At 40.9% G+C, this 128,796-nt stretch overlaps 1 protein-coding gene across 2 annotated transcripts; it reads left to right on the forward strand.

Moving 5' to 3' along the window:
• The first annotated feature begins 16,073 nt into the window (after positions 1-16,073).
• Positions 16,074-116,406, forward strand: LOC126106640 (speckle-type POZ protein-like). 2 transcript variants are annotated; one of them, XM_049912994.1, is made up of 4 exons: positions 16,074-16,363; positions 67,253-67,561; positions 81,178-81,635; positions 113,981-116,406. In XM_049912994.1, exons 1-4 carry the CDS (start codon positions 16,328-16,330, stop codon positions 114,249-114,251), a joined length of 1,074 nt encoding a protein of 357 aa, XP_049768951.1. In that variant the 5' UTR covers positions 16,074-16,327; the 3' UTR covers positions 114,252-116,406. The 2 variants fall into 2 exon arrangements, with proteins under 2 accessions (XP_049768951.1, XP_049768952.1); XM_049912995.1 differs by lacking the exon at positions 16,074-16,363 and adding an exon at positions 16,390-16,656.
• The last annotated feature ends 12,390 nt before the right edge of the window (positions 116,407-128,796 follow it).

The raw sequence follows: 128,796 nt of genomic DNA on the forward strand, positions 1-128,796 counted from the left end.
AGGTATGCTGCGCCACAAATAAGTACAAGCGTGGGTTTGGGGAATTCTTGTAAATTTCGAGCAGCTATGGCTGTAAGGGAGAAGTTAAGGGACCGATTGGCACACTGGATGGCAGGCATGGACAATGTTGGTATTTTCCAAAGATTCTGTGAGGCAGGTTCACAATGTCTCTCACAGGTTAGAAGGCATGGCCCGGCGGACACTGTATACAAATGTCAAGCAATCAGGGCAGGACAGGGCACTGTCATGCTGTGAAGAACCCACATGTTGCAGTTACAACAGCTCCTACTGGCCTCTATGTAGGGGCCAAAATGGGCTGAGGAAATCTGACGTTGTAATTATCAAAGGGCACTCCACTTGTGCCCACTGGTGGAACTATGTCAGACATGTAGTGAAAAGACATACAAATAAGTGAGCCAGAAGGCTCAAAACAGGTGGTCGTGTCACCATTTTGTTCGCGTCTAGAACCGAATGGAACGACGAAGTTGCATGCCGACCACGACGACCATTGGGTGAAGGATATCTACAGCCAACCAGTCTGATGAAGTTGCCTGCAACCTCTGCTGCATGGACGCATCATTGCTGTGACGGGGCGCTTTGCAGCTTGGAGCTACACTGGCACGAGGAGCGAGAGGGCTGCTAACTCCCATTCTCTGGGTAACCACCGAGTGGCCTGCATGCTGCTGTTCACAGGGCTGGGGCCAGAGTGTGAACTGCACATTTAACACAAGCAGCATACTCTTAGCCATGGCACGAGTAGGATCGCTACATCTGCAAGACTGGGCAACTGGATGCCGACACTGCAGCTTGCGCCTTCTGTGCACGCTGTGTGGCGCCATCATTGAGTTCAGCGCAAGGCCAGCTGTGTGTCTTCGATGTAACAAAGTCAGAGACACACTTGCCTGTGTTGCCTCGCACACTTCGACATGAGTCATCCCTCTCTCCCAAACCATACCTATTGGTCGTTCTGACATATTACAACACCTGAGCTCGAGGGGCTGTAACAATGCATTCAGTTATTTGTTCTGTAGCCTATTTTAATCCTTGTTTTTTGAATATGTGTATATCCTGCAGACTGCCTTGTTATTGTTGATGAGAGTGTACCATTTGTTGATTATTGTACATGTTTCTAGTTTATTTGAGTTTGTGTGTGTGGATGCTTGTGTTGTGCGTGTTTATGGTGTGTGTGTCTGTGTTTTTTATGCTGGTGTTGATATGTCTGCTTTTGTGTACATGTGTCCCTCTCATTTTTGTTTTAATTTTATGATTCAGTTTGTCTATAACATATATATTGTTTCTGTTGTCCACAGCTATTTGTCTGATTATCTGTAGTTCATTTTAATAGCTGTCTTCACTGTGTGGAGTTTTATTCAGTTAGTGCAGCATGTATTGGAAACTAGTTTCTTTGTGCATAATTGGGTGGTTTGAGGTTTTGTGTATAGATTACCGATGATGGTGAGTTTCATAAATATGGATCATGGTGTTGGTTGTTGTCTCTGTGTAGTGTGAGGTCAAGGAAATTTAACATTTTGTAATTTGCTATTTTTATGGTGCATTTTATTTACAGTTGGATTGTGTCTATGTCATTCTGGAACTGTTGGATGAGACTAAGTATGTCATCTAAAAGGCATATGCTGTCATTTACATAGTGATGCCGATATACTACCTTATTTTGTATTGGTTTACTATGGATTGAAATACTGTGTTCTCAGTTTGATTAAGAAAGTTGTTGGCTATGGGTCTGATGACTGGTGACCATGAGGGAAGCCCATCTTGATGTGAGTGGAACTGGTTGTCAAATGAGAAACAGCTTTGCTCCATGATGTTTTTGATTTATGGTGGTGTTGAAGGTTTCTGTGGTGGGGATGTAGGTGTACATGGATGTGACATCAAATGATGTGAGTATGGGTGCTGTAGATATGTTGATGAGTCTCTTCTATCAGTTCTTCACAGTTGTGTATGCTTCTACTGTTTATGCATTACAATGTTTCTGTAGGTATGTGGAAATTTTGCCAGCTATGTGATATGTACATAGGTACACCTCTGAAATTTCCAACTGGACATATATTTATATCCTTGATGTAGATCTTTGGTAAGCTCTTTAGTGCTGTACTGTTTTTTCTTTTTTTTATAAATTTCCATTTCACTTTCTCTTTTGTGACATGTGAGACTTTTTTTAAGAGGTGTCTGTGTTTTTCTGGTATTTTTGTGTTGGGTTCCTGGTTCAGTTTAGTATGTTGTTGTCTTCTACATATTTTAGGGTATTATTATTTTTTATTCCTCCCTTATCTGCTTTCATGTCGAGAGCCAAGTTGTTTCGTAAGTTTATTCATTATTTTTCTTGTTCGTTTCGTTCCAGACAGAATGTTATTTTTGTTTTGCTCTATTATTCTTCTGATTTCTTCTGTAGTTAACTAAGATAATGTTAACCACAACATTCCCAGTAATATATCTTCAATGTAAATAACTGCCAACATTATGTGGAAAAGAATTCGAAGGTAACTTAAAACCTGTCTATAAAGTATAAAAGAAAGTTTACAAGCTAGTTATTTTAGGAGGCATCTTTTCCAAACAAGAAAGTCTTCAATTAAAGTACTTATGCAGACAAAATGTGTTCTGGTGTTGGTACAGAAGGTTCCTGCTGCCGCCTTTCCTCACTGTTTCAATTATTTTCAGTGCGAAGCAAGAAGTTTACTTTTCTCCCACCGATTTGTAATTTTTCCTATAAATTATAACTTACTTCACTCAAGCAGAATACTTGTCCACATCTGTATACATCCTCTGCAAGCCACTGTATTGTGTATGGCGGAGAGTCGAGGGTACCATTGCAACTTAACTCGGGCTCATTTACTACCTATTTTTCACGTGGCTCATCTGTAAAGGGGGTTGGTAGTAAACAGTTGCATTTGCGCCCCTATTATTGAGTCTGATATTGGCTGGCTTTTGAAGAGCAGTGAATTGAACTATACACGTTCAGATTGAAACTTATTTATTCAAAAGAAACACTTTAACGATGTGGCCATGAATTTTTAAGTTCACAAATAATAATCGGTGCAATTCGTACACTGTTTGTCTCACACCCATACACTTATCTTTGTTCCTCCGCATACCCTGGCGTCCATGCTTGCACTCGCGGCATTTTGCCGCTCCAAACTCGCCACCACAACGGCCAACGATCAAACACCCCGATTTTCCCGCTCATATCCACAATCCTGAGTTGGGTCACATGACACCACAGTAGTCAAATTAATCGCTAAACATGGCCACAATTCGTTTACAATATTTTATAATATATAAATACTTAAATCTTAATACATTATATAATTTTACAAATTATCACCACACTCATATAGTTCGTGGCAATTAAAAGAAAACCAAAACACTATGCAGCAGAACTACAACGCCCATCAAAACACACAACAAGTATTTTCCGGTCTATTTTGCCCAGCATATTATCTCTGCTGCTGTGCTTTAAATTTTAAATTACTTGAAAGAGTTCCATATTATCCCCTGTTACCTTACATACCCCCACTTCATGGAGACATTACCTTAGTAGTGGCAACATGAAGTAGCACCAAATGAAGTGAACCCATATTACTTTATATATTAAACATTTTAATTAGAACTATAATGGCGCCAAAACATGTAGAACAGTGTTATAGTGGTGAGTTAATCAGTATAAGTACTGTGATCAGAAAACATACATACATAATCCAGCAATGTATCCAACTCAAATATACAATTAGATAGTCTCCTATTGAGTCTGATTCGGCAGGCAAAATAAATGTCCATGCTAGTCTATATGTAGGTTGCACACTCACTGCACATTAACACTTCCACTGTTTATACAATTGTTTCTGTAAGTTGAACGAAGTTGTCGTAACCAGATCCTTGTGTTCACAGGTTTTTGCATTGGAATACAGTCTTTCCAAACTTGTCAGCCAGCAGCACTGTGCTTCCTCTCATTAGCCAAGCTATCCTATCAAAATTTAACCAAATCCTCATGAATCTTGCCTAGACATGCAGACCCACATTTCCCAGGAATCAGGCTATCAAAATCCTCCCCAGAACATCCTGTTTTCACTGATCAGTTCTTATTGAGGTTTGTACAAATGACGAACATGCACAAAAATCAAACACAAACATGGCATAGTTAAATATATTCTATTTCACCCTTCAAATGTTCCCAGATCAGGAGCTCCGACACTTCTACCCCCCGCACCAAGAGAATTTATTCCCAGATGCAGATTCTTATTTTTTTATTTTAAGCATCCATACAGCTATATCACTGTACATAAATACACTCAATTTTTTTAATGAATTCCTATATAAATTTTCACATAATATTTGGCAATATCTTGAAACCCATTCTTTTATGACATTTCCATGGCTATCTAGATTCAATCATAAATGGCAAACAAACTCACCAAGGTCATAAACTTTTACAAGCATCCACTTAGCCATTAGTGTTCTTTCCCTCACTTCCCTCTAGAACATCTTATAATAAGCAAGTTAATTATTTCCCATATGCCTCTACAATTTGCATGTTTAGTGACTGCCCTACATGACTGTCCCAGCAACAATCCTACCCCCATGCACCAGTATCAACTCCAGGTGCCACAGATACATTAGAAATTTTAATAAATTCTCAACTATATATATTTTTTAACAAACTATTTGCAGATTTCCTCCCTCCTATATTCTCCACACATTTATACAAAAATAGATTATATGTACAGTAGGTTTCAGTTCCCGTATAACTTTCAACAAGGTTTCTATCACACCCACACCAGTTGTGCAAATCCATTGGACAACAAATTCCCTTATTGCAAATACATACAGTATAATGAAGTTTGTTGACCACCAACAATGGCATCGCAACATACACAGTAACACAAATAATACTCCAATTATAAATATACGTATACATAGCCCCCAATAATTTTTTTTAACTCGACAATAGTGTACATGGGAATCTCACTTCCTTAACCTTTATTCTTTTACCACATATTTTTTCAACTCCGTAACATTTCTCAGTCCAAATGGCTTTTTGGACACGGGATATACCAACCTATATGCATTAGGGTGTGGACAACCCGTTATCTCAAAGGGTCCGTGGTATAATTCAAATAACTTTTTGATTTCGCCATCAATGTCACTGGGTTTTTTTCTTGTTCCTCACCAGCACCTTATCTCCCTCCTTGAACATTGTTGTCTTATACCTTTCTCCATGCCTCCTCTGTCTCTCATGTCCTTTCTTTAACATTTGCTGTCTGGCCATCTGCATCTTCTCTTGACTTGTCAAGTCTTGAGATGGAGGAAAATCTATGTGTTCTGCTATTAGATTGTCTGGCTTGATATCTTTCATGAGCTCATAGGGTGAGAATCCTGTTGCACAACTCTTCACTGTGTTCATAAGATACTCAAACACAGTTATATATTCTGCCCAAGTACTATGCTTTTTACTGCAATATGTCCTACATAGCCTACCCAGCTCCCTCATATACCTCTCAGCATGGTTTCCCGCAGGGTGATACACTGAAATCCTTATATGCTTCATCCCAGATCTTTGCATAAACTTCCCCCACACACTAGATACAAATTGTGCTCCATTATCAGACAGAACATTCTCTGGTTTTATAACATTCACAAAGTAATCTTTCTCTAGCTTGTTAATTATATTCTGGCTAGTGGCCTTTTTCAGTGGATACTGCCTTACAAACTTTGAGAATACATCAACAGCTAAAAGAACATACTTTACACCCCCTCGACCTGTTGGCAGCCTCCCAAATAAATCGATAGCCACCAGTTCACCATTTCTTTTAGGAACAATATTCTGCATCTCTCCTTGTACTGCAATAGTATTACACTTCATTTTTTGACATTTATCACAAGAAGCCAACTGTCTCTTCACTCTCCTGGCCATGTTGTTAAAACTAACATAGTCCTGCAGTATTTCGAAACATTTTTGAGCCCCATAATGCCCATGGCTAAGGTGGATGTAATTTATTAATTTTTCCACATGCTCATCTGGAAAACATACCTTCCACTCCTCTTTGTCCAAATTTCTTCGTCTAAATAAAATACCCTTATAAATTCTATAATATTTAGCTATTTTTTCATGTTCTTTACTTCCAAAGTTTGTTTTGATATACTTCAAGGTTTGGTCCCCATTCTGAAGTCTCCTCATGTCCTTACAGATGGATCTGATTTCCTTCTCTCCACCCACTCCTTTCATATACAATATCTGTAGTTCTTTCTCGTCTCCATTCGCTTCATGTTCTTCTCCAATGAAAGATAATCTTGATAAGGCATCAGCCACATTGTTGTCTGTGCCCTTAATATATCTTATCTCATAGTTAAACTGCTGCAAAAACATGGCCCATCTCATGAGTCCATTATTTAACAGCTTACATTCTTGCAAATAGCTCAGAGCCTTATGGTCTGTGTAAACAATCACTTTCCTACCTTCCACATATATCCTGAACTTCTGAAATCTAAAATCTATGGCTAAAAGTTCCTTCTCTTAGATACCATACATTAATTCATGTTTGGACAGCATTCTGCTTGCAAAAGCGATTGTCCTGTGCTCGGTCTTCCCATCTACTACCATCTCCTGAAATAGCACTGCCCCTATCCCATAATCTGAGCTGTCTGCCCCAATACAGAAAGGCAAAGACAAATCTGCATAGAACTAAATTTTGCTGTATTTTAAGCTATTCTTGATGGCTTTAAATTCCCGGTCACACTCAGATGTCCAGCACCAGGTTACACTTTTCTTTAATAGTCTACATAAGTTAGGTGAATTCAGGCTATAATCACTTATGTACTTCCTATAGAATGAACATAGTCCTATAAATGATTTCAATTGTTTCCTGTTCGTTGGCACCTTGCAGTCAACAATAGCCTTGATTTTCTCTTTATTGGGCAGAATGCCATCAGGAGTTAACTGATGACCGAGAAATAGTAATGTTGCTTGAAAAAATTCACACTTACTTAACTTAAGGGTCAACCCCCCTTTAGATATAGCCTTGAGTACATCCTCCAACAGCTGACAGTGCTCTTGCCAATTGCTACTTATAATCAAAATGTCATCTACGTACACTGTCAATTTTCTCATTAGTTCATCACCCAATACATGACTTAAAGCCCTTACAAAAACTGCTAAAATATTGATAAACCAAATGGCACAACTGTAAACATATAAGTCCTGCCCTCAAATAAGAAAGCAGTGTACTTTCTGCTCTCTTCAGCCAATTGCACCTGCCAGAACCCTGAAGTCAAATCAACACTTGACAGGATTTTAACATTATAAAATTTTTGCAACAGCTCATCCATGTTCTCTGGCTAATCATTTTCTTTGACTATTATTTTATTTAGCTTTCTTGCATCCAATACTATTCTTATAGAACCATCCCTCTTTTTCACCACTACTATTGGATTACAATACTCACTCCTCCCCATTTCCAGTATGCCCCACTTCAACATTATCTGTATCCTTGCCCTTACAGTCTCTCTATTAGCTATTGCTATAGGATAAGGTTTGGCCCTTATCACTTCATGTGGCAATACCCTCAAAACATAACTGAAATCTACGAATTTTCCAGGTCTGTCAGAGAACACATGCTTATGCTTACACAATAAACCTGTAAGCTGCATCTTTTGTTCCTCATTTAAATGTCCCATTTCATTTACTTTGTCATGTATCTGCTGTTCAGTGTACATCTCATCACCTACCTCTTCTATCCTTTGTAAATGAGTAATTGTCTCACCTCCTTTTAATTCCCCTTTAAATTTTATTCTTCGTCTATTTCCACCAGCATCAAATTCTACCACTCTGTCCTTTACAAAAATGCTACAGTCATACTTGTACAAGAAGTCCATACCCAAAATTACATTCAATGCCAAACCCTTCACCACAAAGCAACTAATATCAAAACAATACTCATTACTATTAAATTCCAGTAATACTTCCCTGCTGATGGGCTTGCTACATGTCCCAGTTGCTGTCTTTATTTTGACTGCTGTAACTGGTAATTCTATTAATCCTAAACCTTTAATTTGCTGCCAGAAAGATTCAGAGATTGCAGATAAACTTGAGCCAGAGTCTAATAATGCTATATCTGCAACTCCTCCCACACTGATATCAATTATTGGCTGTATCACCTCTATTTCTACTCTGTTCAGCCCTGATTCCTGTAATAAATCTCTTTCTACTTCACTCCTGCTTTCCTCTTGCATAATGCAAATATCTTTAGGTCTTTCTCCAAAACATACATCAGTATCCCCTTCAAACAGATCCTTAATAGCAAACTCCACATTCTCTTCTTCACTTAATTCTTCCAATTTTCTGGCAATTTTAAATTTTATTTTACCCCATTCTTCAGGCATCAAAGCTTTATGTAATTTTGCATAGGACACCCAATCACTCAAATCATAATCAGCCTCCTCCTCTTCTAACCATCGACAATTAACATCTTTGAGGCTTGCATCATCAGTTAAGAAAACATAGGTTTCAATTTTATCTTCTGGGCAACCTACAGCAACATTCTCCATATCATTACGCATTTCCATATCCACACTGAAGTCATTATCACTACCACAGTTAACACCTGCACCCACAAGCACAGTAACCTTATCAGCAGGTAATTTACCAGCATTTTCCACATTGTCAAATACACCACTCATATTAGCCTTTACATCACACTGAATAACCCTCTCCTCACCTTTTCCACAATTCTCCATACTACTATTTCCAATAGACATCTCTACCCATTCATCACACCCATTATTACTGTGAACATTGCCGCTTAATTCCATATCCACTTCTGTTCCCCCTTTTGATGAAACTACCTCTGTCTCTGATCTTTCAATGAATTTTGCTGCACACAAACCAATATTGTCCTCCTCTGCTTGTAATTTCTCTTCCCTTTTAAACATGTCATCAATGTAAAACTCACACTGTTCATTGCTGATATTAGCCTTGTTCCCTTTTTTCCTCTTATACCTTTTATCTGTATTTCTATAATTGTTAAAACCCCCCATAGATTTTCATTTCCTAAGACAGCATCCATATGACATATCCCAATTTCCCTATTTTCCTTGCTAACTTTATTACTTATCCCATCATGTCCTTGTCTGGCCCTGTTCACATAATTACCAGCCCCCCTGCGGACCTTAAGTGAGGCATCAATTAGTTTTTTGATTGCCTACCCTGTCCATTTGCATCCGGCATTCCTACTCTCATACCTTCTCTATCACTCCTCATCTGATCAAAATTGTCTCTTCTCCCTCCAAAATTTCTGTTATACCTTTGTGGCTTGCTTCTCCAATCTCTATCCTGATTATTCTGATCACTTCTATCTTCTCTCCACCTGTTATGGTTATTACTGTATTCATAATTAATACTGATTCCCCTTTCATGATACCTTTCACTCTCCCTATGTTCCATGTATTTTGGTCTGTAACACAATGCCCTGTCCATATTATCCACAAAATTAAGAAATTCTTCCACTGAATCTGTTGCACTGTGAATCAAATCCCATTGCAAATGCTCTGGTAATCTTCTCTTGAGTGTAGATATTTCTGTTAATACGCCTAGTGGCCTATCCAGATGATTTAATTTATTCAGTTCTCTAACACAGAACTCTCTCATACTTTCCTTTCCACTCTTGTAACTGGATCCATTCAAAAAATTGTTTTGCAATCTTAATTGTTTTGCTTGGCCCCAGTATTTGTTCAAGAACAGGTTTTCGAAGGTTTTAAAATCACAAAATTTATCATCATTTTGGTTTGCCCATGTTTGAGCTCCTCCTTCCAACTGCCTCTTAACATATTTAATTTTTGCCTGCTCACTCATCCCTGTCACAAAGTTATCCTTACATGCTGCTACAAAGTCAACTGCATGGTATTTATTCTCCCCATTAAAAGGTTTTGACTGAAATCCATGCCCCAGAGGGTATCCCAACAATAAATTTCGATTCCCTGCTGCCAGAGTATTAACTGTTTCCCTCAAGACATTTATTTCCCCTTCTAATTCCTTCTTATTGTCAGTAATTCCCTTATGGCAATCCAGCACTCCTATCTTAATGGATTCAATGTCTGCCTCTGTTTGTCTTTGAAATAATGTGCATTTCTGTTCCTGTACCTGAATCTGCCCCACAAGATTACTTTGCACAGTGTCCACCTTGGCTACTAGGCCTCTTTCAACCTCATCTACTCTCTCGATAATTCCCTCAACAATTTTAACTGTGTTTTCAACTTTATCTGTAATTTGAGTGAATTTGAGATCTAGCTGATCAAATTTTTCACTCACTATCTTTATTTTATCACTAAGCCTTAATTCCATATCCCCTATTTTCGAATCCATTTCTGCAACTATTGCAGTTTTTATATTCCCTATTTTCGAGTCTATTTCTCCTAATTTACTAGTAAGTTTTACAAAAAATGTGCTGAGGTCACTTCCTGGTATCCAGCCTATTTCTTTTGGCATGCTAGGGCTACTACAGGTACTCCTAACATCCACTGATTCGCCTTCACTTTGAGATTCACGCGTCTCATCGGCCATGGCTAATGAAAGGACACAATTTTGCAATGTAGCTGCTGGCTGTACTTATCTTTTATATCCTCGTGTGACGCGACGTCTGCAGTGAGCTCCGCAGCACAGCTATGCAATGAATCGTAATCGGCGGCGTGGACACACAGCAAACTCAACCAGGAGCGAGAACACGTTGCGTAGGCCCCTGGCAGCATGTAGTCGTGTTGGTCGGTGGCACGGACGACGGCGTTGATCGTCGGCAGCACGTGGATACAGCTTCGCCTGCTTTACCCGTAGCAACACATGGACGTGGCACGGACGACGGTTTCTTCTCGCGGCAGCACGTATCGCGGCACGGACGACTGTTTTACCCGCGGCAACACGTGGACACGGCAAGCACGGCGGTTTTACCCGCGGCAACACGTGGACACGGCAAGCACGGCGGTTTTAACCGCGGCAACACGTGGTCGACTCATCAGACTGTGTAACTGACTGCTTCACAATCGTGGTGGCCTTATATCGGCGTAACCACGGGGCAGCGCGTATCTTGTCCAGCACAAACACTCCGGTACTGCGAATGCACCGATTTAGCTCAGAGCCCCCACACTGACTGTTCAAAAGCCTAACATCAGACGGACATTCGATTCCGAAATACTATGGAATATGGAAGAAAGTCCTATCCCAGCTGAGCCCCCAATTGCAACTTAACTCGGGCTCGTTTACTACCTATTTTTCACGTGGCTCATCTGTAAAGGGGGTTGGTAGTAAACGGTTGCATTTGCGCCCCTATTATTGAGTCTGATATTGGCTGGCTTTTGAAGAGCAGTGAATTGAACTATACACGTTCAGATTGAAACTTATTTATTCAAAAGAAACACTTTAACGTTGTGGCCATGAATTTTTAAGTTCACAAATAATAATCGGTGCAATTCGTACACTGTTTGTCTCACACCCATACACTCTCACGTTGTTCCTTCGCATTCCCTGGCGTCCATGCTTGCACTCGCGGCATTTTGCCGCTCCAAACTCTCCACCACAACGGTCCAACGACCAAAGACCCCGATTTTCCCGCTCATATCCACAGTCCTGAGTTGGGTCACATGACACCACAGTAGTCAAATTAATCGCTAAACATGGCCACAATTCGTTTACAATATTTTATAATATATAAATACTTAAATCTAAATACATTATATAATTTTACAAATTATCACCACACTCATATAATTCGTGGCAATTAAAAGAAAACCAAAACACTATGCAACAGAACTACAACGCCCATCAAAACACACAACAAGTATTTTCCGGTCTATTTTGCCCAGCATATTATCTCTGCTGCTATGCTTTAAATTTTAAATTACTTGAAAGAGTTCCATATTATCCCCTGTTACCTTACACCATGCACCACTACTAGTCATTTCCCTTCTTGTTCCACTTGCAAATAAAGCGATGGTAAAATGATGGTCTAAACACGTCCATACCAATCCTGGTTTCTGCTATCTTGTATTCATGGTCCTTATGCGAAATGTACATTGGTGGCAGGAAAATCTTTCTGCATCCTGCTGCAAATGCCTGAACTGTAAACTGTCTCAACAGTGTTTTATGAAAAGGAAGTCATCTTCTCTCCACAGATTCAAATTGGAGTTCATGAACCATATCCATAACAACTGCATGTTGTTCTAACCACTAGTAACAAATCTAGCAGGACGCCACTAAATTTCTCCAGTGTCTTCCTATTATTTGACCTGATGGGCATCCCAAACACTTTATCAGTACTAAAGACTGGGGTGTAAAAGTATTTTATATTTGGTCTCCATCATAGATGCGCTACACTTCCATAAAACTCTCGCAATAAAGCAAAGTTGACCATTCGCTTTCCTAATATTATCCTTACGAGTTCATTCCATTTCATATTGCTTTGGAGCGCTATGCATAGGTATTTAATTGGCATGACTGTGTCAAGAAGCACATCTCTAATACTCTGTTTGACCATTGCAGGATTATTTTTCCTACACATCCACATTAACTTACCGTACTCTACATTTAGAACAAGCTACCAGTCATCACACCAAACAGAAATTTTCTTTAACTCGTCCCCTGTCCTACTATAGCCATCTACTGATGGTAATTTCTCATACAAGACAATGTCATCAGCAAACAGACGCAGATTTCTGCCCAACCTATTTGTCAGATCCTTTATGTATACAGAGAGCAAGAGCGGTCCTATCACACATCCCTGTGGCATTAGCGACGATCCTCTGTCTCTCGTGAACACTAGCCATCAAGGACAACATACTTACACAACATTTGGGTAGCTTCTCATTAAGTAATTTTCTTGACACATATGTAAATATCTAGTATGTTGGAAGGTTCTGATCTTCAAAGAAAGAAAGGCAGCAATATTTAGCAGAATTACAATGAATGTACCAACTGATGCTTTAATTCATCTGCTAGAATGGCTACAGCCAATGAAGACTGGCCATCATATCCCGTCCCATCAAAACATTCTGTAATACATTTCAAATGGTGGCATCCACACCAGCCATTCTATGATGTCATGTCACATCATGTCACCATCCAGGTTATTCATGAAGAAAGTTTTGATGGTCAATGTTATCTGTCCATTGTTGACCCCCAAGCTACTTCATCCTCATACATGGCGATACTGTAACCCTCTCTATTTTGTTTTGTCATGCATACTTTGTTTCGCTTGTATTAGATCATTGTTTTAGTGGTTATCAGTTGTTATTATCTGTCTTTGTTATTTGTTCCTTGTTATTGTTTTGTTATTTGTTACAGTTTTGTTATAAATTGTTTGTTTTTGTTATTCCTTTGGTTGATTTGAATAATGAATGATGAAGTCTTAATCGAAGCAGTGAGGCAACAGGCAGAGGCTCCTTACTCTGGGACGCTAAGCATTGAAATTTCTTTTCTCAGTATTGTTTCTTGTTTGAGATTTAAGGAGTGGATGTAGGAGATAACTATTAAGAGGAAGGACCTGTCCCCTACAACTACATGTGGTGCTCACATGTCAGTTCCTGGCAGATTTTTCTCCTTGGGGATTTTCAGTTTGCTTCCAGTACTTTACCTATATTTGAATGTGCAAAGATACCTCCATCATTGTTTTTGCCATAGGATCCTACGTCCACTGCAGTTGTAAGTAGGCTGTTTATGTTTTCTTATTGGCAAAGTTATGTAGCGCTCTATATGAAAATCACTGGCTGTGCTGTGTGCAGTCTGTGGCTAGTTTGCATTGTTGTCTGCCATTGTAGTGTTGGGCAGCGGCAGCTGGATGTGAACAGCGCGTAGCGTTGCGCAGTTGGAGGTGAGCCGCCAGCAGTGGTGGATGTGGGGAGAGAGATGGCGGAGTTTTGTAATTTGTCATGAACTGCTATATATATATATTATGACTATTAAGGTAAATACATTGTTTGTTCTCTATTAATATCTTTCATTTGCTAACTATCCCTATCAGTAGTTAGTGCCTTCTGTAGTTTGAATCTTTTATTTAGCTGGCAGTAGTGGCGCTCGCTGTATTGCAGTAGTTCGAGTAACGAAGATTTTTGTGAGGTAAGTGATTTGTGAAACGTATAGGTTAAAGTTACTCAGGGCCATTCTTTTGCAGGGATCTTTGATAGTCAGATTGCGTTGCGCTAAAAACATTGTGTGTCAGTTTAAGCACAGTCTTGTATAAATTGTTCTAAGGGGACGTTTCACAGTGAACGTGTACTGTGCATCTATCAGTGCTAGCAAAAATGTTTGTGTATAACTATAGATCTGTAAACTACTCTCTGGTGGTGCCACAGTTTGTACATGTTTTCCATCAGTGGTACATCTGCCAGATTTGTTCTGTAATTTACTTCCTGTCTTTTCCACTTGACATGGGCATTGCTTCAGTCATCATAATATTAATTATTGCTTGGCAAACTTCTTTGATGACACTGTGCACTGTAGAGTGTCCAAGGTAGGCATTGATAGAAATAGTTGAGGAAGAATCACCTGTTGCAATATACCTGCAAATTTTAAGAAGTGGTGTTAAGATATGCTATTTATAAACATGGAATCTTACAAAAAATATTTAGAAATACTTAACTGTTTGGTTTACATATGTAGAAAATTGCCGTGGATTTAAGTAGCTTTCATTTTCTCACATTACACAGACAACGTTGTTAAATGACTGGAAATATAATAAAATATTTCATTTTATTTTGTTGTCATAATGTGGCGGGCTTTTCTCAAAATAATTGATAATTTGGTTTTTGGTTTTGATTTTTGAATTTAAATGAAAATGCTTTTACGGAAATTGGTTGTTTAGTAAAAGTTAATCTTGAGTAAAATTATTAATCACATTAATAACTGTAAGACACTCTGATATTGAAACACGTTACATTTAAGGTGAAAAATGAAATAAACTTCTTTTTTATATTTTGTCTCGGCTAAACGTTTCTCCTCAAGCATGCGACCTTTGATTATTATTTGCATTTGCCCACACACGTGCAAGAGAATATGTCTTACCACTTTTTTATAATGCATTGTAGTTCGAGTCATGGCTCTGGATCTAGGCTGTTGAACTGAAAATGAAAATCTTAAAACTACCTCTTTTGCTGCCACGTTTGTCGGCTGTGGAAATAATGATTATTATAATTTACGTGGGCGAATTCTTCGCTTCCGCTAATTTTATAAACTTAGATTACCACGTAATGGCGTCTATGCTGCAGCGGCGGCTGCAATTGTTGTGCTGAAAATTACTTGAAATGCAGGTATTTAAAGGAAGCGGACATGAGATAGTAATCACCTCTTACAAATAAAAATGAATATTACAATGAAACTAATATATTATCAAATTCAGCAGCACTCGCCAAAATGTCCGACTTCTCGCACCAAAGACAAGAGAGAAAGAGTGTACCGATAAAAGAAGACAACTGAACAGTCCTTTTTCATTTACATTGTCCATTATTGTCAGAATGCATCCTTTTTATTCTTTGCACTCGAAAGTCTTACAGAATTTTATATAATAATAATAATAATAATACATGTTACGCTGGATCATGATAAGCTTGGATTAGATGTATCTAAACTTTTTACTGTATACTGGAAGAAAGTTTTTATATGAAATGTGCAGCAAAAAGTCCAAATTACCCAAATTTCCAAAAGTAATCTTGCTTCTCCTCTGTCTTACCTTTTCCAATGCGTCGGTGGAACGAGTGTCTAGTACCATAAAAAATTTGAAAACGGCTCTTAGGTAAAAGTGAGAACTGGGACAATAGCAGCACTGAAGGCTGTAAAAGAGGGGATAGAAGACGAAGAAAGATGTGTTTCTTTCGAACCGAGGGGATGAATGATGAGAAGCGGTGTTTTAAGGAAGTAAAATGTTCAGTTGTTTATTTTCCATTTATTATATGGTCATTTTGCTTGTATGTAAGCACTTCTGCAACTATTTTTGAAATGGAGGGTATTTTGTGGTAAAATCGGGTAGTTTTTCGATGCTGGGCGGATAATTTAAGTGGTAGGCATTGGCAACACTGCGTGACGGGGCTTTCCCGTGAAACCTCATTAGAACTGGCATTTGTACAGTTACGCTTCTGTCTGAGTGCGGTGATACGGTCGTTCGTGTGGTTACTATAACAGTTCCTAACTATTGGTAGACATATTAGTCGGATAACTACTTCGCCTTGCCGAGTAACACAGTATTCTACCGATAATTTTTAATCTGCTTGTGCATCGACGGTTGCTAAAGGGATAGCCGTGACCTTTTCGCACCTGCCGCAGGCTATAACAGTCGCGTACAGTATGGGAAACACCGAATCAACTCTAGAAGCGCAGCCGGTAAGTTGTGTTTACAGTCATCGTATTTAAATCTGTACGCCAACTCCCTTCAAGCCATGCCGTGACAACTGGAGCCAGCTTTCTAAAAACAACTGCTTCACCTGCCTTTGCGATACTGATGTTTTCATATTCCTGTATAAACAATGGGGGAGGCTGCATCAGGACCAATGACATACTTCCGTATTTCGTTCAGTAGTTCCAGTGGTCAGCGTTAGGTATGACAGGAAAGAAAGGAGGTGTATCATCTGTTGGTACTGCACACCAAACGACAGATCAAAGGACGCTGGACACAGGTGAGACGACGTGTTTCAAAGCAATAGATTCTCAGTTTAGTATACCATAACCTCCTAAATCGTTACGCCTTAGTAAGAAAGAGGCACAAACAAGCCGACAAACAATATTAATTTAACTGCAATTTGTTCCACTCAATTTAAGTTGTGCTATTAGACCTATTCTAGCAACAATCGTGTAGTTCTTGACATATTCGGGGAAAACTAGTCAAATGTTCGTGACAAGGAAGGTAATTAATGTCAGCTCTGCTGTTAGTCCCAACATAACCACAACTTCGTAACTGGTGAAATATACGGAAACAAGTCATATCGTAAGGCATTTAATGTAATTGCTGCTCATGGTGAGAATGAGTTGCGAATAAACAAAAAGCAAACAATGAAACCATAAGAATATATATATTTTGCAGCAAATAGTAGAGAATAACAAAACAAACATACATTTGTTTTTCAGATATGACTTATCATCATTGACCTCTATAGTACAGAATAACAGAACAAACAATAATTAATTAATTATGGTGTGTACATACATTTGTTCAAATAAGAATTATCATTATCATTGACCACTCACTATGTTCTGAAAATCCATGTACTGTGTAAAAACATTCTCTTAACATTTTTAAGCTCATTTTTAAAAATGTAAAACTTTTCTATCTTTTTGATGCTTAAGGGAAGAGCACTGGTTGTGTGTTTCTTTGTGGAAATCATTCCTGTGTCTTGTTGGGTAGTCATGGCACTCACTATTTAAAGAAGAAAATTGGGGGTGAGATTTGAAAAGGCAGATACTTTCGTAGATATATAAAGATGGGAGCGACATTTGAAATTCTTAGGTGACATTCTGTTTCAGAGCTGGATTTAGCCTGGCTGATTTACTTAGCTTATGACTGAAATTTCATATCCACGTTGTAGAGTTTGTCTAAATCCCAGTCTGAGTTTTTTAATAAATAATTAAGAACCCTAATACTGTCCTCATTGATACATCTTCTGTAGATATATTTCTGATGTATTCTAGAATTTGTGCCCAGTACATTATTTATAGAGAGTTTTATTACTTTGTGGTCCAAGAACCCTGTGTCAGTTACTTCAATAATATGATCTAGCTTTTGCAAGTCAAAATATATTTTATCTATTATTGTTTCAGAGTGTTTTCCATATCTAGTGCATTCATGGACAGATGGTGCTAAATCTTGTGAATATAACAAATTTAGTTTTGATACTTGTTGACCAAAAAAATGGTTCAAATGGCTCTGAGCACTATGGGACTTAACTGCTGAGGTCATAAGTACCCTAGAACGTAGAACTACTTAAACCTAACTAACCTAAAGACATCACATACACCATGCCCGAGGCAGGATTCGAACCTGTGACGGTAGCGGTCTCGTGGTTCCAGACTGTAGCGCCTAGAACCGCTCGGCCACACTGGCCGGCTGATACTTTTTGACAATTCAGTTTAAAGTTGACATCGAAATCACCAAGTACAGTAATGCTCTCTGTAAAATGTCTTAATTGACTAAAAAGTCTTTAAACACTGTCTAAAAATGTCATAAAGTTCCCTGATGGGGAATGGTATATGCACACGATAATTATTTTGGGTTCTATAAGTTTGCACATACTGTATTCAAACTCTTTATCAATGTGTCTTATCTTACTGATTTTAATTTCTTTGCATTCAATTCCTTGCTTCACGTATATACATGTTCCTCCCCCTTTAAAATTCTCACTACAAGAGCTACTGAGCATTTTGAATCCTGTTATTCTGGCTGTACAAGCTTGGTTTTCTTTTAGCCAGTGCTCACTTATACATAAAACTAAAATATCCTTTAATTTATCCCTCAAAAGCACATCAAGTTCAGCAATCTTACTAATTAGACCCTGGACATTTTGATATAATATAGCTAATGATGTCTTTCGAATCCCTCATACTGCTCACCTCGTTGTTTGGTTGCTGCCTGTCTTGAATAAAAAGTCCTTCAGATGGCCTGGTGGACACACTTTTCTTTTGCTCAAGGTACAGGTGGTTTCTAAAGCTTCTGGAGGTGTAGTAGATACTGTTGTTGCTGATACCGCTGGTATAGCCTGTTCCGTTTCTGATGACAATTTTTGTGTTGCAGAAGATACTGTGGACTGGTCTATCAGAGGCAGAACAGCAAAAGTTTCACTGTTTATGCATCTGTTTAATGAGTGAAGTAAACCTGTTTCGTTCAGTGTTGGTTTTGTTTCCTTTAAACAAAGTCCAACAGGTAACTGTAAAAAGTTTGCACTGCCTTATTCCATGCAGAGATTGTTTGACGGCAGCCTGTGTGCTGTCTATGTTATTGATATAAGCATTTGCTATAGCATCCTTAAAAGTGAGTTCATGGTCAACAGTAAGATGTTGAAAAGCAACATCTTTGAGGTACTTGGGCGATCGGAAACAGTGCGAAATAATTATTGGAATTGGCAAAATGTACTCTTTCTTAATGTCAAGTACAACAGTTTTCATTCACTGAGGTACAACACAAAAAATGTTGCAAACTGTTTTTGTAGCTCCAAACACGTCTAAAGGCTCCAAGAGAGTCAACAGAAGTGTTAGATTCCACCTGTCTGCTTTGACCTGTGACGTAATGCTGTTGTGATGTGTGCCGTCACTATGGCCTAATTTGTTTGAGTTGGTTGTGTAGATAGATATGTTGTATCTAATGGTGCCCTCTGCTGGTGGAGGTGGACGTGCTGAGTTTATTTAACTTGTGGTATTGGATTCATTTGATTTTTGCTTACATCATGATTGCCAGAGGCTTTTGTTGGTAAGTAAAGTTTGTTTTGATTTTATTCTATAGTAATTGCTATGTTTTTCCTGTTTTATATTAATGGTAGGTCAGTTGTGTTTTAATTCATCTAGTTAATACGGGGTATTTGGAGTTCTGTTTCCACATTTGGGAGTTGTGAGTGTTCGTTATATGCTAACAATAGTTGTGGTTTAGCTATACACGAACATATCAGAATGATATATGAATCGTCATCGCAATACAAAATCAGTAGCTCAAATATACGCACACGTGAAATACATAAGTATGCTTCAGAACATGGCAGGTGATTGGTTGTGCCTTTGATAAAGGAACCACCTCAGAATTTGCTTGGAGGAGCGTAGCAAACCAAGGGAAATGTCCAATTCGTCTAGGTTTGTTTTGTATAGCAAAATGTCGTAATTTAAATTTTTTGATAACATCTGTTTTAGGATGGTGCGATGATTTTTTTTTTTTTATGTTTAGCATTTCCTCCCCCTAAGCCACTTATTTTCTGCTGCTGTCCCGTCAGTTGCATTTTATTTATGGCATGAGACGATATTGTCATTTTTATTTTTGTTCGTGTTTGTCGGCGTGTGTATCAAGGTGCACTAGAAAGACAGGTGTGGGAGTGTTATCGTGACATCAGCGTCTCGGGCCACAGTGTGCTTGTGTGTATCGTGTTAGCAGTTGAGTGTGTTTGTGAGTGTCTTGTGAGCCAAGTACTGTAGTGTAAGTTATTTTCAACCACGTCTTTTGTAATGTGAATACTGAAATTATTCAACGTGTATATAATTTTTTAGTAATGAAATAAGTGTATATGAGAGTATAATAATCAGAAGTGTGCTTAACCTCAACCATGTAGATTTTACTTAACCATCCAATTTCTTTCAGTGCGAGTTGTAAAATAAGTACATTGTATTGTGCAAGCCACTAATATAGTGACTATCAAAGTGTGCACATGGTTCAGCAGGTTTTCGTGATTTTATACAGATGTGTTTATAAAGTAAATACATCAAGAAGGTATGTAACATCAAAGTTTAGTGTAGAGTGCTACAGTTGCAGTACATGTTATTATTAGTAAACTGTAGTGTTACAAATTAATTGTGACAGGTACTTCCAAACCATAAATTCTTTTTTTAATTTTGTTTACAGATTTTGTGAAACATCGAAATGCCACACAAGTGCAGTGTATTTGAATACAGATCAAATTACAAATTGGAAACTGGGAAACCAACAATATTTTCACTGCCATCCGATGAAAATCGCTGTAATGTGTGGCTTCGTCACATCCCAGCTGGTTCTTCAAAACTAAAACAACCAGGTGTATTTCGACAAATCGTACATAATTCGAGTAGACAGAATTATGGACAAAGGTGAACTAAAAGTGTTATCACGAATAATCCCTAAACTACCTGAAGATGTCGTGCCAACTTAATTTCCAAAGACGCCATCCTATTGTTCTGAAACAGTCAGAAAAACAAAACACCTTTCTGATGTAGAAGACAACGTGCGAAAAGCCATTAAAGATAGTATAGATTCCAATAAGAACTCTTGCACAGGAAGCACTAAAAAGTATACTTCTAGACACCAGAAAAATTAGTAGTAGTAAGTGGTCAGTCTGTCCCATCAAATGTTACTCTTTCTCCAAAGACATTTCAATCCTTGATTTTAACCATACAGTCCTCTCTTGAAAGTAGTTTCATATTTATTTGACAAACATGGATTTGATTAATTTCTGCCAGGGAAATTTCAATCTGATAATTTTGAAAGTTGATTTGGGTCATACCATCAACAGAATGATGCCAATTATTACGTAAGTTACATTCAGGTATTAGAAAATGAAAGAAAGCTTCGATTTATTAATGATGTACTGTTTGCTACTTATAATGACACTGTACAGCTGAAAACTTTAATTCCTATTCAGCAGAGCAAAGATCGGAGTGTTTATATACATATGTTTGCAGATATATTAAATGAGAGTTTCAAAATAGAGGACATTGGTCATGATGCTATACCTATAGTGACCCATGTAGGAGGTTATATGCTTTAGAGAAGTCTTAGAGAAATCAAAACGTTAATTAAACAGAGGTAGACTAATTTTGCTCTCTGAGGAAGTGGTATTTACTGTGGCTCTGGCATGGCACACAGTTTCTTCACTTCTGAAAAAGTAGCATTTCATGACATGGAGAAACAGCTTTCAGTTGCACGTAATATTAGTTGCAGAATAGTGGTCTCTAAGGTCATTGATGCTAGATGCAAATGTGTGTTGCATAACACCCTGTTAAACAAAGTAGAGAGTATTTCCCTGTTTACAAACAAGATTCTTCTTAATAATTTTGACAAGCTTTATAATGATAAAAGAATAGATTTCAATTATAGCTCCAGAAAAATTGAAAAATTTAAGTCTGTTCTACTCGCATAATACAGAACTGTGTAACACATAAATGTGGTACTGCATAGTAAATAAATATAATTGTGTATTATTTTTTGTATTTTAATATGTATTTATAATGAGCCCAGATTGTGACTTCCCATTTATTGATGATTTATTTTAAAGATGTGTGTGTGTGTGTGGGGGGGGGGGGGGGGAGGGTTATTGTTTTTGTTTTTCCTATTTTTATTTTTATTGACATGGAGTTCCAGCTGTGCAACAGATACAATCATTTGGACTTTCTTGAATACTTCTGCTCCCGTGCCTTACAGAGAATGTAGAACATCTAAAACCTTATGTACTCCTTTAATGATGAATAGATTCATTATAAATATAGTACACTGGAGTAACCTCTGGTACTGGTTATTACTCTAAGAAATTTCAATACTGTGTGCTTTAAAATAATTTGCAAATTTCCTGCAAGATAAAATTGAGAGAACTAATGTTCCTGCTGTTGATTTTGAAAGCTTCTTCAATTAGTTTCACCTTCATTCCAGTGTACATGTGAGCAACTACTGTAAGTGGTTTTTATTGTCATAGCAGTTTACTTGATTATGCATCATAAGTCTCAAAACTTTTTTTTTAATATATATATATATATATATATATATATATATATATATATATATATATATATATATATATATATATATATAGACACACACACACACACACACACACCTAGGTGAGTGGATAGCTGATATCCTGAAGCAATATTATGTTTATTGAATTTCTCTTCTCTAATTTGTGAACAAGCAGTAACTTAGCCAGATGTCCTGCAGTTATTGTAAAGGAGTTAACTACCAACCTCAGCCACAATTTGATCTTTTATATGCAGGGCAGAAGTGGTAAAAAATGAAGGGTTGCTGGTTGTTTAGTTGTGTAAATCTGGAAAGTAAGCTAAAGCAAAGCTCCAGATTTACATAAGAAATTATAAAATCTCTGCAAGCCAATTTCTTTTCATATTAATCAGCTTTGAATGACAAATGTGGCCTCAGAGGCATGATGCCTTGCTTCATCCCAGTAGCTCTAGTTCATGTGCCTGAAGCAGCTAATGAAGAACGGATGTATTAATGTGCTGACCTACTTCTTTGATGATTGGTATAATATTTCCTTTATCAGAATTGGTGACTCCTCCCTTGTTGGTTTATAAATTCTGGTTTATACTGACCAATTTTTTATGTTTTTTGTTTATGATTAACTGATAAAGTTCAGATGTCTCATGAGAGATGTAGTTTGGTTCATATTTACATCAGGTAGCTAATCTTCAATGTAAAATAGGTGAATGGTGTTTTCTGTGGGAATTCTGTCGGTGATGTGCATACGTTTTAATTTAAAAAATTCAGAATTCCAGAGACCCATGAGTAATTTGTTGTGTGTGTGTGTGTGTGTGTGTGTGTGTGTGTGTGTGTGTGCTATGTGTGCTATGTGTGCTATGTACAATAAAATGAAAAAAAAAAATTGCAAAAGGATTCAGTTGTATGAGGCACTACATCTGGTATAAAAGGAGGACTGTTAAACAGAAGAGACTGAAAACTAAGAACATGCTGTTATATCATTTATGTTGAGTGTGTACGTTAAATTACACTATACTGCAAAGTTATATTCAATTGTATTACTAGTAATCAGCAAGAGTCCAAAATAGTGGAAACAGATGCATTTATCGTTTGTACTAAGCTGATTCTAATTCAAAAGATTCAAAGTCATCAGTGTGCTGAGCTGAGCCAGTGAGCTCAGGCCTACCCTGGTCATGTGATGGTCAGTTTGTGACATATGCATCTGGGCCTGTCTTTTCATTGGCCACTGTGTGTGTGTGTGTGTGTGTGTGTGTGTGTGTGTGTGTGTGTTTTGACAGGTGACATCATTTGCGCCATATTGTGTCATTTCTGCTGTGTTGATAACTTCGTGTCAAAGCAGACAGGTGGAATCGGTCGCTTCTGTAATGTCCTAAAGGGAGCCTACATAAATTTTCACTATTTTGTATTTTCTAATCTTGTTCATTAACTTTAGTAATAAATATCATTAAATTATGAATGCACATATTTCGGACATCAACTAGATTTTTACCTTTTCTATTGCTCTTTGTCTCCTTTTAACAGTGTCACTATTTTCCGACATCTGCAACACACTGTGAACCATCAGATCACATGGAATAAATAAATAAATAAACCATAGGTATAGCTAAATTGGAACTAGGTTCAGAATGAAACATTGTGGTGAAATCACATGTTGTGCTAGTCACCAATGTGCTAAGTTATTTATTTTTATTGATCAAAGGATCATCTCAGAATGATGTTTATCATTACAATACAAAAGACATAGCTCAAAATATACACACACTTGGAATACATTTGTATACCTGAGAACCTGACAGGTGGTTGGCTGTAGCCTTGATCAGGGAACTAACTCAGCATTTGCTTGGAGTAACTTAGTAAAACCACAGAAATCCGAAATCAGTATGACACGTCAGAGCAAACTCCATCTTTATGAATCTGAAGTCAGTGTCTTAACAGCTGCACCACCTAATTCGGTTGGTCTCTAATGTACGGGCCTCTTAGATTCATATACTTAGTTTCAGATGACCTGTAATGCATAAAATAGCCTTTTTCTTCATTGCTGCACATGCCAAGAATCCCCATTGATGACCCTGGACCATGCAATGCTGCTAAGCCCCTTGCACTAAATGCTTCATGCATCGTTTAGTAACCTTTCCTCAGTCCACCTGAAAAACTAGTCAGTGTCCCCCATGTTGAAATCTTGTGAATGTTAAGACATTATTGTCATACACTTTACATCTTGACTCATGATTCTTTTGTGAAGTAGTGAACTGTTCTGTACTGAAAAGTGACAGGGTGCTGTAGTTACCCCTGTCATTATTACCCACTGCTGTGAGTCGTGTAAGTAGGCTTTAGTTATGTACTGTGCATTACTCACAAAGAATGTCTCAGCTGCCTTTTTAAATATATGCATTTTAGTAATATCTTTAGTTTTCTTGGGTAGTTGATTGTCCAGTTTTATTTTCTGGTGTTCCATTATTATGTGCAGAACTACTAGTGAAATATTCAGTACAGTGTTCCTGATATTTACCACAGATTGGTAGATGCACTCACGTGATGTAATAAGGATGTCCAGTTTTTTAAACAGCTCTTTACAATGAGCCTGACTACTACTTCAAGGTGTTATACTTGCAACCTTTTTCTGCAGTTTAAAAATTGTTCATTTTGTTCCTTCAATCCCCAAAAAAAGAGTCCCACAGTTAAGAATTTTGTGTACCTAGGCATTGCATGTCACCACAAGACAGTAGCTGCTACAGACTGATGCTAAAACCTAAGAGCAGAAAGTGCCAATGACATTCTTTTTGCCACTAGCTTTGTATCTTCACTCCTTGTTAATTAACTGTTGATATTCATCCCTAAAATTTTGCATTTGCTGCATAATCTACAGATTTATCACTTATGCTTAATGTGACAGTTTCACCCCTTTCCTGTTGAAATGTATACTTTTTGTTTTCTTTGTTTTGTGTTGATTAATTACATCTTGTCCAATTGTAAACATCCTTGAGGGTTTTATTTGCTTTTTCTATCAGAATTCTGGTGCTTTACCGATGACTGTAATGTTGCTGTCATCAGTAAAGAGAATGTTCTCTCCATACCTCATGCTGTGTGGAAAGTCATTGATCCTGAGGAACACATATGTTTAATTTTTGTCTGACAATTGTTTCACTAAATATCTATCATCAGCAGATGTGCGCACTATTTCCATCTAACAGAACACTCACATAAGACTTGTGATTGACAAGCATTTGGAGCCAGTGCCGTCTCCTTCAGGCAAAAGGGTTGGAGGGGAAGGAATAAGGCTGAAGGGAAAGGACTCGAGAGGTCTAGGAAAAGGGGTAGATTTTGGGAAAGTCATCCAGAACTGCGGGGCAGGGGAGACTTACTGTACGGGATGAGAAGGAAAGACTTACTGTTGGAGACTGCACCGGATGAGATTTCAAAACCTGAGAGCTTAAAGGTAGAAGACAGGGTAATATGCAAGACAGACATTACTACTAAAATATCATGCACAAGTTAATGAGAGTGAGAAGCTAAGTGTATTGTATGTAACAGAGGTGGGAGGGGTGGTGAAAAATAGATGGGAAAGATGAAAGATTTAGAAAACTAAAACAGAGTGAAGCAAAGAGTAGCAACAGTGAAGAATAGCTGAGACGGAAGAAATTAACATAAATTAAGGCCAGATGGGTGGTGAGAACCAGGGATGTGTTGAGCTGGTTTCCAGTTGCGGAGTTCAGAGAAACTGGTGTTGGGGAAAGGATCCAGATGGTGCATGTGGTGAAACAGGTGCCGAGGTCTTGAGTGTCATGTTGTAGAGCATGCTCTGCAACAGGATATTGCGAGTTGCCAGGATATACCCTCTGCCTACGCTCATTCATCCTAATCGATAATTTGGTGGTAGTTATGCTGGTGTAGAAGGCTGAAAAATGTTTACATAATATCTAGTATATGATGTGTCATTTTGCAGGTGGCTCTCCCTTTGATAGGATATGTTTTGCCAGTTACAGGGCTATTATGGGTGGTGGTAGGAGGGCGTGTAGGGCAAGTCTTGTAGTGGGGACTGTCACAGGGATAGGAGCCATAGGGCAGGGAGATGGGTGCAGAAAGAGCATAGGGTCAGATAAGAATATTGCAGAGATTTAGAGGGCAACAGAGGGCTATTGTAGGAGTGGTGGGCAAAATTTTCGACAGACTGGATCTCATTTCAGGGTATGATTTTTGGAAGTCATGGCGCTGTTGTAGTAGCTGATTAACTCATTGCAGACCAGGACAATACTGAGTCACCAAGGGTGTGCTCTGAAGCTATTTTGTGGAGGGCTCAGTTGTACCACGATTGAAGTCATGGCCCAGGAAATCTGCTTTTTAACTGTGCTGGTGGGGTAATTACGTGCAGTAAAGACTGGGGTGAGAAGGGTAGTGTATTGCTGTAAAGAGTCTGCATCCGAACAAATATATTTGCCTCAGGTGACAAGGCTGTATTGGTGGGTGCAGTCCCCAACAATCGGTCTTTCCTTCTCATCCCGTACAGTAAGTCTCCCCTAACCCACAGTTCTGGGTGATTTTCCCAAAATCTACCCCTTTCCCTAGACCTCTCCAGTCCTTTTCCTTCGCCCCTCTTCCTTACCTTTCAACCTTTCGGCCTGAAGAAGGAGCCACTGGCTCTAAAAGCTTGCCTAATTATAAACTTCTATTATGTGTGTGTTCTGCACTGGCTTGGTGAGTAGACTTTTCATCCATCCAATTAAATAATTTTGTTGTTTAGTAGAATTTTATGGTCAGCAGTGTTAAAAGCCTTAAACAGCTCCTTATATCACTATTGTAAGTACTGTAGTGGCCGATTGTGCCACTTCGAAAACCAAACTCTACTTTTACTTTAGGCTATACTTACTCTTGTAACATAGTAGTCCGTCTTTCATAAGTAATTCAGTCATTTTTGGAAATAAAGAGGATAGTGGGACAAGGCTGTAGTTTTCAGTACTCTCTGCAGTACCTTCCTTTAGTAAGGACACAATTACTCAGGCTTTAAGTACTCGCGAGAGATACCTCAAGTAAAGAACTCAATGATTAGGTTTGTTATTTAATGGGGTTTGTATGCTGTCTAAGTATGTCTTGCGAGTGGAGACTTGAACCTCATGTATGCCTGCTGACTTATTTTTTAATTTCTGTATTGCCTTTCTGACATGAAGCCATGCTGTGTGAAGGTATTTCTCTAGCAAACCTTTATAAACGTTTTTTCCACTTCTTTTTTTGTTTTGCTTTATTGATTATATTCTCTAACTACTCACACAATTTCCAGTGCAAAATCCAGTTTTTATATTTTCTGTTCCTTGTTTTTTTGTGTTCTAATAGTGGTACTTAAACTGTTGATGTACATGTACTAGAAGTACATTCTGAATGGGGCTGTCTGTGTTGTTGTGGTCTTTATTGTGTACAGGTATAGCTCTAGGAAACACATCTAAAAATTTTGGATCGTTGGAAGTCTCAGATTGCACCTGTTAGCTTTGACCAATGACGTAATGGTGTTGTGGTATGTGATATCATTTTGGTGTGAGGCCAGGGCAATGTGAGTGTTGGGTGCAGTGTTTTTTAGTTGGTTCGTGCTTTTTGTCATGTTGTTGTATTTGATGGCAACGTCTGGTGATGGATGTTGACGTGTTGCATTTAACTGTCATATTGGGTTCATCTGAGTCATGGTTATCACTATGGTAATGTAGGTTTGTTTGAGCCTGGGTAGTTGGTGCAGTAACATGGGTTTCAAATTGTTTGCTTTGGTTTTAATGAGTTACGTTTTTTTCCTTTTGTATGCGTGTTTGATGTTTTAGTTAGATCAGATTCGTTTTGTGTGTGTGTGTGTGTGTGTGTGTGTGTGTGTGTGTGTGTGTGTGTGTTTGTTGTCATTGATCTAATGAATATGGGGTGTTTTGGTTTTGGTGGTGTTCTGTCAGTTGTGTGGGTGTGTGAGGTTTTGTGGCTATGGTTTGTTTATTTGTTATTCACCGGTAGGTATTGAAGGCCCCGTTTGGCCTCTATAGGTCAAAGGAGATGTCAGATTTAACTTTTTGGAATTTCATATGCTAGTTTTAGTTATTGGGGGCTTCGTTTAAGCTGTCTAGGTTGAGTGTAAGACTCCTGATGATTTTGTGGCTGTAGCATTATATCGTGAGTCAAGATTTTTTATTTTATTTTTTATTGTGCGGTGTTTTGTATTGTTATATATTTAGCTTGGCCTCATCCTAAACACTGTATTTCCTATTTTTTGTCCCATTACTCTCATTTTATTGTTGGACTGAGAAGTTCATGTCATTTTTATTTTGTTTATATTTGTCGGCATGTGTACATGTTAACATCATTGCCATTTTGTGTACTGTGGACATAGGTCTTTCCGCCCTATTGATGACGTCAAGGGCCAAAGCAGACTGGTGGAATCGATCACTTCCCTAATGTCAAAATTGTTTTGCACTTTCATAATTTTGATCTATTCATTATGTTTGGTAACAAATGTCGTTATATTCTCAAATACTTAGGCATTTCAGGTATAAAATATCAATAATATTAGGAAAAGGACATATTGCTATTAACTGTAGAGTTGGAGACCGGCACAGTGAAAAGACTGTTACACATTTAGCTTTTGGCCAAAGCCTTCTTCAAAAAGAAAAAGAAATAAAAGATCACACACACACACACACACACACACACACACACACACACATACACACACAGAGAGAGAGAGAGAGAGAGAGAGAGAGAGAGAGAGAGATACTCGTACAAGCAAGCACACATTACAACCCCCCCCCCCCCTTTTCTTCGTCCTTCCCCATCCCCCATCTTCGCCATCCCCCTCACCTCCGCCTCTTTCTTTCCCTTTCTACCCATCTGGGAGTATGTTTTGTGCCTACGTCCGGAGACGGACGCTAGAAAATGTAACACATTCTTCACTTTCTCTGCTTGCAAGTCTTTGTCCTTCTCTTTTCCTTACCTCTTCTCTTTACCCTTTTCTCCGCTGCGGTGTTAGAGACCTCTTTTCTTTCCTTCCCCTTTCTTTGTTTTTTCCTTTCTCTTTTTTTCCTCCCTGTGCGTGTCTGAAGGCTGACCTACACATTCCCATGCGTAGCCAGTGACGGGGTAACGTGTAATTCCCCACCCCGGGTAGACAGGTAGGACACATACGTACCCCCTGATAATGGCCAGGCCCAGGGAGGGGTGATTACCCGAGCTGATACCTTTCGAAAGTGCCGATTGGTCCCTCCGTCCGTTTCTCGGGAGGTGTGACCTGAGGTGCGAGCAATCAACTAAGGCAGGAGTGCCCTCAGAGAGGACCCCCACAAGGTAGGAGCGCGCCATTGGAGACGCTGGTAATCATAGGGGATACGTCCGCAATGGTTTCTTCATCTTCTACTATGCCTGATCACAAGCGTAAGTTCCATGAGTCTCAGCCACAGACAGTTCTTCCATCGTTGCCACAGTTCCTTGTTGTTTCTCGGTCTGACGAAGGTCATGACTTCTCCACGGTCAACCCTTTCATTATTCAGAAAGGTGTCGACGCAATTGCAGGTCCTGTGAAGTCTTGTTCCAGATTATGAAATGGCATCTTGTTGTTAGAAACAGTCAGTGCCCTCCAGGCACAAAAATTGCTGTGTACTTCACTGCTACACACCTTCCCTGTCCAGGTGGAAGTGCGCCGCACTTTAAATTCCTCACGTGGGGTCGTTTATACACGCTCCCTCGACGGATTGTCCGACGAGGAAATTCAACACTACCTGTCTGACCAGGGCGTAACGGCTGTTCATCAAGTCATGAAAAGGGTTGAAACGAACATCGCTCCAACCCGTACTGTCTTCTTGACATTTGACAGAGTTCAACTCCCATCGAGCATAAAAGTGGGCTATGAGATAATTTCCGTTCGCCCTTACATCCCAAACCCTACGCGCTGCTATCGGTGTCAGCGGTTCAGTCATACCAGCCAGTCCTGTTCCAATCCGGCCAAATGTGTTAAGTGTGGCAAGGATGCCCATGAGGGTGCTTGTCCACCTCCATCCCCTCGTTGCATCAACTGTAGGGGTGACCACGCTGCTTCCTCTAGAGATTGCCCCATTTTTAAAGACGAAAAGCTCATTCAGGAAATCAGAGTGAAGGAAAATGTGTCGACCTTTGCTGCTCAAAAATTATTCGCCAGTCGAAAGCCCACTGTGCCTCAGACAGGTAAACACAGCACTGTCCTTGCCTCTCCTCAGACAACAAAGGAGGCAGCCACGCAGACTTGTGATCTCACCTATAGTGCCACGGTTGTCAGATCGGCCAGCGCAAAGATCGCCCGTTCAACCTCACCACTTTCGCCTGCTCACTCTATGGCTCACCCTTCATCGGGTTCTGCTAAATCTCGAGCCCAAAAGTCAGTCACCCAGACTTCCAAAAAAGAGCCTACTTGTGAAAATTTTTTACGTACCACAACTTCACAACCATCGGTTCCTCCTTCATCTAAACATCCTGTTTCCAAGAAGGCCAGTAAGCAACCCAGTTCCTCTCCTTCTCCGCCACGGCGTGTCCCATCAACAGCACCACCTGGCGGTAGCTGCCCTGGGCCGTCTTGTGTGTCGCTGAGGCGCACTGCTGGCGACCGATCGCTGGTGGCAGGAGCTGCTCCTGAACAACCTATGGATCAGGATCTCCTGCCTTCGGCTGAATGCTGCTCCATGCTGTCGGTCGCAAGCTCTGAGCAGTCGTTGAGTTGAGGGCAACCTTGGTCACATTCTTCCATTTTCTGTCCACCCTATGTCCATCATCCATTGGAATATCCGTGGCATTCGAGCCAGTCGGGATGAATTGTCGATCCTCTTACGATCCTACTTGGCGGTCATCTGCTGTCTTCAGGAAACAAAGCTGCATCCCCACGGCCGCTTTGTTTTCTCCCATTTTCAGTCAGTCCGATTTGATCTCCCTTCTGTTGAAGGCACTCCAGCACATGGAGGACTCATGATTCTTCTCCATGATACTCTCCATTATCACCCAATCCCCTTAAAAACTTCCTTCCAAGCTGTCGCTGTCCGTCTTTCCCTTTCTGGGTACACCTTCTCTCTTTGTTCTGTATACATTCCATCGTCCACACCAATGGCACGAGCTGATCTCCTTCATCTTCTTGGTCAGCTTCCGCCCCCCTATTTGCTGGTTTGGGACTTCAATGCCCACCATCCGCTTTGGGGATCTCCACATCCTTGTCCGTGTGGCTCACTATTGATAGACGTCTTCCACCAAGTGGATCTTGTTTGCCTCAACACTGGGGACTCTACATTTTTGTCTACCTCCACGACAAATTTCTCTCATTTGGACCTTTTGGTCGGTAGTGTTTCGCTAGCTCGGCGCTTCGAATGGTTCGCCCTTGCTGATACACACTCGAGTGACCACTTTCCATGTGTCCTTCGATTGCAGCCACATCTGCCATATATGCACCCGCGTCACTGGAAGTTTGCCCAAGCCGATTGGACACTTTTTTCGTCTCTAGCGACATTCGATGACCGCCACTTTCCTAGTGTCGACGATGAGGTCACTCATATTACAGATGTTATTCTTACAGCTGCGGAGCGTTCAATACCTCGCACCTCCGAATTGCCCCGGCGCCCCCCAGTTCCTTGGTGGAACGAGGCATGCCATGACGCAATACGTGAGCGGCGACATGCTCTTCGCGTTTTCATACGCCATCCCACTTTGGCCAACTGTATCCGCTATAAGCAGTTCCATGCACGACGCCGTCGTGTCATCCGCGACAGCAAGAAGGCAAGCTGGGACTTCTTTACTAGCTCATTTAACACCTTCATTCCCTCCTCGGAAGTCTGGAGTCAGATTCGACGGTTATCTGGCACACCTAGTTTCTCCCAGGTCTCTGGGCTCACTGTCGCGCATGATACATTAGTGGACCCCATCACAATTTCTAACTCATTGGGTCAACACTTTGCTGAGATTTCGAGCTCTTCAAATTACCCGCCAGTGTTTCTCCTGAAGAAACGTGCAGCGGAAGTGCAACCTCTTGCTTTCTCCTCTCAAAATCACAAAAGCTATAATACTGTTTTCTCCATGCGGGAACTCCAACATGCACTCTCTTCTTCTCGCTCCTCCGTCCCAGGACCAGATGGTATCCACATCCAAATGTTGCTGCATTTATCATACCATAGTCTGCGTTACCTCCTTCGCCTTTATAATCGAATTTGGACAGACAGTACTTTTCCCAGACGATGGCGGGAAGCTATCGTCGTTCCTGTTCAGAAACCTGGAAAGAACAAACATCTCCCCTCTAGCTATCGCCCCATTTCTCTCACGAGTAGTGTGTGTAAGGTTTTGGAGTGCATGGTGAATTGCCATTTAGCTTGGTGGCTGGACTCCCACAGTCTTTTAACACCTGCCCAATGCGGTTTCCGAAAGCATTGTTCTGCATTTGACCATCTTGTTGCTCTCTCCACTTATATCATGAACAATTTTCTCCGGAAACGCCAAACAGTAGCAATACAGTAGCATACGATACCTGTTGGAGGACAGGCATCCTCCGCACACTGTTCTCTTGGGGCTTTCGAGGTCGGCTGCCCCTTTTTCTTCACGAATTTATGGCAGAGCGCACATTTAAAGTGCGAGTGAACACTACTCTCTCCTGTACTTTCTCCCAAGTAAACGGGATACCCCAGGGCTCCGTGCTACGTGTTGTACTGTTTGCCATTGCCATAAATCCAATTATGGTTTGTCTCCTTCCTGATGTCTCAGGCTCCCTCTTTGTGGACGATTTTGCGATCTACTACAGCTCTCAACGGACCAGCCTTCTTGAACGACGTCTTCAAGGATGTCTCGATTGCCTCCACTCTTGGAGCAATGAAGCAGGCTTCCGCTTTTCTCCCAGTAAGACCGTCTGTGTTAATTTTTGGCATTGTACGGAGTTTCTTCCACCTTCCTTACATCTAGGACCTATCAACCTTCCGTTTTCGGACGTCGCAAAATTCTTGGGTCTTATGTTTGACAGAAAATTGTGCTGGTCCTTCCATGTTTCCTATCTTTCGGCTTGCTGTCTGCGATCCCTCAACACCTTCCGTGTCCTGAATGGTACCTCCTGGGGAGCGGACAGAGTGGTCCTTCTCCGCCTCTATTCGCGCCTTAGTTCGCTCGAAATTGGACTATGGAAACATAGTTTACTCCTCTGCTCGGCCGTCTATTCTTCAGCGTCTCGACTCTATCCACCACCGTGGATTATGTTTAATGTCTGGAGCTTTTTACACCAGCCCTGTGGAAAGCCTTTATGCTGAGACTGCTGAACCTCCGCTGTCCAATCGGCGAGCTGTCTTTCTGAGTCGTTATGCTTGCCATCTGTCTTCCATGCCTGCTAATCCGGCCCATGACATTTTTTCAATGTCTCCTTGGATTTAGGGTATGCAGGCCGCCCTTCCTCCCTACTACCACCGGGAGTCCACTTCCGTCAACTGCTCCATTCTCTTTCCTTCCGCTTGCCTAAAACTTGGGTACAGCACTGCCTTGGCTCCGTCCGCGGACCTGCCTGCTCAGTGACCTTTGTCAGTTTTCCAAGGATGGTACCCCCTCACTTGTTTATCGTCGGGCATTTGCTGCTCTATGTGCTCAAAGGGAGGAAGCCACATTTATTTACACTGATGGTTCAAAAACATCGTTTGGTGTAGGGAGTGCCAATATTGTTGGCGACACCCCAAATCAATTTAGTCTTCCCGACCAGTGTTCGGTTTATACTGCAGAGCTTTACGCTGTTCTCCAGGCTGTCCAATACATCCGTCGCCATCTGTGGATACGGTATGTTATCTGTTCAGATTCTCTCAGCTCTCTCCTCAGTCTCCAAACTCTCTACCCTGTCCACCCTCTGGTCCACCGGATTCAGGACTGCCTCCACTTGCTCCACTTGGGGGGCATCTCTGTGGTGTTCCTCTGGATCCCAGGACATGTTGGTATCTGTGGAAGTGAGGCGGCCGATATAGCGGCCAAGGCTGCAGTCTCTCTTCTTCGGCCAGCTGTTCGCACGATTCCCTTCGCTGATCTACGGAGTGTTTTCTGTCGTTATTTTTCTCTTTTATGGCATGCACATTAGTCGACACTCCCCAATAATAAATTGCAGGACGTGAAAGCTCTTCCCTGTGCTTGGACCTCTTCCTCCCGAACGCGTCGTCGGGAGGAGGTAATTTTAACTAGACTCCGGATAGGGCACTGTCTTTTTAGTCATCAACTTCTTTTAAGTGGCGATCCTCCCCCACTCTGTCCCTGTTGCTCTCAGCTGTGGACTGTAAGGCACCTTTTACTTGAGTGCCCCTATTTTACTCCGTTACGCGCCCGTCTACAGCTGGCGCCTGATATATCTTCCATTTTAGCAGATGACTCATGCTCAGCCGATCATGTCCTCGAGTTTATTAGTGCCAGTGAGATGACGTCAGTCATTTGAAGCTCTTTTTGGGGACAACTAACCCCCTTTTATAGTGGTTTTTAAAGCTTTCCTTCTGTTTTTAGTTTCTCCAATTTTTTGAGTTTCGTTCCCATTGCTGCTGGTTTCCAGTTTCATTTTTTTACCTTTTCCTAAGTCACAGACCGGGCACTAATGACCGTAGCAGTTTTGCGCCCTAAAACCATAACAAAAAACACATTACACCCAACCACTAATCTGGCAGCTCAAGCTGGCACTACTAGAGACTGGTCATGTGTGCATGAGGGTGTGTGTGTGTGTGTGTGTGTGTGTGTGTGTGTGTGTGTGTGTGTGTGTGTGTGTGAGAGATATCCTCCTCTTGTGAAGAGAGTTGTGGCCAAAAGTTAAATGAGTAACACAGTCTTCCAAAGCCTGAAAACATTGCAAACTGTACTTTCGCCAGTATCATTGATATTTCAACTTGGAGTTCCCATTATTTGATCAGGCACATAAAATATGTTTTCTATCTTTTCCACTGGTAGGTGTTTCCTTTCATTCTAATGGTTGTACTTTAACTATTGATGGAGCCAGACTGAAAGCAGGTTCGACTGGCACTGTTGAAGCAACGAAATGACTTGTTGTTGTTGTTGTTGTTGTTGTTGTTGTTGTTATTAATGGGTAGTTTTTGCTTTAGGGAGTAACTAAATTAATAAGTATTTATTTTCTCTTTTTATTATTTTATCTTGTTCATTATATTAAGAAGCAAATGACACTTAATTCTCAACAAATATCTCAATATTTAAAGCGTGTGTGTCAACTGTGGATAGAGGCCAATCGAAACTCCCCAGATTCAGGTTTTGGTAGTCGTTGGTGTTTGTAGATATAGCTCCAGAAAGGCTCCATAACCTGGCTTTTATAGGAAAATAAATACTTTTTTCTCATTGTACCTGCTAAAAAACATCCAGTAGCATAGATTGCATAAAATATTTCTTTGTTTGATACAGTTGGTTTCGAGATACTTCGCTGTCATCTTCAGGTCTTTTTGTTGTGAAATGTATTCATTTTACACTGAACCTCATGTATACTTGTCATGTGGATAAAAATCAGCACTTTATAAAAGGTTTCACAACTGAAATATCTACGATGTGCTGATCGTTATCCACATGACAGCTTGGCGTGCCAGTGTAAAATGAATTTGGCTCACAACAAAATATTTTTAAGATCTGGAGATGGCAGTCTGTTGAAACTGGTTGTGTGTGATCCAGACTGTTATCTGTTTTTAGCAAGTAAAACAGATCACTCCATCACTTCTCTCAAAATGATAGAACTGTCATATTTTATCATTATGTTTTATTCGTTAATTTAGTAATAAATGTCATTACATCCTCAACAACTGCTTTACTATTTCAAGTAGGAAGGTTTATTACCTTCTCTCTCTCCTTTCATTCTAATGGTAACTGCTTGTGAAGTCAAGCTGTAACCAGGCTCAAACAGGGCTGTTTCTGTGACAAAATGACATGTTGTTGTAGCTGTTAGTGTCTAAAAGTATACTATCTCTAGAGAGCCCATATAAACTGACCTATACAAAAAGGAAGTAGGTGAGTAATTATTTGTTTTCTCTTTCTATTACTTCATTTGATTCAGTATATTAAGTAATTACATTCTCGACAACCACTTGACTATTTGGACATAAAATATGTTTTTTTCCTTTACTCTTCTACGGTGTCTCCTCTTATTTTCATGTTGGTATTTTAACTAATGATGAATCCAGACTAGCATGGTCGGTTCAACAACATTTTTGCACATGAGCGACTTACCTATTTGTGCTCCTCATCCCCTCTTTGCCCCCATATATTTTTACCTGTGTCCTTTTTCGCTGCTAATCGAGATATGCACTGTACACACACACACACACACACACACACACACACACACACACACACACCTGGTTCTGCTCACAGCTTGGCAGTGCAAGTAATATGTGATACATCATGTATAGAAGTCACAAGTTGTGGCACCTCTGTGCTGTCCCCCCCCCCCCCCCCCCCTCCCATCATCTTGGGCACCAAGCAGCTCCTGAGGTTAATTGGGCCTTAAGCTGACCCTGCAGACTTAAACCAGGGTTGAATGGAGCTCTTTGTGACAAAATGACATGTTGCTACTTTAGTCATAATCTGTGGAAACATACATTAGCACAAACCATTTCAGATGAGAATAGCTCGAGGTTGTTCATAGACCTTCTCGTCTGAAAGAAATAGACCACTACTAACCAACGTGCTACTTAGACTGTATTGTTGTTGTGGTCTTCAGTCCTGAGACTGCTTTGATGCAGCTCTCCATGCTACTCTATCCTGTGCAAGCTTCTTCATCTCCCAGTACCTACTGCAGCCTACTTCCTTCTGAATCTGCTTAGTGTATTCATCTCTTGGTCTCCCTCTACAATTTTCACCCTCCACACTGCCCTCCAATACTAAATTGGTGATCCCTCGATGTCTCGGAACATGTCCTACCAACCGATTGCTTCTTCTAGTCAAGTTGTGCCACAAGCTCCTCTTCTCCCCAATTCTGTTCAATGCCTCCTCATTAGTTATGTGATATACCCATGTAATCTTCAGCGTTCTTCTGTAGCACCACATTTCGAAAGCTTCTATTCTCTTCTTGTTCAAACTATTTATCGTCCATGTTTCACTTCCATACGTGGCTACACTCCATACAAATACTTTCAGAAACGACTTCCTGACATTTAAATCTATACTTGATGTTAATAAATTCCTCTTCTTCAGAAACGCTTTCCTTGCCATTGCCAGTCTACATTTTATATCCTCTTTACTTTGACCATTATCAGCTATTTTGCTACCCAAATAGCAAAACTCCTTTACTACTTTAATTGTAATTTCCTAATCTAATTCCCTCAGCATCACCTGTCTTAATTCGACTACATTCCGTTATCCTCGTTTTGCTTTTGTCGATGTTCATCTTATACCCTCCTTTCAAGACACTGTCCATTCTGTTCAACTGCTGTTCCAAGTCCTTTCCTGTCTCTGCAAAATTACAATGTCTTCGGCGAACCTCAAAGTTTTTATTTATTCTCCATGGATTTTAGTACCTACTCCAAACTTTTCTTTTGTTTCTTTTATTGCTTGCTCAATATACAGATTGAATAACATCGGGGATAGGCTACAACCCTGTCTCACTCCCTTCCCAACCACTGCTTCCCTTTCATACCCCTCGACTCTTATAACTGCCATCTGCTTTCTGTACAAATTGTAAATAGCCTTTCGCTTCCTCTATTTTACCCCTGCCACCTTCAGAATTTGCAAGAGAGTATTCCAATCAACATTGTCAAAAGCTTTCTCTAAGTCTACAAATGCTAGAAACGTAGGTTTGCCTTTCCTTAATCTAGCTTCTAAGATAAGTGGTAGGGTCAGTATTGCCTCAGTTGTTCCAACACTTCTACGGAATCCAAACTGATCTTCTCGAGGTCGGCTTCTACCAGTTTTTCCATTTGTCTGTAAAGAATTCGCGTTAGTATTTTGCAGCTGTGACTTATTAAACTGATAGTTCGGTAATTTTCACATCTGTCAACACCTGCTTTCTTTGGGATTGGAATTATTATATTCTTCTTGAAGTCTGAATGTATTTCGCCTGTCTCGTACATCTTGCTCACCAGACAGTAGAGTTTTGTCTGGATTGGCTATCCCAAGACTGTCAGTAATTCTAATGGAATGTTGTCTACTACAGGGGCCTCGTTTCGACTCAGGTCTTTCAGTGCTCTGTCAAACTCTTCACACAGTATCATATCTCCCATTTCATCTTCATCTACATCCTCTTCCATTTCCATAATATTGTCCTCAAGTACATCGCCCTTGTATAGACCCTCTATATACTCCTTCCACCTTTCTGCTTTCCCTTCTTTGCTTAGAACTGGGTTTCCATCTGAGCTCTTGATATTCATGCAAGTGATTCTCTTTTCTCCAAAGGTCTCTTTAATTTTCCTGTAGGCAGTGTCTACCCCTAGTAATATATGCCTCTACATCGTTACATTTGTCCTCTAGTCATCCCTGCTTAGCCATTTTGCACTTCCTGTCAATCTCATTTTTGAGACATTTGTATTCCTTTTTGCCTGCTTCATTTACTGCATTTTTATATTTTCTCCTTTCATCAATTAAATTCAATATTTCATCTGTTACCCAAGGGTTTCTATTAGCCCTAATCTTTTTACCTATTTGATCCTCTGCTACCTTCACTATTTCATCCTTCAAAGCTACCCATTCTTCTTCTACTGTATTTCTTTCCCACATTCCTGTGAATTGTTCCCTTATGGTCTCCCTGAAACCCTGTATAACCTCTGGTTCTGTCAGTTTATCCAGATCCCATCTCCTTAAATTCCCACCTTTTTGCAGTTTCTTCAGTTTTAATCTACAGTTCATAACCAATAGATTGTGGTCAGAGTCCACATCTGCACCTGAAAATGTCTAACAATTTAAAACCTGGTTCCTAAATCTCTGTCTTACCATTATATAATCTATCTGATACCTTTTAGTATCTCCAGGGTTCTTCCATGTATACAACCTTCTTTCATGATTCATGAACAAAGTGTTAGCTGTAATTCAGTTATGCTCTGCACAAAATTCTACCAGACAGCTTCCTCTTTAATTTCTTACCCGCAATCCATATTCACCTACTATGTTTCCTTCTCTCCCTTTTCCTACTCTCGAATTCCAGTCACCCATGACAATTAAATTTTCGTCTCCCTTCACTACCTGAATAATTTCTTTTATCTCATCATACATTTCATCAATTTCTTCATCATCTGCTGATCTAGGTGACATATAAACTTGTACTACTGTAGTAGGCGTGGGCTTCGTGTCTATCTTGGCCACAATAATGGGTTCACTATGCTGTTTGTAGTAGCTTACCCGTGCTGCTATTTTTTTATTCATTATTAAACGTACTCCTGCACTACCTCTATTTGATTTTGTATTTATAACCCTGTATTCACCTGACCAAAAGTCTTGTTCCTCCTGCCACCGAACTTCACTAATTCCCACTATATCTAACTTTAACCTATCCATTTCCCTTTTTAAATTTTCTAACCTACCTGCCCGATTAATGGATCTGACATTCCACACTCCGATCTGTAGAACGCCAGTTTTCTTTCTCCTGGTAACGACGTCCTCTTGAGTAGTCCCCGCCCGGAGATCCGAATGGGGGGACTATTTTACCTCCGGAATATTTTACCCAAGAGGACGCCATCATCATTTAATCATACAGTAAAGCTGCGTGCCCTCGGGAAAAATTACGGCTGTAGTTTCCCCTTGCTTTCAGCTGTTCACAGTACCAGAACAGACGGCCATTTTGGTTAGTGTTAAAAGGCCAGATCAGTCAATCACCCAGACTGTTGCCCCTGCAACTACTGAAAAGGCTGCTGCCCCTCTTCAGGAACCACACGTTTGTCTGGCCTCTCAACAGATACCCCTCCGTTGTGGTTGCACCTACGGTATGGCTATCCGTATCGTTGAGGCACGCAAGCCTCCCCACCAACGGCAAGGTCCATGGTTCATTGGGGGGGGGGGGGGGGGGTTAGACTGTATTACTCATCCAAATACAGCATATCGCTTCCCTCTATATATTACAAATTATTCTTAACCACACTCATTGTGTTACATTTTCTTTTTTTATTTTTCTTTGACATTTTCATTGTATAAATTATATTCTTATAAACTAGGTACTAACAAATTATATGGAACCATTTTAACAATTTTTAAGCATTCAATTCGCTGTAACCTCAGAGAAATCTTTATATATAATGTTGTTTTTTTTTTAAAAAAAGCATTAACATCTGTATACCAATAAGACTGTAACAATGAGAAGTCTTTGCTATTAGATTCAAAAGCATCTGACCCAACTTAATTTCAAGGTGGTGGGTTACTCTGTACTGTTAATTTCAAGGTGGTGGGTTACTCTGTACTGTTAATGAAATAAGTAAATAATGAAATATGTAAATATAGTCATTAGTGTGTAAAACTGTAGATTTATGGAGTCTATATACAATGGCCTATCTAGGAAAATAAGTCAATAAAACAATGGAAAATCTAGGGATGGAATGACAGTATTATGGAAACAATAGCTTGCTACTCACTAACTAGCGTAGATGTTGAATCGCACACACACATCACAAAGACTGTTCACAAGTAAGCTTTTGGTCAAAAGGCCTGGTTTCGAATTACACACACAGCCACTGTCTCCGGTTGCCCTGCCGAGGCCCTCTGTGAGTACAATTTGTTTTCATAATATTGTAAATAAATAATGTATTTTTTCTTTTCGTTGTTTCTATAATTAGCAATTAATGTAATTTGATTCTCAGCACCTGCATGACTATTTTGGATGTAATTTTTTCCTTTTTTTCTCCTTCTTCTGTCGCTCAGTGTCTCCTTTTATTGTGGCGGCTGTACTATAACTGTTGTGAGGCTAGACTGGAAGCAGGTTCAGTCAGCACTGTTTATGCAGCAGAATCATTTGTGTGCTCTACGGAGCCTGTGTAAACTGGCCAATATAAGGAAACGGATGAATATAACTTTTCTTCTTTTTTATTATTTTGTTTCAGTTACTATATTTAGTGATAAATGTTATTTCATTATCGGCAACTACTTGAGTACTTCTGGCGTAAAGTGTGTTTTTCCTTTTATGTTGCTTGGAGTTTTCTGTATTTCTTGCGCTGTGGCTTTGAAGCATTGGTGAAGCCAGACTGGCAGGCACACGTTGAGAATATTTTTGCACACAAATGGCTTACCATTTGGCATCCCGTGTGTGTCAGTTTTGGCTACAATTGTGATACATATACTGTAGACAAACCTTACAGTTAGTCGTACCTGGTGCCCTGCCTATGTTGGCACCAGACGTGGCTGCCACTAATTGTGGTGCAACCTCTATAGAAACCTGACTATTGTAGTGTCTCTGTCGCCCCTCTCAGCTTGGGCCCCAAATGGTGGTTTGTGTCGTTTGGGCCTTAAGCAGCCCATTCACAGCCGGAACGGTCCGCCGACCGACCCGTTGAGAGGGTTGGCCCCGACCGGCTCGCCTGTGTGTGGGCGATGGGCTCACACTTGTGTCCGAAGTTCGGGTGCATCGCCTTCACCGGCGAGCTGCTATCTGCTTCCCCGACCACCACCTGCTGAGCTGGGGCCACAGCTCAGGCCGGCCGCTTCCTCCTAGTTCTCGTTCCATCAGTACGGTGTCCGACTCTGTGTTATTCACTACTTCTTTCGTTGTCACTGCTTTTCGCTGCTTGTATGATAATGTTGTTTGAGGAAAACAAAGATTTTTGGGCGTGTTTCATTAATATGTACAGAGAATGGCCATGTTTGTGGGAGATAAAATTGAAGGACATTCTCCAATAGGAATGTGAGGAACAAAGCCTACGAAGTTCTTATAGCTAAGTGCAAAGAGATAAATGGTGCAGCAGACAAGGCGTTTGTTATTAAAAAAATTAGTTCTCTACGAGCATCTCTCAGGCAACAGTTCAGAAAAATACAGGACACTAAATCAGCAACTGGAAGCGCTGCTGAAAACATGCCAGAACCGACACTGTGGCACTACGATCTCCTGCAGTTCACCCTGGATCAAGAAGAGGTGCAATGTGGGATATCTTCACTAACACAGTGGAGGACTCTGGAGGATGAACAAAGTAAATGATGAGTCAGATATTGATGTTGTAAGTATACAAACACTTTTATTTATTAAGTATACAGAGTATTGCTCTGGACATAAACTCCAAATGGGCAAAGTTTCTTGAAATTCTAATTCATTCACGTCACTGAAATATTGCTTGTATTTTCCTCGCACTTCCTCTGCAGCAACTGTGCTGGTTTGTCGTGTCGTATAGATTCTTAACATTTGTCGACTACCTGACTGCAAGTTTTTATCAATAAGGTTTACAATTTGTGAGTTATTGCAATCAGCGGCAGTATGAATGTAATTAGGGCTTTTCTTCCTTAAAAAGTTGTGCAAAACTGTACATGCAAGAACGATTCCATCAACAGTTTTTACGTCAAACGCTATTGGCGTTAATAACACTCTAAATCTGTTTGCCATTATTCCAAAAGCATTCTCAACTACCCGCCGAGCTCTGCTAAGCCTGTAATTGAAGATCTTTTTCTCCCTTGTTAAGTTCCTTTGAGGATACGGTTTCATTAAATCCGGCATCAAAGGGAAAGCTTGATCACCTACGAACACAAATGGCACTGTCGAATCCACTCCTTCCAGATAAACGGGATCTGGTAAATTTAGAGTTCCAGATACTAGTGTAGTGTAGAAGTCTGTAAGCTTTAGAATACCACCATCTGACACTGACCATTTGTACTGGTGTGAACATATATAAACTCATAGTTTGCATTTACAACAGCGAAAAGGACAACACTGAAAGTACTTTTGTAATTATAGTAATAGGAGCCACTACCTGCAGGTTTTTTAATCAGGACATGCTTACCATCCAATGCCCCTAAACAGTTTTCAAAATTCCATAGTTCTTTAAACTGACGAGCAACGTTTCTCCAGTCTTCTTGAGATGAAGGAGTCTGAAATTAAAATTGATACAATTACCGAAATGCACGATTAAGTGGCAAAGTTGTACAAACAGTGAAAACACTGCATGTTTTTGATGCAGACATTGTGCTCTCCAGGTGAACCTGTCACAGGAGCTACCTTCATCTGAAAGCCCACCAGCTGCAACGCCCACTACAGGGAAAAAGAGATGTGGTTGAACTCAGGAGAGAACATCATGGACGAAAAAGAGATCTCAGTCAGCAGATATTGTGTCCCAGTACCTGCAGGCTGATGACTTTACCCCTGACAATGATGCCACTGCCTTTGGTAAAAGCTTGGGTCTCGAGATTCAGGCAGTTACTGATAATGAACAAAAGGACATAGCAAAAAGAAAAATATTTCGGATGTACTCTTTTTGGCAAAGAGGAGGAAATTTAATTGTGATTCCCAAATTTTTACGCCTCACTCAAATCCGTATATGCATGTAATGCAATCTCCACCATAGTTTCCACTCCCATATGATGCAACACAATTGCAACACCATAGTAGAATATACGAAACAGGCGCGTATCAACAAGTTACACAACTGTAACTCCATGGAAGAACATTTGATGGAGGTGCATGTAAGCCATCGACAAATGATTGTCAACAACATTAACTGTATTACTGATTTTATTTTACAACAATAAAGATGAATTTCACTAAGAAACAGCATGTTTTCAATAACAATTTTCCCGTAAGCAACCCTATACGTTTTAGTCAAATTTATATGTCAATTCTGACTGTACCAACTAAATATTTCATTTGTGTGTACCAAACACGTTTCATCTATTCATGCTAGGCATTCGGAGTGCTCAATAACAAAAAGAAAATTAATTAATTATAAATATTCTGAAAAGAAAATTATTTTCTTTCTATTACACTAGTTTGTATTTCAAAACTTCTTTTCTCAGTCACGGTTATTTTTAGGTGATCTTGTATATTTAGTGCATGCTGAATTACAAAATGTAACTCACTTTACTCAATCAGGTCAGGTTTCTTCCCTACCTCAATTTTCAGGTAGTGGCGTATTAGGTAATAAGCGATTCAAGCGTTCGAAATTTTTAGGTTTGTCACAAGGTAGAATTATTTCCATATCATATTGCAGTAATCTCGAAAGTAGCATGACTTAAGTTTCCTAAGTAAAAGCAATATTATTACAAAATGAATCGAAAGTGCAAGAATTGTCCTGACCAATTTTGCTGCATATTGGATAAGTCATTAAGCCACACTAGAAGTTAAACACCACTCCTTTTGTGACGAAAATGTATCTTGAATTCTTTGGAGCTAAAGCATCTAATAAACAAGACCTTCCCTTTCATCTGGTTTGCACAACGTTAAGTCACAAGCCCTCCTGAATCCTGAGAAAATTCCACTTTCACTGCTGCACATTAAAGCTGGTTTGATGAGGTTCTATATGATGGCAGTGAACAAAGAAACTAGAGCTTTTACTTTGTTAAAACAAATTTCCGTGTTTCATTGAGGCTAAATTTAATGCAGGTATTTTTGATGGCCCTCAGATCAGCGAGCTTATGAAAGACTCACAATTTGATGAGAGTGTGGAGGATACAGTGATAAATGCCTGTCTGGTATTGAAATCTATAGTAAAAAATCTTTCTTGGCATCTATATGAGCCCAAAACATGAAAATACAGTCTAGAAATTTCGGAAAAACTTCAAAATATGTGGTGTTCATACGTCAGTAAAAATGCACTTTCTCAGCTCCCCATTAGATTACTTTGCTGACACAACTGTGGAGACTACAGACGGGGGCAGGGTGAGCTTCATAAAGTGTATCAGAGTTATGGAGGAAAGTTACCAGGTTCGCTAGGATGAGAACATGCTTATGGACTATTCTTGGTGCCTCAAGAGAGACATTCCAGTTACAAAACACTTATGAAAGTCTTTGAATAGAGCATTTCTTCCATAAAATGATGTTAATGTACGATCTCGTATACATGATTTAGACTTCATCCAAATGTAAGACAGTTTTCAAACCATAATCCGCATATTTATGTTGAAAAATTTCTTAAGTGCCTTATTTAAAAAATGAAATAGCAATAAAACCTGACGTGACTCAATAAAACGAGTTTCATTTTTTATTTCAGTGTGCATAAAATATTAAGAATCAGCCTATAAAGCAGCGACCTCAAAAACGACGGAGACCAGTAAGACCACTTAAAATGCTTAACATGAATAGGCGAAACATGATTGTACACACAAATGAAACATTCAATAGCGAAATAAATTTTTTCTTATCTATGTAATGAAGCAAACTGAAGTAGCGACTAGTGAAAGTGGCTGCAAATATTGAAAACATTGTTTGTAATTTGATTAATGTGTGATCCACTTACTCTTAAATATATTGACTGCAGTGTGTCAAAGATGGCCCAACACGTTTCGGGGATGATTTTTCCAAGCAGCTGAGACGAAATTGCACAGCTGTATTTCAGGTCTTCATAGCTTCTGCCTGTAGCCAGAAATTGCAATGTTGCTACTAGACACTCCTCAGCACTGATGGTAGCTCTTATATGTGTTTCTTTCTTCTCAATTTTAGGCCATATAAGATCCAGTAATTCACAAAAAGTATTGTCATCCACACATAAGAAGTTTTTATAGTGCGTAGGCTCTTGAACTTGAAGGGTATGTAACAGATTTATGTGAGAAAACTTGGACTTATCTCTCAACTATTCTTTCATCCATAAACGTTTCTTTTTCTTGTCTTCATCTACACATAACATCACTGCTGCAGCCACAGCAAGTTTTACTTTTTGCTTTGGCATGATGAGCGCTGCCACACGACTGTGCGCTCGCAAGTAGAGGCTGCCCAGCAGTGGGGGGTGGCCACACACAGCCCGACTTGTCGGGGGTAGCGGACCGATAGGGCTGTGAATGGGCTGCTTTAAACTAGAGATGCAGACTGGAAGTAAGTTCGAATGAGGCGTTTAATGTGATGAAATGACATGTTGTAGTTGTTAGTGTTATGAAGGTGGGAGCCTATGTAAATATATTTCTTCTTTTAATAATTACTTTTATTTATTATATTTAGTAATAAATGCCTTTTCATGCCCTATAACTGCTCTCACTATTTCAGGCAAAGAGTAAATTTTTTACTCTTTCCTGTCTTCATCAACACTTACCCTGATAGCACTACATTAACTGCTGATATGGCTAGACTAGAATTAGATTCATAATGGAACTGTGCACGAACAAAAAGAAATGTTATTACAAGCATGTAAAGGCTTAGCTCTATGGAGCCTATATAGACTGGCAAATAGAAGAAAATGAATGAAAGAATAAATAAATAAACAAACATTTCTTCTTTTTTTTATTACTGGTACTTTGTTTTATCTATACTAATACATAAATGGGGGACATTGTTCCCAAAAATTTCAAAGTTTTATTCTGATTTACTTCAAACTTGTGCATGATACTATAATAAACGTTTGATCGGATGTAGGCTATATAGTATATTTTTCGTTAAACAACAAGACATAAGCGCTCTGTTAAAACTGACTTTGAGAAAGAAAATGCTATGCTGTGAAAATGTGCCATTTATTTTTCTTCCTCAGTCAGTTTTAACTATGGCAGGAGGACATTTAAACCATTAGACAAACTGTTTCTCCCATACATACTGGTTCTTTGTTTATATGACTTTAAGCAAAAATTGTATACACAAAAATATACTGTTTTTTTTTTTTCCTTCCTTCTGTATAGTAGGAAATTGGTATTTACGGCTTATTGGCTTGCAGTTAGAGTATTAACCCGCAATTTTAAAACTCTTATCTGAACAGGCCTCAGAAGATCCAGTGGTATCTTCCTCAGCTAATAGGCTTTATTTGGTGTGTATGTGGCGGTGCATATGGTCGTACACTGCTCCTCTGGTCATTGTCAAGTTTTGTGAGCTCAGGTGTTACTTCTCAATGAAGTAGTTCCACAACTGACCTCAAAATGGCTGAACGCACACCACTTGCCAACAGCAGTCAGTGACACATCTAAATTGTAGCAGAGCATGACAGCACCTAACTTGAGTATCTCACAGGTACCAGTGGTACCACTGAAGCAAGGCCATTGGCACCATGCATTATGAATTGTCTGAAACTTTGTAATGCTACCTGTTTACAAATTGCGAAATAATATGTGTGAAGCTACTATCTTCACAGATTTAACATTTGATGAAGTGTCTCTCTCATCCCGTATACTAATGATCCCAACTGGTTTACTCATTCAGTTAAATCAAAATTTTGTTCGTAGTAACAATAAAGAAGACTCAAGGTCAGATGTTCAGTGTCAGATGTTCAGTCAGTTAATGATAGGACTGTTTCTACAATAATCAGTTGTATGTGCCCTTTCATTAAGTCTTACAGATACTCAATACGATTAGGACAGGGAAGTTATATTTTTTAAACAGCAATTGTATTCACACAGAGAGAGAGAGAGAGAGAGAGAGAGAGAGAGAGTGTGTGTGTGTGTGTGTGTGTGTGTGTGTGTGACATGCTAGGAAAAAAAAAGGAAGAAAAAAAAGGCTGGAATAAATCTTCCGGGTTTTATATTAAAAAAAAACCAAAGTATTTCTGTCTTTCTTTCCAACACAGTTGTCACCATCTGTGACCAAAGATTATGGTGGAAATTCACTTCTATGAAGCAGAAGTGCATGTGGCAAGGTGATCTCCAAGATGCAATTGCTTTTCTACATTTCAACTATTAGATAGCCTAAAATCTGAATTATACATTATTATTATTATTATTTTATTATTTGTATATATCACTTGCTGCCACACAGATGCCTAAATTTAGTTTGTTTTGGAGAACAGCTAAAGCAAAATGTACAGTATACAAAAGATTTAGCTAGTCCTGAAGAGAGTGCTGTTTGACTCTCTCGAACGTGTAGTTAAACAGCACTTGACTGTGCAAACAAAATAAGTCCAATCCGAAATGCTCTTATTGTGAATACATAAGCGTTTGAAAAACAAGATGATGTGAAATACATGTACTTGAAGTACAAAATGCAGCGTACCTACTTTTATTTTGCATTTGAAATACTTTCTTTCAAAAATAATTTTCTATTTTATTTGAAATAGGTAAAATATAGATATTCTGTTTTTGTAAAATGCCAAATTCTTTTCTTGAATTTATTTATTTCGTACTTCATAGCTTTTATTCATTGGATGAGCCATTTGTTTAAACAAAAATAGTTTCATGATGGATACAGATGGCGCAGTAAGTGCCAGAGGTATACGTGTAAACTGAATATGACAATGACCCTAATTATTAGAAAAGTTAGTAAGACTTGTACACATTATGTTTACCACTATTGTTTGTTTAATACAAAATGTACCGAAATTGTCAGGTAACTCCAAAGGCATTGAATAAAGGAGGGAGTGATGTAACACATCTAATAGCTTCAAGATAGGTATAAAAGTTTACGATGCAGCCATGTAAAAATGTCAAGCACTTTTTAATCTGTGTTAAAGGTCTCCTAAAGCTTTCGAAACCTATTAAGAACCAACTGTAAAATCCCCTACTTATCCATGTCCAACACGATGGTATTCATACTATAATTCTATTAAGGATCTGCCCACAGTCAGGGGTACTCTAAATGAAACGTTAACCCTGGAGTGGTCGTGCAGTGTCTGACAGATGCCAGCTTCACTTCATTCACTGTTGTTCAACCGATACACTGGTGGGCATGTGGGGCCATCTACCTTTCGGTTAACCAAATACAGACATATTCAGGTCATCAATATTGCTTTAGTCGCCGTAGTATTGGAGGGAAGAGATTGTTTCCAGAACTGCAACATTGGAGTCGACCAGACGGTGAATTACTTTCTAGTATTGCTGATCACACAAATAAAAAGATTTTTGTAGTACAGAAAAATTATTCCAGAGAAAGGGATGCACAACTGACAGACATCTCTGAAGTAAAAGCTCTGTTAGGAATATTGTATTGATGTGCTGCAAGAAAAGATACCATACTAGCACCCGAGACACATGGGCAGCCGATAAAATTCGAATTCAGTCGTCTGATAATGGCTGAAAAACAATGTAGGTTCCTGTTGTATTGTTTGAGGTTCGACAACAAGGATACCCAAGAGGAAAGGAAGAAGGTGGATAATTTAGCCCCCATACGTGAGGTGGTTTCTTTTCTTGTGGAACATTGTAAAAATGCTTATTCTGTTGGGGAGTACTGTATTATTTATGAGACAGTATATCCCTAGCAAACCAAAAAAGTATGGGCTGAAACTATTTGCTTTGGTGGATGCTAGGTTGTATTGCACAACCAACCTGGAAATTTACGCTGATAAGCGGCCTACAGAGCCATTTGCAGTTAGCAACAAACCAACAGATGTGAAATGTCTCGCTAATGAGATCTCAGGAACTGGACGTTATGTAACTGCAGACAATTGGTTCACATCATTAGAATTAGCTGATTACTTGCTTCAGAAGGATCTTACTCTGGTTGGAACTATGAGGAAGAATGAACATGAGATTCGAACAGAATTTACGCAAACGAGAAACAGGGAAATAAGAACAACACTGTTTGGGTTTCAGAAAAACTCAACTCTGATGTCATATGTCACCAAGAAAAACAGGATGGTTCTGGTACTATTCACAATGCATCACGATAATGCAATTGATGCCACTTCTGGTGATAAGAAAAAGCCAAAAGCCCGAAATAACAGTTTATAATGCAACCAAATCGGGAGTCGATACTGTCGATCAGCTATGCAGCACCTACAATGTATCAAGAAAAACCAGCAGATGCCCAATGGTGATTTTTTTATGCCATGATCAACATTGCAGATATAAATGCACAAATAATATACCATGCAAATAGCAGCAGTGCTCACACCAGGCGTAGTGAGTTTCTGAAACTTCTGGCACATTATCTAGCTGACGATTACTTGTGTCAACGTTCCCATTCTCGTCGTTGCCAAGAAATCTTGGGCAAGATATTCAAAACAGAATCTTTTTCCAGATGCAGCCACTGTCTAGCCTACAGAAGAGGACCAAAGCTCAAAAGGACAGAGGTGCTGTGAATGTGGTTGTTCAGAAAACTGGTACACCAAGTACAAATGCCACAGCCGTAAGAAATTTTTGTGTTTACAACATGCACAGCAAGTATGTGCTGACTGCTGAGGGTAGTGCTCGCTGAATGTGATATTTCTGTTATAATTTGAACAACGCAATTAACTATCACTGTTTCCATACAAGGACTGTAACGCAAATTTTTTAAAAGTGTGAGATAGTTTTTCGCCTTTGTGATTAAAGGCATTAAAAATTACGTAATGTGACAGTCAACAGTTTTGTGAAGCACATTTATACTTTTTAGTAAGAAAAATAAATTATTTCCATTGGTCATTATGTACTCATCTCTTTTATAGTACTTGATTAGTGCTTTCACAAAAAACTTTGAACAGATTGAACTAAATGTACATTGTTGGCATCTGTGGGATGCCATGGGACCTACAAGGAAACAATATCCTATGCAACCACAGCAGGGTTGAGGAAACTCTGATTAACAGCTTTCAAAGAAATTGAAATACTGATGAATACATAAACAGTTGAAACTGTATTGCTGATGGCATCAGAAATTTAGAAGTGTACAAGGGTACCTACTGTGGGTGTCTTGTGCCAGAACTAATGAGAATGCAAAGAATACTAAGCAGCTTGCAAATGGGTAAACCTATGTACTGCGGTGTGCTGATGGAAGTTATTAAAGAAAGTCTTCATAAGTGTTACGAGAGACACCATAAATTGGAGGGACCTAAAGCAAAGGATGGCATATTAGCATCAGATGAAGGCTAGCAGAGAATACATTAAAGACCTGTTTATATCAAAAGTGTGGAAGATGGAACAGGAAAAAGATGGGAAGAACTTGTAACATTCTGATTAAAAAAGTGAATCTTATGTTTGTTGAGGGCTCTGCTACTTTAGTTGCCAGTGATACTGCCAACACTGCAGTAGATCTGAAAACACTGTAGTATTGAAAAGATAGGGACAATAGTTTTCATTCCTTGAACAGGTTTCCAACTGTAAAACTTTTATTTCATTAAAGATAATACTTGTTTACCAAGGTCTGCACCAGTTAAGCGACTACTCCTCCTTCACTATAATAATAATAATAATAATAATAATAAACGAAATCTTAAGACAGCCACCAGAACAAGCACAAATAGAACACGAAGTGACACACATGTTAGATATAGAAGAGAAATTTCACCTGACATATATAGAATACAAAGACACAAATACAGACATTAGACCATTCTTGCATAGACCACCAAATAACCCACAAGTCGAAACAACAATAACAACAATCAACACAATCATACACAACAAAATAAATGAAAACACAACTATGGAAGAGTTACAACTACTGGTTTATGTAGGAGCACTCACTACACTAAATATACACACTAGGCAGAGATCAGAACCAACCAACACACAGAAGAAACCCACAAAACCAGCGTGGCAACACAGGCTACAGATCAGAATAGAAAAACTGAGAAAAGACATCGGACAGCTAACACAATTTATAAGAAACGAAATATCAGACAAAAAACGAAAAAGGTTAGGTAAAATCTCACAACAAGAAGCAATAGAGCAATTAGATGAAAAAAAGCAGAAATTACAAGCATTGGCCAAACGACTTAGAAGATACAAAAAAAGTGAAAATAGAAGGAAACAAAACCAAACATTCAACACAAACCAAAAGAAATTTTACCAGACAATAGATAAAACACACATTAAAATAGACAATCCACCAAACATAACAGACATGGAACACTTCTGGAGCAACATATGGTCAAACCCGGTACAACATAACAGACACGCACGGTGGATACAAGCAGAAACAGACTCATACAAGATGATACCACAAATGCCTGAAGTGATAATTTTGCAACATGAAGTCACCCAAGCAATTAATTCTACACACAATTGGAAAGCCCCTGGAAATGATAAAATAGCAAATTTCTGGCTAAAGAAGTTCACCTCAACACATTCACATCTAACTAAATTATTTAACAGTTACATTGCAGACCCATACACATTCCCTGATACACTTACACATGGAATAACCTATCTGAAACCTAAAGATCAAGCAGACACAGCAAACCCAGCTAAATATCGCCCCATAACATGCCTACCAACAATCCACAAAATACTAACTTCAGTCATTACACAGAAATTAATGACACATACAACACAGACAAAATTATAAATGAAGAACAAAAAGGCTGCTACAAAGGAGCACAAGGATGTAAAGAGCAACTGATAATAGATACAGAGGTGACATATCAAGCTAAAACTAAACAAAGGTCACTACACTACGCATACATTGATTACCAAAAAGCTTTTGATAGTGTACCCCACTCATGGTTACTACAGATATTGGAAATATACAAAGTAGATCCTAAATTGATACAGTTCCTAAACATAGTTATGAAAAACTGGAAAACCACACTTAATATCCAAACAAACTCTAATAATATCACATCACAGCCAATACAGATTAAGCGTGGAATATACCAAGGAGATTCATTAAGTCCTTTCTGGTTCTGTCTTGCTCTGAACCCACTATCCAACATGCTAAATAATACAAATTATGGATATAATATTACTGGAACATACCAACACGAAGTCACACATTTGCTATACATGGATGATCTAAAACTACTGGCAGCAACAAGTCAACAACTCAACCAATTACTAAAGATAACAGAAGTATTCAGCAATGATATAAATATGGCTTTTGGAACAGACAAATGTAAGAAAAATAGCATAGTCAAGGGAAAACACACTAAACAAGAAGATTGCATATTGAATAACCACAGTGACTCCATAGAAGCGATGGAAAAAACAGATGCCTATAAATATCTAGGATACAGACAAAAAATAGGAATAGATAATACAAATATTAAAGAAGAACTAAAAGAAAAATATAGACAAAGACTAACAAAAATACTGAAAACAGAATTGACAGCAAGAAACAAGACAAAAGCTATAAATACTTACGCTATACCAATATTGACCTACTCATTTGGAGTAGTGAAATGGAGTAACACAGACCTAGAAGCACTCAATACACTTACACGTTCACAATGCCACAAATATAGAATACATCACATACATTCAGCAACAGAAAGATTCACATTAAGCAGAAAGGAAGGAGGAAGGGGATTCATCGACATAAAAAACCTACATTATTGACAGGTAGACAATTTAAGAAAATTCTTTCTAGAACGAGCAGAAACTAGCAAAATACACAAAGCAATCACTCATATAAATACATCAGCTACACCACTGCAATTTCATAACCACTTCTACAACCCTTTAGATCACATAACATCAACAGATACGAAGAAAGTAAATTGCAAAAAGAAAACACTACATGGCAAGCACCCGTATCATCTAACACAGCCAAACATAGATCAAGACGCATCCAACACATGGCTAAGAAAAGGCAATATATACAGTGAGACAGAAGGATTCATGATTGCAATACAGGATCAAACAATAAACACCAGATATTACATCAAGCATATTATTAAAGATCCCAATACCACAACAGATAAATGCAGACTTTGCAAACAACAAATAGAAATGGTAGATCACATCACAAGTGGATGTACAATACTAGCAAACGCAGAATACCCCAGAAGACATGACAATGTAGCAAAAATAATACATCAACAGCTTGCCTTACAACCTAAACTTATAAAACAACACGTTCCCACATACAAGTATGCACCACAAAATGTACTGGAGAATGATGAATACAAATTATACTGGAACAGAACCATTATAACAGATAAAACAACAACACATAACAAACCTGACATCATACTCACCAATAAAAAGAAGAAATTAACACAACTAATCGAAATATCCATACCCAATACAACAAATATACAAAAGAAAACAGGAGAAAAAATTGAAAAATACATCCAACTGGCTGAGGAAGTCAAGGACATGTGGCATGAGGATAAAGTTGACATCATACCAATTATACTATCAACTACAGGAGTCATACCACACAATATCCACCAGTACATCAATGCAATACAGCTACATCCAAACTTATATATACAACTACAGAAATCCGTAATTATTGATACATGTTCAATTACCCAAAAGTTCCTAAATGCAATATAACATATACCGTACAGTTAAAAGGAAGTGACGCTTGATCAAGGTCCGCGTCACTTTCCATTTTTAACCAGACTTAACGTCTGAGAAAGTAAAGAAATAATAATAATAATAATGAGGCCACATAAGTGGAATATGAAAGATGAAATAATTTAATTATTATTGGTGTTAAAAATCAGAGAAACAAATGACATGTAAAATATTCACTAACTAGAGCTGTTTTATTTGAATAAAGATATTTTGGAAATACATATTTTGCATTCTGTATTTAAAGACTTTTATTTAAAAAAGATGTGTTTACATTTGAAATAGAAAGAATAACTTTGTATTTTGAATTCATATACTTTCAATAAAGTTTTGCACATAAATTTCCATAGACTTAATGTCCTAAGAGTACATACTGTCAGAGCAAACATGCTCCTGTGTCTATATATGTTTCTGAGTATATTCCACCTTTTGATTACACCACTTAAAATCTATTAAAAATTGGTGCAATGGACAAAGTAAACCATCATTGTAGGGGCAAGAAATGAAAAGCAATAGTTCCTGGTATGTGTTGCTCTGTTGCTTAATTTTCTGTAACCGCTAGAAGTACCACCATGCTTGCTTAAGGAATTAATTCTCATCTATTACCAAAACATTTCCTTGGTAATGCAGGGAATTAAAATACTCTATTTTAGATGCCTGAATTTGGTACATAACAAATTGCAGAAGACAGTTAACATGCAAGTTTTTCAGATATGAGGATGAATTTTACCATGTAATTGATAGTTTACTACTCAAACCAAATGAAAACCACGAATTTCTACAAATTTACTTTGTTTTAGATGCTGATCAGACATCACCTACTTTGTTTTAGATGCTGATCAGACATCACTTTATTCAAATATAATCCCAAATTTAAAAAAGGGAACTAGTAGATACTTTACAGAATATATTGCAAGAAAATAATGACTTAGTTAAGTTTTAAGTACTGTATTAGCTGGAAAATATGCCACCATCTTTAAAATGTCATTTTCTATATGTTTGTTGGCTTGATAAGAGTACCTGCTAAACTACATAATGAATATTATAATGCTTCAGTTGTAAATGAAGTAAAGCTTTCTTTAAGTAGGTGTCTGCAGCAGATAACTATTCAGGAAAAATCACTTTTTTGCCAACAACTGTCAGTTTTATTTATTCTGTAGCACATTTGGTACTGGCCTCCATCTTCACAGGACTTACTGCTAGGTACAAGACAACAAAAATACAAGAGTGTGATTTCCTACACTCTTACAACCTAAAGGCAGATACAAAAAAATTTTGAAGCATTGTAATGTGTAACAGTTTGTCAAAAAATACACCTGTATTAAATAGGGAAACACAAGGTACAAAATATGACTAAATATCACAATAATTGTTTCACTGAATTTCCACTATAATAAATTTAAGCAACCAAAGTGTGGTAATTTGCACACACTTAACATTAAATAATGAAAACAAACAATGGAAACCCCAGGAATATTAGCAATATTAGGAAAAGCATGAGAATGCAAATCATTGTAAAAAGTTGCAGAAAGGCACAACAGATGGAGTGTTACACATTATAGCTTTTGGCCTAACCCTTAGTCAACAAAGAAAATGCATGCACACACATTCACACAAGCAAGCATATCCCATACACAGATGAACTGCTGCACCCAATAACTAATATGGGTTTCCCCCAGGGGGCTCAGTTCTTTCAGGAGTACCCACATGCCGCACATGGGGCCCCGAGCTATTACAGCCCATTCTTCTTTCCCTGGCTGCATTTACATCACCCTGCACTCCCTCCCTGTCCTCACTCTTTCCCCATTGCCTCCTCCTTCCCCACTGTGTTCTGATTTATATTCACCTGGTTCCCTTCATTGCTTGCAATTTTGTTCCTTCTGCCTGTTCTGTCATCATTTCTGGCATTGAGATTCCTGCTTAATATTTGACCTCCACATCTAAATTTAGTATTAGCCATTTGGGGAAGAACTCCCTCCCTTGTGCCTACAGTGTGGATTCCTCTCCCCTCTCCTTTCCCTGCTGTAACCCCCTTCCACCCTGTTAGGTCACCAGCATGTGTAGCCAGTCTGCATGATAGGGGTATTATGTCCCCGCCTGGCCAAGGAGTGGTTGCTTGTCTTCTTGGAGCATTGGAACTCCCGGCAATGGCCACTGCACCAGGCGGCCCTTTCTGTGGCTGGGTGGTGCCCATGTGGAGAGCCCTTGATCAGAGAGGTTGGTATCAGGCTGGATGCTTGGTGCATGAAGCATATCAAACTGCAAAAATATGGCCTTCTCTTCGAATGGTGAAGGATCATTGAATACTGCTTCGTATGCCCCGGCAGCCTTCCATTTCCTGGCTACACCACGGGAGGAGGGCCAGGCTCTCTGTCTTGGAATGAAAAACTTTCGCCACTACCTAGGACAGATTGAGGAGTGGGAGGACATTCACCGCCACAAAACCATTGTTTTTTTGTGGGGAATATAAAGGACAAGTTTGTGAAGTGCAGTAACATGGGGCCGGGCTCCCTGTTCATCAAAGCTGCTTTGCTTCCCAATCTGCAGCTCTTTGTGCTCATGATAATTTTAGCAATGTCACAGTGTGTGTTACTCCCCACCAATCTCTGAATATGGTCCAGTGAGTAGATTTTCATAGGGACCCCATCCTGCAAACTGAGGAGGAACTGTGGCTAATCTGGAATGATACGGTGTTCATTTTGTTCGACATGTGCAGAAGGGTCGCAAAGACAACCACACCTACACCAGTGCCTTCATTCTAGTTTTGAGGGGGATACTCTCCCAGAGAAGGTAAAGATTATGTGCTACAGATGTGATGTGAAGCTACATGTCCCACCACCCATGAGGTGCTTTTGGAGCTTGCGTTTTGGGCATATGTCTTCCTGCTGTATAGCGGAGCTGCTGTATGGTGACTGCGGACATCCACTCCATGAGGAGAAGCCCCTTTGTTCCACCACCTGTGTATGTCAGTTGTCATGACCGCCACTTCCCTTGCTCACCAGATTGCCTAGCTTACAAGTGAGAAAAGAAGATCCAACAGTACAAGTCCCTGCATCATCTGAGTTATGCTGAGGCTCACCAAAAATATGAGAAACTCCATCCAGTGTCACTATCTTCAACTTTTGCTTCTGTTAAATCTTTCCCCCCTCCTGCCTCTTCCTTACCCCAGCCACATCCCCCTCTCCCCTCGCCCTCCCGTGCAGTTCCTATGACCATCCAGGAACCACTCCCCTCCCCGGCCGAAGAAGTGGCCCCCTTCTTCGGCACCTGCCAGTCATGCACTTCCCCCTGGGATACCTCTCCCCAGCATCTCTCAGACTGGAAGCCTCCTACTACAAGTCGGCCACAAGATGCACCTCTGAAAGAGGAGGAGGAGGAGAAGAAGAAGAAGAAATATGTCCCAAGACAAGGCCCCCCCCAGTGCCCCCAGAGGAGCAGTCTTCCCCCATCGTAACTTGAATCGGACATCTTAATTATGGATGTCACCCCATCCTTGTTGGTGACAACCACTGACAGAGTGACACGACCTGCTCCTCAGCTTCTTTGTCTAACCCGGGCTCTCACCAAAGTGGAATTGCAACCGATAATACTGTCGCCTGCCGGAAATATAACGTCTTGCTCTTCAAGAAACACTCTTCCATTTTCACCACTCTCAAACATTTCATGGTTATGGGCTTTCTGTCGGAACTATGCCAGCCCCGGGGTGGCATTTGGTGGGGTCTGCACTTTGGTTCAGTCTGATGTCATTGGCGATTGGATACCCTATGTACCAACCTAGAGGCAATAGTGGTTAGAGTGCAGACGACTCCAGCAATCACTGTTTGCAATGTCTATCTCCCTCCAGGGAGGCCACAACCTTACGTTGAACTGTCTACCTTAATATAGCAACTCCTGCCTCTGTATCTCCTCCTTGGGGTCTTCAATGCACACCACCTCCTGCAGAGGCATGCCACTTTGATTGGTTGGGTTATTCTAAATTAATCAACGTATTACAGATGTTTATTTGCGTCTCCTCACTGACGATTTCCATACTCACATCAGTGCCACCCGTGGCACCTTTACTGCTATCGATCTAATCATTTCCTCCTCTGCTCTCGTGGCTTCCCTACATTGATCATCCCATGATGACCTTTGTGACAGTGAGCACGTTCTGGCGGGTGATTCTATTGTTCCCCTGCTGCCACCAGGCAGACAGGCTCCCACATTGGGCATTCTGCAGGGCCAGTTGGCATTTATATACACCTGTTGTGCACTTAAACACCTCCCTCTTGAAATGCATTGATGTGGTCGTGCAAGACGTCTCTGTCACTATTCTTCATGCTTCTATCACTGCTGTCCCACTATCCACAGGTCCTCCTAATCAGCAACTGGTACCGTGGTGGACTAAGGATGTAGCAGTCGCTGTCCAGAACCGCTGCTGGGTGCTGCAATGATTTAAACAACATCCTTCAGACCGACCTCCTTACTTATAGGCACCTCCATGCTAATCGTTACCTTATTAAGCAGAGTAAAAAGGAATGCTGGGAGTTCTGTGTTACCTTCCTGGGGCCATATGTCTCTTCATCGCAGGATTGGTCCGAGCTCCGTGTCCTTCTGGGTCGCCAGTGACAGTCAACTGTCCAGTCTTAACCTCCAAGGTGCTCTATGTGCTGATCCATTGGTCCTCTCAGAACATCTCGCGACGGCAGTGGCATCCTCTTCGTATCTTGCTACCTTTCTTTGGCAGCAATGCTGAGTTAAACAGACTCCTCTCTTTTTAAACATGCATCATGCTGAGCTCTATAATGAATCCTTCACTGAATGGGAATTCTTGCAGGCTCTTACCTCAAGACACGTGGCCCCAGGTCCGTATTCCATCCACAACTAGGTGATCCAAAACTTGGACATTCCCCTAAGGCAACATTTCCTTAGTCTTCAACTGCATTTGGCTCATGTGTGCTTTCCTGTGAAAATGGCGAGACATTATAGTTATCCCTGTCCTTAAGCCCGGGAAGAACCCAATGTCCCTTGACAGCTACTGCCCGATTAGCCTGACAAATGTACTTCTTAAACTGCTAGAGAGAATGGTTAGCTTCAGATTATGTAGGGTACTTCAATCTCGGGGCCTTTTGTCCCTGTATCAGTGTGGCTTCTGGGCAGGACGATCTCCAACTGACCATTTACTCACATTGGAATCAGCAATAAGACAGGCCTTTACTAACTACCAGCACCTTGTTGCAGTCTTATTTGACCTACATAAGGTATACCTCATGGCTTGGTGGCATCACATTTTAGTTACACTCCATGATTGCAGCTTCCGTGGCCTCCTTCTGATTTTTATCCGTGACACTTTATCTCAGCAGCTCTTCCAGATTCAAGATGGGACTTCACTCAGTGCCCTCGGTTTCAGGAGAACAGTATCCCACAGGGTTCTGTGCTGTCACACTGTTCCTCATTGCCATCAATGGGCTTGTAACATCTGTTGGGCCTGTGGTTACCCCAGCATTGTACATCGACAATTTTTGCATCTGGTGTAGCTCTCACTCAGAACATCTGCTGAGCACTGCCTCCGACATGCCATCTTACGGACCTCTGCATGGGCCATCTCCCATGGCTTCGTTTTCTCCCTCCAAAACGTGGGTTATGTATTTTTGCATCTCCTGAATGCTATAGCACAGTCCCATTTCTTGGGCCTTATTTTTGAAAAAAAGCTGTCGTGGCTGCCACAATTCGTCACCTAAAGACAACATGCATGCAGAAGCTTAATGCTCTCCACACACATCTTGGGGTGCAGACTGTACCACTCTTCTCCATTTTTACTTTGCTGTGGTCTTGTCCAGACTAGATTATGGTAGTCAGATTTATGGCTCAGTGGCTCCTTCCACTCTGCAACTACTTGACCCTGTTCACTGTTGTGAGGTGCATCTGGCTATTGGGGCCTTTCTCTCTAGTACTGTTCTGTCTCCTCACAGAAGTGGGGATTCCCCCTCTACAAATATGATGGAGCCAACTCCTAGTTCCTTTCACCAATTCCCTGACCATCGCGTCTACTTAGCCCTCTTTGCCAACGACGGATGACTCCCTCCTGACAACTGTCCACGAGTGGATTTGCCAGTTTGCATGCCCCCCTGTTCCCGCTGTTGGGATCTCCATCATTACACCCTGGAATGCACTCTGTGTATTTCCTCCCATACCTCCCCTTGGGTGGTGCCTAGACCATGGATTAGGACTGGCCTATTCCAGGATCCTAACATTTCTGTCACTCCTATGGTTTTCCGGCATCTTGTACATGCCATTGTTGCAGAGTTCCATGGTGCCACCATCTTCTACACTGATGGTTCTAAGACAATCAGTAAGGTGGGATATGCTTTCACATGTCCTACTGGCTTAGAACATCATTTATTGCCAGAGCTTTTAACCATTCACAGAGCCCTCAGTTTTGTTTCTCAGGGCACCCTCCACAGTGTTTTAATTTGTTCAGACTCAATGAGCAGCTTACAGGCTATCAACCGATGCTACTCTTGTCACGCTTTGGTCTCTGCTATCCACGACCTTCTCTCTGCCCTTGGCCATGCCCCCTGCTAAGTCATGTGGGCATCCCAGGGAATGAACTGGCTGACTGTTGGCTAGAGACGCAGATACGAACTCCCCCATTCCCTTTCATGATTCCAGCTGTGTATCTACGTCAAATCTCTCTTTGGCCAAAAATGGAATGACATCTGGTGCTCATAGTAATAAACTTTGCACAATCAAGGTGTCTACTGCAGTTTGACGCTCTTCCATCTGCTCCCACTGTTTTATGCAGTCAGTCATAAAAAAATCACAGGTTGCTGAAAATTTGTTTCATAACATTCCTTGGCATGCTGAATTCAGTTGGTAAATCCAATTTGTTAAACAGTTTTGTTAATCATTTTTGAGTTTTGGAAATATCAGTAATTTTTTCAGACCCATATGTGGAGTTGGTTATCACGGATCATATTCACAAAAAGTTTAGAGCCAAACGTGTGTCCTTATATGTGATGATTACTCTGTACATACACTTGTAGTCATGTATGTGTATGTGCCTAATCTATATGTACATCCGAAATAAACCTAAATAAATAAGTGCACCTATAATTTACATTTTGTTTTGCAATTTCCAGACATAGATTTTCATTTGTGGTGGACTCAATTTGGGAGGGGAAAGTAAATATTTATAAAGGTTTCTGGTTCAGGATCGTGGCGGTGGGGTATTAGGTTTTTAGGGCGAGCGGGTGATCAACATTCGAACACAGTCTTGTTACTTTACATAACTTCATTCATATCATGATATGTACATACGGTCTTGCGGTCTGTTGAAGCCTGGCAATTGATGACAGCATGACACATGGCACCCAGAAGAGACCCTCTTTCATTCCGCGCGGCCAGCTATACGGGTGGCTGATGACCCGCCCGTGCGGGCACAGCGGAGAGAGGAATGCTCTTTCTATGTATGAGGGTGAATGTTTAGATGCACTACTTCATCACTCTTTTACACATTCTTAGATATAATGAAACACCAGTAACTAATAGTATCAAACATGCCTCAGCATAAGAAATACTCAGTATATCATAGTGAGGTAATGAAGAAGAGATGGAGGAAAAACAACTGTGAAAAGCAAAGAAAATGAGTGTCAGTGACAAAACTGAAAGTGTCAATGAAAATGTACCATATGAGAAAAACATACGGACACAAATGAAATTTCTAGTATTGTTAGGAGTAGCGTTGGAAAAACAGTGTTGCTAGACCTAACAGTGGAAAAAAAACCCTCAATGAAAGACAAATGAATCTGAATAAATTCTGCTTCATTTTTCACTGTTATCATTATTATAAAAGATTAAGTGTGCTGATTGCGACCAAAGTATCTTATTTTTTAGTTACATCCAACGTGCTGTGGGTTTTCATGTAGAGTCATGGTAAAATAATCTTATTGCGAATTGAGTGGAAATGGACAGTTTAAAATATGAAAAGGACATTGGCTCACTCAATATTGTAGAACCTTACAAGACTTTTAAATTTGCTTGACAATCGTTGTATGGCTGTTAAGTGTGGGCAATAGATGAGAAATTGCAGTCAAATCCCCTGAAACTCGATGAAAGGTTTTTCAGAAAGAATAAACATATTTTGAGTGCCTATACTCATTAAACTGAAAGACATAAAACTATGACACTTGGGCACATATTTACAAATTTATCAAGTGTAGATTGCTGATGTTCAGTATGTCCTCCACCAGTGACACAAACAATGTCTCATTGGTATTTAAATTCCTCCGACACTTTAGTAAGCGTGGCTGTTATCACTGACAGTATGGCAGTATGGATTTGGTTCGTGAACTTCACACACTGTGTTGTGCAAAAGTGTTACCATTGTAAATAGCATTCTGAATTGAGTCAGAAAATGCCACATGTTTGTGTTTGTTGTGATTATGTAGAGCCTGTAACAGCTGTAACTTGTACGTCTTATAACCAACCAATTTCTGGAAACACGCCAAAATATTGTTATAGGTAGTTGTACTTCTGAAGGGCAAGAAAAGTTGATTTTGTAGGACTAGGTTGGAAAGCAGGTTAAATTCATACGACATTTTCAGTGGAAACATGAAGATGGCCAAAACTCTTTCCTTTGCATACACATTCTGTGTCTACAAACTGTTGATACCATTTGCACATTGCACAAACTTGAGAACATAAAGTGATTGCTGCTGTGGTGTTGCCAGTTCACAACACGTTACAGTAACCAAGGAAAAAGAAAACAACTGACATCTAGTGTCAGTGAATATAAATTAGACAATGTATTCATTCCTTCAATAACAGTGCAGTGATTAATTGTTCTGACTACACAATAGTGTGTAAAATATATATATTTTTTGAAACACCCTATGCATGTGCAGAATTTGCAGAACTTGAATCTTGTAATTGCATATCACGTACATTGACAGGACTCTTCAAAATCACTTGGACTCCTCATCCAATGAGACTGTGTGCTGTGCACTCCAAACCTACAGTGTTCCATTCCCAGATAATGTCCAGACTCATAATAGTTGTGCTGCAGCACAATAGTTGGCTAAGAGTGAGTTTACATAGTACAGTTACATGCTCCAACATCGAATCTGACCCAGCATACAGATGATGATTGACCCACTATTTCTGTTACTTCATCCACATTATATGCCATCACAGCCAGTCCAATGACTCTGACCACACTGTAGTGACAACTGTCTCCTCTGCATAACAGATACTACAAAAAGGGTATTCACTACTTGACTATAGGTGAATGTTTGTGGACCAAACCAGTAATCTCAACATGAAATTCAAACTAAACAGTATCTTGTTTAAAAGTTCTCCGTTCGAAAGTACACATTTTTCAAATATTTGAAATAAAAAACTTACTACTGGGTAACAGTCAATATCAAGCCACTTCACAATGTAGCTTATAACACATTTGGATCCTCTTTGTCACTCTGTCCACTATATGATAGAGATGTTGCTATCAGACCTTTCAACAGTGACCCTCTTAAGAGGGGCCACCCGTTGTGGCTTCCTGAAACTTCAACTGGTCCTAGTGCTCGATTGAGCTCATGTCGGCAGATAGTGAAGGCCATTCCACTTAGTTGATTCCTGCCTCCCGGAGGAATCCTTACACAAAGTGGGCACAGTGTATAGCTTTATAATGTCATTGCAAAAGATAAGATGGAGTCCTACTGTCAAACAATAGTCACAACCATAGTAAAAAGACAGCTTTGTGACAACTTATCACTTGGTAAAACCAGCTAAATCAAAATAGGAGTAACTGTGTCTGAACTACTTTGCAACAAAAAATTGCATAGTTAACAATGATGAATGTGTTACAAATTTACTAAATAAATAACAAAAAATATATATTATATGTATTGCGCCACGTATCGCGTTGCTGTCATGTGTTGCTCTCTTATAAAGTGTCCGACAAAAATAGTGAAGCAGTCACAAGGAGAGGACTAAACAAGATGAAAATTCGTTGGTTGCGAGGTCATGAAATTCTATTTTGGTGATTACAAATTCAAGCCCTATTATCAGTGTGACAAGCACTCCCTCTGCCGTGGATGCATGCACTTGTGCTGTTAGGATGTCGTGCCATTGTATGAGGGAAGCTGACCCACAACTGTTGTAACTGGTCCTCTAAATTCTGTACATTGGTACTGGACAGAATTGATATCCAAACTTTTCCCACACATGTAGGCCTGCTATTGGGGACATAGTTGGGGATCTTGCTGGCCATGGAAGTACTGCAACATGACTCGGACAGTTCACAGGTACACATACTATGGGTGAATAAGATTTGTTCTGTTCAAAAATTCCACCACGGTGTTGTCGCACAGAAGGAAACACGGGATGATCCAGGAGGTATTTCTGGTCACCATTTTAAGTGCAGCCATTTGTGTTGTTGTGTTAATGGTAGACCTTGCCTGGGATTGTAATACCTTAGTCTGTCTACTTACGGTCCCTGACCAGTGCTGTGGGATGACACAATGTTGCAGGGAATCCATTACTTGTCCTCAGGTAGTAGGTACAGATCTGATGGGATTACAGTGTGCTAGGTCCACAATATCATGCTCCTTCCTTGCGATCGTCAGACATACTAGACAGGAACTTTGACACCGAGTATGTCTTCGCTCAGGTAACTGTGCACTCGGACATCAGGGTGTCCGAATGTTTCACAATCCTGTAAAATAGCAAGATTCAGCCAGTTATCCCAATGGAGACGGGTACATAGCATCTGTGTGGCCTTCACAGGGATCATTCAACATCTCATGCTGCTCATGCCCTTCACAAACCCTACCAAGCATGGTAACAACACTAAACACGAACAACACTAATGAACTCTGGTAGCTGTTCTACCTGTTAACAGAGATTTGCAACAGTAGTCATTTTCATATCGACCCAAGGTGTACGAGGTCTGTTCAAAAAATTCTGGAACATGTGTAATTTCGCAGTAGTGGTTTTTTGGAGTGAAATGCAGTTGGTATCCCTGCACACACCTGTGTTTAATGTGTAACTGTTGGAAATTTAATTGTTTTATGTCTGTTAGTTATTGGTCAGTGCTGTATTTAGCAGAACATTGTGGCATACAGATTGAGAATTTCGAGATGGCAGAGAATGCGGAGCGAAATGTCTGCATTAAATTTTGCATTAAACTGTAGAAAACCTTTACAGAGACCCACCAAATAATAAGGAAGCTTGTGGTGATGAGTGCGTAAGCTGTACTTCGTGTTACAAATGGTTCACATGTACTTTAAAAATGGCCGGACGGAAGTTAAAAATGATCCTTGTTCAGGATGGCCTTTAATGTCTACAGACGAGGCTCGTGTAGGAATGTCAACAAAATTGTGTCTGCCAATTGAAGACTGAGTGTCCGAGAGATGGTAGAAGGATGCAACATTTCAGTTCGATCATGTCATGAAATTGGTGCAATTGAGAATGAGGTGTTCCTCAAGAGAGTCATAACTGGTGATGAGACGTGGGTCTATGGTTACGATGTTGAGACAGCGGTTCAGTCTTCCCAATTCATCATATTCGTCGATGGTACTATCGGGACATGTTGTGGCACCTGCGAGAAAATCTGAGAAGGAAATGGCCTTAAATGTGGTGAGACAATTCATGGCTCTTCCTTCACAATAACGTGTGTGCATGTTCATCCCTGTTGGTGCGTGACTATAGCACAAAGAATTAAATCGCTTAGCTGTCTCATTATGTGTACTCACCCAACCTGGCCACCACAGACTTTTTTTTATTTCTAAAGTTGAAAACCCCGTCGAAAGGACAAATATTTGCAAGGACACGCGGGATAAAAGATAGCACTTCCCACGATCCAGCAAGACGTGTACCAAGACTGCTTCCAGAAGTGGAAATGCATTGGGAGTGGTGTATCAATTGTGGAGGAGAGTATTTCAAAGGAGACCATACAGAATAAGTAAAAGGTAAGTGTAGTAAATTTTTGTGGACAAAGTTCCAGAATTTTTTTGAACAGACGTCGTGTATGTGTACAAAGTTAAATTGACATCTGGCCATGTATTCTGTGTGCTTCAAATGTTTTGTCAGGCAGTGTATTTTGAATTAAATCAGTTTTATACTGTGTTTGCATCTAATTAACATATCTAGATGAATGATCTAATTACTGACATAGGTGTCTGTATGCCACCATACTGCCTAAGCTGAAGTCTTTATCGTAGCTGTAATACTTACTTACTGGATTGATATGTTGATAATGATTTGCACATCTCATCATCATTCAATGAATTGTTAAAAACCATTCAACAGCCAAGATCACATAAAATATTTTTTACTTAAAACGGCCGGTTTCAACCGACTATGCTGTAGTCTTCAGGTCTTAAACGTGTTTTACAACAAAACGTTTTAAGACCTGAAGATAACAGCATAGTCAGTTGGAACATGGTCCATCCACCTTCTTTGTAGTCAGGAGTTTCTCAAGTGTGTCATACCCGACGTCTGGGTGCAAACCATTTTGACGGGCCTGCACGTGCTGCTGCCGCCAGACCACACCCATTCGGTCTTTAGCATTTCATGTGAAATGTCACACAGTTTCCACTTCTTGGAATGTAATCATCTGATGGTTTCTATATAGTAGATATAGCACTGTGCTGAAGGTTTCTTTCCAATTGTGTATATAGCCTTACAAAATGGTAACAAGTACACTTTTTCTGTTGCAGATGACATTTGAATTTGGGGCACAGCAGAGTTCTGGCTATGTACGTGAAGTAGCCGTAACAAACTTTGTGACAACCAAGGCTACATTTACATGGAATGTGCATCAGCTGAGGAATTGGCCGAAAGGCACTTTTGAAGCCTCATCACCGCCGTTTGTCCACCCCAGTGCGAGTATGTGGAGCATGCACCTGTCCAAAGACAGCCACGAATCCGTCCATCTTGGTTTCATACTGGTCTCTTCTGAGAAGGGAGCACCTGTGAGAGCCAGCATAAAGACAAAGGCCAAATCCAAAGCCAGTCAAATAAAAGAGGTATGCCAACATCTGTACCCAGTTCTTTTGTTGACAGTAAGTAATTTTCATGACTCATGTATCAGCATAAGGAAGACATAAAGCCACATTATGGTTTGTTGAGTAGGATACTGTATTAAAAATTAAAAGCGTGGATACAGTGTAACAATAGCTACATTTGTTTGTTTACGCATGGCAGTAATACAAATCTTTCGGTGCCAGATTTATTGGCCATGTACGTGACTTGGTAATTGGGCATGTAGAGGAGGATAAAACATTTTATGTGATCAGTTGATGTGATTGTGGGGATCAGAGTGACTGGTGTGGTGACGATACAGTGTGTTGATACTGAGGTAGGTTGGTGCTAGTCGTGTTGCTGCTGATTCATAGCTGATGGATTTTATCTCCACATACTAGTGGCTTTACAGGTGTTGCTCAGAGCAGACTAACCTGTGCTGTGTCCACTGGTTCCTGCTTCATCATTCTCTAGGTTGCCGGTGACTGGCAGTCTCTTTTGTTGTCCCTGCTGCAATGGCCGTTCAGTCACCCAATGTCCATGGAGCAACTTTTGTCTGTTGTAATTAGATTGTAAGGGAGGTCACCATGCTATAATTAGAGGCTGAGGTCAGACAGCAAAAATAAAGTTGAATGGAAACTGAGGATGTCACAAAATGATATCAGACCTTGGGGAAAATATAAAAATCGGTAGCAGAGAGACAGACTTTCCCCATAATGCAAAGTCAGAACTGGGATATGGACATCAGATACAGATTCAGGAATGACATGAAGTGTCATAATCTAAAAGCAACATGAGAACTAAAATCGGTTCCAGATTCTGACTCCGTACCAGAATAGCTCATCACATCATGTTCTATTATCTGAATATCATAGTATGATCTACAGTAATTGAATGCCCTCCTGAATGTTCCTCCACAGCAGTTTTGGTCTCCCTCCCACACTCTTTGTCTTTCAGAGCACTGAATTTCCCATAGTATCATATCGAAACTCGTGAGCTTTGTTTGCAGTGCCTTCCAGTGATAGATCAATGCTCGGCTACTTCACCGTGCCAGTCTTCATAATGGGGCACAAACTTTACAATCCCCCCTCAAAAAATCCTCAAATTCTCCTTTGTAGGTGGCCGGGCAATGGCACGGCAATGTGTGCAAACTACACTGTATTTACATGGTGGTCTCTCCATAACTCCAGTTGTGGAGCTAGCCACTGCCCACTGTAAGTTTCCTAGCAGCCGACATAACTGCTGGATTTTCTATGGGAACCTCTGTGAATGAACTTGTCCATTCTCTGCATTCTTGAGTGACCACAGAGGCTGTAACTCAATGGCAGATCTGCTTCTTTGTAACAGGAAAGCCTTTAATGTCCCCACTCATGTTTGTGAGATCCTTTGAAACTTAATACTGTCTTTAATTGGGCCACCCCATCCAGAACAAAGAAAAATGCTTGTGAACCATTCTTGTTCATCTTCTACGGATTTAAGAAAAATCTCATAGTAACAAGGCACAGATTAATTTTAGCCCTTTTGTCCGGAGCTTAGGTCCATGAAGTATTACTGGACTTAACACTCTCTCCTCTCCTCTTTCCTGTTCTAGTTGCGAATGGTGCATGGGAAGAAAGATTGCTGGCCAGCTTCTGTGAGAGCTCGCATATCTCTAACTGCACCTTAATTGAGTTTTTGTGAGATATGCTAGTGCAATACAGGATGGCGCAGTTAAAAATCAGTCCACCTCCTCTTTGAATATGAATGCAATATTTCGACTTCTGAAACAGAGTAACTAGCTGCAGTAATTGACAGTTTTGTGCAATAATCAGTTGTTAGCATTCTTCACTCATGTTTCAGTTTATTTCACATTTCTCTTTGCGGTCTGAAAAATGACTTTCTCTTTAGAAAAAAGAACTGAAATTGTGGAAGCGTATTTGAAAACAGGTTTGATTAAGGAAACTTGCGAAATTTTCAGGGTCAGGTATGTGGATAGAGGACTATGAGCAAAGAGGGCAGTTCAGAGTCTATATAAAAACTGGTGCACCTATAGACCTGTGCAAAGTGTAAAATAACAAAGAATTTCTTCAGTTTGCACACTGGAAGTTATTGCAGACATTTGCCAAAGAATTATCCAGAGCCCAAAGAAGTCTACAGATACATTTACGTAGGCGTAGTTGCCAGCAGATATTGAAACATCTTAGTCTGAAGCCACATTGTGTGACAGTTGTGCAACAATGACGGGAGGATGACAGTTGGCTTCTGAATAACATCGATTATGGATCTTTCTGGTCACATGAATTCAAAGAACATGAGGTACTGTTCAACGGAGACCATAACATTGTGTGTCAGTAACCACTCTGTGACAAAGAAACCAGCATTTGGTGCTGTGAAATACAGACGCGCGTCATTGGACCAGTGTTTTTTGACACTACTGCCAACATGGTTGCATATATGGAAATTTTTTGTACATTTTATGCTCAACTTGTTGAATATGAATGACGATATTGCTTCTTCCACCAAAATGGGGCAACATGCCATATGTCTGAGGTAACACTAGAAACAGTCCATGATGCCTTCAACTGAGGAACAAATTGTCAGAAAACGTTTATGGCCACCACACGTTTGCCGGATCTGACGTGATTTTTTTGCTGTGGGGGCACTTGAGGAGCAAGGCGTGTCAAACAAATCCACACACAATACAGGAACTGAAAGATAACATCAGCTACAATGTTGCCGCCATTGACATCCGAACTTCACACCAGATGTATCTGAATATGCCTAGACTGTAACTGCTGCCAGTGCATGTTTGGTAGTCATTTATCATTACAGTTACTGGTATTTCCATCTGTTTATGTGCAATAGTTCTATTTATTTGTTTCCACTCCCAATGCCAAATGTTGATCCTCTGTAGGCCTTAGAACTTTCTACAGTTCTGATTGCTCTGCAAAGAATGTCATCATCCATGCCAGTGGTTTGTTGTGTAAAACAGTTTAATTCAGTTGTGAGCAAAAATTGAATAAAATAATCACAAATTGCAGTTTCGAATTCATGCTGTAATAAAAGCCAGTGTATACGGTCTCCATTACTGAACCTGCCAGAGAGAAACTCAAATGCATCGTGCTGAAAAATGAAAATTATTGCTTAAATATTGCATGTGAATATTAATGGCAAAAGGCTCAATTTTAATTATACACACAGACCTATATATTTCACTAAACATCTCATTTATTGGTTTAAGGAGTATATAACAGCAGTACCTTCTCATAGTTAATCAGTCAAGATGAGGGATAGACAAAATGGGATTCTGAAATGGTGGTTCACCATTTTTATTATTTCTTCACATCAGCGAGTAGAATAGAACAGTAGCACAGACTTCCAAAAGTCCCTGTACAAAATGAGCCTTGGGACTTCTGTGTGCACATCATCTGAGATAAAGCATAACAAAATATGTTATCAAATTGGTACATTACAGTGCTCCTAATGATGACAACCTTTATTAGCAGAGCAACAAGTTTGGCACCATTCTGGTTGTGCTAACCATTACAGTCAATCTTTTTTTTTTTTTTTTTTACTGGTTAAGTTGTATTTTCTTTGAGATTGGGTTGGATTTTATCGTTGTTTGGTATAGGAAGGTCAGGAGATTGATTTTTCTTTCACCACATTGTATTACATATATTACATAAACAATGAGTGTTGCCATGAAATTTTTTTTTACCTTGACACTGATAATAAAGCTTCAGTTTTTTACAGAGTAACATGTAGATTATCATTATATTATTCTGTTGCCATGTGGTTACATTTTGAGTAATAAGTAACATTGGGGTTGTTGCTGTTACTTTGCTGCTTGTGAAGTTGGATTTATTGTATCTGTCCTCAATATATTTATTAATCTTGCCTCGCTGTTTGGTTAAGTTTCACTGGAAACAAGGTAAAACCATTTAAAAGACCTGTGACCTCAGTTGCATACTGAATTATGTTCAATAGTTTTCATTACTTAGCTTTCTTAAACTTCAGTTGACTGTTTACATGTGAAAATGTTCCTTAGCAAATCAACTTTTTTTTTCTCTGTGCAATAGTTCTTCGACATACTATTCACAATTTTAACAATCTGGGAAAAGACAGATTTCTGCTTACAATAAAGAAGACATGTCAAGTTGCAGACAGGTGCAATCAAAAGACACTTACAAAGCTTTTGGCCACAGCCTTCATCAGAAAAAGACACACACACCATTCACACTCACAAGCAAGCACACCTCACGTACAAGCGACCACCAACACCAGCATCTCGGGCCGAGATGTGTGCGTGAGGTGTGGTTGCTGTGTGTGTGTGTGTGTGTGTGTGTGTGTGTGTGTGTGTGTGTGTGTGTGTAATTGTGCCTTTCTGCAACTTGATATGGGTTCTTTACAGCCTACATTGTTGGTATTCCTATCTGAATGTTCCATTGTTTGATATTCCAATTTTCAAATGTTTGAAGCTCATTCATATCAATTGTACTGGATGCGTGGATTTCAATAATTTTTATGTCATTTCTTGGTTTACTTTGAGTGGAGAAACATTTTTCTTGTTGATAGTTCTTTTAAGGAAAATTTTAATGGAAGTTCTTCATTTTATCATTTATTTTGTGACAAGTTATCTTTATAAATGTAATTCACAGAAATTTCTCCTGCTTATGAAATGTTATGGCTTCAGATTTACTCATTTGGATGACATCTATAGTTGTCAAATGGTGCACCCGCTCATCGTTCCAGGCAAGGGCATAGTGAGTTGATGTACCTTACAGCCCTCAGGAAGGCAGAAGACACTGCTTGCAGACTTGCCACACTCCATCAGATGGCAGCAACGTATGAAACAAGAGCGTAGAGGAATCAAACACACACAGCAATAGTCTAGCTTCCCAGAGAAGAAAACCAGATAATAACTAATTGTTAAAGGGGAGGCAGAGGTATGCTCTCTCATGAAAAATTATACCTATTTGTCCTGACAGAACATCACTGAATTCATGGGAATTTGGAGTAGCAGTTCACATGAATTTTATCTAATAGCAGTGCACACAGGCTGTCTTCTGATTTTTATTATTTGCTAACGTGTAACACAGTTTGTATCTATGGTGCCAAAGTACTGTCTGTAACATCTCCAAGCCCTTGCTTAATGTCTTCGTAGGTATTTACTTGCAATGTGTTTAGGTTGTTACACTCTTTTATGTTGGCTGCTGCATACTGTCTCTAATGAGCAATGCTGGCAGACAAGCCTAATTGTTGCTTCAGTGATGGGAGGAATGCGTAGAGTTTCTGTATTGTCCCGTGTTAATTTTTGTTCATGATTGACGGCACCGCTTGAAGCAAAGATGCTACTAAAAAGTACATGTCACTTGTACTTTTCTCGTGTACGCACAGCTACATTTAGTCATTCTTTATTTGCTCTATAAGATTAGTTCACTTACCAGTGATGTCACAAGCTAACATGTTAAAGTTGATATTGTCATTGTGCATACATAAATCTGCTCGATTCTCCTTGCATCCTCACAGTTGAACATCTAAGTCTTCTGTCCCAGTCCCGTTTGATTGCAGACTATTCTGTGATTAAATGAAGTTAATGTACCCGACACAAACTAATCATTGTTAATCGGAAAAACTCTGCTCCTTGCTGTTCCTTGTACACCTTTTCCCTGGTGTTTCCTGATTTTGTGCACAGATGGAGACAGTGCAGTGTGTGTTGTGTGTCACTACTTACACATTTTCGTACTGGACTCACTGGCATCAAGTTCAGCGAGGCATGCAAGTGGCAGCAATACTGAGTGAAACAGAGAAATAATAAGCAGCAGATCAACTCTGCACAGAACTCTAGACCTATTGTACCACACCCTGCATGACTCAAAATTGCTCATCTCCATATCAAAGTATTATTCTTTATCTTCAGTTGCCTACCGCTTATGTTTGTTATAAGACACAGTCCTTTGGTGTACCCAGACTAAGACTAATTCCTTGATAGCACTAATTGCTTATCAATTAGTGTTCCTTCACCAATAGAAAAACTCAGTTAATATAATCTGTATATTCCTTGTTTGACAATTACAGACGTACTTTATCTTTTACACTCAATTGGTGAAACACTTTCTGGCAGATATTTGTTCTACAAAACATCTAAATTACCCATTTATATTACTAGAAGTATTTCTTTAGGTTTTCATGAGGTAAAAATCATTCATTTCATTTGTCCCAGAATATATTAATAAATATATGTTAGCATCTTTCTGATCTCCCTTGTGATAGCTGGCCTTTTGACCCAAGGAATGGAGTAGGATGTGTGGCAAAGGGTCTCATATGGAATAGTGTTCCTGTATTAAACCTTCTCTCCTCCAACACCTTTGAATAACTTAACAACATACTGTTTAAGTCTGCACATTGTCCACTGCCTAAATATGAAGATTCCCTTACTTTATTTGCTACTACTGCTTTTTATCAGTAGTCACTTCAGGTTGCTGCCTATTTAATCCATTTGTCTCCCTGCTTATAAGTTCAATTTTTAAGTCTTGGCATTATTTATGATGACTACTGTCTTTTTATACTATCTCTATCACAATCTCAATTCTAACAACAACCAATTTGCATCTCCCTGTGGAGAGGTCAATATTAGCCTTTCACTCATTGAGAAACTCTGTCCCCAAATTACAGTCTGCAACCAGAGAATCAGTTACTAGAAACGTGCCTGAATTTACTACATTTTTATGTTCAAAGTAGCACATGAGCTTGGCATTTCACACTGCATGACCCAGTGCCTATTGCTCCCTGTATCTTACAGTTACTGATGGTCAAGGTTAGAACAGCCATATCTTCACATATCTTTCCTTACAAGTCAGTAGACATTACATTTACAACGGGACCTGTGGTTGGAATGTTTCCTATGTGTGCATTCAGTGCAGAAAGTGACACCGTAATGTCAACTGTTACAGTTAGTGGTATCAGAATACAGCTCGTCCTGAATGTCACACTTGTTTATCATATCTAACTAGGTTGATTGGTTGGTCACTTCATCATCATCATCATCATCATCATCATCATCGTCATTGTTCTGCCTAAAGGCTGGTTTTTCCATGGTAGTCTCCAGGCTGTCCGGCCTTCTGCCATCCTCTTCAGGTCTGCATAATTTCCTCTTCCCTTTATGCTGTCTATCACCTTGTATCTCCTTCTTCCTCTGTCTTCTCCCACAAACCAATCCTTCCAAAGCATCTACTAGCAAGCACTCCCTTCTCAATGAATGTCCCAACCAGTTCTTTTTCCTTTCTCTTACAACCTTCAGCAGACATCTTCTCTCACCAACCCTTTCCAATACTCTTTCATTACTCACTCTTTCCATCTAGCTTATTCTCTCCATTCTCCTCCACATCCACATCTCAAATGCTTCTAACCTTTTTTCATCCTCTCGTCTCAGTGTCCATGTTTTTGCCCCATATAGTGCCAAATTCCAGACAAAACATTTGCCAAGCCTTTTCCTTAGTCCTTTATCTAATTTGCCACATAAGAGGTTCCTCTTTCTGTTGAATGCCTCCTTCCCTATGGCAATTCGAGTTTTCACCTCCTGGTGCCATCTCAAGTCTTCAGTTATTGTGCTTCCGAGATATTTAAATTCACTTACTTGGCTAATGGTAGATTGTCCTATTTTAATATTGGACAGTCTGTGTCTTGTACTGATGACCATACTCTTTGTTTTTGCTGTGTTTATTTGCATCCCATATTCCACACAAGCTTCATTCAGATCTTTGAGCATGTTATTCACTGTCTGCTCACTTTCTGGCACTAATACCATGTCATCAGCAAATCTTATACATTCTATTCTCTTTCCACGAATACATATTCCTCTTTTACCATCTAAGCTTTTCGCAATAATCTCTTCAAGGTATACGTTAAACAACAGTGGGGAAAGGCAACAACCTTGTCTAACACCTCGTCCAATGCTGCTTCCTTCTGACATTTCATTTCCAATCCTTGTCCTTACTTTCTGGTGTAAATATAGATTCTGTATCAGTCGTCTCTCTTTCCAATCTACTCCTTTCCTCTTCAAGATATCCATCAGCTTGTTGCACTGAACTCTGTCAAAAGCCTTTTCTAAATCTATAAAAACAGCAAAGATTTCTCTACCCTTTTCCATATATCTTTCTCTTATAGTTCTTAGCAGGCCAATAGCATCTCTTGTTCCTTTTCCTCTTCTAAATCCGAACTGCCCCTTTGCAATCCCTCTATCCAGCTTGCCATATAACCTTCTATTCAACACTCTCAGCAAGACTTTAGCTGCATGAGAAATTAGACTGATCGTCCTGTGCTCTTCAAATTTTTTAGTATTTCTCTTTTTCTCTATTGGTATCATAACTGTTGCAGCGAAGTCCTCAGGCCATTCCTCTTTGTCATATATCTCATTACAGAGGTAGACTATTTCTTTTCTTGCCTTGTTTCCCAGACTCTTCAACAGTTCTGCTGGCAAATCATCTATTCCACATGCCTTCCTATTCTTCATCTCCTTCACGCCTTTTCTACTTCTGCTTCCAAGATGGTAAATCCCTTTCCATCTTCCAGCACACATTGCTCCTTTCAACCTTAATTTTGCTTTGCATTTCATCCCCGTTATACAGACATTCAGTACATTCTTGGCATCTGTTCGAAACCTCCTGTGGTTCTTCTGCTAGAGTACCATCCACTCTTTCTATTTCTATGTTATTCCTCTTTCTATTACGTTCAAAAACTATCTCACTAGCCAGTCTATACATCATTTCATACTTTCCCTCTCTCTCCATTTTCTCTATTTCGTCACATTTCTGTTTCATCCATTTTTCTCTTGCTTCTTCAGTTTCTCTTCTTAATTCATTATTCAGTTTCCTGTACCTCTTTTTGCCTTCTTCAGTTTCTACACTTTTCCACTTTCTGCGCTCTTCCCTCTTTTTCAACATGTTTTCTGTTATCCATTCTTTCCTGGTGCTTTGGGATACTCTAATTCCTAGTACTTCTTTGGCAGAGTCCATGAGTCCTTCCCTCATTTTTATCCACTTGTCATTAACACTTTCATCAACACTACCTCTTTGCCATTTTTCCATAAATCTGTTCTCCAAATCTGATGCCTTTCCTACCTCTTTGAGTCTTTCTATGTTCAGTCTTTCCTTTGCTTTACCTCTCCAGACTTTTTTCAACTTCACTTGTATTTCTCCCATCACTAGGTTGTGGTCTGAATTTATATCCGCTGATGGATAAGCTTTAGCATTGTTCAAACAGTTCCTAAACCTTTTTTATATCAGGATGTAGTCCAGCTGATATCTTTCCCTATTCATATTTGATATCCATGTGTAATGTCTCCTTTTGTGGTGTTCAAATAATGTGTTACCCACTGCTAATGAATTTTCTTTACAGAATCTAATTAGTCGTTCACCTCTCTCATTTCTTATTCCTAATTCAAATTTTCGTACTGTATCTTCATCTCTTTCTCTCTTCTCTCTTTCTCAATGTGTTCCCCTCCCGGAGATCCGAATGAGGGGAAGTTTTAACTCCCGAATCTTTCACATGGAGAGACATACCATGTACTGCTTTGAAATGTAATGTGGTAGTTTCCCGTTACTTTCCACATAGGTAGTAGGATGCCCAGCCTAAAGTCAGCCGCTCACCATGAGTCAGACACTGTCTGTAGCAGCCCCTCTGGGGTTCAGTAACTACTTGTACTCTTTTTGCACCCAAGCCCATCTTCTCCGCCTTCGCTGCCGTTGAGGTCTTCACCGTATCCCTGGCAAGGGGCCCTCACGAGGTACTATTATCCGGGCCAGGTGAACCAAGGTTTTTTTAATGAGGTGTTACTCCTCCCCCCTCCTCCTTTCTCAACCGGGCTTGGGACCGGCTATGGCGGAGTTGGTCACTGCCCCTGCCCCATTCCTCAGCTGCCATTCCGTGGCCTAATCTAGTCGTAGTTAGTTTTCCTGTGCAGATGTGGATGGTTGATTTTTGTCATCTGCCACTTGTCAGGAATCAAACTACACCAATCCTGATTTGTTTATTGGCACTGTGACTGATTCTGCCGATAGATATTGCTGTTGTGGTTTATATAGCCTGGATTGTACTGGTTGTCATGTTTTTGCCTGTGCTGATTTAAGTGATTACTGTGGTTCTGTTTGTTGTTGTTGTTCTTGTTCTTCTTCTTCATTGCTCTTTATGTGCTATAGTGTTGGGTTGATTTGCATGGTGGTTTTGGTGGTTTTGCTCTGTATAATGGTGGTGATTGTTGTTGTTGTTGTTGTTGTTACTATTCTTGTTTTTGTTATTGTGAAACTTTGCATTCTGTGACACAGCTTTCACATTTTGTGGATTAACTCTATGTAACCTAGAGCAGATGTGAAGTCCTCAGTATTTGGTTCCCATACATTTATCAACTTTTCCCAGATGTATATGGGCAGCCGTGCCTTTAATATCCTCAGCACATCATTTTGCAACATAATTTGTCCCAGAGCCTTTTCTTGTTTAAATATTTTCCAAATTACTTTCATAGGCTGTCCTAGCATGCTTGGAATGGCTCCAGATGGGAAACATGTTTATGTAGGCACCCCTGCACTCCAACTAACCAATATTTGGGTGAGAAGCGAGTTTTGAAATTCACCAAAGTTCTGCAATATTCCGCAGTGTCTATTGCCCATAATGTGGCGTCTCCCTGGATATATCTACGGAGAAATGCTATCCTTTGAGTATCCTACCAGGATTGTGGCACTGCTCTGCTAAAAGTTCCGACAAGTACAATAGGATGAATGTTGTTCTCGTCTTGCAAAGGTACTTGAAACTGTATATTAAATGCTTCTCCATCATCATACAAGTAAAGAATGGTACAACCCCCCCCCTATCACATGGTGAATTGTGTGACAATGGAATTAATGGCTCAGATTGCACTCACAGCATCTTGTTCAGCGTGGGTTCAGAAACAAAATTTTCCCTGGAACGTCATGCAACTTATTTCTCATCATGCACTACCTTCTTCTCTTCTTAATGATTTTTAATTGTTCACCCACTGAATTTTGCCATAGTGAAAAATCTGAATCAAATTTATGTAAAATTACTTAACTCAACTCATTCTCCATGCAATTGTTGGAGTGATTGTATTCTTCCATCATCACACTAGAAATTCTGCCAATAGCTTCTTGTAATTATGTGAGGTAACTGAAAAATTTTTTGCCCCACACGGACATTCAGGAAATGAGCTCTTCTGATAACTGCTTTCTCTGCAATTCATACTGGTTGTGTATTGATAACTCCTGCTTGGCGGGAATATTGTTCACGTATTTGACAGCTTTGTGATCAGTGTAGCTGGCTGTCACGTGGATGACCTCGGTTCAATTCCCGGTAGTGCCAATGATTTTTCGTTGGTGGTAGTACTGTTATGTGGTACACTCAGCCTCATGATGCCAATTGAAGTACGTGACCAAATAGTAGCAGCTCCATGGTCTAGAAAGCCTGCAAAATGGCCCGTAGAGTGGTGTGCTGACCATATGCCCCTCCATAGCGTATCTGCATGACCTTCAACATCGCAGCACGTCAGCAATCATTGGTTGATATATTAAAAAACAAGAAACCCGCCTTGATTGCGAAAAAAGTACCTAGTGTTAACCTAGGTTTCGGCATAGATAACTACACCTTCTTCAGAACAATAAAACCCACAAGTGCCTAAGAAGACCTTTCTCAATGATTAAAAGAACACCATAGCTATACATTTATAAACGAAAAAAAGGAAAATGCAAACAGTACATGCGTATAAAGTCAAAGCCACTACTGACACCATTAAGTTAAGTAGTGGCTTTGACTTTGTACATATGTACTGTTTGTGGGCGGGGGGAGTCATCACGATAACTGTGCAGACTGTGTTTATTTGTAGGGTACATGAATGGGAATTCTTGTTTGGATATATTGCAGATGTCATAAAGACCTCTGCTCAAAGGCAAGGATGGAGATCCAGCATATTTTACATGTTCAGGCATTTTGAGGCCACAGGATATGGTGTGGTTCAGCAAATACTCAGCTCCATTGAAAGACCTGCACAAAGCCCAGATCTTAACATACCAGAAAACACATCATAGGGAACAACTGAATTCCATGTGGCCCCATGATTGTACAAGAAAAATGAATTGCTGAAAAGTGTTGAAATTATAGCTCCTGAGATGGTCCGCTATATGGCAAGGAACCTGCCTGTGTGGCTGAGTTCACTAACACTCACATGTACGATGGTGTTTGACCTGGATGTAAGCCGGTTCAAATCCTAGTGGTGGATAAAAATTTCACTGTTAGTATTTGGCTGTCAAGGGGAGGAGAGTTGATGGCGTAAAGTTTCAGATTCCCAGATTTGTGCCAATGTCCTGGTTTAAATACTAAACCTCTCCACAGTGTCTCATGAAGTGAGAGCACATGACACTATTGATGGTGGTCTGTGCGTCATCATCATTACCTAACACAAACATTACATTACACTCCACACAGACACACAGGACATACATGTAGTATTACAAACCCTTGTAATGGAACATGTTGTAAATAAACAATCTAGCAGAATATGCCAAGGAGAACGTAGACATGATTAGATCCCTGTACCATGTCGGTGCACTACAGATCTGCTGGCTACATCGTTTATATAAGCAAGCATTCCAATACACAGTATACTGCAAAATGTGATTCCTCACCTCATGGGGGTAATTATTTGCAGTCGCTGGGAAATGGTGCACTTGAGAAGGGAAGCTAAATGTATACATAATTGAAAATAGTAGCCACTTGAATTGTCTGCCAATTTTTATTACAAAATTGGATTGCAGAAATGCATTTAAACAGTAATGTGGAACCTGTAATCATATTCATTTTCACATTTCAGTAATTTTTAGAATACTCATTTCTTGGATAAATGGCCATCACAAATATAGCCTTGAGGTGTATTCTCCAGTAACTGCAGCACAATTCCAAGGTAACATAATGCATTATGCCCTTTACTATGTGTAGGTGTGAATTCTCTAGACTGATTGTTGTAACCATTATCATGGTCATCATCACAAATGTTGGAAATATCCGATACCTCTGATGACTCTGGTGTATGCTCCCAACCCCTGGTTTTCTTTGTCTTCTTTCCCACCTACTCAGTGAAGCACCCACTTCACCATTTACATCACACCATTTGAAGGAAAATTCATACAACGATGCAGTGAATTGCAGGTTTTAATAACATATTCAGAAAATATTTAATCAGTAGTAAATGCAATGTTCTTATTTTCTGTGTGATAAAAATGTGAAGAGTCTGGTCTATTTTATTTGCCTCATATTCACACATTCCACAGCTCAAATGACTGCTGTGATCTTGTTCGTATTTGTTATTTACAGGAATCAGAGGGATGGAGCAGTAGTCATAAGTAATGTTTATCACAAGATTCATAATATACCAAAGACAAGCAATTTACCTGCAACACACTATAACTCAACTCACTCCTGTGTAGATAACTTCTATGACGGTATCTTGATTTATCCTAAGTGTGGCCTCCATTACCAAATGCAGCACCAAAAGTCACTTTCTGGTGCCTTTAGCTTTGACGAAGCTGAACTGCTTGTCATCAGGACTCAGAATTAATAAATGTAATTTTTGTGTCAACAGCTGCCCGCCATAGAGTCTGAACTGTTCAAAGTGGGTGAGGTGATGAGGAAGCAGATCCTGCAAGGCTTCACCCTACCTAAGGATGCACAGTCAGACAAGCTGCTGCTGGAAAGTGAGGTGTCAGTGGTGTGCAGTGTTGTGGAGTCAGCTCCTGGGACCACCAACACTCTCAAGGATGACTTGGCAACACTGCTAAAGCTGAAGGAAGATGCCGATGTCACGCTGTTGGCCGGTTCCAGTAAAGTGTCGCTGATGGCACACTCGACGCTCCTGCGCGCACGGAGCAGAGTCTTCGCCTCCATGTTGCAGTCACCTGAGGTTGCCACTAAGTCAGGCTACATGTTTCACATGCGGGAAGTGGAGCCACGTGTGGTCAAGGAGCTTCTTTGCTACATCTACACCGACCAGACTCCATCAATCTCTGAGCTGCCGGAGGAGTTGCTTGCCCTCGCCAACAGGTTTGATCTCTAAACACCGTAAATACAGCAGGATGTGTCACACGTTCAATTTTATGATACTTTATTGTTGCTGGGACTCCTGAACATTACATCAGATAGAGTAAATGAATTTCTGCCATATACAGGGTGACCCACTTAAATGTTATTGTGCAAATATCTCTGGACAACAATAGATACTGAAAAATGGCTTCCACAGGTATGAATGTAACACAGGGACTCATAAAAGTAAATACTATGAGACTTTCTAAAACGTAAGCAGATGTTCCAGCACAGACTTAGGTTGTGTTTATTTTTATTTTTATTTATTTATTTATTTATTTATTTTTTATTTATTTGAGGACACCCCATATTATTTCTTATGCAATCAATAATGTGAAAATTCTCAGAAATTACGGCATTGTTTTCCTCACAATACATCAGTTACATCCCAAGAAATTGCAAAATGAAGTTGTGCTGTCCCACATAATGAAATATGTATCCCCACTGATCAATGTTTTTGGCAGGAAACCCCATTATTACTCTTAGCCCTCATAATAACAGTGAAAGTAAGATTGCACATGTCAATCGCATCACAATTATGAGCAACAGGTGGTTCACGCTTGCATCTCGAGGTGTGCAGTAGCAATACATTTCATTTATTTTGAGCATCCACCTTGCTTTGCAATTTATCAGACTGTTATTGACATATTGTGATTCAACTGAGACCATTCTTTTTGTGATTTTTGGTGTTATTCATTGGGAAAGAAATAATATGTGTTCATTAAAGAAAAGTTTCTGTTGAAAGTAATATTTGCTTACATTTCAGAACCTCTCATAGTATTTATTTTCGTGAGTCCTTGTCTAACATACATACCACGGAAAATCATTTTTCAATGTCTCTTTTTCGTTCTGGAGATAATAGCACTGAAACATTTAAGTGGGCGAGCCTGTGTTTTACCGAGCTGTGATAGAAAGGAAGGAACAGGATGGTCCAGTGCCCTAATGATGTTAAGTTCTTTAGAACTGGAGCACACTCATATCGAGGAAAGAAGGAAATTGGCCATCTAATTTCAATATAAATACGCTATTATTCACAGTAAACAGAGAGAAATCATAGAAAACCTAAATCTCTATGGCCAGACAGGGATTTGAACCTGAGATCCATAGCAGTGATACAGTAGTTAAGACATTGTGAAAATTAGTGCCTCATGTTACCCAGGATTATGAGAATGCGTGTAGCCTGTGGTCCACTGATAGTGACCAGCTAAACTTACATGTATCTGGGATACACATTAAGGTTCTAGTGTAAGACGTATGAAAACCAACTAATAGAAATTATATGAACATAATACCACCAAATTGTGGATTTAATTTTGGCACAATTAACACACATTGTTGGATTAAGGAAGATTCTGGCTCCATAAAACATGTAGTTCCAGTGCATAGTCACATGTATTTGCCATAAAGAGGCTTGCAACAAATCTGTGCTGATAGTAAGGTCATATTGTCCAAAAAGCTCAGCATTAAATTATTAAATCTATTAAATAAGAGGTAGGCAGAAGCCCTTTTGAAAAATGAGTAAGAACAATGAAGGCTTTCCTTAAAAAACTCAAAAGCTAGCCCACACAGCCTAACTCATCAAGTATAAATCTTCCCACCACCCTAGAATTGTTACCTGTAATCTCCATTAATGGAAGCTGAGGTCATATTCATATTCCGTGGCCAACTTCACCAGAGCAAAGTAATGCATGCCTTGTCCAGACCCAAAGACTTTTCTATCTCAGGTATACTGATACTGGCAAGGTATCTTTGCTTCAACAGGAATTCAATCTGCTGAAGGCTGAAGTTATATTAGCAACCATGGGCCATATGCTAGGAAAGAGCAGTCGACTGAGCACAGTGTAGGCAGACACGCGCGCGTGTGTGTGTGTGTGTTTGTGGGCGCGCGCATGCGGGCGTATGTCCACATGTTTTTCTCCTATAAGAAATTTCATTCCGAAAACTAGCTAGGCTCTGTACCTTTTATTTGTGTACCTATGAATGATGCAGCCCTTTTGCCCCCTGGTGAGTTGTCACCTTTATTCCTAAATAATTGATGAAAGCTAGAGTGATAAAAGTATGTGCATCCAATAAACTTGGCCTACTTTCAACTGGACTCACATTCTGGAGTGGCAGACATCACATTTTTGTGTGGTCTCTCAAATCTATGTTTTTGTAGGTTTCTTAAACAATACCTTTGAAGTTGACATATTCTGTTTCCTTCTTCATCTTCCTCCTATTGGGATGTGTGCCTTATAATAATTTCCTCCTTGGTGGAGCGCTGAACCATAACGTTCCTGTATTTTTACTGCAATATTTCAATGAAACACAGGGAATGGCTACAACAACTTTGAAACACAGTTCAAGCATCTACTACTAGTTGGCACAGCAGTTGCTGAAAAAACCCAGATGTTTGTGGAGGAAAATTTGAAAATCCAAATTTATAATTGTGCTACAGGCACTGAAATGCAAGGTGGTGTTGGCGGGAAATTTAAAGATGCAAGACTGTGCTGGTAGTAAAGTTAAATATGTTATACAGCCATGGAGACAAATTTAAAATAGGCAAGTTGGCAGTGGTGAAAAAAAAAATGATGCTTTTGGAAAAATTTAAACAATTCAAAATAGTGAATCTAACCCAGTTATGCATTGCAATGTCTTTGATACCACAGTCCACGATGACAATGTTCGAATGTATGCAAACAAATTGAATTTTGATCCACATTCAAAAGAATTGGTTATTTGTCAAACATAATTAAAGATATTAACAGTACTGGCATAACTCAGCACTAGTGATAAAACTCACTGGTTAAGCACCACTTGACTACCATTGTACTTCGATTATTGAACGGCATTTAGTGTAAGGTACAATGGACCCTAAAATTTACTATTCCCATATCCAAAATATACATAAGCACATGCCTGACCCCCCCCCCCCCAAACACACACACACACACACACACACACACACACACACACACACACACACACAAAATTATATGTCAAGTGTAGCAATGTTATTAGCATGTCTCACCTAACAACTAAAACGTGACTGTGATCTCTCAAAATAAGTTCCATAATGCTATTTTCATGTCTAAATTGTCTCTAAATATGTGGGGCGACCATTGACCTTGAGTAACTGCCACCTTCGAAGTGCAGAGGGAACAGTCTTTGGGGTCTCGTGGTTCTTTGGTTCAGTCTGGTGGACTTCGGTTGCAATGTGCATGTTATGGATTTCTGTAGTGTTTTTCTTGTGTTTTGTGTAATAGCTCGAAGTTAATAAAAGTGCCTGATCATAATTGGAGTTTTCTGTGCACAGTCAGTCACTACAGCCAGAAAACGCACATTGGTGATCCCAAGTTGCGAAAAGATGTTGGATTCGCTTGTTGTGTACCACTGGTTTCGCACCAACAGACAATGTCGCAACCTCCAGTTTTTCCAGCACTGCAGGACACTGCAATCGCAGAATGGACATTCGACTGTGAAGCGCAACGATTTACTCCTTGGGCTACTAATACACTGGGAATGTTTGTATCTCCCATGTTGGCTTCGACCAGCCAGATGACTCTAATCTTTGCTGGCACACCACACCGGGTTCTATACACATCAGCGCAGACACCTTCTACGGCAGTCTAAGCTCAACAGAATGCTCCTCCAGCACAAGGTCCCGGAAACCCCTCACCCGCATTTCTACTGCACAATACCGACCACCCACTCCTCACAGTGGTCCGCCGTTTAATGTCTCCCTCTCTGTGATGATCAAAGGGACACGTGCATCAACCGAGCCTGGCCATGTGTACGCCTACACGGCCTGCTGTCCTACGCACACCTTGGGTGATGCATCTGCCCTATCACTCAGCGCTCAATCACAATTTCGTGGCTCTGTTCGAGATTTCGCGTGCATCGGCCGCTGATCCTTCTGTGCCATGCTCATCGTGTGGTCGTACAAATTTCCTGCCTACAAGGACTGGATATCACGTCTCGCCTGCACAACTAATGGACGTCCAACGCAACACATCACTTGTCACTGAGGCACGGTTAGCATCAGTGAACACAGTGCAGAATCCCTGTACGCTTCATGCCTTTCCTACACCCCCGCAAGCACTAGCCCCCGGTCATTTTCCGAAGCTGCCGCCATTACAACCAGACAACACTGATGTGGTTTACCTTGGTGGACAACATGTTGGACATACACTGTATTGCGGACGACAGCGCTCGCTTTGTGTGCTCAATGAAGCACATGCATGACCACCCTCATCTGATCAGTGTCCTGTTGCTGAATCCACCCGAGAGCAACAAATATGCCTCTGCCGGTGCACTACTCATTGAACGTCTTTCTCTTCTGCCGGCAGATAAGATTCACAACATTATTTATGACAAGACATTAGGTGACAGAACCCCTTTACAGCTGTGGCGACGCTTGCATGCACAGGTCAGTACCGAGATCTTGCCGAACTTAGCGCTCTGGGCATTGTGCTTGGTGAAACTGCCGCAAGAACTACAATTACATTTTCTCCCACATACCACGACAATGCTCGAAGATATACTATGTATGTAAGACCAGGCATAAGCCATTATTCGGCACCGCCATGCCTCTCCGCACAGCGCAATGCCTAATACTGCCGAGATTCGCAATCCTGTGTTGGGTGTTAGAGGCCGGGCACATGCGTATTGCAGACAGCACACACAACAACAGCCATCTAGTGGCAAATATCGGGCACCGCGGCGGGCCGGCACCAGCCTCTTCCCACCCCAACCGGGCTAGTGTCTTCCCCTTGCCTGAAGCTTTGGCTGGCGTGGTGAGTACAGCTGACTCACGCATACGCTGGTTCCACTCCACTTACAGGGATGCCACTTGCAACTGCCACCTGCCCTGCGCATTCCCAAATGCTGCACGTGATCTGCAGTAGGCGCCATGACTTGTGGATGCATGCAACAGTGGCCACAGACATTGCATTCTGTCAGATCATCCACCTCGTGAGGAAGTCTGTATGCCTTGGTTTTAGGTTTGCATTGGTATTTTCTCATGTGTACCAGAGCAAACGTTAGTGTCGTACCTCCCACATTTGCAGTAAAGGACACGACACCAGCCAAACTGTTCCTTCAAGCAGCAAATAAATTGCCACTTCGTATCGATGGTTTGGCTGAGTTACCTATTGAACTCATACCTGGGAAACAGTTCACTTGGTCCTTCTACGTGGCTGACGTAGAAGATCCAGTATTAGGCACTGACTTCCTTTTTCATTTTGGACTGTCTCCAGATCTCCATTCGGCTGCTTCGTCACACCATACCTTGTCCACCCATTGTTTGTTCAGTCGCCTCCTTGGCCCCCATCCCCCTTAGCTCCCCAATGATTTTGACACTGCTCTCATAGAGTGCTCTTCACTGGCAGACAGCCTCGCAACTTTTATTGCCCAGCTTCAGTCCGAGCGCTCGGCAGTCGACAATCTCCGCACCCACTTGCAATGCCGAACTGAACCACACTATATCGTCGGCTACGCAAGCGCTCGCCGAGGCACGATGCCTCACGCAACACCTGTCAACGCCACCGCCCCCAGACACCGGAGACGCACCTCGTGGAACTTTGTCGCCACCGACGTGGACAGCTCCTCCAGCACATCAGGTTAGTGACTCTCGCGTGCTACCGACTCCCATTCACGATGCCCCCGAGTGAATTTGTCAGCCCAGCTGAACACGTATCACAAATGACACGACACACAAATGTCGCAACAGACGGACCACCAGTGCGTCATAAAGCGTGCCAACTGCCGCCACATGAACTATGCCTCGCTAAGGCCACAGTGGAGGCACTTCTGTGGGCAGATATTGTTTTTCTGTCAGACAGTAACTGGTCTTTGCCCGTGCATTTAGTTCCAAAAAAACCTTTCGGCGTCTAAGAATTTTGTTACATGCCTTATGGTCTCAAAAACGTGGCCCAAACTTGGCAATGTTTTATAGACTCACTTCTGTTTAACTGCATGTATTGTTACGCATACATTGACGACATACTCATTTTTTCCTCCTCTGACAGAGAACACGAACTCCACCTGGCCACGATACAGGACTTACTGAAACATAACAGAGTCTAGATCAGTAATTAAGTCACAACTCCGCTGCACTGCTGTCACTTTTCTGGGGTACACTGTCTCCTCTGAAAGTATATGCACCCCTCAGGAGTGGGTCGACTGCATTCGCTATCTACTTATTCCAGTATCGTTTCGTGAATTATGCTGGTTTTTAGGAACTACCAATTTCTACCATTGTAACCTGCCGATGGTGGCAGCTATTCGAGCCCCTTTGACTGACGCATTGGCTGGGAAACAAACCTCGGGCAATCACCGAGTACAGTGGTCTGTCAACATGGTGAGAGCTTTAGAAGACCTTAAGTAAGCGTTAGCACGTGGTGTCACTCTCGCCCACCATTTTCCAGATGCCTGCATCTCTATTACAGCAGATGCAAGTGATTTTGCAATTGGTGCAATCCTCCAACAGCACATTGGTGACACGACACGATGACTCCGTTTTCTTTCTAAAAAATTATCTACGGCTCAACGTAAATGGTCAGCATTTGACAGAGAATTGCTTGCGGTTTATGAAGCTGTAAAATATTTCTGCAGACATTGAAGGAAGGAACATAACAATTTTCACAGACCATCACCCCCTCGTGGAAGCTATCCGTAACCTCGCTGTTGACCTTCCCCCATGTAGGTTTCGGCAGATGGGCTTAATTTGCCCACACACAACAGACATCCGTTACATCCAAGGTTCAGAAAACATGGTGGCTGACTACCTATCACTTGTCACTGCAATTTCGTCCCCCATTAATATTGATGAATGGCCCACTTACAGGACAATGATACTGAATTGCACAACCTCCAACAGGACCCAGACACTTTCCTCCAGATCGTTTCCCACAACCTACTGGGCTCGGTCATGCCACTGTGATGCAATACGTCCTTTGGCACTGCCCGGCCTATCGCACATTGCCTCACCAAGTATTCACTACAGTACGTAACCTCTAACATCCTGGTGTTAAGGTTGCTATGCATCTTGTTACAGGATGCTTTGTGTGGCCGGGTGTGAAGAGGGATTGTCGCACTTGGGCTCTTGCTTGTGTACAGTGCCAGTGCAGCAAAGTCGGCAGACCCACACAACCCCGTTTAGGTTGATTCAACATCCCGAAAGGCAGCTTCCGACATGTGTATCTGGACCTCATAGGACCATTACCCTTGTTTGATGGTTTCAGGTATATCCTGTCTGTCACTGGCCGCGTTACACGTTGGGTGGAGGCAAAACCCCTGCAGGACATTACAGGTGTGACGCGCATTCGTATCATCCCGGATTGCTCAATTCAGCTGCCCTACATCCATCACCACAGACCAGGGAAGGCAGTTTGAATCCGTGCTGTTTAACAAACTCTGTGTACTCTGTGGGGTGGATAGATTCTGCACTACGGCTTACCACCCACAGAGCAACGGACTGGTCGAGTGGTGGCACAGACTCTGAAAGCGGCCCTCATGTGCCACAGTGGTCAGTGGTTCGACGCCCTTCCCTGGGTTACGACCATCAATCTCGAGTAACTGCCACCTACGAAGTGCAGACTAAACAGTCTTTGGGGTCTCATGGTTCTTTTGTTCAGTCTGGTGGACTTCAGTTGCAATGTGCATGTTGTGAATTTTTGTAGCGTTTTTCTTGTGTTTTGTGTAATTACTCTGACTTAATAAAAGTGCCTGATCGTAATTGGTTAGTGTTTTCTGTGCACGGTCAGTTGCTACACCCAGAAAACCCACACATGTATAGGTATTGGTATTTAGATTTGAGGCTATGTTACTTGTGGTACAAAGATCAAGCTATTATCGCCTACTTTTTAGTAATGCTTTAACTCACCAAGCACCATTTTTGAGGCAAGGAAGACAATAAACTAGACTAGAAAAATACAATCAATGTTATTGACTAACTAATAAAGGTTTTTGTTACGTTTGATCATACTCTGTGGTGCCATGGTTGTGTCCCAGCATTACATTTTCAAAAAACTTTGGACAATAAGCGCTACTAAGTTGTTGCAGTTTGATGAGATCATTTATGTGTTGTATTAATTAAACTACATATTTTCTTCATATGCAATGAGAACTTCACAATGTACAAAATATAAGATGTAAACATAAGAAAACATGAGTAAACGAGCTTCCAAAAAGAAACAAAAGTTCAAAATCTTAAAGTTATAACTCATACTACATCATATTTAGAGTGCAAATTTCATGTGGCAGTACAAATGTAACGTAATTGTACTGTAAAATTTTAAAAAAATAATAAGGTTATAATAGAAGGAAACATTCCATGAAGGAAAAATATACCTAAAAACAAAGATGATGTGACTTACCAAATGAAAGTGCTGGCAGGTCGACAGACACACAAACAAACACAAACATACACACAAAATTCAAGCTTTCGCAACAAACTGTTGCCTCATCAGGAAAGAGGGAAGGAGAGGGAAAGACGAAAGGATGTGGGTTTTAAGGGAGAGGGTAAGGAGTCATTCCAGTCCCGGGAGCGGAAAGACTTACCTTATGGGGAAAAAAGGACGGGTATACACTCGCACACACACACATATCCATCCACACATATACAGACACAAGCAGACATATTTGAAATATGTCTGCTTGTGTCTGTATATGTGTGGATGGATATGTGTGTGTGTGCGAGTGTATACCCGTCCTTTTTTCCCCATAAGGTAAGTCTTTCCGCTCCCGGGACTGGAATGACTCCTTACCCTCTCCCTTAAAACCCACATCCTTTCGTCTTTCCCTCTCCTTCCCTCTTTCCTGATGAGGCAACAGTTTGTTGCGAAAGCTTGAATTTTGTGTGTATGTTTGTGTTCGTTTGTGTGTCTGTCGACCTGCCAGCACTTTCATTTGGTAAGTCACATCATCTTTGTTTTTAGGTAAAAAAATAATAATTTACACGTGTCTCACATTAATAGCATTACTAATCTAACTTAGGGTTCAAGAAGCACTTATTGATGAGCTTAGCTTCAGTAGTTCTATTAGTCTTTAAAGTAACCTAAATTGTCTGCATTCTTTATCAAAATACGTAAAAATTTGCTGTATAACTTTATAAAACACACATGCCATTAATGTGATTAACTTACAGCTTAAAGTGTAATAATAGTTTGTTCTTTATACCAAAGCCAACAATGTTATTCCCTTGTTGTAATCATCTGTTTTATTTGTTAAAAACTGGTCTTAGTTGGAGTAACACTGACATCAAAGACAGACAACACAACAGTGACTTGTATCCTGTCGTGCAAAATGTTTGTGATCTTCTGCTGATAATGCTAACATGTAACCTCACATAACGGAGACTATGTGACACTTTGTAAAATAGCATTTTCAACAGTTGTAATACAAATTTACATAAGTAAGGAGATGGGGGTTTTTATCCTTTCAAGTATCCACATTCAACTAATTTCAAAATCGGCCAAACATTATAGGGACTCAGCATTAGTATTAACTTTATCTTATAGTACAAAATGTTTGTTATCTCCAGCTGGTAATCCTGAAGCATGCTACCACACAATGGAGACTTCGACATGTTGGTCCTAGTGTAGTCACAGTTTTATAACAAATTACCCCTGTTGTAGCAAAATTGTAACAAATTACCCCATAAATCATTGTGTTACAGCAAAATTCTAAGTAGTTGTCCCATATGATACAAAATTGTAACAGGTTACCCCATACATAAACATTGTTACAAAAATTTTTATCGCATTTCATAATATGTCATGAACACAATGTGGATACTGTTGGGGCAATTGTGGTTGGTTTGTTGGCTGACTACCACGACTTTGGATACTGTTGCAGGACAGTGATGGCCAGTTAACATATGATGACTGCCATTATCTGAGATAATATTGTGGGGTAATGATGAGTAGTTGACAGTGTGACTACAGTTATCCTGATAATGTTGTATGGGACAACAGTGGTCAGCTGACAAAGTGACTGCAGTTAACCTGGACACTGTTGTGGGGCACTGATTGTCAGTTCACAATGTGACTGCCATCATTCCAATCATTGTGATTACTGCCACTGCAAATGCAATAATTTCAATTTTACACAACAGCATAACAACTTGCCCCTGTAATAGCAGAAATTGAGGCAAATTGTCCCATGCATCGACATGTTACAATAAAAATTATAAAGTTGTACCCCACATCACCAAGTTAGAGCAAAATTATATCAAATTACCCTCATTATAGTAAAATTGTAAGGAAGTATCCTACACATGGACATGTCACAACAAAATTGCCAATAACTGCCTCGTACATCATCATGTTCCAGTAAAATTGTAACAAAATGCCCTACACATTACCACACTTACATCAGAAATCCCCCCTGCGGGTCCGGGGATTAGAATAGGCCCGAGGTATTCCTGCCTGTCGTAAGAGGCGACTAAAAGGAGTCCATCCCCCTCACGGGGGTAGTTAGCGCCTGCGTCCGGAGACGGACGGTTTCACGACCTATAATCTTGGTCTTTTTGGTTTCTCACTTCTCGTTTCTTCCTTCCCTTTGTTGGTTCCTTTCTTTGCTCTTCTCCACCTCACTGTCTTCTTTACTCTTTCCCTTGACTTCTCCTTGCCTTCTCATTGCCTTTTTCTCCTTGCCTTCTCATTGCCTTTTTCTTCTTGCCTTCTCATTGCCTTTTTCTCCTTGCCTTCTCATTGCCTTTTTCTTCTTGCCTTCTCATTGCCTTTTTCTCCTTGCCTTCTCATTGCCTTTTTCTCCTTGCCTTCTCATTGCCTTTTTCTCCTTGCCTTCTCATTGCCTTTTTCTCCTTGCCTTCTCATTGCCTTCTTCTCCTTGCTTCCTCATTGCCTTCTTCTCCTTGCCTTCTCTGGTCTCCGCCTCGGCGTTTGAGACAGTCTGTCCTCTTTCTCCCTCTCTCTCTTCTTTTTCCTCTTCTTCCTTCCTCCCTGTGCGTGTCTGAAGGCCGACCCACGCGTTCGCACGCGTAGCCGGTGACGGGGTAACGCGTAAGTCCCCGCCCTGGGTAGACATGTAAGGCACGCGCGTACCCCCTGGTAAAGGCCAGGCCCGGGGAGGGGTGATTGCCTGAGCTGATACCTTCTGACCATGCCGATTGGTCCCTCCGTCTGTTTCTCGGGAGGTGTGACCTGAGGTGTAAACATTCACCTAAGGCGGGAGTGCCCTCTGAGAGGGTCCCCACAAGGAAGGAGCGCGCCATCGGAGACGCTGGCAATCATGGGGGATTCCTCCGCAATGGATTCTACTCCATCGCTTTCGACTTCGACCCAAAAACGGAAACGTGACCAGCCAACAGTGACAAAAGTACTACCGCCTGCCCCACAGTTCCTCGTAGTTTCTCGATCTGAGGACGGAAAGGATTTTTCCTCTGTCAACCCTTTCGTTATTCAGAAGGGCGTAGATGCCATAGCCGGATCTGTCAAATCTTGTACCAGGTTGCGTAACGGTACCTTATTACTCGAAACTGAGAGTGCCTTTCAGGCACAAAAACTGCTTCGGGCCACACTCTTGTACACGTTCCCTGTCCGGGTGGAGGCCCACCGCACTTTGAACTCGTCTCGTGGTGTAGTCTATAGTAGCTCCCTCGACGGATTGACTGACGAGGAGCTTCAATCTTTCCTCGCTGAGCAGGGCGTGACGGCTGTCCATAGGGTCATGAAAAAGGTCAACAATGACCTTGTACCGACCCGGACACTTTTCTTGACCTTCGATAGTGTTAAGCTGCCATCGCGCATCAAGGCGGGCTACGAGGTTATTTCTGTTCGCCCCTATGTCCCGACACCTACGCGCTGCTACCAGTGTCAGCGTTTCAATCACACTCGACAGTCTTGCTCCAATGCGGCTAAATGTGTCACTTGTGGCAGGGATGCCCATGAGGGTGACTGTCCACCTCCGTCTCCTCATTGTGTGAACTGTCAGGGTGACCATGCTGCATCCTCCCGTGACTGTCCTGTCTATAAGGAAGAACGCTGTATCCAGGAAATACGGGTCAAAGAGAAAGTGTCCACCTCGGCTGCTCGCAAGCTATTGGCTAGTAGGAAGCCCACGCTGCTCCCAGCGGGGAAATACAGCACTGTCCTCGCCTCTCCTCGGACTACTCGGGAGGTAGCAACCCAGACATGCGATCTGACCTTCAGCACCACGGTCGTCCGTTCGGCCAGCGCTAAGATCGCGCGGTCGACGTCTCCTCTTCCTCCCATCACCCCACAGACACCAGCCACTTCCTCAGCTTCTGCTAAGTCGAAGACCCCGAAGTCAGATGCACGGGCCTTTAAGAAGGAACCATCCCGTGCAGACTTCCTCCGTCCCTCGACCTCCCAGCCTTCGACCGGTACTTCCACCAAACGTCCTTCTAAAAAGGCGCATAGGAAGCACAGTTCTCCTTCTCCGCCACGGCGCCTTTCTTCTCCTGCGCCACCCAGCGGTTGCCGCCCCAGGCCGTCATCCGTTTCGCCTGGCCGCACCGCTGGTAGCCGAACATCTGGCCGTTCACCGGCGGAGGAAGCTCCCCCTCCCGGCCATCCTCCCGAGATGGCCGATGACCCTATAGACCCCATGGACGATGACTGTCCGCCTACTGATAGCGGCGGCAGTGCTCGCTCGAAGCCAGGCCCTAAGCGGCCTTCGAGGTGACCCCTTCTCTCATCTTCCTTTTCTTACAATGGCACTTATTAACTGGAATATTCGCAGCATTCGCTCCAACCGAGAGGACTTGAAGTTGCTGCTCCGCTTGCATCGTCCGCTCGTCGTAGCCCTCCAGGAAACGAAGCTACGCCCATGCGATCAAATTGCTTTGGCACACTACACCTCTGTGCGTTTTGACCTACCCCCTGTGGTAGGTATCCCAGCTCATGGAGGGGTTATGTTGCTGGTCCGGGATGATATTTACTACGATCCCATCACGTTGCACACCGGCCTGCAGGCAGTTGCCATCCGCATTACTCTCCCCACTTTTACGTTTTCCTTTTGTACCGTTTACACTCCATCGTCATCTGCCGTTACCAGGGCAGACATGATGCAACTTATTGCTCAGCTACTTGCACCATTTTTGTTAACTGGAGACTTCAATGCCCACCATCCCCTTTGGGGCTCTCCAGCATCCTGCCCGAGGGGCTCCTTGTTAGCAGACCTTTTCAACCAGCTCAATCTTGTCTGCCTCAATACTGGCGCCCCGACTTTTCTTTCGGACACATCTCATACCTATTCCCATTTAGACCTCTCTATATGTACTCCCCAACTTGCACGCCGGTTTGAGTGGTATGCACTTGCTGATACATATTCGAGTGACCACTTCCCGTGTGTTATCCATCTCCTGCAGCATACTCCGTGCTCCTCTCGTTGGACAATCTCCAAGGCAGACTGGGGGCTCTTCTCCTCCAGGGCGACCTTTCAGGATCAAACCTTCACAAGCTGCGATCGTCAGGTCGCACACCTCACGGAAGTCATTCTCGCTGCTGCTGAATATTCCATCCCTCACCCTACTTCTTCTCCACGTCGCGTACCGGTCCCCTGGTGGACCGGAGCATGTAGAGACGCTTTACGTGCTCGTCGACGTGCTTTACGCACCTTTAAACGCCACCCTACAGTGGCGAATTGTATTAATTATAAACGATTACGTGCTCAGTGTCGTCGTATTATTAAAGAAAGCAAGAAAGCCAGCTGGGCTGCTTTCACAAGCACCTTCAACAGTTTTACTCCTTCTTCTGTTGTCTGGGGTAGCCTGCGCCGGCTGTCTGGCACTAAGGTCCACTCCCCAGTTTCTGGCTTGAAGGTCGCGAATGAAGTCCTTGTGGCCCCTGAGGCTGTCTCCAATGCCTTCGGCCGCTTTTTCGCCGAGGTTTCGAGCTCCGCTCATTACCACCCTGCCTTCCTCCCCCGCAAACAGGCAGAGGAGGCTAGGCCACCTGACTTTTGCTCCTCGAATTGTGAAAGTTATAATGCCCCATTCACCATGCGGGAACTCGAAACCGCACTTGGCCGATCACGGTCCTCCGCTCCAGGGCCTGATTCTATTCATATTCAGATGCTGAAGAACCTTTCTCCTGCGGGTAAAGGTTTTCTTCTTCGTACATACAATCGCATCTGGATTGAGGGACATGTTCCCGCATGCTGGCGCGAGTCTATTGTTGTCCCGATTCCTAAGCCGGGGAAGGACAAGCACTTGCCTTCCAGTTATCGACCTATCTCACTTACCAGCTGTGTCTGTAAAGTGATGGAGCGAATGGTTAACTCTCGATTGGTTTGGCTGCTTGAGTCTCGACGCCTACTTACCAATGTCCAATGTGGATTTCGTAGGCGCCGCTCTGCTGTTGACCATCTGGTTACCTTGTCGACCTTCATTATGAATAACTTCTTGCGGAAGCGCCCGACCGCGGCTGTGTTCTTTGATTTGGAGAAGGCTTACGACACCTGTTGGAGGGCGGGCATTCTCCGCACCTTGCATACATGGGGCCTTCGCGGTCGCCTCCCTCTTTTTATTCGTTCCTTTTTAATGGATCGACAGTTCAGGGTACGTGTGGGTTCTGTCCTGTCAGACACCTTTCGCCAGGAGAATGGGGTGCCACAGGGCTCAGTTTTGAGCGTCGCTCTGTTCGCCATCGCGATCAATCCAATAATGGATTGCCTCTCAGCTGATGTATCAGGCTCCCTTTTTGTGGACGATTTTACCATCTATTGCAGCGCGCAGCGTACACGAGTCCTGGAGTGCTGTCTTCAGCATTCTCTTGACCGTCTTTACTCCTGGAGTGTCGCCAATGGCTTCCGTTTTTCTGCCGAGAAGACGGTCTGTATTAACTTCTGGCGCTACAAAGAGTTTCTCCCACCGTCCTTACGACTTGGTCCCGTTGCTCTCCCAATCGTGGAGACAACCAAATTTTTAGGCCTCACCTTTGACAGGAAACTTAGCTGGTCTCCACATGTCATATTTGGCCGCCCGTTGTACCCGTTCTTTAAATGTCCTCCGTGTTCTCAGTGGTATGTCGTGGGGAGCGGATCGAACCATCCTACTTCGTCTATATCGGTCGATCGTCCGCTCCAAGCTGGATTATGGGAGCTTCGTATACTCCTCTGCACGGCCATCCATCTTACGCCGCCTCAACTCCATACAACATCGGGGTTTACGACTTGCGATCGGAGCATTTTATACCAGTCCCGTAGAGAGTCTTCATGCTGACGCTGGCGAATTGCCACTCACTTACCGGCGCGATATACTGCTTTGTCGGTATGCCTGTCGGCTACTGTCAATGCCCGACCATCCGTCTTATCGTTCCTTTTTTGACGACTCTCTTGACCTTCAATACGGGTTGTATGTCTCTGCCCTGCTACCCCCTGGAGTTCGCTTTCGTCGCCTCCTTCAACACCTTCATTTTTCACTCCCTGCAACCTTTCGAGTGGGCGAGAGCCGCATGCCACCTTGGCTCCAGGCTCAGGTCCGCGTTCACCTTGACCTCAGCTCGCTCCCAAAAGAGGTCACCCCCGGTTCGGTCTACCACTCCCGTTTTTTGGAACTTCGTTCGAAGTTCATCAACATGACTTTCATTTATACAGATGGCTCTAAGACCACTGACGGGGTCGGGTGTTCCTTTATTGTCGGGGCACAAAGTTTCAAATACCGGCTCCATGACCATTGTTCGGTCTTCACAGCTGAGCTCTTTGCCCTCTACCAGGCTGTTCTTTACATCTGCCGCCACCGACATTCTGCTTATGTCATCTGCTCAGATTCCCTGAGCGCCATCCAGAGCCTCAGTGATCCGTACCCGGTTCACCCTTTCGTACACCGGATCCAACGCTCTCTTCAGTGGCTGGTGGACGTCGGTCCGCCGGTTAGCTTTATGTGGGTTCCTGGCCATGTCGGTATCCCTGGGAACGAAGCTGCAGATGCCGCAGCCAAGGCTGCGGTCCTCCAGCCTCGGACGGCTTCTTGTTGTGTCCCTTCGTCCGATTTTAGCAGGGTCATTTGTCGGCGCGTTGTGTCGCTGTGGCATGCCGATTGGGCTGCACTTACCGACAACAAGCTTCGGGCCTTAAAACCTCTTCCCATGGCTTGGACGTCCTCCTCACGCCCTTCTCGGCGGGAGGAGGTCGTTTTAGCAAGGTTAAGAATTGGACACTGCCGGTTCAGCCATCGCCATCTGCTGACGGCTGCGCCGGCGCCGTTCTGCCCATGTGGGCACTTGCTGACGGTTAGACACATTTTACTGTCCTGTCCAGATCTTAACCAACTGCGCCTCGATCTTAACCTGCCTAATACTTTCGATGCCATTTTAGCGGATGACCCACGAGCAGCTGCTCGTGTTCTTTGTTTTATCAATTTGACGAACCTCGCTAAGGACATTTGATGATGTTTTTTAATCCTATGCCTGTCAGTCTCTTTTATCGTGTTTTCCCTTTTAGTTGTTGTTGTCAACTTGTGCCTCGCGGTGCATTCTTAGAGTAGTCAGGGCGCTAATGACCATTGAAGTTGTGCGCCCTAAAACCACAAAAAAAAAAAAAAAAAAAAAAAAAAAAAAAAAAAAAAAACACATCAGAAATGTAACAGATTGATCTTGTTATAGAAAACTTAGATTCAGTTACTCATCCATTGCTATTTTACATCAAAATTGTAACTAAAAAATTGCTCCTGTTACAGCAAAATTATAATAAATTGCCCCATACATTTAAGCAGAATTGTAACAAATTCCATGTGTCACAGACTAAAAAAGTTGACACATGCTCAATAAAGTCAAAAGTTGTTCCAGCAAGCAAATGCGATTAGTCAGTAAGTTAAGACAGTTCTTCCAACGAGCATAACACTGAGATTCATTACATCATGTGTGCCACTTGATACGCTACCCATGATATCAGGAGCCACATTCACTTTACTATGACGTCATCATGACAACACGTACTTTTCATTGACTGCTTGATGCCACTATCTAAGATGCTGGCTACTTACTGATTGACTATTTCATTTTAATGGCCATTAAAACACTGCACTGATTGTAATGTCATATGGTCAATATCAGTGATCCACATTTGATGTCTCGGTAATGACATAGTAGAGGGTGCATGGGTGTGAAGTAATGGGTAGGGTAATGACTATGCACAAGTTGTCATGGATCTAAGTGTTTTCCTTGTTGGAACAAGTCATGACTTGCTGGTATTGACAATTCTCAGTTTGATGACTATAATCACTTTTGTTTATTGGGACAAGTCGCAACTTGTTTCACAAAGTGCCTAGTATCCCCCGCAGGTTGTTCTATCGATTACTCATACGATTTTGATGTGCATCCCTGTTGACTTTGAACGCACTCTGTAAGTTGATTTCTGATTAATCATAAGCCGCGCGGGGTAGCCTTGCGGTCTAGGGCGACTTGTCATGGTTCGCGCAGCTCCCCTTGTCGGAGGTTCGAATCCTCCCTCGGGCATGTGTATATGTGTTGTCCTTAGCATAAGTTAGATTAAGTAGTGTGTAAGTGTAGGGACCAATGACATCAGCAGTTTGGCCTCATAGTGCATAGTGTACTTGATGTCTCTGCCAGGGGAATACTTGTAGCATCTAGAAATAAACTTTCCTGCAGACAAAAAGGGACCAGGATTACAAGCTGAGTGGAGTAAAGCTGAACGAGTGAACGCCAATCACTGTCTGATTATGTTGTTGTTTGGATTTGCGCATGAGCAGTGTTGTTATAATTACTAGGGAAATCCATAGATTCAGACTGCCACAGTGGAAATGAACAACTATCAGGAATAACAGGCAAGGAAGATAACGTATTAGCTTCTCGGTGTAACCAGGAAAATGAAATTTTGTCAGAAGATTTTTAGCCAGATCGCTACACTAGTAAGGGCGAGTTGTACAGCCGCTTAAGTTCTATTCTGGAAGTAGCGCGGAAAATGGTTTGTACGAACATAACAATGCCTAACCAGAGAATAATCAGGGATAACTAAACCAGTGATTCTGGCAGTGTTAGTGAAGTTAACTGGTGAATAAGTTTTGACAAAGGCAGGAATAGTTCCAGAATTAGTCATGACCAGATTGTTTGTTAGAACGAGGAAGGAGAAGAAATGGGGACATCACACAAATTAGGGAAGAATATGATGATTCCAAATGTATATAAAAATCTCGTACTACTACTTTTCGATCTCATGCTCAAGAAACTGGAGCGTATGAATGAAATGTGAAACTACTTTCTAACATAAAACTTTTTTCTTGTAGTAGGCCTAATAGGCATTTTATGTTGGTCTTCATGAATTATAGTCTGTCGTGTTATAAAAATGACCATTTGTGCCAAAACAGTCTCGTTTATTTGGTGTGTGTTACAATTTCTGCAGTGTTAGAAAGGCCTATTTTGTTTTATCTAGCAGACAATGACAAAATAGACGTAATCAGATTGAGAAACCACACTGGTCTTGGGTACTATTTGTATTAACAGCTTACGCAGTATTAGACAACAGTATTTCGATTTTTCATGTAGCAAAACGTTTGACTAACTTTGATGAGGTAGTAGACTCTTTTGCGGACAGGAAAGCATGCCATGGAAAGCTGTAACAAGATTAGAGAGAAAACAATGCTTGGAGCTAAGGATTGAAGAAATGTGTACTGTATTGCTTGTCTTTTGTCTTCACTGGTTTTATGTATCCTATATTTAATTTTGTCACCCAAAACAGAAATTTATTACCTAACAAGCAATAAAGAGTACAAATTTTCTGAGGAGTTCTTGCTCTCCTGATTACCAGTAATCCCATCCAGTATTAATTGCGAGATTTTTTTAAGTGGGCAGGATGTCAAACCTTGGGAGCAGGAGAGGCACCACAGGACATTTTAATTTCAACTGTCCTGAATATAGTTTGAATACACGTTTCAATTCCACCGAGTGAAATAGTGACGTACGATAGAAGAATGCTGTGTGAATCGGGGTGGCACTGTACTCTGGCACACTTAAGACCAAATAACATGCCTTACATTTCCTCGAATATATATGTTTTATGTATGAGATTCTGCAGGAAGATGTGTGCTGCAAAATGAACATATTTATGAAAATTCGATTTTTTTAAAATTTTTGTCGTCGTATCTCAAACGCTTGAGGGAAGGGGGGCTGGGTGGGTGGGAGGGGGGGGGGGGTGGAGCGCTATCTTAATATTTCCCCAGTTTGGAAATATCGTAGATCCATGGCTGATGTGCAGAGCAGTCTGAGTTATAGTGGGGAAGTGTGTAGTCTCCACGTGACCTGTGTTAACATTTAGTGATTTTGCTGTTTCCTCTTTGTTTACTGCTCTCACGTCAAATGAAAATAAAGTGGATTTCTGTGGCCGGGTGCAATAAAGTGGATTAAAATACATTCACATAATTACCAAAGGCTAATATACGTTATTAGTTTCAGATTTGATTTTATTTCCATTTTTCTGACAGCCATGCATTAATCACCTTGTAGAACAATGAAGTTATTTTTGTCGGTTTGCTAAAGAAATTTGGTTTTTATTAATCTTTTATGCTGAGGCAGTCAATGTGTTTGAAACATAGTGTTTAGTTCCACACTATTGGCTAATTTCAACTGCTCACTGCATTTCAAGTGCACGTTTTCATCTTCTAGCACTTATGGCATTATGCCATAATAAAGAATCAAAAATGAGTCCATACTGTACTGATACTGCAAGAAAATTTACGTCGAAGCCCACTTCATTGGGAGTCTAGACATACGAATGGGCTCTTTAAATGTCCCATTTTGGTATGGTTCACGAAATTCCGATGATCTTGGAGTATCCTCTGATGTCTTTTTTTTATGACGTAATGTAAGATCTTTTAATGTTTTACACGTACGAACATATGGGCTTCCTTTGTCATTGCAGCTGCCAAAGCGCGGTGGCGCCTGTTATCTGGCGCTCTCTGACGACTACTGAATGAACCTATTCATAATAGGTCGCGGGAAAATATTGTGAATGGTGGTTTGAAAAGCGTTACTTTTTAAAGTAAATTTACTTTCACGCAAGTTGTACTATGTGCGAGAATGTACGATGAATTCCTTAAATCACAGAGCGTTTGATGCGAGCCATTTAGAAGTATTTTGAGCCCAGAAGATCAGACATTCATGTAGTTCTTATGAGCAAATTGATGTAGTGCTACAGCAAGCTCTCTGTCCTCTGCGGTAGTTAATTTACTTGTGGAAAACTTTGAGGACAAGTTACTGGACTAGGCTAAAAACTTTACTGGCACATTTGTGTGATATATTTTAAAGTGTAACATGCGCATAAAATATCAAAATTATATGTAAAAGCTTAGCTTCTCTTGCAGCTTATTCACATTAGAGACCAATGTTATATGTGAAAGCTTTGCTTTCTTGTAGCAACACTATGTATATTAATTTAAAACATTAACTTTTCCTTCTTGTGTATCTGCGCTATTGGCTGACTACATCACGTGTCCTGTGGTCTGAATATTCACTGTCATCAGCTGGCGGGATCACGTGACATGAGTCATGGTGGAATTCGAATTTATACATTCGTAATACGAAAATATGCAGAGTACGTGTTGCTGCACATCAAAAATCTTTCCAAAAGGAGTTTTCTTCCCTGTGTTTTGTTTTCTTAAGTGTCGGGAAATTCTGCGCCTGTGTATAAAAACGTAAACATTCAAAGGATTGATAAGTTCTGCAGTTCCGAGGGAGAATATACTGTCTCTTAATAGCACAGAAAAAGTGTGTTTTCATCAAGGGAGAAAGTGTATTTTTAACTGGGAAATCCGGGAATTTTTTTTCCTTGTCCACGTATACACCCTGTAAATGACATGGCCGCTTTGACAGGTGACCTGGCCCCTGGTGGGGTAGTATAAAGTTGTGACAGCACTGGAATAGGAAGTACTGGGTAGGTGGATTGGGCAGGTCTTCTTGCTCCTGGATCTTCCACAGGGATATGATTGTTCTGGCAAGTGGTTGGCATCAGGAGTGGCATAGGAATGGACTAAGATCTTATGTCGGTTGGGTGGGTAACGGAAACCACTTTAGGAGGGGTGGGATGTATCTCCTCACCCACCCAAACCTCCATAACATCTTAGATCACCACTATGCTGCTCCCATTCCCCTTGCCACAAGGATCATATTCGTGTGGAAGACCCAGGAGCAATACCTGTCCATTTCCACCCACCCAGAACTTCCTATTCCAGTGCTGTCACATATTTATCCTACCCCATCAGGGGCTGTGCATCGTGTGAAAGCAGCCATGTCATTTACCAGCTCTGCTGTAATCATTGCTCAAGTTCTTATATTGATATGACTACCAACTGGTTGTCCACTATGATGAATAGCCACCACCAGACTGTGGACAAGTACAGAATAGATCACCCTGTACACAACATGCAGCTGAACATTACATGCTTGATTTTAATGGTTGCTTCACTGCCCGGGCCATCTGGATCCTCCCCTCCATGACCAGCTTTCTGGATTGTGCAAATGGGAGTTATCCTTAAAACACATTCTCTGCACCTGTTGATTATCCTAGACTCAAGCTACGGTAACATACTGTCCCTACACCCTCCATCCAACTGTTTCCAACCCCTCTGTCCTACCTGTCATCTCCCTGCTCCACAACCTCCTGACACTGCGCATGTTGGCATTCTAGGCTGTGCACACTCCACCAGACAGCATTCCTCTTCCTCCCAACCCGTACACTACTATTTCTACCCCTTCCCTGCCATCTTCAAATTGTTTCTTGCATCTCACATGATAGTTGCATTCCAGTCAAGCAGCTGGAGTTGGGGATTGTGTGTGCATGAGGTGTGCTTACTTGTTTGTAAGAATGACATGTGTTTTTCTTTTGCTGATGGGACCTTTCTTCTCCATCTTTACTGTGCTGTGGTCATGTACAGATTAGATTACGGTAGTCAGGTTTATGGTGCAGCAGCTCCTTCCACTCTGCAACTACTTGACCCTGTTCAACATTGTGGGGTGCGTCTGGCTATTTTTGCCTTCCACACTAGTCCTATTGACAGTCTCGTCACAGAAGCAGGGATTCCCCTCTACAAATACAACAGGGCCATCTTCAGTTTCTTACGCAATTGCCCATGTATCCTGTCCTCTTTGCAAACAAGGGATATCTCCCTCTTGATAATTGACCACAGGAGGGCCTGCCATTTGGCATGCAAACCACTTCCTTCCATCGGGATCTCCATATCCCTTCACCGGAAGGCACCCCGTGGATTTTCTCTTCCCCCTCCCCCCCCCCCCTGCTCCCCCCTAGACCATGGATTAGGACCAACCTATTTCAGGATCCTAAAGTCTCTGTTGCCCCTGTGGTTTTCCGGCGTCTTGTACGTGCCATCCCTGCAGAGTTCCATGGTGCCACCGCCTTCTACACTGATGGTTCTAAGACAGTCGATAAGGTGGATACACTTTCACATCTCCTACTGGCTTAGAACACCATTTAGTGTGCTCACAGCAGAGCTTCTACTCATTCAGTGACCTCCATTTTGTTTCTCAGGTCTCCCTCCACAGCATTTTAATTTGTTCCAACTCGGTGAGCAGCCTGCAGGCTATTGACTGATGCTACTCTTGTCACCTTTTGGTCTCTGCTATCTGTGACCTTGTCTCTGCCCTTGGCCATACCACCTGGGTCCCAAGTCATATGGGCATCCCAGGGAATGAACTGCCCGACCAGTGCTTGAGAAACAGATAGCAGATACTTAGCCCCATTCCCTTTCATGTTTCCAAGTGCAGATTTACGTTAACCATCAATTTGCCCAAAAATGGAATGACATCTGGTGCTCCTAGTAATAAACTTCGCACAGTCGAGGAGTCTACTATAGTTTGGAACTCTTGCTTCTGCTCCTCATAAAGGAGTCCACTGTTTTATGCCGCCTATGCATTGGTTGTACCAGGCTCACCTACTGTTTCCTCCTGTGTAACGAACCACCCCACAATGTGGTTGTTGAGTCAGTCTGACACTACCCCACATCTTGGTGGAATGTCCCCTTCATTTGGCCCTTCATGCAAAGTACAGTCTTCCAGATTTCTTAAATTCAATGCTAGCAGATGATTCATGGGTGGTTGAACTGGTCCTGAGTTTCCTCTGTGAAAGGGTTTTCTATTCCAGATGTAAGATTTTGCTTTACTCCTGGAGCAGGGGCAGGGTGATTGTGGTTGGGATCTCTCTGATCTCTCTTCATGCCTTCTCAGTCTGGGACACTGAGACCACTCCTCCATGGGAAGACTGCCCTTTTTTCCAGTTTTTACATTTGGTTTCACCTTTTGTGCCTTTTACTGTGTGTGTTTTAACTTCATTATTTTATGATTTGACTCCCCTCACTGGATCAGTCTGGACCCTCTTTCTTCTGTGAGTAACTTCGGAATCATGGGACTGATCACCTCGCCGTTTGGTCCCATAAACCCTCTCAATTAACTAATCAACAGTCAATGTTCTACTGATGAAGGGTGTGGCTAAAAGCTGTATTTAACTTTCTTTAAATTGTGCCCATCTGCAACGTAATATGACTTCTTTACAATAAGTAGCAATCCATAATTATATGGGGTGAATCATAATTAATGGCTTAAACACACACAGTTGATAGTACGTGATACTAGAACCAAAAAAGTCTTGGTAAATATAGGGACAAAAATGCATAACTTAAGAGCTATGAGCAATTTTGCATCTTTGATACTGTGAAGCAAATCTCTTCTACTGCAAGCTCTTTGCTTTCCATATTTTGGGAAGTGTTAATATGGACCAAACAACAAGAAAAAATGTCCAGTAAACATGTGCTCTAAACTGCATACCTTAAAAGTTATGAACACTTCTTCATTAGAAGAATTGTGTTCCAAAGTACTGAAGATGGAAAAAGTGCTCATAGCTCTTAAGGAATGTATTTTAAGAGTACATGTTTACTGGACCTTTTTTTCTTGTCTTGCTCCATATTATCACTTCCCAAAATATGGAAAGCAAAGAGCCTGCAGTAGAAGAGATGTGTTTCACAGGATCGAAGATGAAAAATTTCTCGTAGCTCTTAAGGTATGCATTTTCGCCCCTATGTTCACCGAGACTTTTTTGCTTCTAGTATCGTGTACTTTCTACTGTGTGTGTTTATGCCTTTAATTATGATACACCCTGTATACACAGTCCCTGAAGCATTCTATGTCATCCCATAGAATTGATCATAGATTAGCCACAGCCAGATTAGGAAGTTAATGCCATATGTATGTGTTGTTGTTGTGGTCTTCAGTCCTGAGAGTGGTTTGATGCAGCTCTCCATGCTACACTATCCTGTGCAAGTTTCTTCATCTTCCAGTACTTACTGCAACTTACATCCTTCTGAATCTGCTTGGTGTATTCATCTCTTGGTCTCCCTCAACGATTTCTACCCCCACACTGCCCTCCAATGCTAAATTTGTGATCCCCTGATGCCTCAGAACATGTCCTACCAACCGGTCCGTTCTTCTTGTCAAGCTGTGCCACAAACTCCTCTTCTCCCCAATTCTATTCAATCCCTCCTCATTAGTTATGTGATCTACCCATCTAATCTTCAGCATTCTTCTGTAGCACCACATTTCGAAAGCTTCTACTCTCTTCTTGTCCAAACTATTTGTCGTCCATGTTTCACTTCCATACATGGCTACACTCCATACAAATACTTTCAGAAATGACTTCCTGACACTTAAATCTGTACTTGATGTTCACAAATTTCTCTTCTTCAGAAACGCTTGCCAGTCTACATTTTATATCCTTTCTACTTCGACCATCATCAGTTATTTTGCTCCCCAAATAACAAAACTCCTTTACTACTTTAAGTGTCTCATTTCCTAATGTAATTCCCTTAGCATCACCCGATTTAATTCGACTACATTCCATTATCCTCGTTTTGCTTTTGTTGATGTTCATCTTATACCCTCCTTTCAAGACACTGTCCATTCCATTCAACTGCTCTTCCAAGTCCTTTGCTGTCTCTGACAGAATTACAATGTCATCGGCAAACCTCAAAGTTTTTATTTCTTCTCCATGAATTTTAATACCTACACCAAATTTTTCTTTTGTTTCCTTTACTGCTTGCTCAATATACAGATTGAATAACATCAGGGAGAGGCTACAACCCTGTCTCACTCCCTTCCCAACCACTGCTTCCCTTTCATGTCCCTCGACTCTTATAACTGCCATCTGGTTTCTGTACAAATTGTAAATAGCCTTTCGCTCCCTGCATTTTACCCCTGCCACCTTTAGAATTTGAAAGAGAGTATTCCAGTCAACATTGTCAAAAGCTTTCTCTAAGTCTACAAATGCTAGAAATGTAGGTTTGCCTTTCCTTAATCTATGTTCTAAGATAAGTCGTAAGGTCAGTATTGCCTCACGTGTTCCAACATTTCTACAGAATCCAAACTGATCTCCCCTGAGGTCGGCTACTATCAGTTTTTCCATTCGTCTGTAAAGAATTCGCGTTAGTATTTTGCAGCTGTGACTTATTAAACTGACAGTTCGGTAATTTTCACATCTGTCAACACCTGCTTTCTTTGGGATTGGAATTATTATATTCTTCTTGAAGCCTGAGGGTATATCGCCTGTTTCATACATCTTGCTCACCAGATGCCAGAGTTTTGTCAGGACTGGCTCTCCCAAGGCCGTCGGTAGTTTTAATGGAATGTTGTCTACTCCCGGGGCCTTGTTTCAACTCAGGTCTTCCAGTCCTCTGTCAAACTCTTCACGCAATATCTTATCTCCCATTTCATCTTCATCTACATCCTCTTCCATTTCCATAATATTGTCCTCAAGAACATCGCCCTTGTATAGACCCTCCATATACTCCTTACACCTTTCTGCTTTCTCTTCTTTGCTTAGAACTGGGTTTCCATCTGAGCTCTCTTTTCTCCTTTTCCCCAAAGGTCTCTAATTTTCCTGTAGGCAGTATCTATCTTGCCCCTAGTGAGATAAGCCTCTACACCCTTGCATTTGTCCTCTAGCCATCCCTTCTTAGCCATTTTGCACTTCCTGTCAATGTCATTTTTGAGACGTTTGTATTCCTTTTTGCCTGTTTCATTTACTGCATTTTTATATTTTCTCCTTTCATCGATTAAATTCAATATTTCTTCTGTTACCCAAGGATTTCTACTAGCCCTTGTCTTTTTACCTACTAGATCATCTGCTGCCTTCACTGTTTCATCCTTCAGAGCTACCCATTCTTCTTCTACTGTATTTCTTTCCCCCATTCCTGTGAATTGTTCCCTTATGGTCTCCCTGAAACCCTGTATAACCTCTGGTTCTGTCAGTTTATCCAGATCCCATCTCCTTAAATTCCCACCTTTTTGCAGTTTCTTCAGTTTTAATCTACAGTTCATAACCAATAGATTGTGGTCCACATCTGCCCCTGGAAATGTCTTACAATTTAAAACCTGGTTCCTAAATCTCTGTCTTACCATTATACAATGTATCTGATACCTACTAGTATCTCCAGGATTCTTCCATGTATACAATCTTCTTTTATGATTCTTGAACCAAGTGTTAGCTATGATTAAGTTATGCTCTGAACAAAATTCTACCAGACGGCTTCCTCTTTCATTTCTTACCCCCAATCCATATTCACCTACTATGTTTCCTTCTCTCCCTTTTCCTACTCTCGAATTCCAGTCACCCATGACAATTAAATTTTCGTCTCCCTTCACTACCTGAATAATTTCTTTTATCTCATCATACATTTCATCAATTTCTTCATCATCTGCTGATCTAGTTGGCATATAAACTTGTACTACTGTAGTAGGCATGGGCTTCGTGTCTATCTTGGCCACAATAATGCGTTCACTATGCTGTTTGTAGTAGCTTACCCGCACTCCTATTTTTTTATTCATTATTAAACCTACTCCTGCATTACCTCTATTTGATTTTGTATTTATGACCCTGTATTCACCTGACCATAAGTCTTGTTCCTCCTGGCGCCGATCTTCACTAATTCCCACTATATCTAACTTTAACCTATCCATTCCCCTTTTTAAATTTTCTAACCTACCTGCCTGATTAAGGGATCTGACATTCCATGCTCCGATCCGTAGAACGCCAGTTTTCTTTCTCCTGATAACGACGTCCTCTTGAATAGTCCCCACCCGGAGATCCGAATGGGGGACTATTTTACCTCCGGAATATTTTACCCAAGAGGATGCCATCATCATTTATCCATACAGTAAAGTTGCATGCCCTCGGAAAAAATTACGGTCATAGTTTCCCCTTGCTTTCAGCCGTTCACAGTACCAGCACAGCAAGGCCGTTTTGGTTAGTGTTAAAAGGCCAGATCAGTCAATCATCCAGACTGTTGCCCCTGTAACTACTGAAAAGGCTGCTGCCCCTCTTAGGAACCACGTGTTTGTCTGGCCTCTCAACAGATACCCCTCCATTGTGGTTGCACCTACGGTACGGCCATCTGTATCGCTGAGGCATGCAAGCCTCCCCACCAACGGCAAGGTCTATGGCTCATGGGGGGGGGGGGCTGTTAACTCCACAAGGCAAATGGCTGCTATGGGTTATTGCCATGATCAGGACACATTGGTTGCTGATAAGTGGTGTATTCAGCAATTAATCGTGTTTCTACACTAATACGGACAACTGTAATCGTGTATGACTGTGACCTGGGGAGAAGACCTATTCTTGGAATGTTTTGGAGGAGCACTGCAGTCTTATTCCTGGTGTCATGATTTGGGGAACTCGATGGTAGTTATTGAGGAAACTGTGATGGTGTTATGGTATGTCATGGGTACACTTCATTCTCACGTGTTTCCTCTTGCGTGTGCACATGTCTGTGCATGTTTCATATATGAAGTGAAGGAAGTCATAATGTTTTCAGTATTTTGATTGTCACCTTGATATTTCAATGTCCGACACTGAAACTCGATGATGGTAATAGCTTTTCTGTGTGTTAATTCTTGCGACACATTTTTCTCGACAATGGATGAGTTATTGGACTCATTGGTTGTAGAAATTAGCATTTTGCTTGTGCAGGAAATGTCCTATTGAAAAATATTATGCCTTTCTCGAAATGTTGACCCCACTATCATTTCTTCGTCTGGAGAAAGGGGAAGAAGACACAGGTTTCCTTGGCAGGAAAATATGAGGATGAGGCTAATGAAACAACTGGTTTGACTCTGTCCTGTGGAGAATGAACTGTGGTTTTGTCAAAGAGTATAAACAACACCTTGGACATTTTCTCCCAAAAATTCATCTTCACAGCCCCCCCTCCTCCATGTCAGGAGGTTTCAGCAGTGTGCTCCTGTGACAGTTTGCCCCTTAAGAGCATAATGGCAGTCCCCATGTATTCGACATCACGTTGTGCAATGACTATTGGATCTCTGGCTTTTACTGTGGTGTTGAATCGACGTGTTTAACAGTGAGTGCATTTTTCTTTTGTCCTGGGGTCGTAGTGACACAATTACCTCTTGTCCATGGCTGGCTAAAGACATCTGGCTTGATCTGACACAACTGCTGCAGCATTTTTGCTGCAACTTCAGTTTACTAGGCTTTATGAATGGCCATGAGCAGTTGCGTTACTCAGCAGGCAGTGACCTATGTCAGCTTCAGAATGTTGCACAAAATGTAGAAATCTGATCTGTGACAGATTTTCAGTTTTCCACTATTGCCTCTTCAAGCAGCAGGACTTCCTCTTGCAATTTCTGGCTCTTCACAGAGAGATTACCTGTCACTTTGCTCTTCCTTATTGGGAGTGGAAATGTCTGCACCACCTAACCACTACGTCATATGATGGTGGACTATTGCTGTAGTCTTTCATCAGCTAATCATACATTGTTGCAGTGTTGTACCCCTTCAAATGTCAGAGATGAATTACCACATGATACTTCATTTTGTGAATAGCTTATACCATTTTGTCTCAATTTCCCCAGTGGTGTTCTCCAGTATTGCAGCGCAGGACCATCAGTGTGTGTGTGTGTGTAGCTTGTGCCAAGTGAGGTGGTAACAGCGCAGGCTGTTGTTAACACTAGGAGACTCCATCCCATTGTTCCAAAGGTGTAGTTGCCTCAGTTGACTGTCACCTGTCAACCTGAGTGGTTCAGGCATTCTTTTTATATCTTCACAACATAGCGTAGTGTCACAGTCTTCATGCATCATAAATGCAGAGAAAATTATTCGTAATCTGGTGTGTTTGATTATATGCAGTGCCATTCAGTTTTTGTCAGAAGAGGTAGATGAGGAAGCAAAAAATCTCGACAACAGTAATGTGCCTGAGAGGATTGCAGGAACCACTAGCTATTCCACTCAAGAGAATGAAGAAGGGGAAACACAGCTACAAGTGCTTCCCATCATATCAATACTTCAGAATCATATAGAAAATGGAGAAGAAACATTTATTTTGGGGGGATGTTGCCAAACACATTGTCAGAGGCTGTTTCCAAGTGACCCATGTTCTGTATTTACATTTTCAATATCGTAGTTAGTGTGTTGCCCCCTATGCCAAGTGTTTTATGCCTTTTTCATTTTATGAGATTTCTTTCAGGTTGCAGGTGGTTGACCTTGGTTCACTTTTGTTGATCCTTTGTTAATGTGACTATTTATTTGGTACTGTAATGGGAAGCCATTGGCTTTGAAAATCTTTATTTATAGAATTATTAGTCTTCTGTAGATAAGTACAATTAGAAGGAAGGTCACAGTTGGCTGTAATTTTGATGATTTATTAACAGTAAAATCAATTTTCGATCACATAATGATCATCTTCAGTGCTGGAAGTTAAAAATTTCACATAGCGATCAGTGAGTAAGAAGAAAGACCACAAATACATTTGAGTATAAACCAACTGTTGGCAAGAACATACCGTAGGCATACAAATTAAAGCTTGTAGGCACTCATTTGTAGTTATTAGCAGTAACTGAAGCTATGAAACAATGACAATAACTGAAGCTGCTGTTTACATTCACCTATACAGCAGACCTCAGTGTGATGGGGTTGGAACACCTTCTATGTGGCATGTGACGTGAAGACTTAACATTACTTTATTTGGCAAGAAATTACCACAAAATACCAAATGTGCACTTTCAAATAATTAATTGAATGTTTCAAATTTAAAATTATACATTAAAACTGCATAGCAGAAAGGAAGGGGGAAATGCACATCTTGCCAACATACACTGGTCTGTCATTTTCAAAACACCTTAAAAAAACATGTAAGAATAAAATCAAAAGGTAAAATTATAAAGTGTCAGATTACAGGACTAGTAAAAAAAAAAAAAAAAAAAAAAAAAAAAACTTGACATCAAATATAACAGAATTTCTTATAGCGCAGTAACCACCATCTGGCGTGGGAAGTCAGAAGTACAAAGTTCTTAATCACAATTTAACAGGTCAAAATGTCATGAAACACTTTTTTTTTGTTAGCTGCAGACTAACAATTTTTTATTGTATTTAACAACATGATACACACATCTACTTCACCCTGTTGGGACACGTTAACAAATTATAACTATTGCTGAGGTTTAATTACAAAAATCATCATAATTATGAAAAGCAGAATGATTTAAAAGCGCATTGTGGATGCAGAGATCATTTGCTCCACTATCACACCTATTATTTATAGAAAAAATTTCTTCATATGATACAAACAGAACTTGGGCATAAGGAAACAGTGTTCTCTTTAAAGTATGAAAGCTTTGTCCCTTAAAAATACATCACACTCTGGTTATACACTTTTGTACAAGCACTGGGTCAGAACCCATCATTCATACATTTACAGTTGATACAACAGAAATGAAAACCGTCAAGCTAACTGTTTTGTATACTTGAAACAAGAGACAGCATTGGTCGTATATTTTTTTCTATTGCAAAATCGATTTTCTGTCACTGAGTGACCATCTTCAGTGCTATATTGTATAACAAATTGGGATGCACTGTGTCACTAAGCTTACGGCAATCACATAGAGTCTATGTGATTGCCGTAAGCTTAGTGACACAGTGCATCCCAATTTGTTATACAATATAGCACTGAAGATGGTCACTCAGTGACAGAAAATCAATTTTGCAATAGAAAAAAATATACGACCAATGCTGTCTCTTTTTTCAAGTATACCTGTTACCTGGTCGTAGTGCACAAGACAACATGGAGTCGCCAATCAATAACTAACTGTTTTGGATACTCATAGGAAGGAGATAATTTTATTACATGTCTTATAGCAGCAGTGGGACCCCTTATAACATAAAAACTGATTTTGAAAATACCCATATATCCAAAGTAGGTCATGACAATTAATCTAAAATGCGAGGTGTGGATAAGTAGCAATATACATCGTACATCCAGAGAAAACGTCATAACTTAGGAAAGGTAACAGTACAAATTATTCCCAAAATATACATCTGGCTCTAATTTGTCTACAGTGCGATGTATATTTTTCTGCAATTACTTGCCAAAGCAATTAAAATATAGTGAAACTAGCAACATGAAATAATCACATGAAAGTGATGAAGATTTAAATTTCTTGTGTATTGGGAAAACATATAAATTGTCATAACCGAACGCTTAACATGTAGTATGCATGGATTTTGTTAAATGCCTATTATGACTGTCAGGTATGTAACCTGACCACCAGTTGACAGATGTTATTACAAAACCGGTGCTAAAAGTACAAGCGAATTAACAATCTCAATAAAGAACCTCAAAAAATTGTTATACATTAAAATTTGTTGGCTAGTGAAAGGTGTGGGTAGTGCAGTTAATGTAGTAATGCTGTTAATATAGTCATTTGGTGACAATCTGACTGCAGCTTAAGAGTCATGCAAAAAACACATTTGTGCGTAGGCTACAGATATCGAACTGCACTCCTCTACTGAACGGTTTCGTTCACAATTGAACCCCCACCACTATCAGTAGTGACCCCTTTTCAACTGTGCCAACTACGCAGATAAAGGGAAAGTTACTGTGTGTGCAATCTACCTGTGCTTCAGACAGGAACACACAAATAATCAAAAAATTAATTACTTAACTATTAATTTTTCGAGGTGGTCATTAGTATTATGCTGATAATGTCACATAAGGTCCATGTGTGTGCAACTGAATAAAACCAATTTTATCATGGCACACACATTTCACTTTAATTTTTTTAAAGGCATTACTAGTGGCCTCCTATATCTGAATATTTGTGTGTGTATATTTCAGACTACTTTCAATATACGTGAAGCGCATATGGTATCATAATACTTGCTTCATTCAGTTGCACATAGATGCACCTAATGGGACAATTATCAACATAACATGCAATTAGTGTGACAGACCAACATAAATTAGAAGTGATTAATGTATTTCTTTTGTTGATGCATGGCTTGAACATATCAAGAAACTTGGACTGCCCATTGGGTTACAGGTATGATCTGATGGGCCTGAAGAGGCGCTGTGAACTGGAGCTGTGTCAGAGGCTGACGGTAGGCAACGCCGCACGGACCGCAGTGCTAGGCGTGAAACACTCCTGCCTGACGCTGCTGCAGATGACAGTGCCGTTCATCGAGCAGAGGTACGCCGAAGTGATGGGCACTCCTGGCTGGGCTGTTGCCGTCCGCACCGACCCGGAAGCCATGGCTACTGTCAGCCAGTTCATCTCTGATGCTGCCAGGGGGGAGTACAGAATAAGACTCTGATTTCACCGGCTGCATTTCACTGTCAATAGTCGCTGCCCGGAAAGAAAATAAAATCCTGCTCTCCGAATACTCAGTTCTCCTGGCGGGACGACACTAACCTGCACCGATCCTGGAGCAGCATTTACTATCTGCTGGATCATTTCCGATGTTGCCAATGGGGGGGCAGAATCAAATTGAACTTTGATTTCAGTGACGGTGCTTTACTGCAGCTAGTCACTAATTGGTGAGGAAATAAAATATTTCTTGCCAAATAATTGGCTCTCCTTAAACAGAAGCAGGGCTGCAGAGTACTGCTACATGAACAGGAAATTGGCACCCATTTTGAACAAATTAATAAATGTTTGGAAATTGTTTTTGCCCTGTGAAACAACCCAGGAGAGGGGGACGGGGGATTTGTGCCTAGGTGTGGAGACAGGTCTGTTGTGCACTCTGTGGTGGTTTCCTTTATGTCTTATAATCTCACATTGTCTGATCTGAAAAACTATGATAGAACTTAAGAGTAGCTAGTAACCTACATCATTGAAGATTGATGTCATGTTATTGATAATAGTCCTCTTAGAGTATTTATGACTTTGGGCCATTACATCTGCAAATTCATGAAAATGTTATAATCCAATTTCAGATGTTGAATTTATCATCATCTACACACTTTTCACATTTGTCGTATTTTCTCAACATTACTTAACAACTTTATTTGCTTGTATTGCTTTGTCAGTATCTATATTTCAAGTATTTATGTCCCTTCTATCCAAGTTGCCACTTTCTTCCATCAGTGTAATTCCTCGTTACTTAAAAGTGTTTCTGTCAGCTGTTATTCATTATTTTTTCCATTTCTTTTCTTATTTCTAAAATAAAGAATTTTGTTGATTTCTTTTTTCCAGAAATGTATGAATACATTTTGGGTATGCTGTTCTCACTCTGTCATTGAAGACCCTTAGAAAATATTAATGTCTGTTGACCATGTTATTACTTGTAATTTTTCTGCCTCATTAAATACAAGCAGGGCTCCAAAGTAGTACTACATGAACAGGAAACCAGTACGCAATTTGAATAAATTAATAAACTGGAAATTGGTACTGCCCTGTGCAATAATTCTGCTCTGAAATTTTTCTATTCTGTTTTACCTCCATAATCCAAGAAACACAGTGTAAATGTAATGTGACATTACAGTTAGTTAATTTTTTTACATGTGGTATTTTTTTAATCTGTTTGGAGATACATTTATCTGAGATATATACATAAAGGGATATTTTCTGACAAATTTATTTTTTGTTCATTTAATCAACTGAAATTTTAATACTTTGACTGACAGCTGCATGAACTGTGCCATTTTTCAGAATTCCAGCCATTTTTATGGCTGTTTGAGAGAAATGTGTCACTCAGAACTCAGTAAAGACTGATAGTGTGTGTCAATACATGTGATTTCATATTTAAAAGCATGACAAATTTTGCTGCATCAAATGATGGAATTGGAAATGTACTGAAATTTTTGCGTCCTGTCAATCGACAGGCTTGGCAGTCAGACTGAAGTCAGATTGCATTCATTGAGTAAACGCTCAGCAATAGGTACATTTTGTACCATGATGCCGTTAAATTCCTTTTTAGAGTTACTGTTTCAATTTCATTCATTCTGTACTGTAGACTGCAGATGTATTGCCTTTGGTTTTAAAGGTAAATGTAGTGTTTGGTTCATTGTCTATAATACACTTTGTAATCTTTGATTATAACTGAAATCTGTAACCTATTTCTTCAATGTTTCTTTTATACTTAATCAAACAAATAATTGTATTTGACTTCCCTCAAAGGAACATACATAAAAGTTGATTTAATATTATATGTAATTAAATGTTTTCATAAAATAAAAATTATTTTGCAAATTAATACTGTACTCTGGTACAATCAAATTGGGTGGTGGGATAAGTGCCACAGCATAATGCATTGTGTGCAACTTCTCAAGACAACTTTTTTTTTTCTTATTGTAATCTACATATACCCAAAAAAATTTTTCTTCTGCACACTATAGGTCTGTGCATAGTATATTCTCAAATCATGTACTACATGTCACTCTGTTTATTCCTTATTATGATAATTGTGTTCCATGTATTTATTTCGTCATCTATTATTTGTAGTAAAAAGATGCCTATTGTTATTTCAATTAAAGTTATGTTACATAACGTATTTATGCTACCTATCGTGATTATGTTTAATTCTGAGCTTTTTTTTGTATTTAAGTACAGTATACATCTTTTTTAATATAACCTGTGAAGCTGCTGTACTTTATATCAAGAGAAGGCAATGCCTGTCCGAGTGCAGTGTTGCCTGAAGTCAGTAAGAGAATTTAATGGCATTTGGTCCACAATTTATCCATAATGTGCAGTGAAATCTGACTAACCAACTTCAACACAACAGGGAATGAATAATATTAATAATACAAAAAAGACATTTCTCAATAATGCAGCTATTCTCAACAATCATAGGGTGTGGAAAGGACTGACCGAATACACGTGCACAAAAAGACCAACAAACTATACTTGGTGACAGGGAAATTCATTGACATGATGAATTATTAATTAATGAATAAAGCAACAATTATCTTAATAACACAGTTCCTCACAGGTGTCGGTTTATTAGCATACCCTCTCAACATAATTCTCTCAGCAGAGGATTGTGTCATCAGAAGGATAGGACACAGATACTCTTATGAACACTTGCTACATGTGAGAAAGGAGGTCAGTAGAAGATATTTTCACCATATTGAGAAAATTGTAATAATTTTTACAAATTGAAATTAGTTGTGGTCAAATGTTTGTTATGAACATTAATTCCGTTCAAGAAATCTGTAGAGCACAATCTTAACATGAATGGAAAATGAGAGCAAGCTACCCATTCAAAATGACTGAGTTAAAAGTCAATAGCATTCACGTAGGCAAATTTTAACTACATAGTTCCCATGAAAACTGAATTTGGTTACTGCACAAATTACCCATGTTATGAAACAAAATGACCGATTGGAATCCAACTAAAATGTTTGATCCTAATTTTCTAAACCTTCTCAGACACTGTGGTCAGGTGCAAAATCTTGGGAGTGGAGGCAGCAGGTGGTCACTTGTAATGAAAAAGGCTGCATGGTGCTAAACCCTTCAGCCAATTGAATGTGTGCTAAAAATGCCAGCAGCTGTTACTCAAGCCTCCCACCAGTATGAAGAAGAGTTTAGTGTAAAATTCCATAGTTTGTTTGTTGGTTTGACAGACCAATAGCAAGACAAAATTTTTAAAAGAGCAGAAAAAATTGTTGTCCCCAGTCTGGAAGCAAAAATTTAACATATTTTCCCACACTTCTACGTCTTGTGGCCTTACAGATTTCCTGCCTAGAAGGACTGGATATGTCTCGCCTGCACAGCTAACGGACGTCAAATGCAACACATCACATGTCACTGAGGCACAGTTCGCATCAGTGAACACTGCGCAGAATCCCCGTACGATTCGTGCCTTTCCTACAACCCCGCAAGCACTGGTCCCTGGTCATTTTCCGGACAACCCAGTGACGTGGTTTACCTTGGTGGACAACATCTTGGACATACACGGAATTGCGGATGACAGCACTCATTTTGTGTGTTTAGTGAACCACCTGCATGACCACCCTGATCTGATCAGTGACTTGTTGCAGAACCCACCCAAGAGCAACAAATATACCTCTGCCCGAGCATTACTCATTGAACGCCTTTCTCATCCGCCAGCAGATACGATTCACGACATTATTTATGACAAGGCTTTAGCAGACAGAACCCCTTCACAGCTGTCGCGACACTTGCGCGTGCGTGTCAGTACCGAGATCTTGCCGAACTTGGCGCTCTGGGCATTGTGGTTGGTGAAATTGCTACAGGAACTGCAATTACATTTGCTCCCAAGTACCGCAACATCACTTGAGGATAAACTACGGCTGGCAGACCAGGCATACACCATTATTCGGCACCGCCATCTCCCTCCGCGCAGCACAGTGCCGAGGTTGGCAATCCTGTGAGTTGTGCAGTAGAGGCCGGGCACATGCATATTGTGGACAGCACACTGGACAACAGCCATCTAGCGGCCAAGATTGGGAACCGCGGTGGGCCGTCACCAGCCTCTTCCCACCCCAACCAGTGCGTCAACCGAGCCGGGCCATGTATACGCCTAACCGTCCTGCCACCCCACACATCTCGTGCGACACACCTGCCCTATCACTCGTATCCGCACTATCACTCGGCGCTCAATCGCAATTTCGCGCCTCTGCTCAAGATTTCGCGTGCATCAGAGGAGGATCAGAATGAACTGAGAGCATGATCTAGCTCCCTCATAGTAAAGGCAGCATTGTAGCACTCACGATTTGGAGAAGGGTATTGCCCAAACCGCCTCTGCCCATTTCCGATGGAGTAAAGCAGGCGGATAGTGGGAAGAGCTCCAAACTTCCGCAAAATGACGGCCCAAGGTGTTGGAGATAGCAATAGGGTCCATGATAAAATCACCTGCAACAGTCAGGCCAGAAATTGGCGAATGGATCTTGGTTCAAGAGAGCCGTCGGAAGTTGGCCCACATGACAGAGGAAAGGGTGGAACTGTTAAACGAACTAATGAATGACAATTACAAGAAATAAGCCCTAAAGTAATTAACACGGCTTTAGTCACAAAATATTTAAGATAAAATAAATGAAGGCGAGCCTCTATGGGCTGCTCACACCTGTACTGCCACAGAATGCAACGGACTGAGCTGCCCGCGTTAACAATTGTGTGGCATTGCAACGAGCGTGCCATCTAGTGGCCGTAGGCACAATTAGGCCACTTCACATTCAAGTGTAGGCATATAAAATTATAATGAATAATGTTCAGTACATAATGAAAATCAACATTTGTTTGACAGCGGTAGACAACGTAACATTTTGTCTGAATCAGATCTTAGAAGCTCAATATAAAACATATAACGTTATTATGAAAAATACAGAGTGGGCTGAATGACAGCTAGTAGAAAGCAATATTACATGGAATATGGCAACAACGCATAATATGAAAATGCGTAAGGAGACCCGAAGTCAAAGTAACGAGTTTATATCGTTGAAGAATTTTTTATTACGTAGCTGCTGCTGTTCATTGAGAACGAGGCTATTGTTTCTAGAAAGATGTTTGAAAATCTCTAATTCTTCTAGAATATCTAATCCACGCCCTTTCTTTTCGATATGCAAATTGTTGCTGCCGCAAATAGCTTTTGGTGCATGACCTGTAATCTGATGGTCGGCAGAGGAAGAATTCTGGGGGCTGGTGCCATTTTTTTCTTAATATGTGTTCTTTATATCTGGTTGTAAAGGCACGTCCTGTTTGTCCTATATAGTAAGAAGAGCAGGTATCGCAGACAATTTTGTAAACGTCAGAATTTTCTAAAGGGAAACGAATAGATTGTAAATTATGAATGAATTTTTTTTTTCAAATTGTTATTGGTAGAAAAAGCAACGTTGCAATCGTATTTATTTAGAAGAAGGCGTTGGATCTGATAGGAGATGGGCCTCACAAAAGGAATAGAGAAATACTTATTTGGGTTTGACTCTATAATACAGGTGTCGAGCGTAGTAACTCGTTTAGTAGTTTTCTTTTGAAGAAGGTCATCTACTATGTTAGGTTTATACTCGTTATTAACTGCTATCGTTTTGAATAAATGACTTCATGTTGTTTTGTAGGGTGGGCAACCACAGCCAAAACTTTAACATTTTTTCAAAGAAAATTCCGCACTGGCAGTATGGATGATTTGTATTAAATCTGTGACCGGTTTCGCACCTCTTGTCGGTGCATCCTCAGGAAATCTGTACAAAAAATAATATGAGCTCATATAAACTATTCGATCCCCCAATTCTGAGGTGTAAATTAAACTTTTAAATAGCCAGTTTTTTTGAATGAAAGAATAAATACTCACATACGCTATTTATAACATAGTAACGTTGAACATTGCCCTGTAGCCACTCCCCACCATTCACGTCCAATATACCGTCATCTGGCGAAAGCAGTATTTAAAATTTCAAAATCTTTTTCAAAATTTTATTAAATGATGGGAGCGGCAATTACCTAGAAAACAAAATACGATGCTGATAAAACTCCCCTCAACACAAACAACGAAGAGCGGAACATTAGCATGAACAAACAGCATAATTAGGACCATGTAAACATATCAGAACATACCGTGCAAGTTGAGAGGAGCCGCGCGGCAGCAGACTCGGCCTGACTGACTGGCCGATACCCGGAAAGCGCTCACGCAGTGGCGCGAGAATCGCCGGAGGCCGGATGACGTGTAAAAGGTGTGAAGAGTAGGGGATGCAGAACATTTCATAAACAATTCCTTATGTCTATTTTTTTTTAAAGTCTAATACCATGCTAAGTGGCCAATATAGAACATGGCAGTTAGTTAAAACCGTAAGAATAATAAATGTGGCAGTTCTGAATGCGTAAGGCCCGGAGTACGCATAAAAATACACTACTGGCCATTAACATTGCTACACCACGAAGATGACGTACTACAGACGCGAAATTTAACCGACCGGAAGAAGATGGTGGATATTCAAATGATTAGCTTCTCAGAGCATTCACACAAGGTTGGCGCCGGTGGCGACACCTATAACGTGCTGACACAAGGAAAGTTTCCAACAGATATCTCATACACAAACAGCAGTTGACCGGCGTTTCCTGGTGAAACGTTGTTGTGATGCCACGTGTAAGGAGGAGAAATGCGTACAATCACGTTTCCGACTTTGATACAGGTCGGATTGTAGCCTATCGGGATTGTGGTTTATCGTATCGCAACATTGCTGCTTGCGTTGGTCGAGATCCAATGATTGCTAGCAGAATATGGAATCCGTGGGTTCAGGAGGGTAATACAGAACGCTGAGCTGGATCACAACGGTATCACTAGCACTCGAGATGACAGGCATCTTATCCGCATGGCTGTAACGGATCGTGCAGCCACGTCTCGATCCCTGAGTCAACAGATGGGGACATTTGCAAGACGACAACCATCAGCACCAACAGTTCGACGATGTTTACAGCAGCAGGGACTATCAGCTCGGAGACCATGGCTGCGGTTACCCTTGACGCTGCATCACAGACAGGAGCGCCTGCGATGGTGTACTCAACGACGAACCTGGGTGCATGAATGGCAAAACGTTACTTTGTCGGATGACTGCAGCTTCTGTTAACAGCATCATGATGGTCGCATCCGTGTTTGGCGACTAGGCGGTGAACGCACATTGGAAGCGTGTATTCGTCATCGCCATACTTGCGTATCACCTGGTGTGATGGTATGGGGTCCCATTGGTTACACGTCTCGGTCACTACTTGTTCAAATTGACGGCACTTAGAACAGTGGACGTTACATTTCAGATGTGTTACGACCCATGGCTCTACCCTTCATTCTATCCCTGCGAAACCGTACATTTCAGCAGGATAATGCACGACTGCATGGTGAAGGTCCTATACGGGCCTTTCTGGATACAGAAAATGTTCAACTGCTGCCCTGGCCAGCACGATCTCCAGATCTCTCACCGATTGAAAACATGTGGTCAATGGTGGCCGAGCAACTGGCTCGACACAATACGCCAGTCACTACTCTTGATGAACTGTGGTATCGTGTTGAAGCTGCACCTGTACACGCCATCCAAGCTCTGGTTGACTCTAACGCCCAGGCGTATCAAGGCCGTTATTGCGGCCAGAGGTGGTTGTTCTGGGTACTGATTTCTCAGGATCTATGCACCCAAATTGTGTGAAAATGTAATCACATGTCAGTTCTAGTATAATATATTTGTCCAATGAATACCCGTTTATCATCTGCATTTCTTCTTTCTGTAGCAATTTTAATAGCCAGTAGTGTATATTGGACAGAATCTACTAACAAGTAAGCTATAGGGGTAAGGATACCTGTTTAAGTAATCAAAATTTTCTGAAAGACCCTTGTGCCTCAGATCGCTCTGGGCATTAACCGAGGAGCGAGGGGATTTCTTCATAACTCTGAAGATTTCAACCTCTTCCAAAACATTAAGGTGTTGCCCTTACTTTCCAAGTGTAACACCTGCATGTTGTTATGGATACCAGTTATATGGTGACCCGTTGCCCGCAAAAGCGCACCTATGGCCGATTTTGAGCCTGGGTCGCCGATGTGCTCCTTAAAGAGGGTCTTAAAACTTCTTCCTGTCTGGCCTATGTACTCCGCATCACAATCATCACAGGCGATACTATACAGGGTGGTCCATTGATAGTGACCGGGCCAAATATGTCACGAAATAAGCATCAAACGAAAAAACTACAAAGAACGAAACTCGTCTAGCTTGAAGGGGGAAACCAGATGGCACTATGGTTTGCCCGCTAGGTGGCGCTGCCATAGGTCAAACGGATATCAAATGCGTTTTTTAAAAATAGGAATCCCCATTTTTATTGCATATTCGTGTAGTACGTGAAGAAATATGAATGTTTTAGCTGGACCACTTTTTTCGCTTTGTGATAGATGGCGCTGTAATAGTCACAAATGTATAAGTACGTGGTATCACGTAACATTCCGCCAGTGGATACGGTATTTGCTTCGTGATACATTGCCCGTGTTAAAATGGACCGTTTACCAATTGCGGAAAAGGTCTATATCGTGTTGATGTATGGCTATCGGGATCAACGGGCGTGTGCTATGTATGCTGCTCGGTATCCTGGACGACATCATCCAAGTGTCCGGACCGTTCGCCGGATAGTTACGTTATTTAAGGAAACAGGAAGTGTTCAGCCACATGTGAAACGTCAACCAAGACCTGCAACAAATGACGATGCCCAAGTAGGTGTTTTAGCTGCTGTCGCGGCTAATCCGCACATCAGTAGCTGACAAATTTTCGAGAATCGGAAATCTCAAAACCGTCGGTGTTGAGAATGCTACATCAACATCGATTGCACCCGTACCATATTTCTAAGCACCAGGAATTGCATGGCGACGACTTTGAACGTCATGTACAGTCCTGCCACTGGGCACAAGAGAAATTATGGGACGATGACAGATTTTTTTGCACGCGTTGTATTTAGTGACGAAGTGTCATTCACCAACAGGGGTAACGTAAACCGGCATAATATGCACTATTGGGCAACGGAAAACCCACGATGGCTGAGACAAGTGGAACATCAGCGACCTTGGCGGGTTAATTTAGTATGTGTGGCATTATGGGAGGAAGGATAATTGGCCCACATTTTATCGATGGCAATCTAAATGGTGCAATGTATGCTGATTTCCTTCGTAATGTTCTACCGATGTTACTACAAGATGTTTCACTGCATGACAGAAAGGCGATGTACTTCCAACATGATGGATGTCCGTCACATAGCTCGCGTGTGGTTGAAGCGGTATTGAATAGCATATTCCATGACAGGTGGATTGGTCGTCGAAGCACCATACCATGGCCCACATGTTCACAGGATCTGACGTCCCTGGATTTCTTTCTGTGGGGAAAGTTGAAGGATATTTGCTATCGTGATCCACCGACAACGCCTGACAACATGTCAGCGCATTGTCAATGCATGTGCGAACATTACGGAAGGCGAACTACTCGCTGTTGAGAGAAATGTCGTTACACATATTGCCAAATGCATTGAGAGGTTGGCGGACATCATTTTGAGCATTTATTGCATTAATGTGGCATTTACAGGTAACCACGCTGTAACAGCATGCGTTCTCAGAAATGATAAGTTCACAAAGGTACATGTATCACATTGGAACAACCGAAATAAAATGTTCAAATGTCTCTACGTTCTGTATTTTAATTTAAAAAACCTTCCTGTTACCAACTGTTCGTCTAAAGTTGTGAGCCATTTGTTTGTGCCTATTACAGCGCCATCTATCACAAAGCGAGAAAAGTGGTCCAACTAAAACATTCATATTTCTTTACGTACTACACGAATATGCAATAAAAAATGTGCGTTCCTATTTTTAAAAAACGCAATTGATATTCGTTTGACCTATGGCAACGCCATCTAACGGGCCAACCATAGCACCATGTGGTTTCCCCCTTCAAGCTAGGCAAGTTTCGTTCTTTGTAGGTTTTTCGTTTGACGTTTATTTCGTGAGATATTTGGCCCAGTCACGATCAATGGACCACCCTGTATATCCCTGACGATTGAAACTATTCCATGTTGCAGCCTCCTTGTACCTGAACTTCTGTCTATTGTTTTTAGGAATATGAGAAGCCAGATTTATTCCCTTAAAACTTAAGCATTTGCCGATTCTGCTTGAAATGTTACCATAGAAAGGTATCCTGTGGAATTTACGCCCAATAACTAATCCGCTATTTTCTGGCTGTAGGGAAGTGAATGTTCCGGGTGTGAGTGGGGTGCGAGTAGTGTTATGTTTCATGTTTATCTTCCGTAATACATCCCTGTTAATCTTTCCAACAAAATCCGCGTCGAGTCCATTCGACAAGGCAATAAACTGTGTTACTTTAAATTCCCGATCCCTGGTTTCTTGAGAAAATGGGACCGTATGCATCCTGTGTAGTAAAGCCCTGAATGTGGCCTTTTTGAATTGGAAAGGATGATTAGACAATCTATGTATCGTGACGTCAGAAGTGGTGGGCTTTCTGAAAATATCAAAATTGACCTTCCCACTGATTTTGACCAATAGATCATTAATGCTCTGTTCTGTAGTAAATTGGATCCTCTCGTGTATTTTGTTCAGTTCACCTAGGAAAGCGTTACAATCCTGGAAAGAACCTTTATACAGCAAAATTATGTCATCCACATATCTAGCCCAAAAAATTATCCTTTCAGAGTACCTGCATAAGTCGGCATCATTTTATGCTCAAAAAACGTCATGAAAATGTTGGCAAGGCAATAAGACAGTGGAGATCCCATTGCCAAGTCCTGTTTTTGGGAGGTATGTACTATCCCCAAATTTAAAATAGTTATAACCTAATACCAATTTGAGAAGCTGCAATATCTCTTCTAATGGTATGCCACTATTTTTCTTTAAATTTTCACTAATTATTTCGTGGAGCTGATCGGTTGGGACGCTTGCCTACATACGAGGTGCATTCAGGTTTCTAAGGCCTCCGATTTTTTTTTCTAATTAACTACTCACCCGAAATCGATGAAACTGGCGTTACTTCTCGACGTAATCGCCCTGCAGACGTACACATTTATCACAACGCTGACGCCATGATTTCATGGCAGCGGCAAAGGCTTCTTTAGGAGTCTGTTTTGACCACTGGACCACTGGAAAATCGCTGAGGCAATAGCAGCACGGCTGGTGAATGTGCGGCCACGGAGAGTCTTTGATTGTTGGAAGAAGCCAAAAGTCACTAGGAGCCAGGTCAGGTGAGTAGGGAGCATGAGGAATCACTTCATAGTTGTTATCACGAACATAGAAACTGTTGCGTAACGTTAGCTCGATGTGTGGGTGCGTTTTCTTGGTGAAACAGCGCACGCGCAGCCCGTCCCCAACGTTTTTGTTGCAGTGCAGGAAGAAATTTGTTCTTCAAAACATTTTCGTAGGATGCACCTGTTACCGTAGTGCCCTTTGGAACGCAATGGGTAAGGATTACGCCCTCGCTGTCCCAGAACATGGACACCATCATTTTTTCAGCACTGGCGGTTACCCGAAATTTTTTTGGTGGCGGTGAATCTGTGTGCTTCCATTGAGCTGACTGGCGCTTTGTTTCTGGATTGAAAAATGGCATCCACGTCTCATCCATTGTCACAACCGACGAAAAGAAAGTCCCATTCATGCTGTCGTTGCGCGTCAACATTGCTTGGCAACATGCCACACGGGCAGCCATGTGGTCGTCCGTCAGCATTCGTGGCACCCACCTGGATGACACTTTTCGCATTTTCAGGTCGTCATGCAGGATTGTGTGCACAGAACCCACAGAAATGCCAACTCTGGAGGCAATCTGTTCAACAGTCATTCGGCGATCCCCCAAAACAATTCTCTCCACTTTCTCGATCGTGTCGTCAGACCGGCTTGTGCGGGCCCGAGGTTGTTTCGGTTTGTTGTCACACAATGTTCTGCCTTCATTAAACTGTCACACCCACGACCACACTTTCGACACGTCCATAACTCCATCACCACATGTCTCCTTCAAATGTCGATAAATTTCAATTGGTTTCACACCACGCAAATTCAGAAAACGAATGATTGCACGCTGTTCAAGTAAGGAAAACGTCGCCATTTTAAGTATTTGAAACATTTCTCATTCTCGCCGCTGGCGGTAAAATTCCATCTGCCGTACGGTGCTGCCACCTCTGGGATGTATTGACAATGAACGCGGCCTCATTTTAAAACAATGCGCATGTTTCTATCTCTTTCCAGTCCAGAGAAAAAAAATCGGAGGCCTTAGAACTTGAATGCACCTCGTATTTTTTACATCAAATGAAACCAGGGAAGTACCCTTCGGGATTGTCAAGGCTAAAAGTTTGCTAATCAATTCCTCTCTGTCTGAGATACAGAAATTTACCAGATGCTTTTAGTTCCTATTCAAATATTCAGCCAAATGTTTCTCAAGTTGGAACACCTGGGCCATTCCTGGAGTTAATAATGGGTCGGATAGGCAAACCTTCCTTATGGAGCTTTATTACACCACGAAGTCTAGGAGCCGATGGGTTTATCAGAATAATTGACCTCTTATTAAAAAGTGCGAGAAAGATACTTGTATTCCTAGGTCGAGCATTTTATTGACACCAACTACATCGGGATAAGTAGGTATGACCTAACTGCTAAATACGTAGCGAGTATTAACAAGCTGCCTGCATCTCGTGGTCGTGCGGTAGCGTTCTCGCATCCCACGCCCGGGTTCCCCGGTTCGATTCCCGGCGGGGTCAGGGATTTTCTCTGCATCGTGATGGCTGGGTGTTGTGTACTGTCCTTAGGTTAGTTAGGTTTAAGTAGTTCTAAGTTCTAGGGGACTGATGACCATAGATGTTAAGTCCCATAGTGCTCAGAGCCATTTGAACTATTAAAAAGCTGACTAGGAATACATGGACAAACCTAACACAGTAGATGACCTCCTTAAAAAGAAAACTACTAAAAGAGTTATGACCGGCACCTCTATTACTGAGTCAAACCCAAAAAAATATTTCTCTATTCCTTTCGTGGGGCCCATCTCCTATCAGGTCCAACACCTTCTTCGAAATAAATACTACTGCAACGTTGTCATTTCTACCAATAACAATTTGGAAAAAAAAACTTCATTCATAATTTACAATCTATTCGTACCCCTTTAGAAAATTCTGGCGTTTACAAAATTGTCTGCGATACCTGCTCTTCTTCCTACATAGGACAAACAGGACGCGCCTTTACAACCAGATATAAAGAACACATGTTAAGAAAAAGTGGCACCAGCCCCCAAAAATCGTCCTTTGCCGACCATCTTCTGATTGCAGGTCACGCACCTAAAGCTATTTGGGGTAGCAACATTTTGCACACCGAAAAGAAAGGGAGTAGATTAGATATTCTAGAAGAATTAGAGATTTTTAAACATCTGTCTAGAAATGATAGCCTCATTCTCAATGAACAGATGCAGCTACGTAATATAAATTTCTTCAACGGTATAAAGCCGTTACTTGACATTTGACTTCGGGTCTCCTTGTGCAGTTTGCCAAAATGTTCTTTTCCATCAAAGTCATTCTCATAATTTTAATTATTGTTGCCACATTCCATGTAATATTGCTTTCTACAAGCTGTCATTCAGCCCTCTCTGTATTTTTCATAATAACGTTTTATGTTTTATATCGAGCTTCTAAGCTCTGATTCAGCCAGAATGTTACGTTGTCTGCCACTGTCAAACAAATGTTGATTTTCATTATGTACTGAACGTTATTCATTATAATTTAATCTGCCTACGCTTGAATTTGAAGTATCCTAATTGTGCCTACGGCTACTAGATGGCACGCTCGTTGCAATGCCACGCTCACCTGGCCGCATTTGTTAGCGCAGGTACCTCAGTCCGTTGCATCCTGTGGCCGAACAGGTATGAGTGAGCGGCCCACAGAGGCTCGCCTTCATTTATTTTATCTGAAATATTTTGTGACCTTTTTTTTCTTTTTTTTTTTTTTGTCATCAGTCTACTGACTGGTTTGATGCGGCCCGCCACGAATTCCTTTCCTGTGCTAACCTCTTCATCTCAGAGTAACACTTGCAACCTACGGCCAATTATTTGCTTGACGTATTCCAATCTCTGTCTTTCTCTACAGTTTTTGCACTCTACAGCTCCCTCTAGTACCATGGAAGTCATTCCCTCATGTCTTAGCAGATGTCCTATCATCCTGTCCCTTATCCTTATCAGTGTTTTCCACATATTACTTTCCTCTCCGATTCTGCGTAGAACCTCCTCATTCCTTACCTCATCAGTCCACCTAATTTTCAACATTCGTCTATAACACCACATCTCAAATGCTTCGATTCTCTTCTGTTCCGGTTTTCCCACAGCCCATGTTTCACTACCATACAATGCTGTACTCCAGACGTACATCCTCAGAAATTTCTTCCTCAAATTAAGGCCGGTATTTGATATTAGTAG

The sequence above is a fragment of the Schistocerca cancellata genome, chromosome 10, assembly GCF_023864275.1.
Source record: "Schistocerca cancellata isolate TAMUIC-IGC-003103 chromosome 10, iqSchCanc2.1, whole genome shotgun sequence".
NCBI lineage: Eukaryota > Metazoa > Arthropoda > Insecta > Orthoptera > Acrididae > Schistocerca > Schistocerca cancellata.

Coding starts and splice junctions, on each gene's coding strand:
- LOC126106640 (XM_049912994.1), top strand. CDS start 16,328: ATGGGAAACACCGAATCAACTCTAGAAGCGCAGCCG. Junction 16,364..67,252: donor CAACTCTAGAAGCGCAGCCG/GTAAGTTGTGTT, acceptor TTTCTGTTGCAG/ATGACATTTGAATTTGGGGC. Junction 67,562..81,177: donor AAGCCAGTCAAATAAAAGAG/GTATGCCAACAT, acceptor TTGTGTCAACAG/CTGCCCGCCATAGAGTCTGA.